We start from the raw sequence: 140,608 nt of genomic DNA, 5'->3' as shown, positions 1-140,608 counted from the left end.
AAAAAAAAAAAGAAGAAGAAGGTAGCAGGAGGGGAAGAATGAAGCGGGGGAAATCGGAGGGGTAGACGAACCATGAGAGACGATGGACTCTGAAAAACAAACTGAGGGTTCTAGAGGGGAGGGGGGTGGGAGGATGGGTTAGCCTGGTGGTGGGTATTGAGGAGGGCACATTCTGCATGGAGCACTGGGTGTTATGCACAAACAACGAATCATGGAACACTACATCTAAAACTAATGATGTAGGGCGCCTGGGTGGCTCAGTTGGTTAAGCGACTGCCTTCGGCTCAGGTCATGATCCTGGAGTCCCTGGATTGAGTCCCGCATTGGGCTCCCTGCTCGGCAGGGAGTCTGCTTCTCCCTCTGACCCTCCTCCCTCTCATGCTCTGTCTCTCATTCTCTGTCTCAAATAAATAAATAAAATCTTAAAAAAAAAAATAAAACTAATGATGTAATGTATGGGGATTAACAGAATTAAAAAAAAAAAAAGGCGGCAATATAAAACTCTTTCCAAATGACTCCCAAAGCATTCGAAGGACAAGGGAAGCTGTGGCGAGGGGAGACATTTTGACTCCTGCATCCCGGGTGTCACAGGCACATGGCGGCTTTGGCTGAGCGCTCGGGCAGTCGCAAGGCCTCCGGCAAGAGCAGTTCCATAGACGTCCTGCCACACCATGGGCTGTGCAGCCTTCAGACCTCAGCGGAGCCACAATTGCCTGCTTTCCTCACCCAGCACTTCCCACACGTTCCCCACCAGACATGTTTCATTCTGGCAATGACCCGCAGCTTGCAAACCCTAACTTCCTCTTCTCCACAGTTCAGAGTTTCCAGACGGACACCGACACCTCTGACCTCAATTCAAGTAATAGACCTTTAGGTCTTAATTTACTTGCCTGGTGTGTATCCAGACCAGCGTGCAGATCAAGGGGAAAACAGAAATCCTTTTTCTTCTCCTACATTATTCTGGGACTTGGCCAAAAGGTTGGGAAGTGTAAATTAAGAGAAACTAATGAATTAGGGCATCGCCTGGTATTCTCTAATGTCATCTAGCAGAAGATGTTGCGAGAGCAGTAGTTTTGAATGGGTCTCAGTTCAGAAAACTCAGAGAACTTTCCCCAATGGACAGTGCCTACAGTGCTTGACTCAGTTGGGTTTGGTTTTCACCCTCGAGTAGGTTCTCAAACTTGGCACCATGACAAAGTCACCTGGCAGGGGAGGAGTGGTTAAAAAATCCAGAAGGCCAGGCTCCACCTCAGACCAATTACATCAAAACCTCTAAGGATGGGCCCTGGGCGCCGGTGTTGTTTGGGCTCCCTCGTGAATTCAGTGCGCAGCCGTCAGTGAGAAGCACGGCTCTAGAGTGGCCCTGTCCGCCACAGAAGCTGGGAGTCACGTGGGGCTACTGAGCACCGGAAATGTGGCTTGTCCACATGGAGAGGTGTTGCAAGTGTAAGAAGCATACCGGATTCCCAAGACTTAGGATGTAAACTGTCTTGTGAATATGTTTTTATATTGATTACATGAAATGACAATTCTCTGGATATGTTGGGTTAGACAATCATGGGATTTTACCTGTTTCCTTTTTCTTTTTCTAACACGGCTGTTTAAAAATGTAAAATAGGTGACTTGCATTTTTGACTCACATTACATTTCTTCTGGACAACAGTGACTTTATAGGTCACTAGCTGTGTGACTATGAAATACTTAACCTCTCCAAGCCTCAGCTTTCACAACTATAAAATGGAAAAATACCACCTTCTTGGTTGTCAATATTTTTACGAGGCGCTAAGGGTCAAACCATCTGAATTCTAATCTTAGCTCCACTGCCCATTAGCTATGTGATCTTGGGCTGGCTAACAGTACTGCTCGGTGCCTTTGTTTCCTCATTGGCAAAGCACAGATCCATCTTCCATCTTATAGACGTGGTGGGAGTTCAGTTTAGAGAATTCAACTAAGGGCATTATTAAAGAAAGTCATCTCTACACAGTGCCTGGCTTGCTAGGCCCTTCTCCGTGTGTATTCCTAGGATTTTTTTTTTTTTTTTAATCATTAAAAGCTCACTTCACAGTAATGAGTAGAAATCCTGCCCATTAGTAATATATTGGGGGAGAAGTGGGGATTTTGCCACATCTTAAAGTTGCTCAACCTATCCACACTGTCAAGCTGCAGTTGAAATATTCTCAGAGTTGAGAGGGAGAGCACACCTGAAGCCGTCTCATCAGGGATATTGGAAATGCAAGGGTGAAATTTTCAACTCTGTTTGGCCACGTATTTTTGTGTGCAAGCAACTTTTCCATTTTTCTGGTGCCTAAGTTTTGCCACTGACCAATTAGGAGTACAGTAAAGGTAAGTGACTAACCCATTTCTCTAAAGACGCAGGTTTCAAGGTCCAGGAGATCTCAGTCATCTGCTTCTGCTGTGAAAGCTAGATGACCCTTGGAAGTTCTTGCAAAAATCCCACATTCTCAGCTCCATTATCATTCCAGCCTGTGGCAACCAAGAGCACCATCACGTGGGGATGTGGAGGAGCTTCCGGAATCATTACCACTGCTCACGTGGGTACTCCTCGGAACTGTTACCACCAACACCAGCCAGGATTTTTCTTCCCTTTCCAGTCATGGTCTTTCAGGAAGTGGCTGTTCAAAAATATGCAACCCTTCTGAACAACTGCCAAGTAAAATACACTTACACACACCAACTGTGCAAAACGGGGCCTGGGTGTAGGCAAGCTGAGAAGTATTCCTGTAGGTGTGTATGTGTCTTTCTCGGGATGCCCATATCCTGTGTCATCAGTCAGGCCAAAGAAGTTATATTTAGTCAAAAGAACCTAAATTTAGTCGGCCATCTTCTAAAGTAAAAGTGTTTCTTTCTTCCCACAACATGCAAGCTAACTAGTAGGAAACTTTTCATAATGTGTTACAATATTTACACTACAAAAATGCCCCCTCGTCTGCATCCCCACTCCTTTTTTTCAGCCGTTATTCCTAGGCACGGCATGCCCAAGCTGTAGCTCCACTTCTCAGAAACCTTAGCATTCTCTGCCGCAAGTCAAAAATTTCACAAATGGATTTTTACATCCTTCACTGGCCCATCTTACTCCTGTCACCTCCCACCAAGACATGTTCGTGCCTTCCTCCCAACAATGCCAAGTTACATGGATTCGGGCTTTTCCTTGGAACTTCATTCACAGCCCCTCCAGATCTATAGTCCCCCTCTACCTCTAACATTCCAAGTTCTACCCAGAGTCCCTGTCTTCAAGGATCAGATGACAAGCAAGCTCTTTCATACAACACATATCATGTACTTGTGAAAGAAGACTCTACTTGGTGTTACGATCTTCAGTCATTTGTATTGCTTCTAAGCATTTTTACCTACACCATAGTAAAAGCTGTATCATCTCTAGTTGGGTACCGAATTTCTGCTTTCATAAGAGGCTTGTGACAACACTCAGTCAACTATTTCATCTATATTTATTCTGTGGTATAGGTAATCACATCAAGCCTGCACTGTAATCAGCCAGGTTGGCATTGGCACAAATCTCCAAACACAAATCTCTGGTTTCATCTAATATCCTTATAAACATACATGAACTGTTGGTAATGTGCTCATCACCCAGGCATTCGAGACTGTGGACTATTCAAAGATCTGGGCATTGAGTGGACCCATGGGGTCATACAATAGCCAACTCTGCTTGAAACACCTAGATTAGGATGCATCAAAAGGCTGGAGTTCAATGAAACTATACCTTCTTGAGGCCTGCCCCAGCAAGCTTTACCCAGGCAGGGGTTCTTAATCTTTTTTGTGCCATACATTCCTTGGGCAGGCTCTTAAAACCTAAGGACCACTCTCAAAATAATGTTTACGAGTACATAAGAAACACAGGTTTACAGCAGAAACCAGTTATTCTGAAATACAGTTAACAAAACAGTTGTTTTACTATTTGTCACCATAATATATGTGCTACTTCATTAAGTCATTAAATAGTAAGATCTAGCATTGGGTCTAACCATTGCTATGATTTTGAAGTGGTGATGTATGTAGATAATATTTCAAGATACTTGCAACATTTGTATCAAGACAGAAAAATAATGCTTTCCATTGGTAACAGTGCCACAGCCCATAATACCAGAGCTTTGCCTACTTTCATAACTAAAGAAAATGCTAAAGTTCCATCAGAGGTTAGCATCTTTTCCCCTTCAAGTCCCCGGAATTCTATAGACAGCCCTTTTGAGTTAAGAATCCCTGAGGGAGAAGGGAAAGAAAAGAGGGAAGAAAGGCAAACTGGTGTGAACAACAAAAAGTGGCATCTAAAGAAGATCTAGAACAGCCTAAGATGACACTTCTCGTTTTCACCAATTCCCCTTTCCTCTTCTCTTTTTTCCTGCGGGAGGGATTTAAAATGCATTTCCCCCAACCCATGTGTTGTCTAATCAAACAGATTATCAAAATCTTCCAGGTCTGAGGTCATGACCAAGGTCTGCCAATAAAAGCTGGGAATACACACGAGTGTCCTAACCTACTGTTTCCTCCTCCAGGCTTGTCCCTTTCGGGATCAGCTGCCTTATTTATGGGCATGGTGAGACTTCCAGAAAAAAACTACATCATACCATTTTACTTTAATGATGCTGGTAAAGTTTTCTTATCAATATTTAATTTTTATTTGGCTAGGAATCTAACATTTCTCAAGCATCTACTACGTGCCAAGTGCTTTCAAAATGTTAATTTAATCCTCGTGAAATTAACAATAACAGATGTTATTTATTGAATTCTGTGTAGAAGACGTTTGATGCACCTCATTGAATTAATCCAACAGTATCACCAGATAAGAAACTCAGCCTCAGTCACAGAGCCAGTAAGTGGCAGAATCCCAACTGCTTTTCAGACCCAAATGTGAATGCCGTCCTGGGAGTTTTCCTTTTCCTTACTGTAACTTACACAAGACCACACCACCAGGGAGTCTTGGAGCCCCAGGAAGGGCTATAGCCTGTCTCACTGTCCATTCCCCTGCCCTGAAGAACAACTGACAATTACCCTCTTCCCCTCCCATCAGGGGCAAGCTCTGGCTGCATCTCAGGATTCTTCTGGAACAGTATGTCAGGCCCTAGGCACGGAGGCAGGGGGAGAAAGAAGAGAAGAGAAAGCCACCCCTCTCCATTGAGTCAGCCAGCCACCCCCACCACTGCACCGAGCCGCTCACCCAGGGCACAGTCTTTTTCTTCTCTAACAAGCATTAGTAAGCACCAACTATGTGCCAGGCACGATGCTGGGTGCTGAGTCACACTGAAGCCCAAAATGGCACACAGAGTTAAGAAAAACGGTGAGCAAATATACAAACAAGTTAATTCAAATGGTTATAAGTGCCACAAAGAACACTAGTAGGGTAATAGGACAGAAAGGGACTGGAGATGGGAGTAGAGAACTATTTTTAATAAAGGTACCCTCTGCCCCTTCTCTGTTGCTGAACTCTATCACTAACATAAACTTGAATTTATTCCCAGAGAGCTCACCTTTCCAAAGGCCTATTCAGGGCTCTAGCGCAGCACTGATAGGAACATTATCTGAGCCATATAGGTCATTGTTCATTTCCTTGTACATTTAAAAATAAGAAAAATGAAACAGGTGAGGTTAATATATTTTAACCAAATAAATCTTAAAATATTATCATTTCAATATGTAATTGAGGAAATAAATCATCAATTTCTTGGTGAGATACTTTACATGTTTTTTAAAATGAAGTCTTTGAAATTTGGTGGGTATTTTTTATTTATACCACATTTCAATTCCAGCTAGCCATACTAGCTTCAAGTACTCAAAAGCCCCAAGTGGGGGGCACCTGGATGGCAGAGTCGGCTAAAGCATTCAACTCTTGGTTTTGGCTCCGGTCTGATCTCAGGGTTGTGAGATCGAGTCCCACATTAGGCTCCATGCTCAGCACAGGGTCTGCTTGAGTTTTTCTCTCCCTCTTCCTCTGCCCCTCCCCACCGCTTGCATGTTCTTTCTCTCTCAACTATATAGATCTTAAAAAAAAAAAAAAAAAGGCCACAAGTGGCTAGTGGCTACCGTATTGAACAGTGCACCTCTAGACTCCTGATTACAGTACTTACTGAAACATTTTGTGATGGGCAGATTTTTAAGTTCCACGTGGGTAGTCTTGAGGGCCTTATTAATCTCAGCACTTCTGTATCCTCCTGTGTCTAACACAATGCCTCTTGCTAGATGTGAATGAGGAAGTATAAATTCTGGTTGCTATTGGCAAGAATCTTATGACCAAATAGACTTAGCAAAAATCATGAGACAGTGAATGTCAAAGCACAGAGAAATAAAGAAATGCGATCTTTAATGACATGGTTCAGCTGCTGCATCAATCCTTACCTGAAGTCCACATTACTACTAGACATTTTGGTTACATGAACCAGAAAATCTTCTCTATTTTTAAGTCAGGTGGAGTTGGGATTTCTGTTACTTGTGGCTGAAAGCAACTGGTGCCAAGAAAAAAGTAAATGTCGAGTCAATAGTCTTGAGTTCACAGATTAATTAACACAGGCAAAATGCTGTACATTTCAATCTATTTGAAGTGAAAATATTTTCCCCAAATTAAAGCGCACACAACCCAGAATGAATCTAATGAAGAGATCTGGTTCTTGTCAAGTATACCCAACTTATTTGTAATTTAACCCCTATAACAGAAGAGCTACGTAAAAGCCACAGGGAGAAAGATCAGATCTTAAAATCAAATGCTTGGGGCAGAAAAGTTAAAAAGACAAGGACATGCATGGGGGGTAGAAAGGGACACACAAGAAGAAAGCCTAAAATCCTAACTATCAGAACTACTGGAACACAGCTTTTACACATGATGGCCGTTCTCACGGCCTCTTCACTTCCTTCAGCTATTTAGAAAAACATATTCTAGAGCTACATATATATTTTTCAAAGAGGCTTCAGAAAGAAATTCATGTGCATATTTGAAGGGGGTGTTTCCTAACAGGAAATTGCTAAACTTTTTCAATCTGACAACTTCTTTCCCTTTCTTCACACTCTATACACCCCCTCCCCTCCCCACGCTCAAATGGTGTTCTGGGATTAGGAAAAATGCAAACAACAACAAAAGACTTTTCAGGTAAAATCATTTCATTTCACATTCTAAATGTCTTCTAGGGGTGCCTGGGTGGCTCAGTCAGTTAAGTGTCTGCCTTGAGCTCAGGTCATCATCCCAGCATCCTGGGATCGAGCCCCATGTCAGGCTCCCTGCTCAGCGGAGAGCCTGCTTCTCCCTCTCCCTCTCCCTCTGCTGCTCCCCCTGCTTGTGCTCTCTGTGTCAAATAAATGAATAAAAATCTTTAAAAAAAAAAAAAAATGTCTTCTATACCAGCCCAAATCTTCACGCAGCACCTCTCTGTGCGTGCGGGACCTATGATGACACATGTGTAATTTGGCAACTTGCTGCTTCATGTGTGGCCACATGAGAAAGAGCCAGCATGGTCACAAAAACAGGAATCTATAAATAGCATCCCTCCCCCCCATTTATACAGCAGACTCACTGAGATTTACTGGGGCTGAGTTTCACCAAGAAACTCACCCCACCCCAATGGCTGTCTACTCCCTAGCACTTCTCCACCGTATCCTCATATTTTTTCTAATCTGATGTCTGTTTCAAAGAATTTAATGATGTCAAAGCTCAGTTTGGTACATCATACTATGTTCATGGCATAAGGAAAATGACACAATTCACTGTCTTCAATCATCTCAACTTCTTAATTATCAAATGACTTTATAGGAGCTGAAGTTTTCAGCTTTCCACTATCTTCAAAAGATGATTTGGCTAGGATCATTATAGCAAAACAAGATTGGGGGGGGTTATTTAATTATGAGAACCATTTGAATCTTAGCCAGCAGATATTTACAAATAAATCACCCATCTATGAATCATAATCATCTTTCTTTGCTCATTAATGCATAGACCCTACTTCATCTTATTGTTCTGCTGGTGCTGTCTGTGCTTGAACACAATAATATACTGCATTTCTTTACAAAATATTGGCAAAGATTGCTATTCCATAATAGAAATGAGCTGGCCCTACCTTGAGTCATCTGTCTTCTGTTTGACACGTGTTCTATCTCACTTATTGCCTCATGTTTCATAAGTGCTCATTTGCAAAATTTTCATCTGCTCGTTCATAAGCAACACATGCTGTGTCATCTTCATGGTCACATGAAGACAAATTTGGGAGGTTTTGTAGGAAGGAAATTTTGAGACATTCAAACACATGACTATATTCAGCCTGCTTTAAAAAAAAAAAAAAAAAAACCTGCTTCTTGGAGAGAATAAGGAATAATTTTATCTTCCAACTAGGAATCGGAGTCTTATATGCCATTTAAAGAAAAAATTCATGAAGCCAGGTTGCTGACTTCAATAGAGGGCAATTTTTCATCAGCCAGGTCTGTCAAATCCATTTTATTTCACAAATTGGACAGCCGTATCTGTATGTTCTCTATCAGCAACAAGAAAATGGTATTCTTTTGATTGGTAGTATTGGGTTTTATTTTTGGATGTTCTCACTTTTTACCAAGGGTGAGGAAAAATATCTAGACAGTATTCAATATTTTTGAAAGCACATGATATTTACAAACAATAAGACCAGAATAAAACTTAAAGCATTTGGTAGACATTACTTCATGAACCTCAGAACTGGTGGTGAGACAAAATGGAGGCAGAGACAACAAATATTTACTGAGGGCCTATTGTATGCCAGGAACTGGACTGGGATAAAGCATCATTTATAAAGGTCATCTCCTCTAGTCCCCACAAGCCCTACGAAATGGGTTCTCTTATCCCCATTTGAAAGGTAAGAAAACTGAGGTAGGTGAAATGAGTGGCCAAAAGTGGCACAGAGGAGAAATGTAAGGAAACCAGGATTCAAATGCAGGTCTGCAGCTTCAACGCTCATGCTGAGTGCCTTACAATGAGGGAAAAAAATTTGGAAATAATCTAAATGGCAACATAGGAATTGATTGAATCAATGGTAGTATATCCATACAAAGCAGTCATGGCAAAGGATGGTAAAGATCTATTTTTGACATGAAAAGATGTTAACATGTCAAATAAAAGATTATAAACACAGAATATATGATCCTTTTTGACCTATAACTTGGTATATATATTCGCATTAAAAGGTTATCACTGGGTGGCAGGACTTGACATAGGTTCTTTTTGACTTGTTTTTACTTTTTTTGGTTTTATTATTGAAGTTCTTTTTGCAAGCTAGGAGTAACAGAACACAATAAAGAATACCCATTCAAAACAAAGAAAAATAAATATTTAGGGGTTGCAGGGGAAATACCGGAGGCATCACCAACCAAGCTAGGCATAAGAAAATTACACCCATTGTCATTGCTATTATTCAACACCATTCTGGAGGCTCTAAAAAATTCTAAAGAAGCCACCAAAAAGCTATTAATTAATAAGACCATTCTATGGGTGCCTGGGTGGCTCATTCAGTAAAGCGTCTGCCTTCGGCTCAGGTCATGATCCCGGGGTCCTGGGATCAAGTGCTGTGTCAGGCTCCTTGCTCAGTGGGGACTCTGCTTCCCCCTTTCCCTCTGCCGCTCCCCCTGCTTGTGCTCGCTCTCAAAAGCTTTTTAAAAAAGACAATTCTAACGAGATCCAATATAGATATATCAAAGCTTTACAACGGCTTCAGGAGTTGGCAAACTTTTTCCTTACAGGTCAGAGGGTCAGTATTGTAGGCTTGCGGGCCATGTGGTCTCTGTAGCAACTCCTCGACTCTGCCGCTCTAACACAAAAGCAGCCAGCCGTGAACAATGCCTAAGTGAACGGATGCACAGTCTCCCAATGAAACTTAGTTGTAAGAACAGGCAGTGAACTGGGTTTGGCCCACAGGCCATAGTTTGCTGATCCCTACTTTATACCACCAAAAACAAAGAAAGAAACAAAACAACAACAAACAACAACCAGTTGATGGAGAAGACTCAGCAAGAAAATATATAAAAACCTAGAAATAACTTTCTGAAGGGCGATTCAGCTGTATGTATACATCAAAAATTAAACTGTGACAACTCTTTCAATACAACTCCGTTTCTGGAATACACATGGCTCTTTATTACAGTGTTTTATATATATATTATCCATGTCTATGAGAAATACATCATTTTTAAAGCACATGACAGTGGTATGCCTAATTTTAGCTAGGTTTTTTAAATAGATGGGTGTGCACATGAGGTTTTGCATATGTACCCACAAATGGAAAAAAAAAAACCCTGGAAAGATGTATACCCAACTGCTCCATTAGCAGTTATTTCTATGGGTGAATTTATGAGCAACGTTCTTACTTTTTGCATTTAATTTTTGTTTCTTTGTACTTTCCCAGCTGAGCTTATAAGTAAAATTTTTCATTTTTAAAAGCAAGCAAACAAAAAACCCTGTGTGCCGCTCAACAATTTAGTCTTATTTCTACGAATGCTCAAGAATCTCATACACAGTGTCCTCTTCAAGAAAAGCACATTGGTACTGATTTTCATTTCACATTAAGACATCACTGGGAAGTGCTTTAAATTGTTCTAACTGCTTCATGCCCTGAAGATAGAAATCTTCTGGCTCAAATAATGTGTAAGGAGCATCTATCTGCAAATCTTATCTTTTTCTTATCCTTCAGTGACATTTCTACGGGCAAGACTATGTGTATGCACATACATGCACCTGTGCACACATCTATCTAGGAAGAAAAGCCAAAGAAGGGAAACCGGGAAATAGGCAAGAATGGTAGGTGAAGGACCAATGTGAGTTAATACGATACAGGGAAAGAATTATTAAATTCATTTCTCAAGGTCTTATCGTTCTATAGTATGGGAACCTCCCCTGTTGGGTTAGGGACAAACTGACATTATTGCACATTCTTATTCTAATTTATGAAACTTTTAAGTCCTCCTAGAAAATTTAAGTCCATATGATTTATATTGTGAAAAGTTATGGATAAGTTGTGAAGCTTAAGCACATTTTTCCTTACAACTGGCAATAGGTATCTAATCACTGTGCCAATAGTTACAGTTGTTAAAACATATAAATTGAGACAATTTTCACGTACTTAAAATCTTGGGAAAATGGAGATGGAGTAGAGAGAAAAATGATGGATTCTTCTAACTTCTCAGAAATTCTGGAGTTCAAAAGTCTCAAATATCCAAAACACAGGAAAAAAAAAAAATTCGATGATGGAACAGAGAAAACATACCTTTTTCACTTCACATTTGATCCGAAAGTTTCTTGGAAAGATTAGGTTTTCTAAAAGCTCTAGATCCTATTATTTTACACACTGGATGAAAAAGAAAAGCTTTAGATGGCTGAGTTCGGCAAATGCAATGCTCTAAACCTCGGGCTACAGCACAGTACTACCTCACGCTAACAGAGAGAGCAGGAAGCTTCTTGTGCTAGATGAGCGCGCTCTCCCTGCCCAAGGATGTCCTCATCCCCATGCCCAGATCTGTGCCTGTGCGTCCCTACATGGCAAAGGCACCTTGCAGGTGGGATTCAGTTAAGGATCTTGAGATATAGAGTGATCAGGTCATAGAGCGGGGCCCTACCTCCATAAGTAGCAGAGTCTTTCCATAAGAGAGAGGAGATGTGAGGAGGGAAGTCAGAGGTCAGCGTGGAGAGAGATCTAAAGATGTGGCAGGGGCCATAAGCCAAGGAATAAAGGCGCTTGCAGGAGCTGGAAAAGCCAAGGGCATGTATTCTCCCCTCGAGCCCCTGGAAGCCCTGCCAACTCATTTAGACTTCCAACCTCCAGAATTTTAGGATGATAAACTTGTGTTGTTTACAACCAAAGAGTTAAAAATAAATTAAAAAATTCTTTCTAGATGTTATGTGGCATAACTCAGTTATCAAAAAAAGAAAAAACCTTCCTTTTCTAAAAGATTTTTTTTATTTATTTGAGAGAGAGAGCGTGCACAAGCAGGGGGAGCAGCAGGGGGAGAGGGAGAAGCAGGCTCCCGAGGAGCAGGGAGCCTGATGTGGGGCTCAATGCAGGGCTTGAACCCAGGACCCTGGGATCATGACCTGAGCCGAAGGCAGATGCTTCACCAACTGAGCCACTCAGGCGCCCCGAAACACACACATTTTTGCCTTCCCAAAAGTTACCTTATCTGGCCTTACCATCTCCCTACTTCCATCCTGAAGTGCCTTCCTCCAATAGCTCAGTAAAAAATAGATCTAATGCGAACAGAAGTGCCTCTAGTAAAAGACTCTTCCAAGTTTTGAAGTGTGTATGCACACACACGTATGTGTCCATACGCATATGTGAGTATGTGTGTGTGAGCCTGTCATTACTACGGAGGCCATGGGAGGAAAAAAAAAGTCCCCCCCAGAGCCAAGTCAGAAGTTAACAGGAACAATATGACAAACACAAGGTCATCCAGAGTTCTCAAGAGACAATGCGGTGTTAAGTACATTTTGTAGCCATGAAAATCCAGGATGTAAATAAGCATGTGATGAGGTTTGCTCTGAACAGAATAAGTATATTTATATAAAATAACTTTCATTAACTATTCCTTTGTTACCAATCTCAAGGAAATGCTCGTTATCCTTCAGCAGAATTTACTATTAGCTAATGCAAACATAATGAAACCTCTGCTAGGCTTATATTCGAGATCTGGGAGACTGAAATCCCACTATTTTCCTTTCAATCTTCCATTTTCAAAAATCTTGGAAATGACTTTAATATAGTTAAAAAGTAATCAGGCATGCTTCAAATCCAAAACTGTGTTTTTTCGGTCAAGTACTGCTCTCCGTAAAGTGCGTCACCAACCCCCAGTAGAAACTTACCCTTCAACTTGAGGTCAACGTTATGTCTCAGCCAAGGGTAAACCCCATAGCTTGGCATATCTTCAGGAATCGGATTACTGTTTATCCAGCCATCACAAGCAAACCGGAAGAAATTATCACAAGGGTCCACAGAGAAATTTACCTTACTCAAGATGGCAGCAGCTATTTAAAAAGAAAATCATAGGATTAATGACAAGCACTGAACACTATGTACTGTTCTCTTCCAAATTAAACAACCATTTCCTATCCACCAGTTCCCAAGCCTTGGCTTTTACTTTTCCTCTCAAATGACTCCCTGAATCAACTTCACTATATTACATTACTGTATTCAGATTGAGTGGGATTCGTGTGAATGGTTTTTGCAGGACTGCCTCTGACATCTGCGCCGCATGGGATAGGAATACAAATGGAGTCTACAGTAAACTGTCTGCAAGGAGGAGTGCAACCTTTCCTTCTATCCCGCTCATCCTTCTGCAAGGTGATTTTGCAACTCAGCCCATCAAGCAATAGGATCTATTTTCCCTGCCTTGAATCTGGGTTGTCCTTGCGATTTGCTCTAACAGAATATAGCAGAGCGACTTTTCTTGAGTTTCAAAACTAGGCCTTAAAAGGCCCTTGTACCTTCCATAGTAACTCCCTTTGATTGGAGCCCTAAGACAGACCTTTGAAGAAGCCTTCTGGAGGAGGCGAGGCCACATGGAAAATAAGCCAGTCAGCACCAAGTGCCAGACATGTGACTGAAGCCATCATGGACCTTCCAGGTCAGATGACCCTCCGGCTGAATGCAGCTGTATAAATGAGCCTAGGCAAGAGCAGCAAAGGAACCCCCAATGAACCCACAGAATAAGAAATATTAAACCACTCATGTTTTAAGCCTCTAAGATTTGAGGGTAGTTTGTTCCACAGCATAAGCTGAGTGAAACAGAGGCCTGTAAGTCATATTGAAATATATAAAGGATATATTCAATATACCTCCATAAAGACCTGGAAAAGCCAGGTATGAATTCCTGAGCCCCTGGACGTTTAGTGTAGCTCTCAGAGGAATGAACCCCTGGAAGAGACCCCCATGGGCCCTGCAGAGAGGCTCAGGGCCATTTAGCAGGGAATTCGGGCTTATAAAAGGATATGGCTGCTAACCTGGCCCCTGGACTATGGGAGAGGCATGGCCAGAGGAGGGCAAAGTGGGCATGGGGCCTAGGGCAAGGGCCCCTCCTGCCCAGGTGTCAGGGCAGAACTGAGTATGTATATAAGTTAACAGAAAGACACAACAGACTGATTTACCTTTTCTTCCTCTTTCATGAGCCCACACACAATTACATATGCAACACAGTCAACAAGGAGGAAGTTTGTGCATACTTAATATATAACCATGAGCTTTAAAAAATCTTTCATTAAAAAATGAGGTTCTTGGGGCATCTGGGTGGCTCAGTCAGTTGAGTATCTGACTTCGGCTCAGGTCATGATCGCAGGGTCCTGGGATCGAGCCCCACACTGGGCTCCACACTCAGCAGGGAGTCTGCTTCTCCCTCTCCTTCTGCCTCTCCCCACTGCTTGTGCTCGCTGGTGCTCTAGCTCGTGCACACTCACTCTCTCTCAAATCATAAAATCTTTTAAAAAAATGAGAAGATTCCAAAATTCCTAATACTGAGCTCCAACTCTCTTCCAACTGTCATACAACTGCTGGCTACCACTCAAACACAAAGATATGCACCAATTAAAAAAAAAAGGCAGCCAATATTTTAATGACATTGGAAAGATGACATTGTGTAATTTTCATACATTAATTAATGCCAGAATATATTTATTTGAAGTAATGAAAACCCAATGAGTTTTCAGCTAAATATGAAGGAATTGCCAAAAAAAGTATCATCTGCATATATTTATATATGCTGGTTATCAGTTTGGTTACATGTGTCCTCCAGGTTCAAAACTAAGGCTAGATATTTTTCTAGCCTAGACTTGCTATGCAAATTTTCAACAGCTTTTCGTCCTTCATAAAGTGAATGATATAGAAATATCCTAAGTTTCTACAGGACTTCAAAATCCCCAGCACTTTCCCCCTTTCCAAAAAAATCAAAGCAAAAAACTAGTTTAGAGGGGCACCTGGGTGGCTCAGTGGGTTAAGCATCCAACTGTTGATTTTGGCTCAGGTCATGATCTCAGGGTTGGGAGACTGAGCCCCACATCAGGCTCCACAGTGAGTGTGGTCTGCTTCAGATTCTCGCTCTCCCTCTCCCCCACCCCCCAACTTGTGCTCTATTAAAAAAAAAAAAAGTAAAATAAACTGGTTTTAGAAGTTTGATCAATTTAAAACTGGCTTAATATTTTCATGTTCGAGAATTCAGTGGTCTCCAATTATATTTTACTTACTGCTACTATTTTATCATATTAGTATGCAAATAAGCTAGGACATACCAAATCTTTGTTTGTATTTATGATTCTGGCTGTGCAACCACAGAACGAATCTGCTATGGGACACCCCAGGGGCAATGATCATACAAGTGTCAGTGCCACACAATATTTACAGTCACCAGAAGAACCCTCACACACATTTTTATTCACGTAAGCACACGGTCTTCTGGCCGCCTTCCCAAACCTCCCCCTGCCCCCAACCTAAAATATGTCCTCTCCATCTCCTCAGTATTCTTGCAGGTACCAACAAAATCTGCAAGATCAGCTCTGACCTCAGCCTTGACAGAGTGGGGAAATACATCACTCACAGAGAATGTGGAAGTCAGCCCGCTAAGTGGGAAAACTCTAGTTTCAACCTCCTAATTCATCATTCATCATTCACAGCTGGGCACAGGGCTGCACTTTCTGCAGAACTGAGACTTCAAATTGCAAGGGACCGTAGTTGTCAAGACACCACAACTCCTTTCCCCCTGTTCAGTTCCATAGAGAAAACTCAAAGAGACTTGTTTTAATAAAGAAATACGATGATCAAAGAAACCTGTGAAAGGCCCAACTATGTGTCCTCTCAAGTTACTGCATAGAAGGTCAGTGGTTACGTGGTCTCCTATTAGTGTTTATTTAGAGCTAGAGGCACCACACCCCATGTACCAGCCTGAGCTTTTAAGTGTAATCAGGGCTCAAGGGAGAGGGTGGTGTTAATAGTAAAATCATTAATATTGAGCATTTCCTCTGTGCCAGGAACTATGCTAAGCCCTTTTCAGAAAGTACAGCATCATCTAGAGCCAGACCACCTGGATTTAAATGCCAGCAACACCATGCAAAAGCTATGTAACCTTGGGCAGGTTACTAAACCTCTCAGTTTCCTCATCTGTAACAAGGGATAATAATCGCAACCCACGGGAGCTTCATGAGAATTAAATGAGTAAATACACATGAAGTGTTTAGAAGAGTGTCAGGCACACTGACAAATAAATACGGTTGCCAGATAAAATACAGAATGCCGAATAAAACTTGAATTTCATATCAATGGCAGCTTTTATATTATGTACCAAATATTGCAGGGGACATATACAAAAAAAAAATAGCAGCCTTATTGTCTATCTGTAATTCAAATTTAACCGAGCATCCTGAACATGTATGTATGTAGCTAAAGCTGGCAACCTTACAAATTTTTGCTATTATTTTTGCTAGTCCACAAATAGTTATCTGAAACTCTTGAGTTATTTTTCAGAGCTCATAAATTTTCAGATTTTAGAAAACTAATACAGTGCATAGACCACAGCAATGTCTGGAGTGGCACTCCTGAAGTAAGCACATTAATAATTCCATAGGAAATATATGCATATTTTCCTAGGTGGGATAAACAAAGTCCACAACAGTCTCATGAAAGATCTAGTTTTGCCATCACAACAACTGAAATCGGGTCCAGTCTTGCCAACTGACATGTTACGATGTTCTCTGGGTCTGGGGTTAAGAATCACACACTGTGGACCTGGAATACTACTACAACCAGCACCATTATTTTCTTCTATTCTCACACCTAGAATGCTAAGTAAGAACAGTATTCCCATTTTACAGATGGTAAACAAGAGACTTAGGATGGTTATTCAATTAACCCACGATCATGTGGCTTTTAAGTAGCCAGATCATGCTTCAAACCCAAGTCAGCCTGTCAGCCCTTATCCCTATTTAGCATACCCTTTCCTTGCAATTTTTTCCACCTCTTATTTTGAAAGAGGGATTAGGAGAAGAGGAAATGGACAAGAGGAGGAAAAGAGAGCTATGTATGGAGAGGAGGCATCTCACAAAGGGGTGGCACCTGCTCAGAAATGGTCCAGACAGGATCAAACACTTCCACCTCCTGAGCTTCCGTCCTGCATGACCAGGCATGCGCACACCCCCTCGCCCCCGCGCCGCACGCACGCACGCACGCAGCCGCTGCGCCCCCCCCCCCCCCCCGGCGCCTTTGCGCTGCTTTTCATTTAAGACCTTCCCAGGGACACATTTATGCGGTGAGTACCTAACAGCTGTTCTGCAGGTCCCTAAGCACAGTGAGGCTCATGTTACACTGAAGAGGATGGATCCTTGGTGAGCCTTTTGTCACAGAAACGGAAAAATCGGTATTTTTTTTTTCAATATTAAAAAGCCATTCACCAACGTGAAAATTAAAAACAACAGCAAGGCAAAACAGACTAGCTGGCAGGAAACGACATTATCAAATGACATTCTGTAAGTCTTACTCTTGCATTATTATGATTTGTAATAAAGAGAAAACCCGTACAGTAAGTGGCTCTCCATACAAAAAGTTGCCTAAACGCAAATTGAAAATGTTTTAGTTCAAAAAAATCTTTTTCACACATCTGCAAGGACCCAACCACAGCAAAATCACAAGGTGACGTGAAGTCTAAACCGTGACCTGCTGACAGTTCCACCTGGTGTCCCACTCCACTTCAAGTCATCACTTTCCATTGAGAAACCCTAGGTCAGCCGCTGAAGCTGGAAACAGGAAAGGGTATGGGAATTCCCAAATTGTTCTCAACCTTCCCGGGAGGAGATGGAGAAGCTGAAACAGCTGTCTAGTCACCAGACACTAGTAGGTCCATTGTTATGAAAAAGGCAAGACAGCACCAAGGCCAAAGAGTAACCTGGCATGGCCTTATTGCACCAAAGCCCTGATGGAGAGCAAACAGACATGAACTTGAAGCCCAGCCCAGTAGCTAACTCAGGCTGTGACCCTGGGCAAATTATTTAGCTTCCAGAAGCCTCCATATCCTCATCTGTAGTTGGGCCTGGTGATAGCACTGACATCATGGGGTTCTTATGAAGATTTTATGAGAGCATATGTAAGTCACTTAACAATGCCTGGTTAAAAAACACATACTGATCACTTAAAAATGGGACAAAAGGGCGCCTGGGTGGCTCAGCCGTTAAGCATCTGCCTTCAGCTCAGGTCATGATCCCAGCGTCCTGGGATCGAGCCCCACATCGGGCTCCCTGCTCGGCGGGAAGCCTGCTTCTCTCTCTCCCACACTCCCCCTGCTTGTGTTCCCGCTCTCGCTGTGTCTCTGTCGAATAAAGTCTTTAAAAAATAATTCCAACAACAACAAAAATGGGACAAAAAATAACAATTGTCTAATCCCTTATCTTTGTATAAGGCCTCTGAATTTAAAAGCTCTTTCGCCTGAGTCTTTTCCATCTCAACAAATGCCACTGCCAAAAATCTAAGCATCACCTTGATTCTCTGCTTTTTCTCACAACTCACTTCAAATCCTTCGGCAAACGCCTGGCTCCAAAACCCTCTACACTCTGCCTTTCCATTTCCATCTCTGGAATTCAAAAAAGCATCGCGTCTCATCTGGCTTACTGAAATAACCTCCCGCCTGACGACCTTCTTCCATCTTGCTCCCGATGGTTTCTTCTCCACCCCAAAACGACTCTCCTGAGTCTAGGTCTCCACAGAGAGATCTTTTTAAATGTTAATAAGATCATGTCTCTGTCTTTATTGAAACCTTCTGGAGGCTTTTGAGCACACTTAGGAAAAACCCACACTCGCTGACACCTGCGTTCCCCACTAACCCTCATCACCTGCACTCTGCCCCTTATGCAGTAAGTTCTCCCGCTCTGGGACCTTTGCCCCAGTTCTCCCCCATACCTGGAAAGGCCTTTCCTCAATCTTCACACAACACGTCCCTTCTCATCATTCAGGGTCATTTCAACATCATTTCCTCAGACTTTCCACTCTAGCCATCCTGTCACTTGCTATCACATTATTCTACTTGAATATTTTAATCTTCTGCATAACATTACCATCAGCCGATATTTTTCTTCCACATTGATCACCTTGTGTTTGTCTTCCCCTACCAGGTGATTCAACTTTACTAACTTGGTGCCTGACTTGGAATAAGTATTTGGCAAATTAATTCATTAATCTCTTAAGACCAAGAGCAAAGTGAAACGGCTATGTGCTTAACTAATCCTTATGACTCGCCCCTTGGAAAATATACTAGTGTTCGTGCCCACTTAAAGAAGAGGGGGAGGGTGCTGGAATCTGGGTCCTGCAAATCTAGGCCCTAACCCTATTCCCTCTTCCCTGTAGAGGGAATATAAGGGTTCTGCCAACACTGAGGCAAGTTTAAACACTCATATTCCCTGTGGAGCACCCACTGATACATGATCCAGTCACCTCAAGTTTGACTTGTAAGGACCCAAAGTGATTTCAGGTGACAGTGGAAGCACAGATTGATGGAGGATCCCTGCTCAGAGGCAGACAGGTCGGATCCACTGACCAAATGATACAGAGAGACTGCTTAGGGTAAACAGGGACCTGTATCCAGCTGAGGCCATAGGAAGGCTGATGGTCTCTCTGTTCGGGTCTTAAGAAAAGCCATTAGGCCTTCCAAGCCCCTTCCGGATTTCCTTATAATGACTTGGAATACCCCACAGCTGTTTTTTTGCAAGGAAGAAAAAAACAGGAAACCAATGCTCCACAATTTCACACTGAGACTTGAAGGTAAACTGAAAGTTTCATCAAAATTGCATTTCATCCTTGGTAAACCTCAAGCAAACAGAATACTAAAAATACCACCTGTTTTCTCTTCCTCTCCCCAAGGTACCATTATGATAACTAGACACAGGATGGAAAACGGACTTACCAGCTTCGATGCATTCTGGCTTCAAGCAGTACTCCTGTTTAGCTTGGAGACTTAAGAAACCTTGACTCACTGAAAAAACAGACCAAAATAAAGAAATGACTGGCATGTAGCAGACCACCGTCAGATAACCCACAGTCAGGCACATAGGCTAGACATGTGGTATCAGTTCATCCTTCTCAGCATTGACACGGAGTTCAAAAATCCAGCTGGCTCAGTATCACCCAACCAGACTCTGGTCACAAGCTAAGTAACCTTGGTGAGACTCACTGCTCTGAAATTGGGTTCTCTAGAATATGAGTGGATACAATCAGACCAGTGCTTCTCAGAGTGGGGTGCCCAGGCCTCGGGAGCAGCATCCCCTGGCAGCTCTTTAGAAAGATAAATTACTGAGGGGTGCCTGGGTGGCTCAGTCATTAAGCGTCTGCCTTCGGCTCGGGTCATGATCCCGGGGTCCTGGGATTGAGCCCCGCATCGGACTCCTTGCTCAGCAGGGAGCCTGCTTCTCCCTCTCCCACTCCCCCTGCTTGTGTTCCCTCTTTCGCTGTCTCTCTCTCTGTCAAATAAATGGATAAAATCTTAAAAGAAAAAAAAAGAAAGATAAATTACTGAGCCCTACCGCTGACCTGAATCAGAAAGTCTGGGCAGGGGGCGCCTGGGTGGCTCCGTTGGTTGAGCGTCTGCCTTCGGCTCAGGTCATGATCTCGGGGTCCTGGGATCGAGCCCCACATCGGGCTCCCTGCTCGGGGGGAGGCCTGCTTCTTCCTCTCCCTCTGCCCTTCCCCTGCTCATGCTCTCTCACTCTGACTTGCTCTCTCTCAAATAAATAAAATCTTTGAGAAAAAAAAAAAGAAAGTCTGGCCGGGGGGCGGGCAGCCATCTGCATTTTTGCAAGCCCTCCAGGTGATTCTGATGCACACGGGGTTTGAGAGCCACGGGGCTAGATGATCTCTAAAGTCTCTTCCATCTCCAATTATCTATGATTGAAGTCTCATAATTTCACTCTTTCTGTTTACAACTATGTTCCTGTTTTAGAGATGGGGATAAAATGAAACTTACAACTATGTCATTTGGAGTAAATCCAGACTGGAAGGAGAAAAAGAGCATGTGTGGCATTTAAAGTTCTGAATCTTATCTAGACCGTCCGTAGATGGGGGGGGGGGGGGTTACACAGTCATCTAGCAAGAGAGTCATGATACACCCTGTACCCCACACACCCTCCTCCCACCAAGCTCAGCCTAGCTACCAGACAGATGTGGCTTGTGGACCAAGCTTCCAACTACTTCCACCAGAACAAAACAAAACAAAAACCCTGCAAGATGGAATTAGCTTTTCACCAAGGGCTTAATTTTCCCCATCTGTCTGGCAATATTATCTAAATGGATTTCTGCAGAAGTACAGAAGGGTGCCCTCTTTGTAAACTCCGGGCAGCACCTGGGCATTAGCAGATGTGAGTTTAGATTTCAAAAATATTTTTGGTAGCCAAGGAAGTTAACAGAAATTCATTATTGCTGTACTCTGTGAGCAGAAATCAGGAATCATTTGGAGATGTGGCCGTGGGGAGATGGATGGTGGGGGGTGAGGGGGAGCCAAGGCCTTTTGTGGCATCCTCAGCTGAGAAGCAGGGTAAGAAAGCACGGCGGTACCTATATTTCCGCTAGAGATGGAAGACCTGTATATCTCTTGCCAGTATTGCAATTTGTATTTTTTATTAACCCACATTCTAAGAGGAGCCTGCTTTTTCTTTGTTCCTTTCTTTGCTGCCATCCTCCAAACAGCCTTTTTACTTGTGTTACATTACAGATATAAGAAAATTGCCAATGGCACACCTCAGGTCTGTTTTTAAGAAAAGTATCTTAGGGGTGCCTGGGTTTCTCAGTCGGTTGGGTGTCCGACTCTTGATTTTGGCTCGGGTTGTGATCTTGGGGTCATGGGATCAAGCCCTGCATCAGGCTCCACGCTCAGTGGGGAGTCTGCTTCTCTATCTCCCTCCCACCCCCCACTGCCGCTTGCTCTCTCTCTCTCTCTAAAGTGAATAAATAAATCTTTATTTTAAGATTTTATTTATTTATTTGAGAGGCAGAGAGAGCGAGAGAGTGGCAGAGAGGAAGAGGGAGAAGCAGACTCCCCACTGAGCAGGGAGCCCGATGCGGGGCTCCATCCCAGGACCCTGGGATCATGACCTGAGCCGAAGGCAGTCGCTTAACCGACTGAGCCACCCAGGCGCCCCTGAATAAAAAAATCTTTTAAAAAAGGAAAAAAAGAAAAAGAAAAACCTTAGCATAAAGGTGTTTTGATTTCTTTAAAGAGCAAAGAAAAGTTAGATAAAAATATAAACGTGCAGCGTAAACATTAGTACTGAATATTTCATTATGCCTGTGTGATGGAACCATGGGGGACATATTCCCTTCAGTCTACCTCTGTGTTTACCAAATGTTCTTTAATGAACCTGTATTATTTTTTATAATGGAAAAATAAACTTTATTATAAGTAACACTGTTATGATTCTGGACAGTACCATCTTGATACTAGCCTTATTTTTTTAAAAAGCTAATGAAATGGTTAGTTTAAGGAGTTATTGCTTTCATGGAAAAGAATTCTTGACCCAGCCCTCTAAGGAAGCAGAACTAGATATCTTTATCTGAATATGAGTAAAAAGGAGGTTTAAATTAAATTGGGATGCAGACAGACCTAACCCCTTGAGGAAGAGCATTATATCCATGGGGGGTGGGGTTAAGATCCTGCAAATAAAGAAGAATCAACAGGCCCAAATAATGTGAAGGTGTGGGTGAATGAAATTGGGACAACAAGGGGAATATTTTTTATATAAAAATGGAAAATGTTACTTTTTACTGGTTAGGTGCTTTAAAAAAACTTAAGGAGCAGTTTGGTTTCTCATTTTAGATTTTTCTTTTTTTTTTCTAAAGAATTTATTTATTTATTTGACAGAGAGAGATAGCGAGAGCAGGAACACAAGCAGGGGGAGTGGCAGAGGGAGAAGCAGGCTCCCCGCGGAGCAGGGAGCCTGATGCAGGGCTCCATCCCAGGACCCTGGGATCATAACCTGAGCCGAAGGCAGACGCTTAACGACTGAGCCACCCAGGCGCCCCATTTTAGATTTTTCTATAACCAGTAGAAATGCCCTCAGAATGCAGTAGAGTCATCCGCAGATGGACAGCGTGAGAATGACCATAAAGTAGGGGTCAGCAAACTATGACCCATGGGCCAAGTCCAGTCTTCTGCCCGTTTCTGTACGGCCCGTGAGCTAAAAATGATTTTTACATTTTTAAATGGTTGGAAAAAAACCACAAGAAGAATCATGTTTCATAAAAATGATCTGAAATTCAAATTTCAGTATTCAGAAATCAAATCGTATCAAAAGACAGTCATGCCTATTTGTGTACAGAGCTGCCATCTTGCAGCAGCAGAGAGTGGATGGCCCAGAAAGCTGAAAATATTTACAATCTCGTCCTTTACAGAAAAAGTTTGCCAACTATGACATCTGAGAAATAGACTGTGGCGAGGAAGAATGGGGGGAAGGAGGAAGAGAGGAAAGGACACTTTAAAATAAACTACTTATAGGCATATGGTTATACCTGTCATCTAAAATTCTGGTTTTCTAGCTTCTCTGAGACCACCCCAAGGCCGGTGGCAGTCACTCTTACCGTAGGAGAACTAAGGTTTGGGAAAGAGATTAGCCCAGAGCCGGAAATACAAAGAGGTAAGGAGGGATGCTAGAAATTGCAGGCATGTGCCTAAATTTGGACAGACAGGAAAATATCAACCAGGAAGCGCCTTGACCAGAAGAGGACTTAACCAGAACATTGTCACAAAGAGCATTGCCTTGCAGGTCCCTGGAGATTTTCAGACAAGGACTTCACTAAGTGCGCGGTGAAGGTGGGTGGCAGAACCTGGGGGACAAGGCAGTGAAGAAGGGTCAGGGGGAAGGAAGTCTGAAATGGTGCAGAGATGTTGGACAAAAACCTACTAAAGAATGTGCATTTATCTGAAAGCAAATATCCCCGATTATATACATCCACGTGGACGCTGTCAGCTAGAGCAAGGCTTCTCAGACTTTAATTTGCAAATGAATCAGCTGGGGATCTTATGGAAAGGCAGATTCTGAATCAGTAGTTCTGAGTCCAGAAGCTCAGGCTCCAGAGTGGTGTGCACGCTGCCAGTCTGCCGAGCACAGCGGCTAGTGGAGGTGTAGAGAGGCCACACTTTTATTCTCTAACATCATTAGCGCTCCTCTTAGAAATCTGCAGTAAGAGCCAGGTAATTGGGCACACTGCAAATTATTTTTGTCTGCTTTAGGCGGGCCTCCTTACCATAGCATTGCCCAGCTTCAAGAATTTTACCGTGCTCTAAAAACTTTAGAGCTGATTCCAGAGAATCGTCTCCTCTCGAGGAACAAAGATTTGCTGCCATTGAGAATATTCCAACTAGGGGCACCTGGGTGGCTCAGTCGGTTAAGCGTCTGCCTCCGGCTCAGGTCATGATCCCAGGGTCCTGGGATCGAGACTCCTATCGGGCGCCCTGCTCAGCGGAGAGTCTGCCTCTCCCTCTTCCCCTGCTTGTGTTCTCTCTGTCTCTGTCCCTCTCTCAAATGAACGAATAAAATCTTAAAAAAAAAAAAAAGAAAGAGAGAGAGAGAATATTCCAACCAATATGTAACAGCCTCAGAATATAGTCGTTCTTAAACGGTGGAATTTCAAATGCTTCGAGCAGCAGTAACATCATTAAAAAGAGTGCATATTTTCACATAAACCATCATCATTTGGATTTTGAAGTTTGGGAGTGTTCACAACACACAAATAGTCTAACTTTGTACTCACTTCCCACAGAGTATGTAGTTCCCATATGGGCAAGCCATATCATTTTTCTCTCCGTTGAATTTCAGGATGGGACACATGTCTAAACCCCGAGTGCCGAGGAATCTCAGGAAAGTTTTTGAGCACCACAAATTCAGCTGCAGCAGTAGGAGGTTTAGCTGCAGCAGAAAGCAATAAACCTATCTAATTTCCTAAATCTACAGTCACAGAGAACATGGAAAGATGGTTTGCTGGTTTTAGCAGGATTTTCAACCACACAACCCTAACTCTTTTAAAGTCGAATCACTGGTTTTCCCTTGCCAAAATAAACATGGCCTCCTGCAACCTGTGCGAGCCAAAGAAGGTTTCCAGGCTTGCTGCATTTCAGACTGCACCTCAAATCTCCTAAGGATAGGGGCTTGTTCCGGGCGCCTGGGTGGCTCAGTTGGTTAAGCGACTGCCTTCGGCTCAGGTCATGATCCTGGAGTCCCGGGATCGAGTCCCACATCAGGATCCCTGCTCGGCGGGGAGTCTGCTTCTCCCTCTGACCCTCCCCACTCTCATGGTCTATCTCATTCTCTCTCTCAAATAAATAAATAAAAAATCTTTAAAAAAAAAAAAAGGATAGGGGCTTGTTCCTATATAGCTTTCAAGCTAATGAAATAGTATGGGCTGTATGAGGAAAATACAAAGGGTAATAATCAAGGGTCCAAAATGCCTGCAATTTTAGAACATCCATCTCCCCTTTCCAAGATATCTCATTCCTATTCATAGGAATATGCTTTTCATCATATATACTCTCTGGGTACATCATTCTCACCAAGAGTCATTAAAATAATTTAATCACAATACCTTTCAAATGTTGGAAAGAAAACCTGTTTTCCTTCATATTAATTTTTAAATCTAGAAAGGCAGAGTTAAAATTTCATCCCACCAAGAGTCACTGGATTAGAAAGGCATTGAGGAATATCATTAAGGTGCCTGTTTAAAGACTGCTTTGTATTTTTTTAAGTTAAATTTCATGATTCATTCAGGCAAACATTAGCAAAACTCAAATGGAAAAAAAACTCCAGTGTGGTTTTAATCACAATGTAAAGTCTTTCCTCACAAAATAAATGAAAGTATCTATGAATTCATAAACCCTCATTTTGCTAAATGTAAGATACAATGCATAAAAAAATTTTTGCCCAGTGCGACCGAATCCTCCAGCTGCTGGAAGCTACTTTATGCCCACTTGGCAGTCTGGACTATACATTTGGTGCTTGCCTGTATTTATTTATTCAGCTTCCTAAAGAAAAGGCTTCTTTCCCTTTTGCATATTTAATAGAAGCTAAGGATACACCACCTACTCACACATGCAAACAGCCCTCCACCTGCATCCTGACAAGGTTTGCCAGAAGAAAGCTCAAGGAAACTTAACTGCACTCGCCCTGTTCCCTGGCCTCCAGCGCCCCACTTACCTAGAAAGAGGATCATGCCCAGCACCAGGGTGCTACCAATGAACACAGCCAGGGCGATTCGAGTGCCTCTACTGGCCGTCTTTCCAGTCTCCGTGCTGCTCCCCATTTCTGCCTCCATCAGGAGGGATGTAGAGGCCACGCGAAGAGAAGGTCACTTTTTGTGGTTTGGTGGCTGGTCTCAAGAGTCTGTTAGGCGTTGACATCCAAGGTTCTCTTGCTCTTCCACTAATAGCCTAAAAAATCCTGTCAGGAAATCTTCCCTCACTACCCTTTCTCAAATATTTCTTCACAAATGAAATAAAAGAAACCCAAAATATTGGTTGCCTTGGCTTTCCCCCTGACCAGACAAAACAAACAGTGGTTGCTTTATCTTGGTGCTCTCCCCCCGCCCCCCAGCAAAGTCCCTCTCAACCGATGATTTGGCAGGCTTTTCTCTCAGGCGTTCTGAGTGTACATGTTTTACTATGTGACTGAACAGATGTTTTAGCTATTTAAATGTATAGTCACTTTGGGAGGAAAAAACAATTGTCTTTATCAAAACTGGATTCTCATCAAACTCCCCCAAACTGTGATAAGTTAGGTGGCAGGGATTCTCCAGACCCGCTTTAAGGTCTCAATGAATCACGTAATTCTTTTGCACTAATCATTCTGCTCGCCTGAACTGTCTCCATCAAAGCTATTGTTTCTGTGTGCAAGTCCCTTTTTAAAGCCCTCTAAGAGTTCCTGGGATGTCCTGGAGCATTTTATTTTAGGAACTTTGTGTATGACGGCATGTGCCAAAAATCAGAGTCATAGTCCAGTGCAGTGCAAAGTAGCAATTAAGACAACCTACAGAGGCTGATGGTTTGGACTGGAACTTTTTTTAAGGAGAAAGAAAAAAGCATTTCCTCTCTGTGGTGCTAAGAACTGGATAAAAGATGGGTAAGCATTCAAATTAAGCTTATTAGCAACCACAGAAGAAACGGTACAAGTTTTTTCCCTGCATCTTTTGATGGAAAGTGCCCCCCGTGTATTTGGCCCTCCAGGCCCACCAAGGCAGCCTTTGCTTAGTACAGTTTTGTGTTTACATAAAACGCCCATTTCAGCGGATTCTCCAGGATAAAATCAAAGGCAATTGGTTTCCCTGGAAAGACTGAGTTAATGACTGGGTCTTTGATTTGTTTAATTATGCTAACAATTTAAATTATGAAAATCTGCTTTCCTCATGGGGAAAGGCAACTGAGAGTCCAATGCTATGGGTTTTATTAGCCAATGATACAAATGTCATGGATTCACAACACAGTTACTCCTTACCTGTTTTTGTTTTGCTGAAGCTCATAGGACAGTGGGAATGGGGGTGGAGGATTCATCTGAAAACCAGTAGAGCACAGTTCTCATGCAAAACTTGTGCCCGTGGCCTTGTGGGTCACACCAGAGCTCAGCAGACGCTGTTGAGCCCAGCATAACACGGCCACGTGTTCATGGTCCTGTCTGGCTGGTCTGGGTCAGGTCTTAATATACTTAGCGTGGGATTCTTCCAAGGTTTACACTTATTCCAAAACACATCCTACATCACTTTCTGCTCATTTCATGTTGCCCCAAAGGCAGCAGAGCATAAGCCTTTGTCCAAATTATGACATCATAGTATGCTGTAGATATTATGTGCTCATTACCTCTTGATGTCATTTTGTTGTTATTCCATAACACATCTTAGCAGGCCTTTGGCTCCTAGGAAGAGATTCTCCCAAGAGTTTTTAGACTTGAATCCACAGTACTTCTTAGACTGTGAGCTCTATGAAGTCAGGAATCACGTCCATCAAGTTCAATGCTATAGCCCCAGCATCTACAGTTCATGGCCCATAACAGTGAAGGGAGAAATAAGAGCAATGAAAATCAGGCAAGTCAGCTCCAGGTACTCACTCTTAAAAAGCAGCTTCAGGGGTGGCTCAGTCGTTAAGCGTCTGCCTTCGGCTCAGGTCATGGTCCCAGGGTCCTGGAATCAAGCCCCGCATCGGGCTCCCTGCTCCACGGGAAGCCTGCTTCTCCCTCTCCCGCTCCCCCTGCTTGTGTTCCCTCTCTCGCTGTGTCTCTCTCTGTCAAATAAATAAATAAAATCTTAAGAAAAAAGGCAGCTTCAGGACACTCAGATGCTAGTATCTGGGGGTCTTTCAGCCTCCTAATTCCTTCACTAAATGCTCAAACAATAATAATATATCACAGAAGGATAGCACGTTCATTTCCCATTTTAACCTCATGGTAAATGTACGTGCTTGATAGCAAAGGCCTTTTTATCTCTGGTTTGCACATGAGAACACTGAGGCCCAAGGCCCAGCCTCAAGCAGCACAGCAAACTCAGGAAAGGGAAAGTCGGTGCGGGGATCGCTGCCGTGCACTGCGCGTCTGCAGCTTGTCCGAGCTCCCCGGGCACAAGGGAGAGGACACCCACACAAGCGTGACGCCACTTCTTCCCGCTTTCCTTTCTCCTCCGCATCTCCCCACACCTTCCGGAGCCAAACTGACAGGCAATGGTGATCTTTCCGGAACACTCAACTGCGAAGTGAAAAGCCAGTAAACCAAAAAAGACTTCCATTAGTCTTAATAGGAAAACTCCAATGCATTCCAACCCAAACGAAGATATGCAAATGCGGAGGGAACAATGTATTAATTGAACAATGAAAACAAGTCTATAGGGCGCCTGGGTGGCTCAGTTGGTTGAGCGACTGCCTTCAGCTCAGGTCATGATCCTGGAGTCCCTGGATCGAGTCCCGCATCGGGCTCCCTGCTCGGCGAGAAGCCTGCTTCTCCCTCTAACCCTCCCCCATCTCATGTACTCTCTCTCTCTCTCTCATTCTCGCTCTCTCAAATAAATAAATAAAATCTTAAAAAAAAAAAAAAGGTCTATAAAAGTAACAACTTTCTAGGTATTGAAAATAAATACAGTTTGTTCATGTAATGCAAGTAATGAAGTTTTATTTTACTCACCAAAGGAGTAAAGAAGACTTGAGAGCAGGTGGGGATTGGGAGGAGAAAGGGTGCCGGTGAATCATTCATTAGAAGGTTCATTCTTCATTCTGTGCCATTTTCTGCATTAAGTTTTCAACCTTTGGGGAGATGTTGATTATCTTGCACTCAAACTGCATTTAAAAATAAATTTGTAGCACAGAAGGGTCGCCTGGCTGACTCGGTCGGTGAAGCGTATGATTCTTGATCTCGGGGTTGTGGGTTCAAGCCCCACAATGGGTGCAGAGATTACTTAAAAATAAAATCTTAAAAAAAGAGAGAAGAAAAAAAAAAGGTTGTAGCACAGAAAAAAAAAATTAGAGCAAAATAAAGAAGTTCCAAGTATAGAAAAATAATGAGTGCTTACAAGAGACAAAAGCAAGGGTCTGTAAACTCGGGCACATGGGCCAAATCTGGGCCACCACCTATTTTTGTAAATAAATGTTATTGGAAGAAAGTCACCCCCATTCGTTTACATATTGTCTATGATTGCTTTCACGCTACAAGGTCAGAGCTGAGTAGGCCCACGACGCAGATATGGCCCCTGGAGCTTATTTACTCTCTGGCCCTTCACAGAAACCGCGGACTGAAGGGTAGTAGAAGCAGCTGCCTCTCATCCTCACCTACACGGCACGCTAACACAAAGCAGAATGTTCACCTGAACTTGACCGGCTTCTCAAAATCATTCTATTGGATGTTCTCTGAATGTCTGCTGTTGTGTCAATGTGTCTTCGTTTGAAACTGTAATATTAAAACTATGGTATATTATTTAGTGTGTTTTGGGGTGAGGTGTCATTCTGGGATAAAAAAAGGGGGATGTCAAAAATGTTACAATTTCTCAAGAGCCATGAAAATTAGTTGACTGCAAAGTCACTACACAGGTAAGTCCGCTTAATCATCTGATCGCCGCCCCCCCCCCCCCGGATTGTTTCCATTCAGAACCTCCAGGACTGTCTTGAGCTTTAACTGGAATCGGTCAATGGAATCCACAGAAATTTCCTGAGCATTTCTCAGGTGTCTGGTCCCGTGCAAGGCCCTGTGAGGGCAGATGAAGAAGCCATGCCTGGGGTTCCAGACCAGTAAACCGGGCCAGTCATCAAAATAGGCAAAGCTCTTGGCAACTTAGTTACAGAGCACTGAAGGCCAAGAAGTGTCCAGAGAAATAGAAATCCCTGAATGACAGATCTGCTGGGAAAACTTCCAGGGGGACCTGCTAGAACAGACAGCTTGAGGGGAAAAAAAGGAAGGCTTCCAGATAGGCCAAACCCCAGCAGACCTGGGACTCAAGCCTGGGCACTGACATCTCTCCCTGTAGGACTCGCAGGTAAGATTATTTATCCAGAGATAATGGAATCCTGTGACCTTGGCCCAACCTCAGTGGCTGGGATGACAGGCGAAACGGAGTCTTTGTGCTGCATGAGTGCATCTGGTCATTGCTCGGAGGTGCGGGACCTTCGGTTTCAGGCAGTAAAATCCCACGTGAGCTACAATTTCAGTGAGAAAGAAGGAAATGATTCAAAACCTGAAAAATGTATTCATCCTTTGAAAGGAGGAGGGAGGGAGGGAGGGAGGGAGGGAAGAGGGGAGGGAGGGAGGGAGGGAGGGAAGGAGGGAGGGAGGAAAGGGAAAGAAGAGCTAAATGGCGGGCTGCTGCCGGGCTCTGTTAAGTTGTTGGCAGGCCTTTCAGACTAGGGAGGGTTCAAGTCCCAGGCCTCCCACTAATGAGACTCATTACTTACATTTTATCTGATCTTTTTCAACATCTTTCTTAGCTGGGTGTTCTGTCTCCTTTTACAGATGAGGAAACTGAAGTTTGGAGCTATTAAGTGATTTGCCCAAGGTCACGCAGCAGGTCTTAAGGCCTGAGAGGTTTCAGATTCCAACCTCTTTTCTCTCTGCCCTTACTTGATAAATTTGCTTATCTACCTCAGGTAATTAGTGAAGGTAGGTAGGCGTGTCAAAATGACACTTGAGACCCAGAGAAAGCGATAAACTATGCCTCCTCTAATTCTCTTGTTGACAAGACTAATTATCAGGTTTCATTTTCTTCACAGGAATAGCCACCATCATTAAATATGGGGAAAAACTTTTTTGGGTTGGGCAACAAGAATGCCTCCTGATTTACTGCTGCTCGTAATTGAACATGAGGAAAGATACCTACGTTTCAAAGGCCTTCCAGGGGCGCCTGGGTGGCTCAGTCGGTTGAGCGACTGCCTTCGGCTCAGGTCATGATCCTGGAGTCCCGGGATCGAGTCCCGCATCGGGCTCCTTGCTCGGCGGGGAGTCTGCTTCTCCCTCTGAACTTCCCCCCCCCCTCATGTGCGCTCTCTCATTCTCTCTCTCTCAAATAAATAAATAAAATCTTAAAAAAAAAAAAAAAAAAAGGCCTTCCAACCATGTACTGTGCTGTTCACTTCTGAGCCTAAAGGGGGTTTTTATTTCTTGACTTTCTCACATCCTTGGCCATATAGCTACTGTTTCTCCAGTGTGCACTCACTTTGTGTGTATTATCATCAGTCCTGTGGTGGAGGAATCTTCTGTTTTACAGATGGAACTCAAATCTGTCGAGGTCTTGTTTTGAAATGTACCCCAGATTTATTTTAAACAGGGAGAGGAGGATGACAGACACAGAGAAGGGCTTTGAAAGAAGAGTTTATTACTCACAGTTTTCAAGAGGAAGGGGCATGCCATGTCACACAGGGCCACATGGGGAGGCACTGGGGTTGGTCAGGCAGCAAAACGAGCAAGGGGGACAAAAAAGGAGAGCAAGGGGAAAATACACACAAAAGCCTTTTATTACGGTTTTCAAGAAATGGGCAGGCAGGCTAAGCAGCGGAGACAGGCTTAGGAAGGGAGAGTTTGAATAATTTCAGCAGGTGCTGGTCTTTAGGAGTGGTCTTTAGTTGTCCAGCACCTGGTCCTGGGGGGATGTGGGTTCTGGGTAGATAGCATCCTGGACTGCAAGGAGCCTAAGAAAAGGAGGCTGGTGAGGGTATGGACTCAGGATGGGTTGGGTTGCATTTCAAAGGCATGCTACAAGGCAAGTCATTTACCATCTCTAGGAATTAGCTAAACCTGGGAGGGGCAGGCCCTCCCTGGGTCCACAAGGCCCAAAGATATCAAAGAGTCATAAGACATAGAAAATTAAAGGGGCGCCTGGGTGGCTCAGTCGTTAGGCGTCTGCCTTCAGCTCAGGTCATGATCCCAGGGTCCTGGGATCGAGCCCGGCATCGGGCTCCCTGCTCGGAGGGAAGCCTGCTTCTCCCTCTCCCACTCCCCCTGCTTGTGTTCCCTCTCTTGCTGTCTGTCTCTGTCAAATAAATAAATAAAATCTTAAAAAAAAAAAAAAAAGAAAATTAAAAACATGAGTAACACAGCTCCAAAACTCTTCAAAACTTTTCCAAAGCATTCTACTGCATAGCATTCTGTTAAAATGTAATGACTATTCATCCAACTAGTGCTTATGTGCTACAGCCTCAAACGGATCAAATCCACGCTGACCGCTTGGTTAGACAACTAACATACAGAAGTTTGTATGCCTGTGATTATTATAGCCAACTGTTCAAGGATGGCTTACTCAGATGTTTAATGAAGGCAAGAGGCTTAGAGAAGTGCTTTTCAAGTTGGTGCGGTCAGGCACCGGAATCTCCCGGAAGCCTCGTTTAAACACAGATTACTGGGCGCTATTCTTGGAGTGTGTGACTCAGTGCTCTTGGATGGTCTGAAATGTGTATTTCTCACACGCTCCCAAGTGATGCTAATGCCGCTGGCCTGAGGATCACATCTGGAGGACCGCTGGCTTAGAGAGAGCATCAAATCTTTTTTAGTAAGGCAAACCGAAGAACTAACAAACCTAAACGTTAAACTTATACAGAGAACCCAGGGATGACATTCAAAATATTGAACAATATTTAAATAATTAAAGCTCCAGGCTGCTATGACTTGGCTAAAATAACATTTGTGAAGTGGTTCCTACTTCCAGGTCCTGGAGGATGTGCACAGCGTGCCTCAATGGACGACATGGGGAGGTCAAGGCCGAGTTCACAGAGCAAGAGGCAGGACCTAGGCATGTGCCTTCGTTATGTCCCAGGGGTAGAGTGCTTTGGGGTTCCCAGGCCAAGTTGGTCACTTCAAACCCAAAACAGCAGAGTTGTGGTAAGCTCCATGGAGCTCTTATCTGAGGGGCAGCCTGGGAGGTGAGGGAGAGCGTTCCTTGCTCGTAAGGGCTGCTGGGGAAATCCTAGGAGGGACTTACACTTGCTTGTGACTCTGCACACTGTCACCCAGGGCATGCACTTGCATGAGGGCCGAGGGTCCGTTTCAGGTCTCCTCAGGTGGCCTGGCCAAACAATACGGACATCGAGGCTGCAGCACCATGGAGTGCTTGGCTAGATGCTCCCCACAGGCGCTACTTGTTAGCTGCTGGATCTGGAGGGTCCCAGGTGAGGGGCCGGGTTGGTGAGGCCACGAGGAGGGCTGGGGCAGTAGTCAGCCCCTGGAAGGAAGCAGGTATTTCAGTAGTTAACAACAGCTCCGGCCACACCGCCATGCGCCCACGGAATTGCCATCCTGAGTCAAATTTCAAATGGACTTACGGTGGTGCTGAAAATCCTTCAAGAGTTGCTTCAGCTTTGGGGGAAATGTCAAAATGCATCCCAAGGACGTCCTATGTGACTGAACCCCTGCAATCCTCCGGGCTCACTTTGGTTGGCCCTTCAATTTACACGCTACACACCAGTCATTCTGAACCCTCTTCAAGTTCCCAGACACACGGAACTTCACCCAGGCTTTTTGCCCTCAGAAGAAAACATTCTTTTGCCCGGAAAACCATTTCCTTGGAAATTCAGATTCATCTTTTGAGAGTCAGTTCAGACTCCTTTAGAAAGCATCCTAAAGCCCTCTTCTTATCAAGGTCATGGGGTGACCTGTCTTATCACTTAGATTTTGTCACAATGATCTGTATGGGAATCCAGCCCGTTAGACTACAGGCAAGTTGAGGGCAGGCATTTACCATATTGCATCAGTTTTAAGAGGGACTTTTTTTCAAGGTTTAACATCTCTAGAAGTAGGGGGTATCTCTTAATTTGATAGCATGTCTTTCTTAATGGTACATAGTATTGTGGTACATCTTACCATCAACTGTATCTTAGATTCAACAAAACAAGCTTTTTTCTTCCCTGTACCCACATCTCCTTGTGCAATACTGAGCACGGAGGATATGCTTTTTGAGTCTCAGCCTCACTCTGACCTTCTAGCATGTTCAGTGTCAAGCCCACAAACTACGTTTTCCAGGCTCCCTTGCCAGCCGAGTTCTGGATTCTGTCAGTGGGAGGCATGCATGGGCAGAAGGCACGTACAAGTCTGCTTTGGTTTTCTGTTTGCTGCTCCTGGTTCTACCCGTGGCTCCAGCAGGCGACGGTGGGCTCCTACAAGAGTGGGGGTGGAGGTGACAGCAGCAGACGCATACGGCTGCTGGTGCTCACAGACTCCAGAAGCTTCTGCGGGACCGTGGCTCCTGGAGTCCCAGTCAGCAGCAGCTGCAGGGGGGGAGTGTTTGGGCGGACTCAGGGTCAATACCTTTCATCCTTTGGTAGCAGTAGCAGCTTCTGGAAGTTACGGAACTCTGAGCACCATCGTCCCCCCTTTACTCCTTCTGCCGATTGGTTCCAGTACCTTTAGAACCAATTCTCCGCATTAAATACACTGTCTTTAGGATAGGTAGAGCGGTTTCTGCTTTCCCAGCTGAACACTGACAGCGACAGGCCCCTTCCCTGTCCTTCTGTAGCTGGAAGTGGCCATTCAGGTTGATGCACGGTCCACACTGCTGGCCGGCACAGCGCTTAAGGGCATGGTGCCCGTGACTGAACTTCCTGGGCTGGCTTCCTAGCAGTCACTGCCACTTACTTACTAAGTGACCAGGAGAAAACTGCCTCATCTCTCAGGGTCTCGGTTTTGTCATCCGACAAATGGGGATAACAATAATCTTCATCTTACGGAGTTATTATAAGACGAAGTGCTTAAAATGGTGTCTGAAGAAATGCTAGGCATCATTATTATTGTGCTTCTTAAGATTTCATGTTTTGTCATGCATAGATATACCTGTAGATGGCTCTTAGTGTTTGCTTATTATTATTTTTTTAATTCTTATTCAGAGCTGTGTCTATGCCTATGGGAAGTATTCAATGAAGATCTACCGGAGGAGGGAGGAAAGAGGGAGAAAGAATGGAACGGAAAAGAAAGGAACAGGAAGGGGAGCACAGGAGAGGATAGAGGAGAGGAAGGGAAGAAAGGGAAGGCAATGCGGGCTCAGGGCAGCACCTACTTTCCCAGAGGCAGAGAATTATTTCAGTATTTTAAGAATCAGCTTAGCCATATGGTTGCTTACCAGCCGAACATCAGCCTGGCTCCCTTCCTCATCCATGATCTTAAAGTCACACCAACTCCTACTCTTCCCCAACACAAGACACACAGATGAACTCTGCCAAAGGCATTGCGATGGTTTTCTCTTTGCCTCTAAGGTAGGTCGAAGGGGTGCCTGTCCTTCTTATCTGGAATATATACAGAATGTGTACAAAGCAATGAGAAAAGACAGATCGCCCGATAGAAAAAGTGGACCAATGATTTGAAGAGACACTTCAAAAAGAGGTTATCCGAGTGACCAATAAACATTGGAAAAGCAGCTCAACTTCATTAGTCACGAAGGAAATGCAACTTAAAACCACAGTGTGGGGCGCCTGGGTGGCTCAGTCGGTTAAGCAACTGCCTTCGGCTCAGGTCATGATCCCGGAGTGCTGGGATCGAGTCCCACATCGGGCTCCCTGCTCAGCGGGGAGCCTGCTTCTCCTTCTGACCCTCTCACCTCTCATGCTGTTTCTCTCTCGCTCGCTCTCTAATAAATAAATAAATAAATAAATAAATAAATAAATAAATAAATAAATAATCTTTAAAAAAAATAAAACCACAATGTGCCCTCTTCTCTGGTCCTTTCTCTTGCTCTTCACCACAGACCCTGGTCATCCTCCAATCCTAGCTGGTTGTATTCCTATTGGCAGTAAGAATAGCCAAGTATCAACATACTCCTGTCTTTGAGCCACTTGAGGGCTTCCTCATGATCTCGACATCTTTACAACCCTGGGACCTTACCGAGAAGGCACTTAACGTTGCAGGATGGTGCTCGCTTCGGCAGCATATATACATTGCAGGATGAATGCACCTGGAATCTCAAAGAGATGACAGAAGGCAGCCTGCAAAGGCTAGGTTCGGAATGTGATTTTGCAGTTGGGATGAAAAGAAAGAAATAGAGAGAGTGGCAGTAATGGACCTCTTCTCTGAAGTTACTAGACATCAAGGACAAGAGGGAAATCATTTCTTGTTCATGTCTCCTCCGCCATAACAACTCACCATTGGATTCTTTAATGTCAAGTGTTCTCTGGGTGCACTGAACCTGGTTTTTATCAAATGAACACCTGTTCTATTCTTGTTCCGTAGAACTTTCTGCCAATAGAATACTTGGTGGAAAAGAAAAAGAAAGGATGGATGCCCATTACCTACGGCATCTCCTACAAATGGGGAAAGGGAACGAAGATAAGATTTTCAAATTTCAACTGGTTATTTTCAGTTTCATAAAGTTTTGAAAGTTTTTGATTCCAAAGAGAGCTTGTTCGGGGCACCTGGGTAATTCAGTCGGTTAAGTGTCCGACTCTTGATTTTGGTTCAGGTCGTGATCTCAGGGTCGTGAGATCGAGCCTCACGTTGGGCTCCACACTCAATGGGGAGTCTGCTTGGGATTCTCTCTCCCTCTTGCTCTGCCCCTCTCCCCATTGATGCGTGCACTCACTCTCTCTCTCTGCCTAAAATAGAGAAATCTTTATAAAAAAATAATAAAAAGCTTGTTTGACACAATATAATATTTGCCATTATTCTTCCAAACATAGCTTAATGAGAACTCGCTGTCCATATTTTTAGACATTTTTTACACAGTTCCCCAGGCTCATACCTACACTGCAGGATCTGAGATCAGAGTACAAATGCAGGTCCATTCATATACCATTTAAAACTATAAATCAGGCTACAAACTGTTAAATACATTCTATTCTCCTAACTTGTAAATATCTCAGCCACCTGAAAGGCCAGGTTCCCATTCAGAATGCTCAGACTCTGTGAAGTTCCATGCAAAAACATGTTGGCACGCCAGAGCCCTCAGCCACCCCCTTCTCTTTACTCACACCCCCACCAGCAGCAGCACCTTGATCACCCACCAGAGCCCGGGCAGAGTCTTCCATCAGGACAATGGGGCAATAAACAGAGAAAGAGGCCCCTGTGGGCCCTGGAAGTGCTCTGAGCAGCTTGGGCTGGAAATTTCAAGTCTTAGGGATACAAACTGTGTTCCAGAAGGGGATGCGGGCACACATCCCCTCAGTGCTGCAGACCACCCACCCAGTGGCGAGGGGCACAACTGTTCGGAGAGGCTGAGCAAAAGGCCCTTTGAAACCAGGACCCAGGGCAGGGCTCCTCTTGCCCAGTTCTAAGGGCTAAGCTGTAGACCTTATCACGCAGCTTACCATTTACATCCTTTCACATCCAACCTACCCAAATAGATTTAAACTACAAGAATTTTTTTTTAAAAGAGAAATATAGGTGTTGGAGATGAGCTACCTACTGCAAGTGCGGGCCTTGACAGCTTAAGCAAAAAGGAAAAGACCTCAGTTAGGCATTCTTAAATGAAGTAATTTATGCAAGTTCGTTTGTTGAAGGAGACAATGTTTTTCAACATGTCCAATTCCAGGAACATTTCATTGTGTTCATATTATACAAAATTCATCAGGTGATATATGAATTTCAAAAAAATGTAATACATTACACAAACAGGAAAGATCATTTGTCTTCCTAAGGAGGTGATAAATACCACATTACACAACAGACTGCCTCACTGATATTATTAGCCACGAGTTCCATTTGCAGTTTACTGCTCATCTTAAAGGCTTAGCATTATTTACCTGTAGTAACCCCCAATCATAACCACTCAGACAATTGATTCTGTTTAATCACTGATGTTTCTGAAATGGGGAAAAGGCTGGATTATTTTTGTTTGAAGTTAGCACAGCAAGTCCCATAGTATGGTATAATTAAGAACAACCGTTTACTTTTTCTTAAATTCAACACCCCTCACCCCCACCTCAAAAGCTAGACATTAAAGTACTAAATATAATGATCTTGGAAAACCAAATTGCTATGTTCCTGGCAGCCCTTCCCTGGTTTCCCTTAAACATTTCTATCTGAAATGATGATGAATAAAAAAAAGGAAAAAAAAAAAGAAAGAAACCTGGAAAATACACAGCTATCCCTTCACTGTATGTTCCACCTAACCATCAGCGTTTCCGTTCGAGTACTGAAAAACAGTCCCTCCCTCCTTCCTCTGTCCATTTTTGGCTGTTTTAGATTGTTACCTGCACTGTTTCAAATGTCCTCGGGGCACACCATGCAGGATCATGAGACACCAGCCTGCTATTTTACGTCTGTGAGTTAGTCTCCCCATATAGATTGGGGGATGTTTCTGAGGGCCTTGGTCATCTTGGTATGTTCGGTATCCCCACCAGGGCCCGACTCACACAAGTACCCACAGTGTTATCTTTTTGCCCTCACGAACTATGCAGTACTGACAGGTAGTCCTGGCATAAAGAATGTCTGCCTCAGTTCCCTGTGGAAGCGGATTAAGCCAGTGTGCCTACTAGCACAAGGTTTCGAATCTAAGACTTAGAAAGTCTAGATGTAAGATCCTGGGTGATTCCATTCAAATCCCACTGGATAGAGGCTGACAGAGAACTCCCAGAACTTGGTGGCAAAGACAAGACTGACAAGGCACGCCCTTGCGAAATCTTTTCTAAGACACACTTCATTTTAATTACATTTTATAATCATCAGGGGACCAGGTTTGACTATGCTTTGAGTAATTATACAACATTGCACTTAATACAAGGTTGTTTTTTAGAGGTGACATTAAAAAGCCATCAGATCCTGGAAAAGCTTAGAAGGGAATCATTCTGCAAGGGGTTGGAATAGGTGAGCAATACAGTATGGCAGCTGACAGCTTTCTTCTGCCCCCAGCTACCTACTCTTTTAAATGTGTTTTCACCCTGTGAGCTGCCTGTGACCACTCCTGGGAAGAGATGAGCTATAAAGTCTGAAGACAGACAGATAACTACGTGGATTTCATTGCTTACCTAAGCACAATTTTGTGGTCACCAAAAAACTAAGTAAGTAATGTTTCTTTTTTAAGGTGGTGCACGGAGCCTGGCTGAACATATTTACTAGCCTTTGAATTGCTCCCAAGATACAGTTTTGTGGGGGTTTTTTGGTCGATTTCATATGCTGAACTGTTCTGTCCACAAACGTAATAGACTTAGATATAACTACCACATTTGATAAAATATTTTATGCACAGCATCTTCAGTAATGTGTTGTAATGTAGTTGTTTAGCCTACAATAAGTAATCCCACACAACTTAGCTGTTAATTTAAATGTTTAAATTTAAAGCCTACAAATAAATTATGGGGACCCCTGGGTGGCTCAGTCAGTTAAGCGTTTGACTCTTAAGTTTAGGCTCAGGTCATGATCTCATGGGTCATGAGATTGAGTCCCATGGGCTCTGCGATCGGAGACAGTCTGCTTGGGATTCTCTCCCTCTGCCCTTCCCCTGACTTGCGCATGCACGTGCGCGCATGCGCGCGCTGCCTTTCTCACTAAAATAAATAAATCTTTAAAAAATTATATAGTGGGCCATCAGAAAAAATAACTTCATCTAGAGTGTGATCAACATCTTTCCCTTTTTTTAATATTCTAGAATAAAATACAATTCATTGGCATTCTGTGGCCATCTGTATATCTTTTTTAAAGTACATTTTTGGCACAGTCCCGTCGAATATCACTTTCTCAAAGTCCAAAAAAGCTGCTGTACTCAGAAACAGGCCCATGAATAAATGAATAACTTAATGTAGGACAACAAAGGCATTTCAAATCACCGGCAAATGAATGGACAATTTAATCAAGGGTATTGGGACAAGTGGTGATCACAATGGAACAAAACAACCTCACACAACTCCTAGCATACCAAAACCAAAACAAAAATCCCCAAAAGACCCTTCCTCATATCCTACCAAAAAAAAAAAAGAAAAAAGGATGCTAGATAAATGAAAGAATTAAGTATGAAAAGCAAAAGTTTAAAACACTGGGGGAGGGGAAAAATATATATATATATATAAGATCAGGCTAGGGAAAAGTTTCTAAAACAAGACCAATAAACACAAACCATAAAGGAAACAGACTGACAAATATGACTACAATAAAAAACTCATGTGCATCAAAAAATGCCATGAATAAATGAAAAGATAAAGCATGGCCAAAGCTGGTCTCCTGGTGATTACAAAATGTAATTAAAAAACAAAGTGCAGCTTAAAAAGATTTCACAAGGGCAGACTGGGAGTAGATACTCGTAACCATACAAGCAACACAGGATTATTATCCTGAAGATATAAACACAACAGATCAACAAGAAAATAAAAGCCCAATAGCCAAATGGACAGAAGACATGCATTTTTCCAAAGAGGAACACTGGCTAGCCAATTAACTTATAAAAATGTGCCCGATCTCATTAGTAAGTAATCAGGTAAATAAAAACTTAAACCATTACCATTCACACCTCCGGACCGGCAAAAATTTTTAATTCTAACAATACCAGGTGTTGGCAATGGAGGAACCTCAACTCTGATGTCCTGATCGTAAGTGTATAAATTGGTACTTTGTGTAAATTTCCACTGTGGAAAGCAATTTAACAACATCTAATAAAGTTGAAGCCTGAAGAAGCAAACCTGTGAGAAGGTCCTGGAAGAGTGGTTTGTTTTTAAATGAGTCTACCACGAGGTGCTATTTCTAAAAGAATTGTAAATTTAAAGGCCGGGAGCCAAGCAGTAGGGGGTAGCAGATAATTAAAGAAGAGGTGTAGGTCACCTGACAAATGTTGCCAAGTACCTTTCTAACTTCTGATGATTTTATTAGCCCTTCACATGCAGTGTTGTTTTAAAAGGGTGATGTTTTTAAAGGAGCTCTTTGGCGCATAACAGAAACCCACAATAATGTTATTTTCCAACTTCCCCATTGCTTTTTCCTAGTAACGTTAATGTAGCATTCTGATTCTTCCATGAGGATGTTGCCGTTAGTCTTCCAAATTTTGATGGCCTGTGGATTTCAGCCAGGTTAAGTGCATTTGGTCCATGAAAGAGAAAGCTGGTCATCTCAGGTTTTTGGTTGTTAATTTCTTTATGTCAGTGCCAAGTTGAAACATAAACTAGTCACTATTCTTACTGTTCAGTTGAATCACTTGCTAAGGCTTTTGTAGGTTACTGGGTCTTTCATACCCAAACTATCAGATACACTAACTTTTTGATGATTTACATTCCATAGAATCTCCTTTGATCATTTATATTTTCATTCTCTTTATTGGGTACTGTGTGCCTGCTCAACTCTGGGGATGTCAAGCTCCTTAGCACATGGTTCTTACTCTCCAGGAGCTTATATAATATATATCTAAACTTAACCGATTTTAACAAAGAGATCACCCAAACCTGCCTTAAATGAGTCTCTCTAGGACACATCAAAAATACACAACCTCCTGGGGCGCCTGGGTGGCTCAGTTGGTTAAGTGACTGCCTTCAGCTCAGGTCATGATCCTGGAGTCCCGGGATCGAGTCCCGCATCGGGCTCTCTGCTGTCAGCAGGGAGTCTGCTTCTCCCTCTGACCTTCCCCCCTCATGCTCTCTATCTCATTCTCTCTCTCAAATAAATAAATAAAATCTTAAAAAAAAAAAAAATACACAACCTCCGTACTGCCCTCACTTAATTATCATTTAATATAGCCAGTTACCTTGAAGATGTGTGGAGAAATTGGGAGAGAAAAAAATTGAGCATTTGGGAGAATTACTGGTTTTTAAAAATTAAGTAAAACCAAATCTGAATAATTGTTCTTGGTGAGTATAAAGTCTGAAGAGGGCATGGCAGTTAGAATTCCTTAAGATTCTATCACACGATTTCTTGTAAAGGCAGCAGTGGCCCAAAAAACTTGAGTTTGGCCGCAGTGGTATAAATTATGACCTTGCATAACTCATTTTTTGAAACTTGATTCTTGCTGGTAAATAATAAAAAGCTAACATTTGAGCCCTTACTCTGTGCCATGCACCAATCTAAGCCTCACAACGACCCAGAAGAAAGTTGCTATGGATTGAATGTTTGTGTCCCTCTACATTCCTATGTTGAAATCCTAACCCCCAAAGTGATAGTATTAGGAGAGGGTGCCCTGGGGAGGTGACTAGGTCATAAAGGTGCAGCCCTCATGAACAGGATTGGTACCCTTATAAAAGAGACCACAGAGAGCTCCTTGACCCTCCCACTCCATGGACACAGAGAGAAGAGAGCCATCTATGAACCAGGAAGCTGGCTTTCACCAGACACTGAATCTGCCAGCACCTTGATCTTGGACTTCCCAGCCTTCAGAACTTTGAGAAATAAACTTGTTTATAAGCCACCCAGTCTATGGTATTCTCTTCTGCATCTCGAATGGACGGAGACGGAGTTGCCATGATTATTCCTATTTTACAGATGCCCAAAAGACGGCCAACATCCCAGAGCCAGGAAGTGGCAGGGCCAGGATTTTAAGCCAGTAGTCTGGGCCCAGAGCCTCTGCTCAAAATCACCTTCACATTCTGCACCCCATGAGTAAATCGTATTTGCAGGAGTCAGCACTGCTTGTCGTGAATGTGAGGAGTAAACTGTAACATCACTAAGTATGTCTGAAGCACTATTGACTTCTAGTTCTGGAAATTTATAATGGTTTCTCAAGCCAGGTCTTGATCCTGCTACTAAAAGCAAGGAGTGAAGTAACAATGCTGACTTGACTTCCATGTGCAACAATTCAGTCTTGTGTTTCAGGCTCCCTAATTACCAATATGTTTGCCAAATGGCACCTTTCCTAAGTTTCCTGAATGATGTTCCTTCCAGGGAGCCACTGACTTTGGCATCTCATAGCCAAGTAGTATATCTTTACAATTCACAGTACTATTTTACCTTATGAGGCACCTGTCAGCACTTTGCTTTTTTCCTTCAAGATTTTACCATCTCTTCGCTACTAAGAGGTCATCTGTTGACTGCTTCACTCAAAATGCAATACAGGGTTTTAAGATTCAGTCTTCACATATTTGTCAGTTAAGATGGACAGTCTGTGCTACTATCCCTGAAAAAGACATACTTCCTCGCCTCTCAGCCTTGGGCTTGGCAATGCAATGTGCTTTGACCAACTGGACAGAGACAGACCTGAAACAGAGGCTAGAGATGTGCCCCGTCATTGTGCTTGCCCTCCTGTCTTCCGCCATGAGACCATGTCTCAGGTAACCACTGGTCCAAGGAGGATGAGAGGCGTGTGGAGCAGACCTAGACCCAAAATACAGCTTGGAGAAAAGCTCAGCAGAGCCCAGCCTGGATCAGCTGAACCCCAGCTAACGCACAGGTGGGGGAGAGAGAAATCAACACTTGCTACTATAAACTGTTGAAATTGGAAGTCGGCTTCCTAGGCAGTACCACTGCAGTTAACAGCTGACTGATACAGAATAAAGCCTCCTCTGTTTGCCATCTAATTATCTTGAAGACCACCTGTATTCATTTCCAGGGATGAATGTAACAAAGTACCACAAGCTGGGTGGCTTAAACAACAAATTTATTGTGTCACAGGTCTGGAGGCTAAACCTCTGAAATCGAGGTGTCAACAGGGTTGGTTCCTTCTGAGGGCTGTGAGAAAGAATCAGTTTCATGCCTTTCTCCTGAGGCGTTCCTTGGCTTGTAGAATAATGTTCTCCTGTCCCCACAATGTACGTTTCTGGGTCCAAATCTCCCTTTATAAGGATATTAGTCATATCAGGTGAGGACCCACCCTAATGACCTCATCTTAACTTGACCACCTGCAAGGACCCGATTTCCAGACAAGATCATGTTCACAGGTACTGGGGGGTTGGGACTTCAACAGCTTTTGTGGAGGACACGATTCGACCACAGCAGCAGCCCAGATGTCCTTCTGGTGGGGGAGAAATAAGACTGGAAGGGCTGATGGCCTTTGGTTAAGGCAAATCTAAGAGTTGATTTTTTTTTTTTTTAAGATTTTGTTTGAGAGAATCTCAAGCAGACTGTGCTGAGCGCGGCGCCCGACATGAGGTTCGATCTCATGATCTTGAGATCACGACCTGAGCCGAATCCAAGAGTCAGACGCTTAAAAAGGCTCATCCAGGCGCCCAAGAGTTATTCACCTTTTTGTAGAGCTGTAGTTGGGATAAATAATTGGGTTTTGCTGTCTTCTTCTAAACGATTGGGGTTTTAAAAACCACTTGTATAAATCACCTCCATCCCTACCCATCCCCTAGTGAAAACCTGTGCTTTCTTTATTGTTCTTTGCTCCTTAAGAGGCTGCCCACAGGTTTTCTTCCTCTACACAATGCCCTGAAGAGCCCCCAAACATTGTCTTCCGAGACCCCCTACACAGAGGCTGCGGTGGCCAAAGCGGCCAATAAGTGCTACTGAAAGCTCTGGTATGTAACCTCTAATCCTTCCCCTTATTATTCTTCGCATTTTGAATAAACCTGCAAAAGACCCAACCTCGAATTGAAATTTGTTCTGGGTTTTACTCTCCACAGAAATAAACTTAACCTAAACCCATGAAATCAAAGCACAATCCAGGCTTCAGTAAATTACATGTTTAGTTGAATAAGAAGTATAATCCCTTATCCTTGTGTTGAGAGAACCTTCTAGCTGTCGGGGCAATGTCCGCACCCTGAACGGGGGTTCTCCATATCCTTTCAGAATTGTGAGGACAACTCGAAAATTTCGACACTGTTCCTTGCCTCAAGGTCTCCACTAATTGGCCTCCATCCGCTGCCAATTTTTCAAATGCTGGGGGTGTAAATGCCTTTTGGTTTGGGGAGTACTGGGAGCTTAAAATCAAGCCCCAAATTAATGGTTTATCCAATTGCCTTTTTTTTTTAAGATTTTATTTATTTATTTGACAGAGAGAGACATAGAGAAGGAACACAAACAGGGGGAGCGGGAGAGGGAGAAGCAGGCTTCCCGCTGAGCAGGGAGCCCAATGCGGGGCTCGATCCCAGGACCCTGGGATCATGACCTGAGCCGAAGGCAGACGCTTAACCCACTGAGCCACCCAGGTGCCCCGATCCAATTGCCGTTTTAACAAAATCCACGAGAACATTTCTAACCCTTGGAAATCAAACAAACTCACTTGAGCAATTACGGCAGCAACAACTATTACTTTTGAGGCTACCTGACACAGTAAGTTGATATTCAAAACATTTGGATTCAGCAGTGGGCCACGCAAGAGCTTTCTGCATTTTCCTACAGGGCCCCCCATCTTTCTTTCCACTTACAGCACTCTCGCTGAGAACTACTCCGAGCGTGGTCCGCACCCAGGCAACACTGACGTCCGCCGACTGGACTGTGAGACATGCAGACTCCGGGGCCCGGCCCCAGACCTACTGATCAGACTGTTTTTTAAGAAAATACAATCAGGTAATCCTTCTGCGCACTCAAGTTTGAGAAGCACTGCCCTTTTTTCTATTCCTGTTTCTGAATAGCAGGACAACTACTGTTCCACCTGAACCTTTTAAAGTCCTCAGCCAGTTTTCCTGTAGAACTAATTAAATAGTTTTTTACTGTGGTCCTATTTGTAAACCTAAAATAGTATAATGTGGGGCTCTTTGCCTTCAGTAAAGAGGAGGCTTCAGGCTCGCTCTCCCTCTCTCCATTCCTCTCCTCTGCCACAGACCTAGGGAAAGAAAACCAGCCTCTTCATGCCCTGCAGCATCTTAGCAGAAGTTCAGGAACAAGCATCTCACAGCAAAGAAACAGTGGTGTCTTTGAAGTGAGATCTCTGCCCGAGACCTTTACCCTCTAAGCCAGCAGGACCCACAAGAATCCGCAAGTGGATGGAGAGCCAACTGCCACACGATCCTCTTCCTCTTGCTGGCTCAGCCTTCATGGTCTCTGGCGGGGACCCTGGCAGATACTGTGTAGGGAGTCAGAAAGCCTCAAAACCAGTGTAGCCGTTAGAACTTCTGCCTCAAGAACATCGCATCCTGTACTATATCTTAAAAGCGGCACATACTTATTTCGTCCCTTGAGCCTTATTCCTCTTAGGTTTTTGGTTCTGTGTCCAAAAACCTTGCTATCGTGTCCATCAGGCAGACAGGAGACCAATTGTGCCAGGAGCACCCCTTTCTTAATTTTTTTTAAGATTTTATTTAAGGGGCGCCTGGATGGCTCAGTCAGTTGAGTCTGACTCTTGATCTCAGCTCACGTCTTGATCTCAGGATCGTGAGTTCAAGCCCTGCATTGGACACACGCTGAGTGTGGAGCCTACTTAAAAAAAAAAAATCATTTTACTTTAAGCAATCTCTACACCCAACATGAGGCTCGAATTTAGAACCCCGAGATCAAGAGTTGCACTGTCCACCAACAGAGCCAACCAGGCATCCCTATTTTTTTTCTTAATGTTTAATGTTTTACTTGGAAAGAATTTTAAACTTAGAGAAAGGTTGCAATAAGGACTTGAGTAAATTTAATACCAATACAATACTTGTATCGAAACTACCGTTCATATTCCAGTTTGTCAACTGATGCAATAATCCCCTTTAAGCATCTTTCCTCCAATATGGGACCCAGGGTAGGGCCAGGTGTCACATTTTGTTGCCACATCTCTTTAGCCTCCTTTAATCTGGAAACCTTTTCAGCCTTTTGTGTCTTTTGACATTAATACTTTTAAAGAACACAGGCCTTTTTAAAACAGAATATTCTCCTTTTGGGTCTAATGCTTCCCCGTGATCAGATTCAGATATGCATTCTTAGCCAGCCACAGGACTGCACAGGTGGTGATGGGCCCTTCACAGAGTACTGGACGCTCGTATGTCCACCTGCCCCTTGTTGGTGATTTTGATCACCTGGGCAAGGTGTTGTTCAATTTTGCCATTATCAAGTTGTTTTCTCTAGCAGTAAGTGGGAGGCTGAAGAAGGGCCCCCTCTGGATGTCTACATCCAAATCCCAGAACCTTGTCCGTTACTTTATGTGAATGTTTCCTTATATCGCAAAAGGAACTTTGTGGCTGTGGGAAGATCTTGAATTGGGGAGACGGTGGATTACTGGGGATTATTATGTAATCCCAAAGGGGCCTTACCACAGGGACACAGACAAGTCAGAAAGAGAAGACAACGTGAAGACAGTAGCAGAGGATACTACAGAGCTGGCTCTGAAACTGGAGGGAGAGACCAGAAGCCAAAGCATGCAGATGGCCTCTAGAAGCTAGATAAGGCAGGAAAATGGATTCTCCCTTCAACTTTCCAGATGCAACCAGCCCTGCCCACACCTTGATTTGAGCCCTGTTATGACTAGTTTGAGACAGGCACCTGGGTGGCTCAGTCGTTAAGCATCTGCCTTCGGCTCAGGTCCTGATCCCAGAGTCCTGGGATCGAGCCTCACATCGGGCTCCCTGCTCAGTGGGGAGCCTGCTTCTCCCTCTCCCACTCCCCCTGCTTGTGTTTCTTCTCTCGCCGTGTCTCTCTCTGTCGAAATAAATAAATAAAATCTTAAAAAAAAAAAAGACTAGTTTCAGACTTCTGATCTCCAGAACTGTAAGATGATAAATTTTGTGTCCTTTTAAAGGAAGGAAGTTTGCTGTTAACTTGCTCGAGCTATAATAGGAACCTGATACACAACTCATAAGCAATCTGTAGGAGATGCTTTACAGCCACATAAACAGGCTCCTTGTCAAATTTTCCCCAAGATTTTACATCAGAGGGTGACTTCTGCCTGATTCGGTCTTCACTGTGATGATTACAAAATGCTAATTTTTCAACTCCAGCACTCACAAAACGTTGTTGGCACTCAGCATTCTATGGTAAGCATGTTATGTTTACGTGTCCTCATTTATTTGTACATGTTTTTCATATACCCTCTTAAATTTTTTTTTCAATGGCTTGTAATTCATTACTATTCTTAACTATTTTAGTGCACAAACCCTTCTGGACTTATCCACTGGAAGCCAAGGGCCAGGCTGTCTTGTGGCCTTGCTGCCTGGTCTCCATGGACCAGCACTGGGACCCAAGCCATGGCCCAAAGCAGACGCCTGGTACAAGAATTCCACCTAATGGGTGGGGAGTCACCAAGGACGGAGACATTCAAGAGTGTAAGTTGACAGTGGACCACAAAGAGGAAAAAAAAAAAAGAAAACTCACAGATATGGCTGACACCAAAATGGCCGCAGATCCTCACGTTGTTCAGTTTTACGGTCTGAATGCTGTACACCTTCCTGAGTTTCTGTGCTTCTTCAGCCCTTTAGGGCACCAAGAAGGAGCCCAAAAGACACAAGCCCTAGTGAAAGGCCCCTTTCGCCAACACAGCACTTTCACCCATACTGGGACGGTACCCTCACTTGGGTAGGGTGGACATTCTTGCTCCTTCTATGTGTGAAGGTGCAAGGACTTCTCCCTGTATCTGTTTTTCTTCTTGAACATACCCAACCCTGTGTAATGTCTTCACACCAGCCTATTTCCTCCATGTCCCACTTGGAAAATGCAATTCCAAGAACTCCCTCTTACGGCGCACTTGAACCTCCTAGGTACCTACTACATGTGCAAAGCGTTAAACAAACGTGACCAAGAGGGACCGGGTCATGGCCGTTGGAGCGTACATTCTCGCCATCTGTCAACCAGACTTGCCCTCAAGAACTTGCCTCCTCTGCCCCCAGACTTCAGTTAAAAACCTCCAGCTCTTACAGGGCAGTCAAAACCCATACTGAGGTGTATTCTTTCTCACCAGGGCACACTGTCTCTTCAGCCGTTAAACGTTTAAACATATGTGGATGATACATAATGAAGAATATTTAATATGCCTTGAGGAAAAAGTAGAAACACTGAGTGTGAAGGGCCCGCACATGGCGTGTTGGTAGAAGCTCCCCCTCAGCACTGGGAGAGAGGATGGGGAATTTCGTGTTATCAAATTTAACTCACACAACCGAACGCAGGCAAAGGCAGAGTTGTCTAGAAAGTAGAAGACATGGAATGTAGCCCAAGGAGCATTTCTGTCCCTCTGCAATGAATTTAGAGCTGTCCGAATCCCTTAGTGGAGAACCTAAATTACCAACATAATCATCAACCTATCAGGGGCAATCTCTCCTAAGTTAACACCTGAGTCAAAGCCCTTGTCTATGGAGACCTGCCCGTTGCCTGTATTTATAATCCTGGGTTTTCATCTCTAGCCAGTGGGGTGGGACAACCCTCCAGGCTTCCCTCTTTGGATATTGGAGGGCTTCTGTCAAAACAGACCTGGCTTGTTTAGCTTGCTTTTAATTTCTTCTGCTACATTCCTGAGCAAATTGGCACAGAGAGGGGCCTGTTCCCTGATACTTCATCATAAAGCCGCTGCTCACTGAAATGGCCACATCACTGGCTGCTGCCCAGGGACCGCGTCTGCATTAATGAGCTGGCCAGGGTGTCTGCGAGACCCCCAGATACAGGAGATAAGCATACCTGTCCAGTCACATTTATCATCTGATTTCCCAGGGAAATCACATCCGAGAGTATTCAAAAAGCTTTCCAAAAGCACTGGGCTGTTTCTTGCCCATGTTCTATTTCTCATTTTTGAAATAATGAGTAAAGCACAAATCGGTGGAATGACGGCAGTAGGTAATTGAGATTTTAAATGGTTCTGGCCGAGAGGAACTGATCTGCCAGCACTCATTTGAGGTTCTGACAGCAGGGTGAAGGGACCCAGCTACCCCTCCCCACCACCTAAACACAATCAAACAATGGAAGCAAACACCGTAGGCTAGAGGTTCTTAAACTGGGACCTATGGACAGAACTGTGTGTCCCTAAACTTGAATGGCAAAACATTTCTATCTTTACTTGCACTAACCTCTACCTGAGATGTAGCACTTCCTTTAAGCATGAACGTAGGTAACAAACCATATTAGTACTGGCAGTAACTAGGACTCTGTCAACAAGAGAAATCAGATGCATTCTTAACCACATTGCACTTGCTGCAGGTCTTATAAATATTTATGTCCATTACTACTCCCAAAATATGGTATCTGATCCACCACAAGATCCAGCTATGTAAGAAGTTATGACAGCTCAAATACTGACATTAATTTTTAAAAAGCAATATAACTCGTTTCCTCGTCATCAATCATATCTACTGTATGTATTAAAAAACAGGTTTCAGCAAGCTGCCAAAGGAGTCCAAGGTACAAAAAGAAAGGTTAAGAACCCCTGTGGTAGGCTTACAGATAGCCAATTTGGAATGCTGGAACACAGAGTCAAATCGTGACTAGCTGTGGGACCCCTGAGGCACATTTCACATCTTGACTACTGGCCCACTCGGTGATAGGAACACTGAATTCACAAAGCTATTTTCAAACTGTGCAAGATAATGTAAATAAAAGGGGTTTGTTAGCCCAACGCACAGCAATATAAAAGATTATTTAGTACAAAGACACGCAGCAACAGGGTGATAGAAAGAGGCTGAGTGTTTCTTCAGGGCCACATAGCGGCTCCTATCGTCAAGCAATGCCGCCCAACCGGCGTCTATAACAGTGTCACAGCAAGTGTTATTCCAGACTGGGTGAGGAGCACAACCGTAGTGTCAACCAGCAGACAGCTTCCTTCTCGAAGAAGGTCTTGCTAGGAACAAGAAATTCAGCTGAAGTAAAACAAAGTGCTTAGAAACCAAGAACTGGCCGAAGGACCACATTTTGAGGAGAGCTGCTCTCGAGGCTCAAATACAGGTCAGGGACATGTGACCTCACACACACACTTCCTGTGCCCAATCCCAGGAGTCATGGGAACGGAACAAAATTCATCCATCTGAGACAGACGCAAACTCCTATTCAGTAATAGTTAACGCAAGCAAGGGGGTGATGATTCAACTGCACCGGAAGTAGTAGGCACCGTTTTATTTTGACATCAGCACTGCTCTAGCCCAGTAAAAAGTTAACCCAGCCTTCCTCCAGCCCACCATTACTGGGGTTTTTAAGATATTCAGTCACCCTCTCCCTCTGCCCTTCCCCAAGCTCGCTCAAATAAAAAAACTTCATTTAAAAACTGGGGGGGGGGGGGGGGTTGGCCGGGGGTGGCTCAGTCGTTGAGCTTCTGCCTTCAGCTCAGGTCATGATCTCAGGGTCCTGGGTTCGAGCCCCACATCGGGCTCCCTGCTCAGCAGGAAGCCTGCTTCTCCCTCTCTCACTCTCCCAGCTTGTGTTCCCTCTCTCGCTGTGTCTGTCACATAAATAAATAAAATCTTTAAAAATAATAATAATAAAATAAAAACCGGGGAGGGGGTGCCCGCCGGGGTGGCTCAGTCGGTTGAGCATCCGACTTTTGAGCTGGGCTCAGGTCATGATCTCAGGGTCATGGGACCAAGCCCCACATTGGGCTCTGCACTCAGCAGGGAATCTGCCTGTGATTCTCTCTGCTCTCTCAACTTAAAAAAAAAAAAATTGCATAAAATATTCAATCACATTTGTAGGAGAAAGCAGCATTTTTAAAAATAAACCAATTCTTGATATCTGCTCATGTGTTGAATGGAATTTCTATTATAGCCAGTATTTGTCTTTAATTAAAAAAATGGCTGTATGATAAGATGGTCTATTGTTTGATTATATATAGATCATATAAAGCATAACAGCCATTAAAGTAAAATAATGGTTTAGATCGTATTACATTTCCTTAAAATGCAGCAAAAGTAGAGGCTGTTTTTAGCTATCACAGTTCAGTTTGCCTTAACAGTTACAAAGATGTTCAAAAACAAGCAGGCATCATCCTTTCTCCAATACAAAAAATGAGCAGGGTCGGAATCTACCACATCACCCCCAACAAGTATCTCGTTTCCTTCTTGCTCCCACACCGCACCCCTCACTCTCTCCCAAATGCATCCTCTATGGTCTGGCCCAGCCTGCTCCACCTCAGTTCTAACTCTCAGCTCTGGGCGGGACGAGTGTGTCATTAGACTCAGCACTGGCTTGAGCCCTGGCACCAAGCTCACCTTCAAGTATAAAGTTATGCCCCACATATTAGTAACACCATATCCAGACAGCAAATAGACTTAGTTTCTTTTCTAAAATGGAAAAAAAAAATCCAATTTCGTTAAGCTAAAATGGTGTCCTAACAGTCATAATACCACCATTTTGAATCTCATACGGTAGGCAAAAACAAAGCCTTTGCAAAGCATTACAGAAGAGTCTGAGGGGGTAGGTAGGATTCTTAATGTCCACCAATGCTGCTTTTAAGCTCTATGCACAAGAAAAATATTTGCTGAAAGCCGATCTAGTTCCAACATGACTGCCTCTCCCTTTATTGTTACTGTTTCTTCTCCCATGCCAATCCAGTAAAAAAGTAAAGTCGGCATGCACTCACTTTTTAAAGAATATCCATTAGGGAGGCGCCTGGATGCCTCAGTAGGTAGAGCATGCAATTCTTTATCTTGGGGTCATGAGTTCAAGCCCCACGTTGGTGGAAATTACTTAAAAATAAAATCTTAGGGGCGCCTGGGTGGCTCAGTCGTTAGGCGTCTGCCTTCAGCTCAGGTCATGATCCCAGGGTCCTGGGATCGAGCCCCGAATCGGGCTCCCTGCTCAGCCGAGACCCTGCTTCTCCCTCTCCCACTCCCCCTGCTTGTGTTCCCTCTCTGTCAAATAAATAAAATCTTAAAAAAAAAAATCTTTAAATGAACAAACAAACAAAAGATACCCCACCGGGGCGCCTGGGTGCCTCAGTTGTTACGCTTCTGCCTTTGGCTCAGGTCATGATCCCAGGGTCCTGGGATCGAGCCCCGCATCGGGCTCCTTGCTCAGTGGGGAGCCTGCTTCTCTCTCTCCCACTCCCCCTGCTTGTGTTCCCTCTCTCGCTGTGTCTCTGTCAAATAAAAAATAAAATCTTCAAAAAATAAATAAAATAAAATCTTAAAAAAAATGAAAACAATGATTAAAAAAAAAAGAACATCTGTCAGACAAACCTATCTTGGGAAGAAGGATGTTCTGGGTTGACTCTAATTCTATCTCAAAACACACACTATTTCCATTTTTAATGCTTTGCTTACTGCAAATTCACCATAAATGAACTCAATCCCTTGATACAGCATAAACCTTTTACGAAAACAATATAAGCAGTGATGTCTACTAATCGGAGTCAGTTACATCTCCACCCACGAATACACTACACCAAGCCCTTCCTTAGGGGAGTTTACACTCTCTTGTTGCGTGTCTCTCCACAAGCTAGCATCCTATCTCTGTGCATCTAAAAATCTTAAAAAGTTTCACTGCAGCAATCCAAAATGATCTTTATTTCCACATCTAATACACCACTAAGAGTGGGAATAGAAATAAGCTTCTGACTTTCAACTTTACAGTAAGGCCAAATCTTTTCCTAACTTCGGGTCAATTTTATAATGAAGAACTGGTGAATGTAATAGGTTGTGTATCATTTACCACGGTGGTAAAAGAAGTCATTACTACTGTTCAAAAAAGGCCGAAAGGCCATCCCGTTATAAAGAGATAAATGGCACTGAGTGATAGAATAGAACTAAAAAAAGACCAGTAGACACCTTTGTTCTGTGAGATCAGCAGTGAGAAAGTAGGGACCTGGCTGAAATAAAACAACAAACACATGAAATTTCTCATTTATAATTTTAATCGAAGCATTGCTATTCATTTTTTTTCTTAACTCTTTCTTATAAGCACCAAATTTTAATAGCTAAGTCAATTTTGGGGGAAAGAAACACCATCCAAGAACTTCCCTCCGGAACAAAACAATGATGTTCATTCCTCCAAACAACCAAATTCAAAGTCTACCGAAACAAAAACAAAAAGCCCACACACACACACACAAAAGTAACAAAAATCACATTCTAGGGGTTCAGTGCATTTAGCAGCCTTCGCTGTGCTGTCTAATCATCCTTCAGCTGACTTTCGAAAAAATTAACACCCTAGCGCATCAAAATATACATTTTCCATTTGCTTTGTTTAAATTAAAAATAATAATCAAAAAAAGAAAACTTGAAGGAAATCACAATCAATTGCCTGACTCATTTCGATGTCATGTACAGCATGTGAAGGTCAAATCATGTGCAGCACATGTGATTAGGAGAGACTGGTCTTCAAGGTCCAGCTTTCTTCCAAACAGTGTAAAATACCCACCTGGACAGGGAGTCAAGGAATAAGAGCAGCTAATTCAAAGAAGAACAGGCAGCACGTAAAATCTGTTTGCTGGCCTACAAACTGGAGGACGGAGGAGTTTCATGGTTCGAAGCATTGCGGCAATGAGCATTAAGGCCTCTTGACAAGGCCACTTCACGGCCTGAACGCCTCTCACCTGCGACCAGGACGCCAGTGGGGTGAAGGGAGCAAAGTGGAGAAAAGGCTAAAGGCATACAAATATTCCCTCCGGTAATGCTACTGCTTCCTGGGTTTTAGGATGTTTTAGGGAATCAGGAGGAAGGGTGGGAGGGAGGTGGGAGATTGGGAGGGTGGGGGACGGCAAGAGGGGTGGGAAAATGAGAGGGAGGGTGAGAGAGGAGGAGAAAAAGACGGAAGGATGGAGGGGACCCAGAGGGCAGAGGCCTTTTCTCCAACTCTTATCAAATGATTTCTACAGTCTCTCAATATATAAACAGATCTGACTGTAAAAAATGCTGCAAAAGGAGGCCATGATGAAGGTGGATGGCTGGAGAGTGAGGGGGAGGTCAAGGATCTCCTCAGGCCATGGAAGAAAATGGCTGCCCCACAGACAGACCGCTCCCCTCCTTCCAGGGGGATCTAGGGGGCTTCCTAGGGCCTGTGTCTCTGTCAGAGGCTGCCGGGGGCTTGCAGGCAAGGACTTCCCCGAGGGCCTAGTAGTCACAGGATCCTAGACAGCAACGCAGACTGCCGTGACAGGAAACTGGACTTGGCCACCTCAGATAAGGAAGTTTTTATATCTGTTGACCAGAGTCCGCCTTTTAGGAGAAAGAAAAGCATTTTAAATTTCCACTGACAATCCTCATTCTGGTTTTTCTCTGGGTTCCTTTATTTCTCTGGACTAACTTCACTAAGGGGAACTAATGAAGAACACCAACATTAACTCTGCAATCGCCAGCATTATTTTTAGCTCGTGGTTTCTAGTGCAAATCAGGATCAAGTGAAGTGTAGAAACTAATATTAAAGTGGGGTTAATTTTAATATAAAAGCAGAATGAGCATATTCATTCTTTTTGCCTGCTGCAGCTCAGGGGTGCTTTCGACTAGGGCTTCGAAAGCTTTAGATGCACATCAGTCTCCAGGCAGGCCAGTTAAGATGGCTGCCCAAGCCTTGGCTCCAGCCTCTGATGGGTGGGGCTTGAGAACCAGCGGGGTTTACTCAGTAGAACTACCTGGGGAGCCATGGTAGGCCATGCCCCAGAAGCTGAGGGTGGGACCCAGGAATCAGTATGGTTTTAAAGTTTCAGGAAATTCCAATGTGCAGCCACATTGGAATACCATGGCCTTATGGAGTAAAGAGCGAATCCCATTTATTATTGGATTCAAATGCTGAAGTGGCATGGGATTTACTTGGGTGTTGTGAGCTGACAACACAGTGTTTTGGTCTAAGGATACAATTCCAAGTATGAAGGAACACAGACGATCTCCTTTGAGAAGTCCACAGGACAATACAGGCGCCCGAGCTGTTCTTCATAGAGCGACAAGGCTTCTGTCAAATTGACACAGTTACCCTAAATCAAAGAAAGAAAAGCAAACAATGCGATTCTCGAGTCTCACTGAGGGCCCCCCGCTCATTTGAAGGTCTCTAATAAACGAAAACAATTTTAGCTTTAGATGAAAGTTCATCTTTGAAAATGAGATAAGGCTTCTGTACTTTGACAAATTGCATCCAGTTCTACTTATAGATCCATTAGCTCATTATTCTTCTACCTCATTTACCAAGCCATTTCAAATTATTCAGAGTATGAAGTGACAGAAAGCAGGGAGACCACTTTCTCACTAGTAACGCAGTCATTTTATCAACACCACACAATTAGCAAAGGTTCATACACATCGCCATTCAAAATGTTTGCCCAGTCGTCACCACGGTGTTGAGAATGAAGTATCAGAACGATAATGTTCTCGATTTCCAGAAGGGCTTAAAACTACAACCCTAATCTAAGACAATGACACAGAACTATATTCCCATCTCCATGCTTTCCCCCAGGTATGTGATTTGCAGGCTTATGAGAACAAGTTTATTCAGAATATATGGACTAAGGCTAGCCCGCAATTCCACTCCTTATCAAACATCTTCTCCTGACTTCATTGTTCTAATTTTTCTCCCTTTCTTGCCACCACTTTTTCAGCTCCCCCCAGCAGCCAGGAGCGGTCAGGGAGAGACAGCGAAGTCGGGGGGGGGGGGGGGGTGACCGGGAAGGTTTCCGCTTCTGGACAACCAAGGATAAACAGAGTGACCCGCCTCTTCGCTTACTTCCTGCCTAGAACCTAGAGGGGACATTGGAAGCTGCAGCAGCCGCTCTGTGACCACGAAGGAAAAATGGGTGAATGAAATGCAGGCCAAGAACCGAGCAGAGCTATGGGTGCAGCATCTGCGTAGCTCCAGGGCAGTGGTGCTGCGGCTTTTTTATTTTTGTAAAGTCATCTCGCCGCCCAACGTGGGGCTCAAACTCAGGTGCCCAAGATCAAGAGTCCCACGTTCCACTGACTGAGCCAGCCGGGCGCCCCTAAAGCAAAGCTTCTTAATCTGTAATGTGCATGTGAATCACAAGTGATTTTCATTCCGTAGGTGTGGGGTAGGGCTTATCATTTTAGCACAATTTCCCCCAAGGGCTTTTCATAATGGGTACTTAATACCACCTATTTCCCTTTTAACCTCTGAAGTTCTTAACATTATGAAGACTACTGAATATGTGCTGATTCTATTTCTTCTTAACAACTTCACTATCAATGAGCCTCAGAACAGCCAAGTACAATGTAAAATGAAAATCATTTACAAATGAAGGCATCCTGTGATGTAAGCATCCCCACGGAGGGCATTTCAAAACCAACCAACCAGCCACAGGCAAGTGGGCAAAAAGAACTATTCTGAGAGCTACCATCAGTGGTTTTAACTTAGCACATTCGCTCAGCATGACATCGTCCTTCAGTGCCAGCCTGTTTAGTAACCCATCATCTAGGGTCCTGCAGTGGGATTTGGCCAAAGTGCCCTTGGCCAGTATATAATTTCGTTTCAAGATCAAGTTCACCATGAGAGTATATAAACACCACACGTGTAATTTAAGGTTCACAAATAGAAAACACTGCCTGGATGTTTTTAGAACACATCACCACTGGGGAAGCTATAGAATGGAAAATGCCACCTAGGTGCACAGTTCAATGGTTTCTCTTGCCATCTTAAAATTGACACCACACTCTCTTTATTGAGGTCATATGGGAGGACGTCATTACTGAGAATGTGGTAAGGATATAGGAAAGTTTCAATTTGTTCTTCCTCAACATTGTCAAAAAGCAGTTTAAGAAAAGAAAGGAAAACTCACCACAAATGGAGACCTACCCAAAAAAAGTAATGATACATTTTACTTTCCTGTGTTTTTAAATGGAAATACATTTCTTTCTTTTCTTAAGAAAGAGACATTGGATCTTTGCTGCCGTAACGGTGCGCATGAATGTCCTGGCAGATGTTCTCAAGAGCACTAACAATGCCGAGAAGAGAGGCAAACGCCAGGTACTTAATAAGCCAGGCTCCAAAGTCAATGTCTGGTTTCTCACTGTGATGTGCATGTGAATCACAAGTGATTTTCATTCCGTAGGTGTGGGGTAGGGCTTATCATTTTAGCACGGTTACATTGGTGAATCTGAAATCACTGATGATCACAGAGCTGGGAACACTGTTGTGAACCTCACAGGCAGGTGAAACAAGTGTGGAGTCATCAGCCCCAGATCTGATGTACAACTCAAAGATCTAGAAAAATGGCAGAAGAATCTGTACTGACACCCTTAGCTGGTGAAAACACACAGGAGGGAAAATCCTGGGATTCTTTTTCTAGGGATGGAATACATACATGCAAATAAAATGTCTCAATGGACCAAAAAAAAAAAAAAAAGACACTGGAGATGCAGAACAAAAACCCAATAGCAGAGAATTAAATACCTCTTAAGGATGGGAAGGGAATCACTGGAGGGGAAGGCATTCTAAGAGGTGAATACCAATTCAGTAGTTTGGTCAAAGTTTTCCTTGCCCCATGTTACGTGTGGGTAGGTGACACTTGCTTTTTTACTTTATAGATTTCTGTACTGTTTTTATCTTTTATTATTATTTTTTTTAGAGAGAGCATGGGGGTGGATGGCGCAGAGGGAGAGGGAGGGAGAGAATCCCAAGTAGGTTCTACACCCATTGCGCAGCCCGACGTGGAGCTCAACCTGAGTCAAAATCAAGAGTAAGACACATGGGGTGCTTGGGTGGCACAGTCGGTTAAGCATCCGACTCTTGACTTAGGCCCAGGTCATGTTCTCAGGGTCGTAAAATCGAGCCCTGCGCCAGGCTCTGTGCGCAGCAGGGAGCCTGCTTGAGATTCTCTCCCTCTCCTTCTGCCCCTCCCACTCGTGCTCTTTCTCTCTCAAAAAATAAATCTTAAAAAAAAAAAAAAAGAGTCGACACTTAACCGACTGAGCCACCCAGGCACCTGTTTTTATCTTTTAAATTTTACAGTTAGCAGCATAAGATTTCTGTAATGTAAAAAAAAAAAAATAACAGGTCCAGAAGAATACATTCTTAACAAGTTCAAAAGCAAGGTAAACAATATGATGATTTAGGAAATTACACATATGTGAAACATCTATAAACAAAAGTACAGGGGCGCCTGGATGGCTCAGTCGTTAAGTGTCTGCCTTCGGCTCAGGTCATGATCCCAGGGTCCTGGGATCGAGCCCCGCTCATCGGGCTCCCTGCTCCGCAGGAAGCTTGCTTCTCCCTCTTCCACTCCCCCCTGCTGTGTTCCTTCTCTCTCTGTGTCTCTCTCTGTCAAATAAATAAATAAAATCTTTAAAAAAAAAAAAAAAAGAAAAGTACAAGGGGGCTCCTGGCTGGCTCACTCAGGAGAGTGTGTGAATCTTGATCTTGCAGTCATGAGTTTGAGCCCCACATTGGGCACAGAGTTTACTTAAAAAAAAAAAGAAAGAAAAAGAAGAATACGGGAATAAAAAAGAAATGGGTTACCTTCTGGAAGGTGAACAGGAATTAGGGAGGAATGTGGATATGCCAAGCGAGGGTACTAGTAACGTCCACTTCTCAAGTGAGGGGGGTTGGTATTTAGCATAATCATTTACAAGAATGCCACATACATAATTTTGTATCAAAGAACCTCTAGGGTTTTTTTAGTGGGAAGTGGGGAAGAGAAGGGAGGGAGGTCAAGTCCCAGGACTTGAATCTCTTGAAAGCCCATCTTCCTTGGATTCAAACCCACCGGGCCCACCAGAGCCAGCTCAATTCCCACCCACTCCACAGCGCAGCTCTTCGAAGCCTTCCCCATATAGACTTCCTATAAAGCATGGGTCTGCAAACTTCTGTCAAGGACCAGACTGAAATTGTTTAGGCTATGCAGATCACACAGTCCCCACCACAACTACTCAATGCTGCCCCTATAGATTAAGAGCAGCCAAAGGTAAAATGTCATGAATGGGTGTGGCTGTCTGCCAAGAAAATCTTATCAAAACAAGCAGTAGGGGAGATTTGGCCCACAGTTTGCAGACCCCTGCTTTCTAGAATGTGTTAAAAAAAAAAATCATTTCTAAACATCAGGCCAAAAAAATCCATTCATAAACAGTTGTTGGTTTCCCTCGAAGCTTCCCAATATTTTCACCAAGTGCAAGGTCTAGGATTAATCACCATGGGGGGGGGGGGTGTCTTCGTGCAGGGAGAAAAGAAGGAAAACAGGATGGACTGAAGACCAAATCAAGGTGTCTCTTAGAGTTGCCAAGTTGTTTTCAGCATTATTAATCTCAGATCCCATCAACTCCCCCGGGCCTGCATTAAAATGCCTCCTTGGAAGAATAAAGTTAAGACCTCTCTACTAGTTTTTGACATTAAATATACTAATGCTTTTTAAAGGGGTGGGGGAGGTCTACCGAAAGCACTTTAAGAATTACAGGGACCGGGCTGCCTGGGTGGCTCAGTCGTTAGGCGTCTGCCTTGGCTCAGGGTCATGATCCCAGGGTCCTGCGACTGAGCCCAGCATCGGGCTCCCTGCTCCACGGGAAGCCTGCTTCTCCCTCTCTCCCTCTGCCTGCCACTCTGCCTACTTGTGCTCTCTATCTCTCTGTCAAATAAATAAATGAAATCTTTAAAAAAAAAAAAAACAAAACAAGAAGAATTACAGGGACCATAGTGCAATACCACCCAAGTAAGTGTTTATCTTCTGCTTATGAATCAAGGGATTGTTGTACCAAGTAAAGAGACTCAGATCATCTTCAGAATTTTCTTCAGGGCTTTAGTAGGTTATATATATGTAATATATATTTTACATAACAAGATATACAAACTTTAAGCTTTCTTTTAAATTTTAAGAATCCCATAGAGAATGAGAAAGAAACAATTTGCTTCCATCTGGTGGTAGGAGCTCATACTACAGGCAAAGCAGTTTATGAAACTTATGTTGATAAACTGGCTTTCCAATGAAGAATCTCCTAGAGGGTTAGAAGAGCGAGAAGTCCAAAAAAACCCCAATCCCAATCTGTGTCTCCATCTGGTGGCAGCAGCGCATACTACAGCCAGAGCCCAAGGTTGCTCAACTGGACAGTGGGCACGGGGGACTCGCACGGACTCATGAATTCCCAAGAGATGACAGGTCAGCTATTTATAAACTACTGCTTGAAAGAACATAATTCAGTTACGACGTTCTATCCTTAACAGATATAAATTTCAATAAAATACATGCAAATTTCAAAATATGCAATTTTCATTGAGAGTTTTGGGGAAAAACAATTAAGTAGTCTACCTGTGTAAAGTATTTCCCATCCTGTTTCAGTACTTTCATTGAGAGGTCAAGAATCAGTCTGAGAAACTCCCATGTGGAATCTGGATGTTAAAAAAAAATTTTAAGTTATATAAAATATAGGTTTGCATTCATCAGAAACAACATCTAAAAAGTCAAATATCCACAACAATACCCAAAAAAGAAAGAAATAGCCAAGAGCTTAAGACCCAATATTCAAGAGCTTACTCATGAAAATTTACTGTCGTTTTTGGGTGTCCTGCACACACGTGCACATAAGCAAGGTCAAAAGCAAATATTCATGTGCTTAGCACTGCTTTAACGATACCAATAAAGATTTGACCAAAAAGGCAGTGGTTGAAATCTGAAAGACAAAAGCTTAAGGGGGAAGCAGCAACATCCCAAGAGAGAAACACCAAGAGTCATCACGTGGGGACTCGGTCTGCCAGCTCAGCAGGAAGGCAAGATTATAGAAAAAAACACTAACACCGAAATGCCACACCAGCAGTTGATTTGGAGCATGTGGTTTGAGAATGGGGAATTATCTCTGGTGTTGCAGAGAAAGCTCACCAGTTTGTCCCAGTACAGGTTAAAAATCACATAAAAGAAAAAAATTCTCAAACAAGCTAATTTCTCAATGATGTAATTGTGAGTCATTTTATTTAATGTTTCTCTCCAACAACTGAGTAAATTTGCTCATTCAGTGACTGAAATCCAGCCATCTTTTCCACTGTGGGCCTCAGCTGACCGACCTTGAAAAAATTAAGGAACCAATTAAGGAGACAAGCTCTAAGATCCTTCCATTCTCACAATGCGCCAAGTAAAACATTTTCATGAACATTATCTTGGTTATATAAGAAAAAACAGAACCTACCTTCTTCTGGAGATGTGGAGATTGGAACGGCTGTCAAATCATTAATCACATAATCAAACTCTCTCCCTTCTTTGGCGTACCTCTTCAGTACTGGAATACAGTCTTCTATTAGAACCTTCCCAAGAGAAGAGGAATAGATGCACGTGAGCTGACGCATGTGGGTGGAAATATTTAAAGCCTCATAGAGGAGGGAGGAAAATGCAAACTGCTGCTGGGATCCAAACAAAAATGACTTCCATCCATGCCTCTTAACAGCTACAATTCAGTGCCTGCTAGAGGCTTTGTCTGCCTTCTCATTTAATCTAAGCAACAAATCTACAGGTACTATCAGTATCCACAGTGTACAAATGGAAAAACCAAGCTGAGAGGTTACGTAGGGGCGCCTGGGTGGCTCAGTCGGTTGAGGGTCTGACTCTTGATTTCGGCTCAGGTAATGATCTCAGGGTTGTGGGATCAAGCCTCACCTCGGCCTCCGTGCTGAGAGGCATGAAACCTGCTTAAGAGTCTCTCTCTTCCCTCTACCCCTCCACCCCTCCCCCTCTCTTAAAAAAAAAAAAAGAGAGAGATTATGTAGTGTTTTCTTTGGCTGCACACCTGCTAAAACTGGAATGATACAGGGAAGATGAGCATGGCCTCTGCACAAGGATGAAACACAAATTCCTGAAGCATTCCATACTTTTGAGAGACAGAGTGAGGGAGGGAGAAAGGGAGGGAAAGGGGGGAGGGGTTATGTAGCTTGCCCAAAGGCACCCAATAAGAAACAAAGCCAAGAAGTACGCCTAGATCTATATGAAGGCCAAGTTCACACTTTTAACTCTAATCTGTATTGCCTCTCCTACTACTGTCTCTATTTTCCTCTACTTTTAGTTTTTCTTTTATGCTAGGCACTGAATGACTTCATTGTCTATTGATTTTTTGCATCTCACCTCGAACTATTAACCTACAGTTTTTCATTTTTTTAACCACTTTGAGTACTGTTGGTAATACAACCGTGTAAGAAATACCAACTCCCACAATCACAATTACTAACGAGTACAGCAGTTAAGAGTTGGAATTCTCGAACAGATCCTGTGCAGTAAACACATTTATCCTTGAACAACATGGGTTTGAACTGTCTGGGTCCACTTATTCGCAGTTGTTTTTTTTTTTCTTCTCCTAATACAGTACAACATTGTAAAAGTATTTTCTCTTCCTTATGATTTTCTTAATCACGTTTTCTTTTCTCTAGCTTACTTTATTGTACGAATACAGTACATAACACATATAAAATACAAAATGTGTTAATTTGACTATGTTCTTGGTAACACCTCCAGTCAACACTATGTTACTAGTTAAGTTTTGGGGGAGTCAAAAGTTATATGCAGGTTTTTGACTATGTGGGGGGTCAGCACCCCAAACCCCCATGTTGTTCAAGGGTCAACTGTATAGGAACTCAGTTTGGGGCTTGCCTTAATCTTTGAAGTACTGAAGCTACATGCTGGGGACCCATCTGGCTGTAGGCAACGAACTAGCAGGAGTTACTCTCCTTGTCTTTTACTTTTCTAGTTACAAAATACACTCATGAAAAACAAATTCATAGAAGTCAGAAGTTTGTCAAAATTCCCTAAAATAACCTATTCTAGAATTTTTCCTCTGAATGTTCTTACACAGATCCTCACTCACAATTTTAAGAACCTGATCTTACAGCCCTACTGTTTTAGAACCTGCTTCACTTAATGCATCATCTAAGTACAACCACAAAACGATCTAGAAGACACTAATCAATCCTGTGGGATATGCTCAGTGTTCTCCTATGCTCATATACTCTTACCAACACACATTCTCACATAAACACATATGCTATTCTTTTTTAGAACTAGGATCACACACATTCTGAACTGAAAAATTTTCATCTAACATCGTTCTAGGTAAGGATAGATTTTTTTTGAAGGGTAATGGTATTTTTTTTAATTATATCATTCCATAAAAAATGTACTACTCTTTAGCCTCCTCGTAGGCCAGACATTCAAACACTGGGTTGCTGAGACCAAAGGCATGTCCATTTTAGTTTTTATAGTTTAGATGGCAATTCACACTCCCAACTAGCAATGCATGCAAGCACCTGTTGCCTGGATATTGTCCCTCTTTCTATTTTGTCAGGTCCCTTGCTAATGTTTTCACACGAACTTGCTGGGCCACTAACAGGGGTGAGCATCTTGTTATAAGTTTATAGGATATTTGATTTTTGTCTTCTGAGAAATACCAGTTCATGTCCTTTATTATTTTTCTATATAGTTATCTTATTTTTTAAATCTTAAATTGTAGGGGCTCTCTGTATTATTAAAGGGATTAAATCCCTGTCGTGTTTGTTACCAGTTTTTCAGCTTCGTTTATGGGATTAGGTTGTTGTTGTAGTTTCTGGGTTTCTTGTCTTTAAAAGATTTTCCAACTCCAAGGTTAAATATGTTAAATTTACCTAAATGTATTAGTTTTTGTATCCAGAGCTTAAGCCATCTGAGATTAATTTTTCTATGGCTTCTAGGGTCATGTTAACTTTGTTCTCATGGAGATGGACAGCCCATTGTGTTGGCATCACCTATGAAATCAACTCAATCTCCTTTTCCCAAGCAAACTGAAATATACCTTAGGCCATCTATTACTTGTACGAATACACACTCAGACATGTTCAAAATCTCTGTGCCATTCCTCTTATATGTGCATTCCTGTGTCAACATCACACTCCCTATTTGATTACTATGCTTTAACAGTAAATTACTAAACAATAGGGCAAATTTCCCTGCACTATGATTTTTTAAAAAAATTTTTTCTTGGAGGGGCACCTGGGTGGCTCAGTCGATTAAGTGTCTGCCTTTGGCTCAGGTCATGATCCCAGAGTTCCAGGATTGGAGTCCCAGGATCCAGCCCCACATCAGGCTGCCCATTCAGCAGGGAGTCTGCTTCTCCCTCTGACCCTCCCGTCTCGTGCTCTCTCTCTCACCCTCTCAAATCAATAAAATCTTTTTTTTTAAGATTTTATTTGTCAGAAAGAGAGAGAGCACAAGCAGGGGGAGTGGCAGGCAGAGGGAGAAGCAGGCTCCCCCACTGAGCAGGGGGCCCGATGCAGGGCTCAATCCCAGGACCCCGGGATCATGACCTGAGATTAAGGCAGGTGTTTAACCGACTGAGCCACCCAGGTGTCCCAATAAATAAAATATTTAAAAAATTTTTTTTCTTGGCTATTCTTAAGTATTTATTGTTACAAATGAAACTGAAAATCATTTGATCTAATTCTAAAAACCTCCTTGGGATTCTGACTGGAATTACTTGTAATTAGGAAGTTATAGACATTGTTCTGGTATTCTCATCCTAGAAATGTAACATGTCTCTCCATATATTCCAACTATAGTTGTGGTCTTTCAGTAAGATCTCGACATAATTCTTGTAAGATCTTGACATAATTCTTATCAGTCCCACAATACCATTCTTATTTAAATATATTCCTAGGTATTTAACAATCGGTCATTTTATTCCTAAATGTGAAGCCTGAAAGTACAAAAATCCTAGAAGAGAACACAGGCAGTAACATCTCTGACATCAGTCATAGCAACATTTTTCTGGATATGTCTCCCGAGGCAAGGGAAATAAAAGCAAAAATAAACTACTGGGACTACATCAAAATAAAAAGCTTCTGTACAGCAAAGGAAACAATCAACAAAACTAAAAGACAACCTACGGAATGGGAAAAGATATATTTGCAAATGACATATCTGATAAAGGGTTAGTATCCAAAATATATAAACGTCTTACACAATACCCAAAATACAAATAATCCAACTTAAAAATGGGCAGAAGACATGAACAGACATTTTTCCAAAGACGACATCCAGACGGCCAACAGAGATAGCCAAGAGACACATGGAAAGATGCTCAACATCACTCATCATCAGGGAAATGCAAATCAAAGCTACAATGAGGTATCACCTCACACCTGTAAGAATGGCTAAAATCAACAGAAGAAACAACAGATGTTGGCAAGGATGCAGAGAAAGGGGAACCCTCTTACGCTATTGGTGGGAATGCAAACAGTGGCAGCCACTATGGAAAACAGCATGGAAGTTCCTCAAAAAGTTAAAAATAGAACTACCCTATGACCCAGCAATTGCGCTACCGGGTATTTACCCAAAGAATACAAGAACATTACTAATTCAAAGGGATACGTGCACCCCAATGTTTATGGCAGCATTACTTACAATAGCCAAGATATGGAAGCAGCCCAAGTGTCCATCAACTGATGAATGGATAAAGAAGTGGCGTTTATGTGTGCGTGCGTGCACACACACACACCGGAATATTATTTAGCCATTAAAAAAGAATGAAATCTTGCCATTTGTAACGACGTGGATGGAGCTAGAGAGTATTATGCTAAGTGAAATAAGTCAGTGAGAGAAAGACAAATACCGTAAGATTTCACTCATACTTGAACAATCAGATGGTTGTCAGAGGGGAGGTGGGGTGAGGGGATGGGTGAAATAGGTGATGGGGATTAAGAGTGCACTTATTGTGATGAGCACTGAGTAATGTAGAGAATCGCTGAATCACTGTATTGGACATCTGAAACTAATATAATACTCTGGTTAACTACACTGGAATTAAAATTAATAACTTAAAAAAACAACTGGTCATTATTCTTGGTCATTCTTCTGAATAGGATCTCTAGCCCACTCTCTACCTCCAATTTCCATTCAAACTGTTTTGCATTTAGCATAGCTTAAAAAACATTTTTTTAGACTTTCTCTATCCAATCACTTCACCAAATTCTCATGAACTCGACTAATTTTCTAGGCGAGTTTCCTAGATTTTCTAAGCATTCATATCATCTGCAAATAATGATTCTTTCTATGTTTATACTGTTTTCATTTTCCTACCTTACTGTATTAGCTAATGCCTCAAAAACAATATTGAATAAAGTTAACAAGCATCTTCGACCTTATTTCCAGTTTTACTGGAAATGCCTTAATGTATTTTGCCTTTTTATATAACATTAAGTTTCTGACAGTTTGTTACGTTTGGGTAGTTTCCCTTCTATTGCAATTTTATCTTACTTAAAAGACTTTTTATTAAGAATGACTGCTAAATATCCCCCAAATGCTTTGTCATCTGTTAGTACATTATTTTCTCTTTTAAATAATTCATATAATAAATCATGTTGACAGACTTCTTTAAGATTCCCATCTTTATGTTTCTGAACTAAATCTTTCTTGGGTCTAATAGAGTTCTTTAAATAAACTGCTAGATTTAATTTACTCTTTACTTGAAAATCTTGTATACTCATCAAAACCAATCTTTAGTTTTCTTTTTGTACTACCTTAAGGATTTTAGTATTAAAGTTACTCAATCATTATAAAAGGAATGGGGAGCACTTTGGAACATTTTCTACTTTTCTAAACATGGTTAACAGAGTAACTATGTGTTTTTGAAATAAACATTTGCAAAGACCTGGTGTTTTTTTAATGGTAATATTTTAATGGCTAAGGGGCTTGCCTGTGAATACCCCCAGATGAGGAACCCCCCACCCCTTGAGAGCACTCAGAAAACCCTCAACCTCAGAAGAATTTTCCAGGCTCCCCCAATGGTTGTTCTAATCCAGCAAGAAGACGGAAGGGGTGGGCGGATGTATTCAGACACCCAACTTCCTCAAAAGCAGAGCCATTTCAAATAAAATACTACTTTTCCATTCCCTAGACTGTCCCACTGTCAATGTCACCACCTGCCTTTGGTGCTCTGCTTTCAGACAGACGTGCAAGAGTTTTTTCCAAAGCCATTAGTAAATCGTCCCACGTACATCCAGCCTCTAATTACAACAATCTACAACTCCACCGTACTGCAGGTTTGGGTTTGCGGTTCTGCTTATGCTTCAATTGTTTTTCTGAATCCATATAAGGAAGTTACAGAAGGAGCCGGGGAGCCGGGTATCGGAGTGAAATCACTCTTCTGAAGTTACCCTATAACCTTGAATAAATGTCCTTCGAACTCTCTAAGCTGAATCTTCTTCAACCATAAAAGAGAAATAATAGCTGCTTGGTGCAGGGTTGAGGATTACAGGTTAAAACACCTTAGGCAGAGAGTCTGGCTAACAATGCAAACATTATTTGACAACAATGGTAACTTTTAGCTCCATGAAACAAATGAGTGAAACAAACCTGTCATGCTCTGATGAACCTAACTCCCCTTCCCCGCGTCCCTTATTAAAACTCTCCAACAGTACATGTGAAATACATATATCCTTCTTTCTCTTTTGCCCACAAAACAATCACACCTACATGTCAATATAGACAGAATTCTCTTTCAGCTTAAAAAATTAACATGCATGCACCATGAAATCAAATTTGGATGCAAACACATTAGGGAAGATGGGGTAGGGATAAGCAATTTATAGATCAACAAATGAAAGCACTCGTCTAAATTGTTTATAAATCTAGAGTAATACTTTTTTTTTTGAAGACACACATTTAAGATTCTGTTCAAATAAAATGTATTTGCTTGGTTATCTTGTTCTAACAAGTATTGTAGATGTAAGCACTGAACACGTGCATGTTTAAAATACAACACAAAACATCCAACAAACTGTAATGATTGGTCAACTTGGAAGTACAGTACAATTTAGGACAGAAACGAATTTGCTTAGCAAGAAGCAACTGTTGAGATGTACACGTAACTCACACAGAGTCTGAAGAGTAGCAGAAGATGCCACCTCAAAGTATGCCACTTTGGTGTATTATTTTGAGCTGTATAGGCACTTGAAAAACAGCAAATGCAGAAGGCAGCTTTCTCCGAACTCCCCTTCAACCTACCTAAGATAGATCCTCTGAAAGAAACTCAATTGTCCGAGATCCCCTCCCTAGTGGGTTCAACCAGGGACAGATGACCTCTATCACAAGACAGGAAATGGATACCACATCCAGACAAACTTAGTCACAAGTATCATACCTACCCCATCTATTCTTCCAAGGGCCCATTATCTTTCCTTAAAAGTCACTCACTCTCCCCAAGACACCTATGATGCCTTTCCCTATTAAGTTGGTATTTAAGCCTAAATTTTAAAGCTACCTCTGAGTTACTCACTGATCTCTGGGTCTCTCCCAAGTACACATGAGGTATATATGTTACTCGACTTCTGTATTTCTCTTGTTAATCTGTCTTTTATTACAGGAGTCTTAGCCAAGAACTAGAAGGGCAGAGGGTAAGGGTGCTGATAATACTGAGTCCATCTTTGGCCCTCTTATCTTGTTCATGTTTGCTCAATGACCTCTCTTGGGACTACGTGTTCTGGCACCTTAGAGATTAATATACGTACGTCAAAAATGCCTGCCAAGAAAGGCTGGCATTTTGGTTTCCCATGAATCTGTTAGAGATAACGGTCTTTCCCCATCCTCATACACAGGTCGTGCCATAAAAGCTAATGAAAGGTTAGCTTGATTAAAGGTCAATTAGTGCACGCATACCCTCTGAGGTACATGGGAATGGTATGATCTCACTCCAGTGCCCTTCCTGCATGTCCTCTCCCTCTATAAAATCCGTGGACTACAGTCTGGACTTTGCAGAGAGTAACTACGCAGCTGCCACGGACCATCCTCTGCCCAATCCCGCCTGTCAGTTAGGTGTCCCTGAGTAAAACTCGGTGTAAACTCTATGGAGTGGCCCTTTGCTTTCTGGTCACCAAGTGCCTTCTCAGTTTGGGGGGATACTTTACTGTCCCTCCTCCACCTTCTAACAGTAGAGGGAAAAATTATCCTTCCCTCCAAGATGATCTATTTATCTTCTTAACCAACTACCCTTAGAGCTGTTTTAGGAAAGTACAATTCAAGTCAATAACATATTATTAGTTGACTTCAAAATGTTATCTAGAAAACATAATTACCTGATAGCAGTCTCCTTTAAGATTGTCTAAGACGTTGCCACATGTTTTTCGCATGTATTTCTTACATCCATCAATCACCATTTGGTCAATGTTCAAACAGGTCAAGGAGAAATTGATCCTGAATTTGATCTATCAAAGAATTCTGAAATAGTAATACTTTAAAGAAAAGGTAGGGGCACCTGGGTGGTTCAGTCGGTGAAGCGTCTGACTCTTGATTTCAGTTCAGGTCATGATCTCAGGGTTGTGAGATGGGATCCCAGCATCCAGCTCTGTGTGGAGTCTGTCTGAAATTCCCTATCCCTCTGTCCCTCCCCGTGCTCTCTTTCTCAAATAAATAAATAAATAAAATCTTAATAAAGTAAAATAAAATCTTAAAAAAAAATAAAGGTAAGACAAACATGAATTTTATAACACAAACTTGGGTATCAGATTTACCAAAAAAAAAAAAAAAAAAAAGATGAATGAGACAATGATTTCATTGTTGTACCAAGGTCACTCAAAAAAAGAACTGAATTTTCCCTTTTCATGAAGAAGCCCTTTCACAAAGTGCTAAGCAGTAGACACAGTACCAAGGTTGCTTTCTCGTTTTCTCAACTAGAGGATCTCTGCTGCTTTGTTTGTAGCCACATGAAAAGGCTATTGGTCCTAAATGGAAATGTTTGTTCAAGGCAGTATTTAAAAGGCATTTGCCTCATAACATTAGCTGGAGTCTTAAGACAAAAAAAGAGGAACAAAACAGAAGCCAATTGAACTTGATCTCCAAACAAAGGATATCTCTACCATAGTGACCATCTTTGGTTTCAGTTTGACTATTTCACATAATATGCCCCCATCTCCACCCCCAAGAATCAGCACGTCTTTGCCACTGTAGTCTTCTTTTCCACTGCCCATGATGGCCTGGGTATACGCCAAATCACTCTCTGCCAGATCTAGGGAGGAAAAACACAGGTACAAAATGGTGATTCTACCCAAACCCACACAGAGACCTGACTTGCCATGCTAGAAAGTGCTGGAATCTAGTCTAAAATTCAAATTTTTTTCATTTTTGATCTTTAAAAACTATCAACAACGTGCAGAGGTACTTTTTTTTCATCAACCCTACTCATCTGACACCTAATATATTACATACACATATACCATGGTCAGTGGAAAAAAAAAATTCAGTCTTAAGAATGTTCTAATATGCTAATTAAAAGCAATCATATCTTTTATTACATGAAATACGGCATCTGAGAGTTGTTCCAAGTAATAGGAGAGAGACAAAGTAAACCAGGATTTAGGGGAAACAAGATTGGCCAGGAGTTTCTAATTGTTAGCACTCAATGGTGAGTATACATGGGTTCATCATACTATTTTGTCTACTCAGTTTTGAAATTTTCCGAAACAAAAAAATTTCTTAAAAAATAAGGAATCATATTTTCTTTATATGAGTATAATCCAAATACTCAACACTAAGAATACTAAGAAAAAGGAACATCAAGACAATGTTTTCATGGCTCTGCTATAAAACATGAAAGCCTAAGGGCGCCTGGGTAGCTCAGTTGGTTAAGTGTCTGGCTCTTGGTTTCAGCTCAGGTCATGATCCCAGGGTCATGGGTTGGATGGAACCCCGGGTCCTGGTCGGGCTCTGTCCTGAATGGTGTCTGCTTCCGCTCTCCCTCTGCCCCTCCCCCCGCTCACACATTCTCTCTAAAATAAATAAAATAAAATCTTTAAAATAAAAAATAAAAATAAAACAGGAAAGCCCAGACAATCCACAGGTTAATATGACATAAATATTCCTTTCAAAAAAATAGCACTGCCAAGGACAAACTACGACAAATCCACAATGGTGCTATTTGTCAGAAAAGCACCATTATCTAAAACACTGTCACTCTGCTTTGCAACTGGGGTAGGGATGGAATACTTACTAACATCCCCACTAAGGATGAGAATATTTCCAAATTGCTTTGAGTGTAGAATTTTAATGTTCTGATAAGGTGAATCTTCATCATACACCACTTCATCTATGTCATACTCAACCAGGCGACCATCAGCAGTGGGCCAGTATCTGTCGATAGCTCCTCCTCGAATTATGGGTGGTAATCTGGAAAAAGGGAAAACAAGAATGAGCCTTTACAGGAACACTGCTTATGGTGCCGCTGCCTTAAAAGTGAACCTGCAGGGGCGCCTGGGTGGCTCAGTCGTTAAGCGTCTGCCTTCGGCTCAGGTCATGATCCCAGGTTCCTGGGATCAAGCCCCACATCGGGCTCCCTCCTCGGTGGGAAGCCTGCTTCTCCGTCTCCCACTCCCCCTGCTTGCGTTCCCTCTCTTGCTGTGTGTCTCTCTCTCGAATAAATAAATAAAATCTTAAAAAAAAAAAAAAAGTGAACCTGGAGGGACGCCTGGTTGACTTAGTCAGCAGACGATGCCACTACTGATCTTGGGGTCATGAGTTCGAGCCCCACATTGGGTGTACTGATTACTTAAAAAAAAAAAAGTGAACCCGGAAGTGTGAGTGTACAAAAGCAAGCGACGTGCCCCTCAGCCAATTCCAGAATAGTATACAAATCTAAAGCTTGGTCTTTCAGCTTTATATACGAATATGGCCACTACCAAATCTCAGCAACTGTTGTACATTTAGAGGTTACTTTTTTAATAAACCTTTCTGGCATGCCTTCAATTTTTCCTAAAAAAACGTTGGAGAAGGGGCGCCTGAGTGGCTCAGTGGGTTAAGCGTCTGCCTTTGGCTCAGGTCATGATCCCAGGGTCCTGGGATGGAGCCCTGCATCGGGCTCCCTGCTCGGCGGGAAGTCTGCTTCTCGCTCTCCCATTCCTGCTCCCCCTGCTTGTGTTCCCTCTCTCGCTATGTCTCTGTCAAAAAAATAAAATCGTTTAAAAAAAAAAAAAAGTTGGAGAAAATGGCCACCTCAGACATCACACTCACCCCAAATACTTCAACAGGAATCTCTTAAGACCGCCTACCCCACCACACTTCCACACCACGTTCATGCAAGTGCACGGGGGTGTAATACCATCATCTGGTACACAATCCACATTCAAATGCCCCCAAGACCGTCCCAATCATGTCATGTACAGCTGTTCTGCTTTTGAATGAAGGATCATATGCTGTATTTTCTTTTCCTTTTTTACCCTCATTTCGTCTATTTTAGTTTTTTTTTTTTTTTTTAAAGATTTTATTTATTTATTTGACAGAGAGAGAGAGGGAACACAAGCAGGGAGAACAGCAGAGGGAGAGGGAGAAGCAGGCCTCCCGCAGAGCAAGGAGCCCGATGCGGGGCTCGATCTCAGGACCCTGGGATCATGACCTGAGCCAAAGGCAGACGCTTAACTGACTGAGCCACCCAGGCGCCCCTTTAGTTAAGTTTTTCTACCCAATGTGTTTCATAACATCTCAGGGAAATGCAGACCAGGTGTTCTGCAGAAAATCCCTAAGGTGCCTAAAGACCTCTTTCTTCATTAAAGTCAGGGTGGTAGATATTTACAGAAGCATCACATCAGGGGCAAAAGATGTGTGCTTGTCCTATTATTAGAGATGCTAAGTGTGACCAGTTGGTTCAAGTGAATGGCACCAGATCCCTCCATTTACAAAGGTACCCTTTTTCCCTTTGAAATTACTAAGCAGGCTGTGGGGTAGCCCTCTCAAACTGGGTGAAGCCTCTGAGCTCTCAACAAACCTCCAGTAGTGGTTTTGGCATCTAGAAGATTCTTGCCTGTATCAATTATTATTACTAGAAGGACTGCAAACTGAGGATTTTCCCATTCCATTCTTTTGCAAATGCTCAGTATTTCAGAAAACGTGAATGTACTAGAAACTACCAGCAGAGGACACTAAACGACAATGAAAACCAGAGCCAGAAAAGGGGCTTGGCAAATCTAACAGCAACACAAAGTGAGAACTCGCTGCATACCAACACAACTGTGTGCAAGTCATGTGTTCTCAAACACAGTGGTATTCAACAGTAAAACAGCTGGATGATGGGGTATGCTACCTCTTGACTTGCTCTGGTGAGTCTCTGCCCTCCCACTCACCTGTTACCAGGAATACAGTCTGAACCTCTTTTAATGAAGCTTCCTCTGAGCAAACACTAACAACCATAAAGAACACTAAGATTGGGGCGCCTGGATGGCTTAGTCGGTTAAGCGTCCGACTTTTGATTTCAGCTCAGGACATGATCTCAGGGTCGTGGGATCTAGCCCTGCATCGGGCTCCGTGCTGGGTGTGCAGTCTGCTGGACATTCTCTCTCTCCTCTGCCTTTGCCCCTCCCCCTGCTTGCACGCGCTCTCTGTCCCTCAATAAATAAATAAAATCTATATATAGAAAAAAGAACACTGAGATTTACAAAGCAAATTCCCATGAACTCTCATTTAATCCTAGCAACTCCTGATTTAACCACTTCTTGCACCGTTCAAGTGAACAAATGCAGCTGCTGGAATGTCTGCAGACCAGGTTTGTCTTGTAAAATGTGCAGCCCCAAACAAGACAATACCAGCCCCCCCCACCCCCCACCCCCCCGTCCCCTGCCCGGCCCGCCTGGCCCAGAGCAGGCAAACAGGACTTGGGGGAAGCCTCTTCCACCCTTGGCTGATGGTTGGTGGGTAGACGGAGGTGGGAGAGTAAACCACCGTGACATTAGATGAAGGTGACAAATATCAAGTCATGGGTTTTCAGGAGAGGAAACCCACCCCCCGGTTGACAGCCAGCCAGCTATACGAAATTACTGAACTGCACAAACCCGATGAAAATAAATGTCTATTCTCAAGTGTGTCACTAAGTGCCTTGGCTAAAGTAAAGAGCTCTTTCTTCAATTGCAACACAATGGTTCTCATTTTTTTTTTATTTTTTTTAAAGATTTAAGTAATCTCTACACCCAAAATGGGGCTCAAACTCACGACCCGGAGATCAAGAGTCGCACGCTCCACTGACTTGAGGCAGCCAGGCACCCCGAAACACAATGGTTTTTAAAGACTGGCAAAGAAACAACAAGGATCTCTAACAGGATGAGGAAGCCATTTATCTTGATGAAATACTCATCCTAGCATGAAGTGCATCTCCTTGTAATGGGCTACAGGAGATATTCTGGAGCCCAGCACAACTCTTCTTTCAACTTTCACTGCTGAAAATTGAAAATGGATCGTAGAGAGAAAGTCAGACAGAGTATGTCCTGGGTCTCCGGTACACTGGGTCTACTGCAATATCTCCCTCACCCCTAACCCCCAACAAAACTTAACGGATGTAAGCTTGTTTTCCTGTTCCTTTTCTTTGGAAAGGTAGAATATAAAAATAAATTATCTAATACATCCCATGGCTTCTTAGTTAAAAATTCAGATTTAACTCACTGGCCACAGGGGAATGATTTCAGATAATGTTATGAGTTACTTGTTAATGACTAAATTTCTAACCATGTCATCACCAAACAGAAAAATGGCACCATCCTTCTCCTTTTGAGGCCAATTAAAAAAGCCTGCCACCAAGTACTCCCAATAACTTCTGGACCCCTCTACCCTGATTTTACGAAAAGTTCTAAGAGCAGTAACGAGCAAAAGCAAGGTCTGTATTTTGAACTGAAAATACAAAGCTTAACTCCACTCTCACTTAGCTCCTATATCCAAAACAAAGACTTCTCATGAGTGCCGAAACCCATAAATGTATTCCATCTATTCCCTTAGTCCTACAAGTAACCCTAGTAAAAGTGAGATCAATAAAACTCAGAGGCATTTCGATGTTGGCCAATTCATTATCACGGAGTTAACACATTTTAGAACAGAGTGGGAACCCGCTGAATTCAGGTTGGTGCAGATAGGTCTGCAGCAGTCGAAGGAATGCTGAAAACCTCTGCAAGCAGGGAAAGGTGGAAAGTCCAGAAAAGTGTGTGGGTGTGGACATGCTTTTAAGGACTGGGAAGAGGGAAATATGGCTGAGGAGATGTACACTGAACTTAGGTGGGGTAAACAAATCTAGGTGCTCTGACAGATTTCAACCACGTGGGCAAGTTGTACACAGTTATGTTCATTTACCAGCAGTTCCCTGCTTTCTACCCTACCAGAGATTAACCAACCTTCTAGTTAACCTTACACCAGCCCTGGAGCTTTCCTATGGGCTGATGAAATTTAGCATGCTGAGCTAGTAAGTCCCTCACATCCTAGGTCTTGCCAAAATGAATGCACGCTTCTACAAAGTGCTGTCAACTAGAGACATCTGTATTCTGGTCGCTTCCATCAGTGATGGCGTGACCTTGATAAAGTCCCTCTAGGTCTCTCTGTGTTTGCTGTTGTAAGGGACAGGCCTCCTACTTTTGGGGGCCTGATAAGGATCCACCCAGACAGGACAGGAGCAAACTGGTGAGAATTACCTGTTGGGCATCCATGATTAACTCCTATTCTTAATTCCCAGGACCCACACAAGACTCTATCCATTCCAACAAATGTCAAAGCTGTTACATCTATCAAGGCTCTTTTAACATCTGTTACCATGGACAAACACTGCTGCACTGTTCAAAAGAAATGTTCCATATCTGCATGGTACACTGTGATAGTCACTAGCCATTAGCTACTGACAGGAGGCTAGTGAAACTGAGGAATGGAACTATATTTACTGAAGTTTAAATAGCCACAGTCAGGACAGGGGAAGCTTAACTGTCTTTAGTATCATTTGAAAAGAACCAACCGGTGGCTGCTCAAGGTAGGTGGCCTCTCAATTCTTAGTAGCTTGCAAAGTCACCTTACTTGAAAGCTTTGAGGCAAATTTTCTATCACCCCATCTTGTCATAAATCTTAGAAGTGAATTCCACTTTGGAGCCCAGAGCTCTGAGCAGAGACAGCAACCTTTTCACTTTACTGGACCAGGTTGGGGAGTTCTCTCACTCTCTTTTGACTGAGACGGAAGCCCCCCCCCAGCTCTCTGCTTTATACAGTTCCAGCTCCTGAGATTCACTCCATTATCTCCTTTCTACCTTTGTTTCATTTTACACAGCATGCACGCGTGTGTGTGTGTGTGTGTTCATACATTTTGTCTTGTTTGGATGTGAGGCATCCATTAGCTCAGTCTACCCATGTTGCCAGAAGCAGACACTGCTCGGACAACACCACCATTCCAATTTTACCAGTTAAACAAATATAAAAGGACATTCGGGAGTGGACTTACCGCTTCACCCGCACAGCACTGTCCTGACTCAATTCTTTCATTCTTTCTTCTACTTTGTTCAAGAGCTACAATTAAAAGAAAAGCTACAATTAAAAGAAGTCAATGGGCTTATAGAATAAGGTGAGTGCAACAGCTAAGTTTCCAGGAGGCTGAGGCCGTGGTGACAGAGCTGTGTGATATTCCTGACCTCCCCCATCCCTTCAGCAGCCTCCAGGCCTGGCCCAGTTCCACACACCCACACCAACCAGCCCTCATGGTGCTACCCTCAGTGCAAGTCACCAGCAAGATAATGGGAAAGGGGAGAACACATGGATAATGCAGATATAACATCCTGCTCAAAGGTTTACATTTCATCATGGAAAGTAAAACTCTCAGTTTTTAAGCAGTCAAGGGAATGAGGACAAGCCAGGTTCCTAACAACAATTGAGAAACCACTATTTTTCTTCTAAAATCACTTATCTGGAGGGAGGAAATTTAAAGTTAACTGGGAGATCAGCAATTACATAAAATAATTTTATCATTAAAAATATGAGATTTTCATATGGTTTCACTTATTTGTGGAACATAAGGAATAACATGGAGGACATTAGGAGAAGGAAGGGGAAAAATGGGCGGGGGGCACTGGAGGGAGAGATGAACCATGAGAGACTATGGACCTGAGAAACAAACACGGTTTTAGAGGGGAGGGGGGAGGGGGGATTGGTTAGCCCGGTGATGGGTATTAAGGAGGGCACGTACTGCATGGAGCACTGGGTGTTATACGAAAACAATGGATCGTGGATCACCACATCAAAAACTAATGATGTATTGTATGGTGACTAACATAACATAATAACATTTTAAAAATAAATAAATAAGTAAAAATAAAAATATGAGATTTGATGATCCTCAAATACTTGTAATTACAATAAGCAAAACAATAATTAAATAAAAGTAAATAAAAGCGAAAAACCAACACTGTCAACTTCTTGGCCTTGCGAATCACCGTCATAACTCTGAAGATCCAACAACACCAATCCATGTGGGTAAATTCTCAAACTGGCAAAGCTACAAAGGAAAGCATAATTTTAAGGTTAGGAATTGTATCATGGCATTCAAAAGAAGAAAAGACACCAACCCACCCAACTAAAAGCAAAGACCATTGCTCCTTTTTTCTTAAGTTACATGGTTAACCCTTTTGCTTTCTTATGAGAACCTCTTCTTGGGGGTGGGAAGCCCACCAATCATTTAGGGAAGATTTAGACAGTCACCAGATGCTAACGTTTTCAGATAACGGGTTCTTGGGCCCAGAAAGTGATTCAGTAGCAGTTCTGTGAACCGGATTTTTTTTTTTTTTTTTTTTTTAAGTAAACTCCACCCAACTCACGACCCCGAAATCAAGAGTCGCATACTCTACCAACTGAGCCAGCCAGGTGCCCCTGTGAACCTGATTTTTTAAGAAGGTTCCCTGGCACATGATTCGGCCAAGTTTAGTGACCATGGCCCTCAAATGAAGGGAGGGTAGGAAGGACAAACTGGGTCCTCCCAATTAACCTTCAGAGTTCAAAACAGAGCCGCGGTTTTCTGACTGCAAGCGGGTGGTGGTTAAACTGATTTAGTTCGGGGTTGGCACACTCCAGCCTACACACTGCAAACCACCAGATCCACCCTTTAAGACTTTTTTTTGTAGAGCCTGCAGACTAAGAATGGTTTTTACATTTTTAAGGAGTTGTTTAAAAAAAAAGGAGAGAATGTGACAGAGACTCTATGTGGCTCCTTACAGAACAAGCTTTCTGACCCCTAATTTAGGGGATCTGCTCATTTTTCTTAAAATATCAGAGTGTATCACATGCAATAAAAGTCAATTATGTAGGGCGCCTGGGTGGCTCAGTTGGTTAAGCGACTGCCTTCGGCTCAGGTCATGATCCTGGAGTCCCGGGATCAAGTCCCGCATCGGGCTCCCTGCTCAGCAGGGAGTCTGCTTCTCCCTCTGACCCTCCTCCCTTCTCATGCTCTCTGTCTCTCATTCTCTCTGTCTCAAATAAATAAATAAAATCTTAAAAAAAAAAAAAAAAAGGCAATTATGTGGAGAAATTTCTGTTTTGATCATACGTGTATCTGTACTGTATAGACACAGATGACTATGTATGGGGTTATGACATAGAACTACTTCTTGGGGCGCCTGGGTGGCTCAGTTGTTAAGTGTCTGCCTTCGGCTCAGGTCATAATCCCAGGGTCCTGGGATCGAGCCCCGCATCGGGCTCCCTGCTCGGCGGGAAGCCTGCTTCTCCCTCTCCCACTCCCCCTGCTTGTGTTCCTGCCCTTGCTATCTCTCTGTCAAATAAATAAATAAAATCTTTAAAAAAATAAATAAAATAAAAAATAAAACTACTATTTACTAAAAGTCGTGGTTAAAGAAACATTGGATTAAAAACTAAACACTACTAGTTAATTTCACCTTCAGCCTTTAAATGGCCCCCAAATCAAGTTCAGGTCCAGGAAACCACAAATCATTTACACCTGAATGCGCCTATCATTTTTTCCCCCTCCACCACCCACAGCACAAAGGAGAGGGGCTGGAGAAGGGAAAGGGTAGAAAAACATCACCCCTAACCAGCTGGGTGGTTCTAGTGCAGTCCTCTGCCAATGGAACTGCAGGAACACAGGAGCACAGACAATGCTGGAAGTTAGTACAAAAAGCTCAAGGGATTAAAACCAGGCTGAGGACCAGGACTTCAGCATCACTAAGTGGCTATTAACCAGAAGTCAGGCCAGAAGCTGGGTATGGTCCCCCTGAGCTGGTGCCTGGTCGCCCAGGCATGGGTGGGAGTAGTGAGGTTTCAGGACAGGCACCATGGGGATGGGTCCCAGTAGAGCACGTGAGAGAAGAGGGAGACCAATGTTGAAAATACGTTTTTAAACTAAGCATGTCAATTTTCATTTTTTCTGCTTTCAGAAGCAATTTCTAAACAGCTCTTGCTATTCAAAATTCCCTTCTGGGAAGAATTCTAGGCCCCCCAGACAACTGGAAATGGTGTGTATGGTAGAAGATTCAAGAAGTGAGGCAGAGAAGTGCCTGGATGCAAAGGCAGTGAGGAGATTCTAAGAGAATCAAGGCTTCAAAGAACTTACGGGGTGGCAAGGCGACATGGTTCCATTTGCTGTGGTCCCCAAAGGATGGACCACATCCAGGATAGCAAGAGACCATGGCAGGGAAGGTGGAGAAAAGAGGCTAGGACAGAGAGAGGCTGAACCCAAGCCTGCAGGAGCTGAAAGGATCAAGGACAGCTGCAAATCTCTACTTGCAGGAAACGGGCTATTAACTGGGCCAGGGCACGGAGGAGGGAAGGTAGGAGAGTTTGGTAGTGGTGTTGATTTGGGATCAGCCTTGAGAAGAAATGATTTTAGATACATCTGAGGTATCTGCTAAACACTTATGTGGAGATTTGCTACATAGTTAGAAATACAAATCTGGGCTTAGGGAGAGAGGAGCTGGGAAGTCCTTGAGAGGCATCAAGAGAGGGAAGACCAGTAACCCCCATGGGGTGGAGCATGTTGACTTAGAAAGAGAGTAACGGAAGGGGGCACTCAGAAGTCAAAGTTTCCTGATCTCCCAGCATTGCCTTCTGGGCCTCTGAGGTCGTGGGGGTGGTTATTTTTCCTTTTAAGAGAGAAACAAGGGACAGAATGTGGGACATTAATGAAACCATGTGGAATTCTAGTACTTTGTACCCATTGGGTGAAATGGAATTAAAGCCATTGAAAACACCCAGGAGTTCACATTTTAAAATTAATAGTGCAAATTACGAAGACTCTTACTAGTTTTGCATACTAAACCAGTCTAGATAGGATACAAACCTAGACTTAGGAAAGCACAAAGAGCTCAACATGCCGGGGTCTTCTGTTCTCCGTCAGTTCTTAATTTAGGTTTCCTTCCCTATTCCCAGCACATATTGGCTCTCATCTACATATTGATTAGGTAAAGTCTGGATAGTCTATAAAGGTCTTAAGGAAAAGAAAAAAAACCCCAACTTGAAATCTTGGGTCCCCTCAGCTTCCTGTCAACCTCCCCGTAGACATTCTCATTCCTCATTTGATGACAGTCTGCATTAACTGCTAGTAACTTCTAACAGTGCTACTCACAGTGGGGTCAGCCGACCAACAGCATCGGTGTCCCCTGGGAGCTTGCTGAAAATGGGATTTCCGGTGCTACCCCAGAGCGGCTACATCAGAAACTCTTGGAGCGGGGCCCGGGAATCTGCTTTAACCACGTCTGAATCGTGGCCTGCAGTTCACACTGCTTCTGCTTCCAAGGGGTTCTGGGTCCTGGCCACACAGCAGAATCACCCGGCCGGGGGGGGGACTTCGGAAAAATACTGATGCCCACTGGCCTCAATCTCTGGGAAAGTGACTGGGGTCATGGCGTCTTGTGAAAGCACTCCCGGGCGATTCTACTGGGCAGCTAGGGCTGTGAGCACTGAATTCTAGCCCCCCTAACAAGATGTCACAGGAGGAAATAAAAAATACCTGGACGCTACCCCTCCCCACTTTGTCATCCGCCCCCAACCTCCACCAGCTGAAGTGCTCAGATCTGAAGGCCAGCTCACCTGCCGTTTTTGTTGATGTAGGTCGCTAGGTAACCGCGGTCTTGCCAGTTGTGCACCGACTCTGTCATCCCTTGCTCCTGGAAAATGGACCGCAGGCCTTTTAGAATGGTCTCGCCATCAGCTGGAGAACAAGGGAGAGAAGGCAAGGTGGTCAGGATGAAACACATTCCAAAGGAAAGCCGGCGAGGCGCAGTTTGACGACTGAACTTCGTAAGAAAACCTGAACGAAGATTTGCCAGCGTCACGCCCGTTGTCAGGAGCTACGAAGGTTCTCAACCCCATGAGGAGAGGCTACACGGATCACCAGGTAACACAAGACAGACACAAAAACACCAACCACAAAGTCATTGCACCAAGGATGCAGACAGGTCTTCAGCCAACCAGAGAGGACACAACACAATGTTGAGCCTAACCAGAAATCAAAGAGATGCAAATAAATGAGCTTCCATTTTAGGGTATATAAATTAATGAGCCTATACAGTGCTAGAAAGGGGATATCCACCCGCTCCTAATGGGTATCATAAAGACCTTCAAAACTTTTGCCTTGGGCGCCTGGGTGGCTCAGATGGTTAAGCGTCTGCCTTCGGGTCAGGTCATGATCCTAGGGTCCTGGGATCGAGTCCCGCATCGGGCTCCCTGCTCCTTGGGAGCCTGCTTCTCTCTCTCTCTGTCTCTGTCTCTCATGAATAAATAAATAAAATCTTTAAAAAAAAAAACTTTTGCCTTTATGTTCCAGGTGTCTCACAATAAGCATGGGTTGCTATTATAATAGGGAAAAAGAAATTAAATGGGGCCACTCAGTAACATATTTCTATACAGTAGCGACTGAACAATTCCTTATGGAACAACCTGCTGCTATGTACTGTGACCCTATCCTTGGCCAGGGGCCCATCTTCCCCTCTCCCTCCCCACCCACTTCCCAAGTGGTAGCCCCGGGTAGGACTTCGGTCAAGGTTATAGAAATTGCATTAATCTCTGCAGGTTCACTTGATGCCACAATCTTCAGGAACATCCAACATTATGATGCCTAAGAGAAAAGGCAAAATACAATTATTCTCCTCTAGTTCGATCTGCTAAGCACTCATTGCCTGAGACGGGTAAGGTAAAGCACCGAGATGAGACAAAAGGAATTACTCTGTACTGTCCCACGAGCCCTCCATGGGCTGGTGCTTTTTCCACATGACAGAAAAAACAGTGTAGGCTGCAAAGCGTCAAAACAGAGTATGTACGAAGAGTATGTCTGCGACCTGAACCAAGGCAAAAGAAGAAAACAAAAAGATTCACAGCTGAAAAGTTTTCACCAGAAAAATCACACTAGAATTCCTTCCATAAACTAAGTAGTGCCAACGTTTGGACTAGACGTTAAGGATTTTTTTCACCCTACTTAGAATCCATCTCCAGCCATGTCTGGAACTATGTTCCCAAGACCTTCCAGAGCACAGTTAAGAATGAAGACCACAAATTGGGTTCAGAGGCCAAATTGGGCAGCAAATGTGTCTTATTCTAGCAGGCACAGACTTTTCAAGAAATTTAAAGTCAGTTGCCACTTAAAAACCAGATTTCAGGGCACCTGGGTGGCTCAGTCGGTTAAGCGTCTGCCTTCGGCTCAGGTCATGGTCCCAGAGTCCCAGGATCAGACTGAGCCCTGCATCAGGTTCCCTGCTCAGCGGGGAATCGGCTTCTCCCTTTCCCTCTGTCCCTCTCCGTGCTCGTTCTCTCTCTCTCAAATAAATAAAATCTTAAAAAAAAAAAAAAGATTTCACCTACCCACACTGTAGTGGGTGGAATGGTGGCCCCCAAAAAGATATGTCCACATCCTAACCCCCAGAACCTGGAAGGGTGACCTGATTTGGAAAAAGGTCTTTGCAGGGGCGCCTGGGTGGCTCAGTCGTTAAGCATCTGCCTTCAGCTCAGGTCATGGTCCCAGGGTCCTGGGATCGAGCCCCGCATCAGGCTCCCTGCTCCGCGGGGGGCCTGCTTCTCCCTCTCCCACTCCCCCTGCTTGTGTTCCTGCTCTCGCTCTCTCTCTGTCAAATAAATAAATAAAATCTTTAAAAAAAAAAAAAAGAAGAAGAAAAAGGTCTTTGCAGATGTAATTATGGGTCTAGAGATGAGATCATCCTGGATTATGCAGGTGGGACCTAAATCCAAGGACAAGTGCCCTCATGACAGACGGAAGAGGAGAGACGGGGATAAAGAGGAGCAGGTGATACTGCCAAGAACACCAGGAGCCGCCCGCAGCTGGAAGAGGCAAGCAAGGGCTGTCCCCTAGAGCCTTTAGAAGGTCCACGGCCCTGCCAACACAGTTTTGAACTTCTAGCCTCCAGAACTGGGAAAGAATGTGTCTGTTGTTTTAAACTGCCCGATCTGTAGCACTTTGTTAGGGTAGCTCTGGCAGACGGATACACCACCAAAACAGGTACTTTCAACTTCACTTAACAAACGAAAGCAAATAGCATAGCAAAAATGGCCGTGAGGGCATCCACTTTCTAATCTTTTGAGTTCCCGAACACAGACAGAGCTATTAGGATAGCACAACCAAAACTCACGGACAGCATTTAAAAACACAACTACATGAGTGTGCAGCCCCAAGCCCCCAAACAGGAGCAGGTGGGCACAAGTGTGTCCACCAGCAACTGTGTGAGAGGCAATCAGAAAGCAAAGGGACTTCACACTTCTCATAAAAATACCAGCTGGGGTTCACCCACAAGGAAGGCGTCTCCTCCTCTGAGACGGCAGCACCCAGGAGGGAGCAGGGACCTGGGTAGAGCCAGAGAATGTCAGCGTGGCCAAGCCCGATGAGAGCAAGCAGAACAGAGGCTGCATCCAGGAAAAAGCCCCTCATCAGGGAAAGACTGGAGCAGAAAGCACACCACACACCCATCGCAACACAAGCATCAAGCAACACGGGTGGTGACCTCATGTCTCATTAGTCTCGCTCATTCCCAGCAAAAACTGTGCCTTTGGGAAACTCGTTTGGAAGAAAATAGCTGGCTTCACTATTCTGAAATTGGAAATTAAAAGGGGGAAGCCTGAATTATATCCTCTGAATGATATTTGGTTTTAAGACTGAAATCCACCCCCTAAAAAAATTCCGATTTCAAACTTCATCAAAAGAAGGGCCATCGTTCAGTCTGTTTGTCACTGAAGCCTGGTGGGGTCAAGCTACCGCGGAAGTGACTGAGCTACAGGGCGGGAAGGACAGTGTGCCCAGCACGGCCCCGAGGCCCGCATAGCCCAGCACTACTTGCCCTCAACGGGAGAGCCACTATGTCATTATTCAATCCCTCCTTGGCTAGAATACACGTTTTCTGTTTTGAAAGTGCATAAAACAAATCATCACTCCTGGTAAATGGCCTCAAGACTGGGTTCTGTGGGCACATTACAAAACAGAACACAAATCCCCTATATGCTGGTGAAGGGGACGATCCAGACAGGGCCATCCTGCGCGTCACTGGCCAGGCTGCGCAGGATATGAGGACCTCGGCCCCAGGGCTGAGCCGGGACAAACTCTCTCTTGGGCTAGGGAAAGGGGTGTCTTTGTCTAAAATTCCTAAAACCCTTGACTGCCGGCCAAATGCAACACGGCAACTTCCCCCCTTTTTCTAGCTGGCACCATCAGTGGAAAGGTACTGAGGGGGCTAATGGAGGCCCTCCAACCAGGTTTCAAACTGAAGGAAAACATATTACGAAAGAAACCCAATGGTGAGTGTTACTTATGTCTATACTATGGGCTTGCCCCTCAGTTTAGAAGAAATCTGCCAGGTCTGAATGTTATTTTTGGCTGTCACCACCGCCTGGTCTCTTGTGGGCACTGAATGTGCCGGCCCTGCGGGGGATCCACAGACTGTGCGCCTTTCTGCACTTTCCTCCTGTCTTCTCGTCCTCCACATTGCTCCCAGCCCTTGGAGACGATTCCAGAAAGGGGCTCCAGAGCTGAAACAACTGCCCAGCAACTCTTTTCCAGAACCAAGGTTTGAAAATGAAAACAAAGCCAAAGACGTGAGCTCCACTAGGTTCAACGATGAGGCTCGCTTGGTCATCTTGATCTCAGGGGCTCAATAAATGTTTTGTGGGTAAATAATTTATTTCAGTTGTCTAAATTAACCATCTATATTGCTGTATCTTTGCAGAGTTTCTAGAATATCTAAACCAGTGGTTTTCAATCCCAGCAGTGCATTATAATTACCTGGGGAGTTGTTTTTTTTTTTTAAAGATTTTATTTATTTGCAAGAGAGAATGAGAGACAGAGAGCACGAGAGGGAGGAGGGTCAGAGGGAGAAGCAGACTCCCTGCCAAGCAGGGAGCCCGATGCGGGACTCGATCCCGGGACTCCAGGATCATGACCTGAGCCGAAGGCAGTCGCTTAACCGACTGAGCCACCCAGGCGCCCTCCTGGGGAGTTTTTAAAAGTGGTACGGCACATTCTAGACCAATTAAATAAAAATCTACGGGTGAGAACCAGGCATCGGTATTTTTCAGGGCTCCCTGGGAAATTCCAATACACAGCCATGGTTGAGAACCACCGAGCTAAACCACTAGATAAAAGAAAGAACAAGAAAACCCCACTATTTCCAAACTAACTAGTCGAGTCACCAAAAGGTTATAGAAAATGTTGAAAAAGGTCTGAAAAAAGCCTGAACTCCTTACTAACAGGCAGCCTAGGACATGCCCCAGAAAATGCTTTGCAGTTACCCAATTTCAACCTTCATGCCTGTCTAGTAAGATACATGTAATATGACCAAGCAAAATGTACTTGGCCGTATCGGGGTTCCTCAACTGGGGTTGACAACATATGGTGTGAAGGACAGTCTTGTCCCTCACAGGACTTTGGCAATCCCAGTCATACACATTACGCGTGGGTAGTCCCCCACTTTGTCTGAAGAGAAAAAAAAAAAAAAAGACCCCACACTCCCACTGCCCAGGGATAGAAGTGGGGCAGGCAATACAGTCCCTTGAGAACTACTAGATGCTCCATAGGAGTGAAAATAAGCCTGGGGTCAGAGCATGCCCAAATGTGGGAACACAAGACTGCAAAGTCCTAAGTGGCTACAAAATCAGAAAATTTGAAAGCGAATTCAAATGCTAAAAGAGATATAATCACACGGCTTTCAAGTACGCATGGTAATACAAACTAGGCTAACAAAATGTTTGGCAGAAGTTCTTAGGAAACTCTGGCCGGGCAAGAATGATGTGCAACTCGTAGACGACTCAGCACTCCAAAGTGCACAGCAACACAGTGACCTGTCCCAGGGCAAAATGTGTCCTTTGTCCGCTAGACAACTCAATGTCCCCGTTTCCAGACCACTGCCCACTTTGTGTTTATTCAACAATAACTTAGAAAGAATCAACTTGGAGGTCTGGTCCAAATTAAATGCATCACTACCAAAAGAAAGGAAGAGAGGATGAAAAGTGGGGTGCGGGGGCAGGGGCAAGGCATGAAGGCCCAAGTTTCATCTCCCTGCCTCATTTTCCCCCAGAGATCCATTTTTAGAGGCCGCTCTTGGAGCACTCGGACTCTGACCGTCAGCTCCATCCAGATGGCTGAACCCCAAATCCTTATACGCAAATGGAAACTGCTTCCTGCCTAACCGCTCAACACACTGTCCCAGTCAAGTCTGAAGTAAGGCTTGGACTTCTCTATTCCCTCCCCCAGATGTTCATACCCTTGTCACTTAAAATCCCGCAGGATGCTGCCCTTGAAGCTTCTTACACAAATCACCCACCGCAGCCTCTCTGTCCCCCCAAACTCACTGGCCACGCACCGCCCCCAACAGGCATCACACCCTCAACCCTCAAGATGGGGACACCACTTTGCAGTGTTCCTTCCCTCCATCCGTCGTGGTCTGGGGCTGCCCTGTAATCGGCGCTCCATAAGGTGGGCCGCCCCAAGTGGACGTTCAGTTGAGCAACTGCACTCACCCAGGCTGACCAGCCCAAGAAGTTGAGGGATTTATGCTGAATAAACACCTAAGACACCCGGCACCCTAGCAAAAAGGGGGCAAAACATCCTTCAGTTAGACCCATTCCCACTTTCTTCCATTTTAAGTATCGGCTAAGATCCGGTAACCTCCTCAACAAGGTGAATTCCAGTAGCGGCTGCCCTGAGGGAATAAGCAGTCCTCTTACTTCCAGAAAACACCTGCAGACCTCAACTTGCATCTTCAAGTCCTTTCAACTTCGAACACTTGAGCAAAGAAAACTCGGGACAGAGTGTGTGGCAGCCGCCCCTCGTGCAGGACCTTCAGCCTGCCCGGCCTCGGGCCAGAGCCGCCCTGGCCTCCTCCGCAAAGTCAGGGGGCTGGACCTGGCAAGTCGCTCCCATGCTAGCAGCATCCGGCTCGTGAAATTAGGAGACGAACTGCTATCCTTGCCAAGCGTATCTTTAATTACGAGCCCTGGGAATTCCACACCTCCCCATCAAGCCCCTGTCCCGTTACTTTGCTTCCTAGTTCTCCCCCGCGATGGCCCAAGCTAGTCTGTCGCCAGGGGCTGATGATCGCCGTCATGGCACCGTGCCCAAGTGGTGGGGCCTAACGCCCGGCCTCCTCCCACCTCGCCCCTCCTCCACAGAGCCTGGCATCTCCGGAGCCCGGTGCCCTTAACTCTCCTCCATTCTCTGATCCCGCCAGCTGCCTCCCCCTCCCACTTCCACTTTCCATCCAGGTCAGGGGCCACCCCCACACCCCCCTCCCTCCTGAGAGCTGGACCCCCCTAAAGGGGGGGGAGTGGCAGCACCTACACCAGCAGCTCACAGCAAGGGGAAGCATCAAGGCGGGCATCCTTTCCCCCAAACCTGAGATACCCTGGTGTCAAGAGAAGCGAAGAGCCAGGTTTGGGTTGTGCGGTTTCCCTTCACACACAGACCAGCTTTCGGGTTACCCTGATAGGCTCTTAGGCTTCCTCTAAACCTAAAGAAGAAAAGAAAACTGGACTCCAACACAGTTTGAAGCCATTCAAGTACCTGCTTTAAGCATCCACTCAGATGTCCTCATCGTGACAGTGGTGGTGCTTACATGACTGTATGCATTGGTCGAAACTCAGAACTGTACACAAAATTTCCTCGAGGTAAATTATATCAAGTTTTTAAAAATCTATTCCAGGGGCGCCTGGGTGGCTCAGTCGCTAGGCGTCTGCCTTCGGCTCAGGTCACGATCCCAGGGTCCTGGGATGGAGCCCCGCATCGGGCTCCCTGCTCGGCGGGAAGCCTGCTTCTCCCTCTCCCACTCCCCCTGCTTGTGTTCCCTCTCTCAATTCTCTGTCAAATAAATAAATAAAATCTTTAAAAAAAAAAAAAAATCAATGTTGATAGGCAGCAAGTCCAGATTACCGAAATCAAGTGATATACAGAGAAAGCCTTCATATTTCACAATTAAAAAGAGCTTAGCACTTACAATTATTTAAAAATTTGTTTTATTTTTAAATGTTAACAAAGAGGGTCTGTGTATCAGGAGACATCTCAGACATACAGAAGCCTAATAAATTCCCAGAGATTAAAGTGAAGGTCAAACAGGTGGTTGCCTGGGCTATCTTACTTCGACAGCTTTGTCTTCAATTCCCATGTCCAGTTCTTTTTACAACAGCTGCAAGATGATTAATCTCATCACACAACACCCAAGACAACGGCAACGTTCAGAGCAGCAGGTTTCACATTAATCAAAAAGTGGAAACCCAAATTGTCCGTGAAACTCTAACTGGATAAGCAAGCTGTGGTCTATCCATACCATGGACTATTTATTCAGCCATAAAAGGAATGCAGTACTGATATATGCTGGGACATGGATGGCATAATGCTAAATGAAAGAAGCCAGTCACAAAGGGTCACATGTTGTAGGATTCCATTTGTATGACAGAGCCAGAAAAGGCAAATCCCTAGACATAAAAAGCAAATTAGTGTATGCCAGGGACTGGGAGCAACTGGAGGCTAGGAGGAATGGGGATGATGGCTAAGGGGTAGAGGTTTCTTTCCGGGGTGATGAAAATGTTCTAAAATTGTGGTGATGGTCACCCAACTCTGAATGTACTGAAAATTATTTAAGTGTATACTTTAAATGGGGGAACGGTGTGGCATAGAAGTCATCTCAATAAATCTGTCCCCCCAAATCCAAACATACAAGCTCCACTTCTAGATTCTCAGCTACTGTGAGGTAATCAAGGCAACAGAAAGTTCCAGAAGTGGGTTGCTCCCTTTCAACCAACCATAAGCCAGGCCCGAGGCAGCAGATTAAAAGGGCTGGGAGGGGCGGTCTCCTCTGCGCCCCCCCCCCCCCCCCCCCCCCACGCGGCCCCGAAAAAAGCACAACTGAGGAGCAGCCCGGAGGGGGGCGCGTAAAAGGGCTGGGGGGGGGGGGCCCCCCCGCCCCCCCCCCCCCCCCCCGCCACAGACGTGTCACAGAAAAAGGAGTATCTGAGCAGCTGCTGTGTGCAGGCACTGTCCTGGGCATTGGACGGATGCACCCCTGCAGCCAGGCTCAGCCTCAGTTCATTCACGGTTAGGAACTGCAGCATATATTTGCAAGTTGCCGGGAGATTGAATCTTAAAAGTTCTCGTCACAAGGAAAAAAATTATTTAACTATGTGTGGCGACGGATCTTAACTAGCCTTCCTGTGGTGATCATTTCACAAGATATACAAATATCAAATCATTATGTTGTACACCTAAATCTAATGCTTTATGTCCATTATATATTTCAACAAAAAAATTCTTTTAAATTTTTTGAATTTAAAAATCATAGCACTGAGATGGGGCCACAAAACAGGGAGGGACAAATGACAATTTGGTGGGCTTGTTTTCAGAGCACAACTCCTCTTCTTTCTCTTTTGAGAGCGCGCGGGCACGCGAACGCAGGTGTGCGTGACAGCGAGAAGAGGGGCAGAGGGAGAGAGAGAATCCCAGGCAGACCCCCGCCGGGCACCGAGCCAGATACAGGGCTCGATCTCACGACCCTGAGAAATTAGACCCACGCTGAAATCGAGAGTCAGACGCTTAACCAACCGAGCCACGCAGGCACCCCCCAGAGCAGTTTCTGATGTTCATACAGAAGAACAACCAAACCAGGAAAAATTAGAAAGAAAGAAAAAGACCTGCTGAATTGGATTGACAGCCATACAACACAACACAGAAATAACACCCAAGCTCTTTTCATGCAAGTGTGCATTAAAGAAAACCACATGGGGCTGTTTACAGTACCAACCACAGGGACTATTTCTTAAAACTCACATTACAGTACCCTAGGCATACTGTAAATGTGTTGCTAATTATTTCATTGCCCTGCCTTCCCTTTCCCACTGCAAGAGAACAGTTAGAAAGGCATTTCCCATCACCCCCAACAGCTACTGAAAAGGGGGAAGAGCCTCACTCTACTCTAATATAACCACCTAGGTCTCTCCATGAGCCAATCTCCTTATGACATTAAAGAAGGGCTCACAAGGGGCGCCTGGGTGGCTCAGTCGTTAAGCGTCTGCCTTCAGCTCAGGTCATGATCCCAGGTTCCTGGGATCGAGCCCCGCATCGGGCTCCCTGCTCCGCAAGAAGCCTGCTTCTCCCTCTCCCACTCCCCCTCCTTGTGTTCCCTCTCTCACTGTCTCTCTGTCAAATAAATAAAAAATAAAATAAAATCTTTAAAAGAAGGGCTCACAAAAAGAGAATTTATGAGACAGAATCCTAACCCCTCTTTAGTCTGGAACCCAAACAGTAATGCAATATTGTACCCTCTTCTTCCTGGTAAACCCGTCACCCCCACAAGGCTATGGGAGTCTTCAAAGCAGCCACAACCCACAAGCCTCAGTCAGCACAGAGAGGGAGGCACCTCCACGGAGTGCTCATGTAGCTCAAACTATCCAGTCCTCACATTCTGACCTAGTCCACATGGGAGGCTAACCAAGAATTATAAAGAAAGGCACAGAAAGGGGAGATCATGCAAGAAGCCTGGCTTTCGCTTGGGGAGAAGATAACAAATTGTGGCCCTGAGAAGCTGGCCATCTGGCCATCTGAACTCTCCCAGAAGGCATCTTCTGAGCAACATAAGGTGTGCCTACATAAGGGTTCAAGATCCATGTTTCCAGAAGAGGAAGTAGTAAACTCGGGCTAGAGCTGTGGAAGAGAGCAGAAGACCACCAACGCAGAGGACACTGTAGAGGCCAGGACCACAAAAAGCCCTCTCCGGGTGCTGTACTCAACCCAATAGGAAGAAGCCCAAGAAATGAGGTGAAACCAGACCCAGCAGCTGCAAAAAAGGGATGAGCAAAGTGGTAAGAGGGAACTGATAGGGTCTGAGGTGAGGGGAAAGGAGAAGACCTAAGGCACCTGGACCAGGAAAACTAACCAGCCCTTACACCTTTAGTTCACAACTGCCCTCCACTGTCCACTGAGGAGTGAAAAGCATCCCAGCTGCCGACTGCCACCTCCCCTTCATCTCACAAAGCAGTGGGATGAAACCAGGTTACAGGCTGGCCCAAGGTCAGACGGCAATGGCTTCCTTCAGCTCCATGCAGAAGAAAACCAGGTTTCTTTCCCAAAGTAGAAACTGTGGGATCGCCACTTTTACTGTCCAGGAGCGCTTAACCAGTATCATGAACATCCAGCTCTCTTCCCACTGCCTTTAGGTGGGCAGAATACCCTACGGGTTCAGATCTATTAACCATTTGTGTTTCTGCAAACAATTCTAGGGTTTGTGCCCAAGCTTCTCTGCCAGGCTGCAAATCAACAATGAAATAATATTTCCAGAGATAAAACAGTTTGGACTTTGTGTCGTCAAAAGTCACATTTTTATCAGGCCATCCCTGAGGTGACCCCCTGTACCTTCTCTTCTTCCAGCTTTGGCGAAGGCAGACTCAGCGAAGTCAACATTCAGGACTGCGCCCTTCAGAATGAACCTCCAAGGAGATTACTCAGCACCCAGGAAGTATTGGAAAAGTTAAGTGCCACAGAGATGAAAGTCAAAGGACACAAGTCAAAACTCCCCGTACAGAGGGAGGAATGTATACTATGATGGATTCCAGATGAGAAAAAGGCCATGTGGGGGCCTGGGAATCTGTACTTGAATGTCTTTCCAGATGGCTCTAAAGCAAGCCACTGGACTTAAGACAGTCTGAAGGCATGGGTGGACAAACTTGTTCCTTAAAGGGCCACACAGTAAAGATTTCAGGATCTGGCAGGCCAAATCAGGGCCCTGTCAGCTACCAGAAGGCCATACAAAGGAGGCCAGAAGAACAGGATGTGGCCCAAGGGCCCAAGTTTGTTGACCCCCGGGGTCTAAGGTCTTTTCCAGCTCTAAATTCCTAACCAAGAGGCACAGGGACGCTCAGCTGTAATTCTACAACCTGAATTTCCAGAAGTGACATTCTTAGCATTTGGGACTAGAATAATCTGAGGAATACTTCCTCCATTCAAGTTAGCAATTTATTAAAGGCGGGGGGACAAAATAACAGCTAATAACCCATATAACCAGGACCCCAGTAGACACCAAAAGGATAATAAAGGAATTCTACAAACAACTCTACACATAAATTTAGCGACTTAAAAGGAAATGGGCCAATTCCTCAAAAAACACAAACTACCACAACTCACCAATAAGAAGTAATCTGAAGAGCCCTATAACTACCAAAGAAATTGAATCCATAATTTAAAAACTCCCCAAACAGAAATCTTGAGGGCCAGATGGGTTTCACTGGAGAGTTCTATCAAACATTTAAAGAAGAATAACACACTTCTATACAAAATCTCTTGCAGAAAACAGAAAAGGAATGCCTAATTCATTTTATGAAACCATTGTCCTAATACCAAAACCAGAAAAAGTCCACAAAGAGAAACCTACAGACCAGTATCCCTCGTGAATATATAAACACAAAAGTCCTTTGCAAATCCTTAACAAATAAGAATTCAGCAATAGGGGCGCCTGGGTGGCTCAGTCCGTTAAGCCTCTGCCTTGGGTTAAGCCTCTTGCCTTCGGCTCAGGTCAGGATCCCAGTGTCCTGGGATGGAGCCCCGCCTCAGACTCCCTGCTCTGCTCCCTGCTCAGCGGGGAGTCTGCTTCTCCCTCTCCCTCTGCTGTTTCCCTGCTTGTGCTCTCTCTCCGTCAAATAAAGTCTTAAAAAAAAAAAAAAAAATTCTGCTTTCACTTAAAGAGCTCCTTTAAATAAAGGAAGACCAACCTTCAAATCACATGCCATTGCATTATTTTCTGCCTCTTCTTTTGCCAGCAGAACTTTCCTTATCTTTCAGTAAGTTAAATTCACCCCTCTTTATAATTGAGCGTCTTTATCCACTGGCACAATCTCAAAGTACTCAGCCCTAAGTACTGCAATTAGTGCTAAGTGTTTTATGTATCATTTGACACTCTTCCAAACATTTTATTGGACATCCCACCCAACAACACAGTGTGTGGGATCTGGGGATCATTAGCACCTTCATGCAGAGGGAGAAAGTAAGGCGCATGTGAAACTACCCGGAGGGTCATCTAGAAGATGCTACCGATTCTTAGCAGCTCCTTTTGGGTTTGCTGCTTAGCACATAAACACATCTGATCCCAAGTATGGCCACTAGCTCAGTGGCTCCTTCCGGAACACAGATGACAGTATCAGTTTAATGAAATCCAGGCCCACCACAACTTAGGGCCCCAGAGTTGTTTTTCCTGGGGTCTGGATAAGTGCCTAGTCGTAAGGGTTTCAAAGAGCATTCGTGCAATGGTTTACATACTTGCTTTAAAGATTCAATTGAGGAGGCTTCCTGACTCTTCACAAGAACTGGGCCTGGAAGCAAAGTCCCATGAAATGGTGGCCAGCACGGCCCGGGGTTACAACCACTGGAGGCAAACGCCTGCCGTGTGCGGGACTCCAGAAACTCAACTCACTCACAGCTTTCCTGAACACGCTTTTCAACAGATGCCCAACCACAGCCCAGGCACTTCCGAACCGATCCTTACCTGCCGAGGACCGTGCTGGTCTCAATTCACATTACAAAGCCCGTCATTCCAAACTGTACCGGGTACCACGCCTGACGCCAGCAGCTCTAACTTTCCCAAGCTCGGAGCCCCTGCACCTCGGTCGTCTCCCAACAAGGTAACAAAGGCCTGGGCGGCCATTCAGATACAGCCCATTTCATGACACAATTAAGATGCAAAGAAGAGGGGCGCCTGGGTGGCTCGGTCGTTAAGCGTCTGCCTTCGGCTCGGGTCATGATCCCAGGGTCCTGGGATCGAGTCCCACATCGGGCTCCCTGCTCGGCGGGAAGCCTGCTTCTCCCTCTCCCACTCCCCCTGCTCGTGTTCCCTCTCTCGCTGTGTCTCTCTCTGTCAAATAAATAAAATCTTTTAAAAAAAAAGATGCAAAGAAGATTTCGAAAGTGGTTTAACTCCTCCACTGCAAAACCTTCCATTATGTGTAGACGATTTCCTCACGCTCTAAATATCACTTAGTATCTTAAGTACTTTTTCAGTTTCCAATCTGAGAAGCTAAGACCATTCTATTTTTATTTGCTTCTCTCCTTGTTAGGTTGAAGACCTTTATGTATACCTCTATTGCCACAGCTGGTATGTTTTTCTCTCCTACATTACCTAATCATAAGCTTTTGTTTTTAAGGGTATACCGGTTTCTATTCATAAGACCTTCTGGCTTGCTGTTAAAAATACTAAATTGTTGCCACACATGATACATACATTTTCTATCTTGTCTTTTTAATTTTAGCCAACTTAAAAGCACCTTCCCCCCCCCCCGCAAAACACACACACATACACACACACGGCAAAGTGTCTACTAGCTGGTTATGCAGTTGGAAAATGCTATCTTGAAGAAATGTCACATGCAGGGCTTCAGATTACTTGAAAATGCACCTCTCTCATTAGCTGGGGTAGAGATTGTTCTTAATGCCTGGATGATGGAGTCAATTTCTTAAACAGCTGTTATCCCTTCCACAGCACTTAAAATAACGACAGAGAACGACCAAATAACTAGATGAGGCTTCTTGAGATAAAGCACAAACTCATTTTACCATACGCTACCTCCACAGGTTTAAAGAAATGGGTGTAACTTTGGAACTACACTCTTAAAAAGATTATGGTTTATACAATTTTTTAATGGCAAGCTCAGAAAACTAATTCCCAGCAATGTGCAATTACTCAGCCTGCAGTCAAATACAGCCTGATTTGTGCAATTAAGAATCTTTTGCAGAGTTGGGGGAAAGAGTTAAAAAAAAAAAAAAAAAGCAAGAGTGTGCCAAATGAAGGGAGATTCCATTGAGACCTCCCCCAAACAGCCCATAAAACATTTGCAAACAGCATTCAAGTACGAGAGAATACCTAAAGGACGAAAAATGCCTGCCCCAGAGCTGTTAAATTCTGAGTCTGGGTGCCTCCCAGCTACTTGGAAGCACAGGGAGTGTGAAACTCAAATGTGCGCAAGGGTAGGGACAGCTGGGCAGAAATGGCCCCAGGAGGGGCTGACAAGGTGATGAGGACACACAGGAGGCTTTTTAAATGAGAAAAGGGACAGGAGGAATCTATTGAGTTTGTGGTGATCAAGCCCTTCCCCAAAATGGAGACACTGGGAGACTGTGGCCAAGAAGTGTAGCCAGGAAAAAGGTGAGCAAGGAATCTGAGAGCGTAGCAGGCACAATGTGCAGGACTTAAGGACTGGCTGCCTGGTACTTGGGGTAGGGGGACGCCCCACGTTCCTGATACAAGGGCTTTTTGTTTTTAATGAGGATCCTACAATACTGATTCTCGTACTTAATTAGCATCAGAATTACTGGGAGGAAGCTGGTTAAAAATGCAAATTCCAGAAACTCCTCCAGCCCAGACCGTGATTCAGTCCATCTAGAAAAGGACCCAAGCATGCATTTCCCCCTTCCCAGGCGTCCGCCCCCTTAAGGCTACATTGTTAAAGCGGGTATGTGGGGGCAGGGGGTGTTGTTATCACAATGGTAAAGTGTTATGACAAGGGATGATAATGCTGAGACAAAGGGGAAAGCTTTTTCTCCTCTTGAACAACAAAACACTAGATGCGATCAAAACTGGATTTTTTTAGGTTTTGTGCTTATAGCTATGAATCGCACAAAGACGATATGCTTCTACCAGAAAGCAGCTCAACAAATAACACGGAAACAGTGGGAGCTCTGAGGATGGGAGGAAGGCTCAGGAAATCAGGGAGGGAAGGTCACCAGAAGCCAGTGCTGGCCAAGCCCTCTGATCCTAACCGACCCCAGGGCAAACGTAGGAGGAAGGTAAGGCCCACCCTCCCTCTATGACTATTGATTTATGCATAATGGAGACTTCCAAAAAGAACCAGGGAAATTTCGCTGATGATCTGTCATCTGCTTTAGAGCATCGGCTTAGCTAGAACTTACCCCGGGGATTCTCTGCCCCAGCACTGTGGGGGGCCTGTCCTGTGCAATGGAGGGTGTTGAGCAAGCACCCCTGACCTACGAAATGCTAGTAGCACCTCCCCACTTATGATAACCAAAAATGTCCCCAGATACTGCCAAATGTCCCCAGGAAGGGGGAGGAAGGGAGACAAGAGTCGTTGAGAATCACTGCCTTAAACTAAGAGGCTTCGCAGTTGTGGAATTAACAAAGGCCTTGGAATCAAATAGACAAAGCTTTGAATCCCAGCTACCCCATTTATTAGGTGAAAAGCTTCAATGGGCCTATTTATTCATCTTTAAAATGGGGATAACAGGACCTACCACGGGGTTGTTGTGAGGATTACGTAAAATAACGTGTAATGCGCTTAGGGCAATGCCTAGCCCAGGAGGCAACTAATAAATACCGGCTTTCATGTTTTCAAAGAGATGTCTGTCTTGAAGAGGAACCAGAGACATTTGCTTACAGCTCTGGCCTTGAGTGGAAACCTACTGGGCCTAAAAGAAACAATATACAGAAATGGCACTCTCCCTTCCCTGTCCAGGTAGGGGGTCTGAACCAGGGGTCCATGGACTTCCCAGGGGCCAGTGATTCCCAGGGGCCAGTGGATACAATTCAGGGGGGTCTGTGAACTCAGATGGGAAAAAAAAAAAAATACACATCCTTATTTTCACTAATTGAAATTTAGCATTTTCTTCAGTTATGCTTATAAAACCACACATCAACTATGGTGGCTATCGTCACCAATAAAATCTCACAGCTTTTTCTCACAACACAGCTGAAATACGATTTTCTCAGCTCTACTTCGAAATTATGGAAGTTATTAGGCCTGATGCTAGATCATGTTATTTAATGTGCTACTGAAGAAGCACATATTACTATGCTACATATTTGGGACTTTGTTTATTTTGAAAATTGTATTTTAAAGTAATTGGGTTACTTTATGCATTTAAAATTCTTACTCTAGGGGCGCCTGGGTGGCTCAGTTGGTTAAGCGACTGCCTTCAGCTCAGGTCATGATCCCGGAGTCCCGGGATCGAGTCCCGCGTCGGGCTCCCTGCTCAGTGGGGGGTCTGCTTCTCCCTGACCCTCCCCCCTCTCATGTGCTCTCTCTCTCTCTCTCTCTCTTTCTCGCTCTCTCAAATAAATAAATAAATCTTTAAAAAAATAAAAAATAAAAAATAAAATAAATAAAATTCTTACTCTGAGGGGCACCTGCGTGGCTCAGTTGGTTAAGCGTCCGACTCGATTTCGGCTCAAGTCATGACCTCAGGGTTGTGAGATGAGCCTGCTTCGGGCTCACGTGCTGGGCTTGAAGCCTGCTTAAAATTCTCTCCCCCTCTTCCCCTCCCCGACTCCACTCCAAAAAAAAAAGTAAAATTCTTACTTTGAGGCTCCACAATCTTCCTTGATAAGGGTCAAAGGCACAAAATTAGAACCCCTATCCTAAACCTTTTTGGTTAAGCCCAATTCCTAAGCAGCCTTCTATTAATTTATTAAACAAGATCTTTGTTAGAAAACTACTTTCTGGGGGTGCCTCAGTCGTTTGGCGTCTGCCTTCGGCTGAGGTCACGATCTCAGGGTCCTGGGACCGAGCCCCGCATCGAGCCCCGGGCTCCGCATCGGGCTCCCTGCTCAGTGGGAAGCCTGCTTCTCCCTCTCCCGCTCCCCCTGCTTGTGTTCCCTCTCTGGCTGTCTCGCTAATAAATAAAAATCTTAAAAAAAAAAAAAAGAAAGAAAGAAAAGAAAAAAGAAAACTACTTTCTGAATTGGAGTAACGTAAGTCATTTTGTTTCCCTACATCAACTATAGATCAGCGGTCCAGAACCCGAACGTAAGAGCATCAGGCAGGTTTCCTCACTCAGGACCCGTAAATGTGTGTCTCATTTTCCCCCTAGGGTACTTGAGCTAGTTTTCCATCTTGACCATAACATCAATCAGGTGCATTTTAACCAGCACTTATCAAACATCTATGAGGTACCAGAATTGTGTCCAGGATACAGACACTGGAGGCCGGCCTTCGCAGATACTCCCAGTCCGGGGGAAGAAATGAGACAGGGAGAGGAGGACTGCTCGAGCTTTGGAGAGCTGATTAGCCAGAGGCTTGTTTGCTCTAACAGGGCAGGCAGAGGCTGTGCGTACCACACCACACTCCCCTCTGGATACCCAGCCCGCTTGCCGCCTAGTGTATATGACTAGGAACAAATCGTGTGTCCTCCACCAGCCCAGAGATGCTCAAACCATACAAACAAGGGACATGTTTATTCTTGTTAGCCTCAGCTGAGAAATCACAAAATGTTTTCTGGGTTCGGGAGTCCTCAGAATCCAATACTTCACTTGCACAATGACCAAAGATGAGGTTTTGTTTTTTAGCAAAAATTAAAATTTCCCAAGTTATGTCATCAGCCACAACACTAAACAGGCACCACCAGGCCCAACCTATAATTGCCCTTAGTGGCCCAGTGGCTGCTGGGTACTAGCTCACTTACACTGGTAACTAAGTTATATGGAATCACAACATAATAACATAACTAAGTGGTTCAAGTTTAATTCCATTAAAATCACATCATGGAACTGGAGCATTAGTAAGGATTACTGACAAATGGGAAAAAGAACATGAATCCAGGCTCCACAGGCATTTGACTCACCCCTGAGTCACATCCAGTACTCACCATGCCAAGACTAATGCCTTTTGACTCATTATTATCAATTAAAATAAATGTTTTTGGAGACCTCACACACAGGTGGTAGATTTCTCACCAAGTGCCCCTAACTGAAACTTCGAAGAACTTACAAGATCCCAGTCTAGCCAGATTCCCTTATTTTCCAAGTGTAGACACCTACTGACAGCAAGGATAACATGTCTCCCCAAATTAAGTAATGGGGGAACACAGTAAGAATCAGAGTTCTCGGGGTGCCTGGGTGGCTCAGTCGATTTAAGCGTCTGCCTTCGGCTCAGGTCGTGATCCCAGGGTCCTGGGATCGAGCCCCACCTGGGGTTCCCTGCTCAGCGGGGAGCCTCCCTCTCCCTCTACCCCTGCTCCTGCTCTCTCTCTAATAAATAAAATCTTTTTTTAAAAAAATAAATACTAAAATAAATACTAAAAAAAAAATCTTACTCCCAAAACACTTTTGTAGGGTCTCAAGAACTAACAAAGATGAATATATACACATCCCCCTCCTTAGTATTATTTCTTCCTAGAATGTTCCTCAGCTCACCATCAAAATTTTCTCATCTTTAAGGTTAACAGGCTGAATGAAAGGGGCGCCTGGGTGGCTCAGTCAGTGAAGCATCTGCCTTCAGCTCAGATCGTGATCCCGGGGTCCTGAGATCCAGTCCCGCATCGGGCTCCCCACTCAGCGAAGGAGTCTGCTTCTCCCTCTACCGCTCCTCTCTGCTCATAATCTCTCTCAAATAAATAAAATCATAAAAAGTTTTAAAAAAAGATTAACAGGCTGAGAATTAAGGATAATTGGCTGGGAATGTTTGTTTTTTTATTTTCTCCTTGCCCAACTGAATTATTTAGATACCACTTCCACACCTTGCCAGCTTAGAATCTGCCAGTTTCTCCTGCTCTCCTCTAAACTGTGTGTCTATGGTTCTCTCCCTCTCTGGCCAATGTCAGCCCCAAGTGTTAAAGTTCTCTTGCTTGGGGCACCTGGCTGGCTCAGTCTGAAGAGCATGTGACTCTTGATCTCCCCGACGTGAGTTCAAGCCCTGCGCTGAGCACAGAGATTACTTAATTAAAGAAAAAAAAAATTAGGGGCGCCTGGGTCGCTCAGTCGCTTAAGCGTCGGCCTTCGGCTCAGATCATGATCCTGGGGTTCTGGAACAGAGCCCCGCGCCAGGCTCCTTGCTCAGCAGGGAGCCCCCTTCTCTCCCTCTGCGCTTGTGTGCGCTCTCTCAAATAAAGATTTTTTTTTAAAGATTTTATTTATTTATTTGCCAGAGAGAGAAAGAGAGAGAGAGGGAGAGTATAAGCAGGGGGAGCGGCAGGCAGAGGGAGAAGCAGGCTCCTCGCTGAGCAAGGAGCCCGATGTGGGACTAAGGATCCCAGGACCCTGAGATCATGACCTGAGCCGAAGGCAGACGCCCAACCATCTGAGCCACCCAGGTGCCCCATCAAATTAATAAATCTTTTTTAAAAATTTAAAAAATAAAGTTCTCTCTCCTTTTCTTCATAAAGTGAAGGTTGCCCCGCACTTTTACAACAGAACACAGAAGCCTATTGTGAGCCATCATTTCAACATACCACACCTGAATTAACCTGAAAGCTGTTTAAGGCTTCAGGCACCAACACAGACTGAGAGAAGTGCCAGAATCTTCCAAGCCTCATCCTGATACTACCCTCCTTAGAGCCTAGAAAACCCATGTTCAATAAATACAGGTCAATGTTCACACATGCTTCCACCAAGGACACTTCCTAGACTCACCTCTTAGCAGCTAGGTGACCCTGAACCACTAGTTCTTCCTCAAACCTCATCCTCCTCACCTCTAAATTCAGTATGCAAGAACCTTCACTAAGCACTAATCCCTAAAGTTGGCAGGATAATTATTCAACAAAACCTTAGCCATCTCACACCCAACACTAGCTGCACGCCCCAATCACCATTTTATTTCCTGACTCTCCCAGTCATCTCCCTTCTCTCTATCCTCAACTAAGAAATGTGGGAACTAAAAAATGCTTTATTTTCTCAGTCACTTCCCAACCACCGAATACACCGACATTACTTAAGAACCTTTTGGTGTTTTAGGGCAACTCCCTTAAAATTAAGCCCTATGAAGTGTGCACCGTCCTTTTTTTTTTTAACCACCGGGAGGATAATACTCAGAAAGGTTGAGACGTTAAGGCCAAAGTCCCATGCAGAGCCAATCAAGAAAGACAAGATGCAAACCTAGGTCTTGCTTCAAATCCTCAAGGTTTTGTTTTGTTTTTAATTAAATCTTTGCCTTCGGAGAGCCTTTAAGCTTGGGGGAGAAAAATGCAAAATGAGATTTCAGAACTTCAAGAAAGGAGAAGAGAAAAGCAGAAAGTGAAAAAGTCATGGTTTTAAGTGGGAACAGAAAAGGTTGCTCCATCCAATTCAAGGAAAACGGTGAAAAGGCAAGATATGGATGAGATGCTCCAAGTGGGATGTACAGGAAGCGCAGATTCAAGTCTGCAGCACTTAAAGGTTTAAAAGCCACCAGAAAAAAAGGCTGGCAGCCCTACCCCTCCCCCCCCCCACGTTAGAAACACCCAAAGAAAAACATGCAAAATACCCTTCCCCTTCGTAATTCCTGCACACAGTTCCGACTTTCCAGCCCTCTGTTGTGGCCGGCTGTGTTCCGAGCCTCCAAGACTCGGGGAGTTTTAGTTCCCGCGCCCAGACCTCACCTCCCCCCCCCTCCATAATCATCGTTTCCTTTCCCGCCCCGCGTCCCTTTCCGCGGGACCCGTCTCCTACGCAGTCGGCTAAGAATTCTGCAAGCGCGGCGCGCTCCTGCCCCAGCCCCGGCTCCCACGAGGGGAGCCCCCGCCCCAGGGTGGAGGGAATTTACCCGCCTCCGAGAACAGGAAAAGGTCACGCGGGCGGCCCCGCGCGGCGCACGCCCCCCGCCCCTGCACTCCCGCCCTACGGGGGGGCCCGCGGACGTGGGGGGGGTGTTCCTCCCGAGCCGCGCGGCGCGAAGGGGACCCTCGCAGGGGCGGCCACGCCCGCACAGGGCGCGGGTGGGCGACCCGGGCCTCGAAGGGCGGCGCCGCCGGAGGAGGGCTGTGGGGGAAAGCGGCCCCTCCAGGCCCCGCGCTGCGGCGGGGACCGACTGGAGCGCGGCCTCCGCCCCGGCCGCCGGTGCACGCGGCCCCGCAGCGCGCTCGGCGCGGCAGCCGGAGAGACGCCGGGGCCGCGCGGGCCGTCCGCATTGTTAGGCCCGCGGCGCGCGCCCCGCCCGGTCCCCGCTGGCCCCAGCCCGGCGGGCGGCGCGGGCGGCCGGGCAGGTGGCGGCCGCGCGCCCTCACCTTTGGCGCCGAGCTTGAAGTCGAGCGTGCTGTGCCGTACTGCTGCCATAGTGAGGCGAGGCCCTGTGCCATGCCTGGGGGAGGCGGCCGCGGGAGACTGGGGGGCCGCACGGCGTGTCGGGCTGCGGCCGGCGGGGAGTGAGACGCGCCGGGGAGGCCGAGGGTAGGAGGTGGGAGGGACCGCCGGGAGCGATCCGGGGCGCGGGGGCGGGGTCGGGCCCGCCTCCGGGAGGGAGGAAGCGAGGACGCCCGCAGCCCCGAACTTAGAGCGCAGGGTGTGGGGCCTCGCTAATGTAATGGTGGAAACGTGGGCGCCGTGCTCCCCGCCGTGCGTCACCAATGGCCGTTCCCGCGCCGAGGATCGGGCGGGCGCTCCCGCCATCCGTTAGGTCACCTTAGGTTTGAACAGCGCAGCACGACTTCCGGGGGGCCCACCCCCTACACATCCACACGTCCCCAGACCATCCCCCAAGCCAGGGCCCCTCTTATTTCCTGGCTAAGTCAAGAAAATCAAATGCTAGGATCCACCCTGTAGTCCAAAAGTACTGCCGCCTTTTCCTTAACTCTTCAAATGCTACAGTTAAACCCATCAGAATTATTGCCATTATTATTAGCAAGGGTCGGCTTGCATTTCGGGACCAAATAAAAACCTCTTGCGTATTTAAGTTACCTACGTTTGCATGAAAAATGGGAATGGTGGAGAAGCAAGTCAGAGGGTAAGGTTAATGTTGATTTGGGAAATTACAGATTCCAGAGTTGCTCCTCCATTACAGATGCCCCTGTTCGAGGCGGTGAACCTTTCCGCTGTGGGCTTCTCTTTGACTTTGGGCTTATGGCTGCTATTCAACACGATGTGGCAAAGGAGAGAACATCAGTGCGCCCTAAAGCCCTCCTTTATTCCACTGACAGTCTCACTAGGCAAATGCTTCCATCATCCCGTCAGTCTTCTGTGCGTCTCTCAGGGTCCGGAAGCTCCGCAGGAATCGCTATAATGGCCGGACAAAGTTTAAATCTGACCTTCTGTACCCTCATAAAAGCATGAAGAAAGTACGTATTAAACTCGCCTCTCCCAAGAGCAGTCCCCACTGGCTGTTTTCCTGAGTCCTTCACCATTCTACAAGAACTGGGCAGTATCTTCACAAGTGTTCTTTAACAGGCCATCCTGTTAAGAACGGGATCTCCTTTTTAGCACTTGCTCTGCGTGTTTTCCTTTCTTCCGGGATCCCAGAGTCTCAATTTCACGAGCTATTCTGTTATCTCAGCCTTCGGTCCAGCTACCTTAGATTGCAGTGCCTGCTCTCGTCCTTGGACATTCTCCAGTTCTTGCCACTCCTCCGGAGTCCGGTCAGGGGGACACAGTTGTCCCTTGTTGCACTACATGGACAGCAGGACTCCAGAGGTCTCAAGTGTCACAGGGTGGGCCTCTAGGGCATGTGACCTGCGCAATGGCACAGGGCCCCCGGGCTCAGAATGGCCCTGAACTTGGTTTCTCGGCTCTTTCTTGAAATTCTTAACCATTTTGAACAAGGGACCCCAGGTTTTCATTTTGCACTGAGCCTGAAAATTATGTAGCCAGTCCTGCTCAGCAGCTCGTGTCCTGCAGTGCAGGCAGCAGTGGCCTGTGAAAGTGCCTCCCCTTACTTCTGCAAGGTGGAAAATAGAGGTGGAATTCCTTAAGAGGCTTTGTCATTAGCTAATCAGATAGCAGTAACAAAAGTGGAGTATAACAAAAAGGCTTCATGACATCAGCACAACATCAGAGATCAATGGGCCTCGAAATGGAGCCCACACGTTGAGGTAATTTTAGGAGTTACTGTAAAGGTGTTCGCAGTATTGTGCATTACCTACCAAGGACGGAATCCTGGCAAAATTGTTAAAGGTAAGTCATGGACAGGAACCAAGGTCCTGAGGCCTCTTTAAACACCTCCCGCTGGGCTGTGAGTACCTGTTTGGATTCTGGAATGTGTTCTCATTGTCTGGGTTTTATAATCCAGGCCCCTGGCTTCAAGGCCTGTTACAGGATGAATAATCATTTTGTTTGTGGGAATTGCTTGTGTTACAGTTGACCAGTGTATCCTGTGCAGCTTTTGTCACACCAGATAATTCAGCGACGTATCCTGCAACAGAGAAGCAGGAGAAATTTACCCAACTACAGCCTGCACTCTTGAAACAACCTCCTAATCAACAGAATCTTGGCAATGGTGAAAATGTGGATATTCATGGATTCACATCCTGACCTTGTCTGCTCTTGGCCAAAAGTGAGGCCTGAGACAGAAAAGCAGCCCCTGCCATCTGGGAACTGGCCGGGCAGGCTTCCACTGAACATAAATAATTCCCCAGGACACCAACATCAGACAAGGCCACTCTGTGGCCAGCATGGGACAAGACAAAAACAAGACCACTCTGTAATCCTGGCTGAACACGGAGAACAAGTGAACCTTGTCCAAATCACAAACGGCCCCACACATCCCCACATCCCGGCTAACAGGAGGCACTGCGGCTTCATTACCAATCACAGCCTCTGTCTGGTCTTCCCTGCTTCTAGGTAAGATTGATGAGGACCCCCAGTCATGGAATTACGTCGCTTCCGGCCAGCATCCAATCCAGAGCAACACCCAGCTTCCTTAAACGCTCCCCTAAAGCCCCTGCCACAGGCGCTGTCCTCCGCGGGTCCGTCGCTGTCACGAGAGGAGAACCGCCTGTTCCACGCCCCGTGTGGGCCTGGGGGCGGGGAGGGGCCGTGGCGGGAGGGTGGTAACAATAGTGACAATAACATGAAGTCAGTGCTTAGAGTGAAAAACCGTAGGTGATCCTCTATAGCAAAATGTTACTGATGTTACCTATTACTCTTATCGGAAACTCACCTTCACATGGGCCCACCTGTTTCTTCGCAGTCCGGCCAACTTGGACGTCTGCAACAGAGTTTTTATAAATCCAGAGGAATAGGGGCACCTGGGTGGCTCAGTTGGCTGAGCGTCTGACTCTCGATTTCGGCTCAGGTCATGATCTCAGGGACGTGAGATTGAGCCCCATGCTGGGCTCTGCGCTCGGCTAGGAGTCTGCTTATCCCTCTCCTCTCCCTCCCACCCCCCCACCCCCACCCCGCTAGCTCTCCCTCTCTCTCTCAAATAGATAAATAAAATCTTTATAAACTCAGAGGAATAGCCACAATGTCTGTCCAGCTCAGCAAAAGTAACTACCTAGTGGGAAGAAGGAAGTGGAAAATGGAAAAAGGCTGTCTGTCAGAGAGGGGAAGGTGGTGGCAGGGAGGCAAGGTGCTACTTGGAAACCTCCCCAGGGTGTAAGAACCCAGAGGCCACCAACAGTGCTGCTTTTCCAAACCTTCCTTGTGAAGGGAGGTGGTGGGCGGGGTGGGGACCAGCAGCCCTTAGCAGCTGCACCTGCCATCAAAGCCAGTGGCCTTTTGTTTTACTGTTTTGTTTTTTCTGTTTTCAGCAGTTCACTTGGACCCGTGGAGACACTCCGCCTCCCTGTCCCCTGTGTGCAGCTGTGGTGAAATCACTTCCTCTCTTAAAAAAAAAAAAAAAAAAAAAAACTGGCCTTAGCTATTAGGGTTGGGATGGCTGACAGAAATCTGTATCACTCCCCTGCCATTTTTCAGATAAATGTGGGCCTGGCCCAGTAAGTTACACATGATTTGAATTTCTGAGTAAAAAGACCATGTAACTGAGAGCATCCCGGAATCTTTGACACAGTGATTCTCAACTTTGCCCGCGTAGTGGAATCACCTCGGGAGCTTTAAATCCTGCTGCCAGGGGTGCAGCCCTAACATTGGGATTGCTACCAAAAATAAAAACCCAGGAGATTCCAACATAAAACCAAGTGTGCCACTGCAAAGCCAAAAAGCAGTGTGAACTATGAGAGATACAACTCCACACCCCCAAGGCTAGCTCTGATGTAAGTAAATAGATTTTGAAAGCCGGAAAATAACAAGGGTCAGCAAGGATGTGGAGAAATTGCTGGTGGAAATGTAAAATGGTGCCGCCACTGTGGAAAACAGTTTGGCGATTCCTCAAAAACTTAGACAGTTACCATATGACCCAGCAATTCCACTCTTGGGTATGTGCCTCAAAGAATGGAAAACAGGTGTCCAAACAAAAACTTGTACACAATTGTATTTATAATCGCCAAAAAGTAGAAACAACCCAATTTCCATTGATCAATGAATGGATAAACAAAAGATTATTCAGCCATAAAAAGGAATGAAGTACTGACTCATGCTCCAACATAAATGAATCTCAAAAACTTTATGCTGAGTGCAAGAGGCCAGACAAAAGGACAAATATTGTATGATTCCACTTGAAATGTCTAGAATAGGCAACTCCATAGAGGTAGAAATCAGGTTAATGTTTGAGTGGGAAGTGTGACTGATTAATAGGTATGGGGTTTCCTTTTGGGGTGATGCAGTATCTTGGAATTAGATGCAAGTGGTGGTTGCCCAACACAGCAAATGTACTAAGTGCCAGTAAGTTTTTCACTGTAAGATAGCTAATTCTATGTTATGTAAATTTTACCTCAACTGAAAAAAAAAGAAAAAGACTTGTAGCTGAACCAAGTTTATAAGGTAAAACTATACAGAAAAAATTTTTTTAAAGATTTTTTAATTTATTTTTTGACAGAGAGAGACAGAGAGAGAGGGAACACAAGCAGGGGGAGTGGGAGAGGAAGAAGCAGGCTTCTGCTGAGCAGGGAGCTGGACGTGGGGCTTGATCCCAGGACCCTGGGATCATGACCTGAGCCGAAGGCAGATGCTTAATGACTGAGCCACCCAGGCGCCCCTATACAGAAAAATTTTTAAAAGACTTTATTTTTATTTATTTGAGAGACAGAGATAGCAAGAGAGAGCACAAGTGGGGAGGAGAGGGAGAAGCAGGCTCCCCGCTGAGCAGGGAGCCCGACACGGGGCTCGATCCCAGGACCCCGGGATCATGATCCGAGCCAAAGGCAGATGCCCAACCAACTGCGCCACCCAGGTGCCCCATACAGAAATTTTTAAATTTTTTTTTAAGTAGGCTCCATGCCCAATGTGGGGCTTGAACTCAAGACCCTAAGATCAAGAGTCGCCAACTCTCTGGACTGAGCCAGCCAGGCACCCCTGCTGTAAAGGAATTTTTAAGTGAACGTCATTACCTGAGGCAAATTTCTAGTACACGCCCAATCAGATGGAGTTGAAGTGAGGTGTTTACAAAAAAAGAGCAAAATTGAAGGCTGCTAGGAAACCATCCTCATGGTTGTGGTTTTCCCACAGAAAAACATTCTTCAGCCTCAGATGCTAACTTACTTAATCCTTACAACAGCCCTAAGAAGTAGGTGTAATTATTGCTATTTTACAAACAAGTTAACGGAGGCATGAAGAGGTTCAAGGGCTAGAAAATGGTAAAGCCAAGACTAGAAGCCAGGCAGGTGGCTCCAGAGTCTGGCTGTTCACCCCTCCATGGTACTGCCTGTGACTGCGCTGCCTGCGGGCTCGAGGTGTCTGTGCTTCCTTACAGCTCCCCAAAGCCAAGGTGTTTGAGTCTGCCTGCCTCCCCAGCAGGGTGTGTATGTAACTGAGAGGGTGTTCTGCCTCTCTGCAGCTACTGCCTATCTCCACCAAACAATGTCTGGGGTGAATTCCTAGCCCACCTCTTACTAGCTATGTGACCGTCAACAGGTTCATCAAGTTCTCTGTGCCTCCTTCCCCACCTCTGTAAAATGAGCTAATAATAGTACCCACCTCATAGAGCTGTTGTGAAAATTAAATGAGTAAATATATGACAAGCACAGAGGGCAATATCGGACACATAACGAGCATTCAATAAATGGTAGGTAGCAGTGATGAGGAGGATGTTGATATCATTTTTTTTAAAGATTTTATTTATTTATTGGAGAGAGAGTGCACAAGCAGGGGGAGCGGAAGAGGGAGAAGCAGGCTCCCCACTAAGCAGGGAGCCCGATGCTGAGATGCGGGGCTCGATCCCAGGACCCTGGGATCATGACCTGAGCCGTAGACAGTCACTTAACCAACTGAGCCACCCAGGCACCCCTGTTGATATCATTATTAAGGCACAGTCTTAATAAGGCACCATGCTCCTTCGGGATGCCTGAGTTTTCACCTCTACACTCCCAGTGCTTGGCACAGTGCCTGCATACAGTAGGCCTTCAACATCTGTGTCTTTGAAATGAACTGAGGACTAGAACGTCATGATTGCCACCCCAAAGGACTCCCAGCAGGGACCAGGTTCCCCGAGTTCAGATGCTGGAGAAGGGAGATGAGGATGATAGGCAACCCGTGCGATTTCCCCACTCTGTTCCCCATCATTTGACTCATATTCCCAACCCCCAGGGTGCCAGGTAGTCCACTGCCCATTCAGAAGCCTCTAAAAGTTTGTTGGTAGAACTCTCTGGATAATTATTTAAGAAAGGTAAATGACAAAATAGGTTTTCCTCAAGACATTTCAAGCCAGCACTCTGGGTATCAGCCATAATCCTTATTTGTGTCCTTGCTGACCCTTTTATTTTTTATTTATTCATTTATTTTTAATTTATTAATTTATTATTTATTATTTTTTAAGATTTTATCTATTTGACAGAGAGCAAGCACAAGCAGGGGGATCAGCAGGCAGAGAGAGAGAGAGAGACAAGCAGGCTCCCCGCTGAGCAGGGAGCCCGATGCAGGACTCGATCATAGGACCCCAGGATCATGACCTGAGCTGAAGGCAGATGCTTAACTGACTGAGCCACCCAGGCGCCCCTTTTTATTTATTTCTTAAACACATCTCTTTTTTCTAAGATTTTATTTATTTGAGAGAGAGAGAGAGAGAGAGAGAGCAGAAGCAGGGGTAGCGGCGGAGGGAGAGGGATAAGCAGGCTCCTCCTGATGCAGGGCTCAATCCCAGGACCCTGGGATCACGACCTGAACCGAAGGCAGACGCTTAAGCAACTGAGCCACCCAGGCGCCCCTCTGCTGACCCTTTTAGAACTAGCATGTAGAACACAAAGACATGAAGAGTCACTTCTTACTATTACCCTGCAACCACTTTCTTGACTCCTGCGACTCACAGTGCCCTGAGATGTGTCCGAACACCCAGTTCCTCCAGTTTGAGAAAGCCTGACTTAGATGGAAAACTGCCAACCTGAGCCTCCGTCATACAGCCCCAAGAAGACACACTGGGCCAGCCTTTTTAAGAGAACCTCCACATGAGGGATGCCTGGCTGGCTCAGTTGGAAGAGCTTGTGACTCTTGATCTTGGGGTTGTGAGTTTGAGCCCCATGTTGGATGTAGAGATTACTTAAATAAGTAAAAGAGAGAGAGAGGGAGAGAGAGAGAGAGAGAGAGGGAGAACCTCCACTTGACACAAAGCCCCCACGTGAAACGCTGTCCAACCCATTCCACTTCCTCCTTTCCTCTCACTTCCAGCAAAGAACAGCATTAGGGGGAGGGGAGACTTAATTATTGCAATGTGTTGCTTAAGTGCCTATGCCCAAATAATGACATAATCAAAAGTGTTAATAAAGAAAATAATAGAGTGTTTTTGGGTCCAAAAAGTAATGCCTGGCTTCTTGGCTGAATACAGCACCTCCTACAGCTGTACTTGAAGATGTGACTAAATTTTCAACTATTAATGCTACTTAAATATATATTTTTTCTGTAAGAATGACTCCTTACTGCCTAAAGTCTCTAGAGAAACAGTTCAGAGAATAGTTAGGGTCAGGGCCTTTGTCAGCCAGCCTGGATCCTAACCTTGATTCTTCCATTAGCTTGCAGGTGATCTTTGACAAATGCTCTCATCTTTCTGTGAAGGGCGTACCATAACAGCACCTCTTTTACACAATTATGCCTGAGAATTAAGTGAATTCATAGAAGTACAGCACTTAGAACAGTGCCTAGTGTGTAAAAAGCCCCCCATAAGGATTAGTTACTAATTACTAATGAGTTACGATTGATGTTTAACTGGTAGTTTCCTTTGGCCCGGTCCAAATGGTGAGTGCCTGGGCATGTACAGAGCACTCCCATTTCAGCTGCCATTTCCCTGCAGCAGAGCTAAAAGATTTCCAAAGCCCGCAGAGGGGCCACTTGTCTTAAAATGTATTTGATATAATTCAACAGCCAGAGGTAGTCCCAGAAGCCAGTTGCAGTGGGATTGGAGTGAAGCTGCCATTTTGTAGCATGGTAGCCCCTTCCCGCCCTGCCCCCACCTTTTTTGAAGTAGGCTCCACGCTCAGCATGAGCCCAGGGCGGCACTTGAACTCACGACCCTGCAATCAAGACCTGAGCTGAGATCTAGAGTTGGATGCTTCACCGACTGAACCACCCAGGTGCCCCTGGGCCTTGCCCTTTCACCTACTGGATCTTTGGGTCTTTGTCCTCACCTGAAACACCTCCTTTGTCCAGTGGAGAAGCCCACCCATGAGCATTCGTGGCCCAGATCGAGTGCCAACCACAGCCTGCTCATTTGCTAAGCTGGGTTCCCACAGCACAGCAGTCAGCTCTCCAATGAAGAACTTTCCACCTTGCATTAGTGGCAGCAGGCTAGTGCCCCTCGTACTTGACCTGTGTCTCTCCAACCAACACTCCTTCCTTATTGGGACTAAAATCCAGAAAGTCTGAGTGACCAGCCCAAGGTCAGGTGCTTGTTAGTGAAATGAAGGCTCAAGGACCAGGATCCTGGTGCCCTAGTTTGCAGGCCAGGGCTCTTTTCTTTAAACTATAACGCACTTGGGACGCCTGGGTGGCTCAGTCAGTTAAGCGTCTGCCTTCGGCTCAGGTCATGATCCCAGGGTCCTGGGATCAAGCCCCGCATCGGGCTCCCTGCTCGGCTTGGAGCCTGTTTCTCCCTCTCCCTCTGTCTGCCGCTCCCCCTGCTTGGGCTGTTTCTCTCTGTGTCAAATAAATAAATAAATCTTTAAGAAAAAATAAAATTAAATTAAAAATGGTCTTTTAAAAAAATAAACAAAAACTATATTGCTCTTATGTCCAACTTCTATTATTGAATGTTGTTCACTATGGGTCACAGTATTCGTAAAGTATGTCATTTCTAATCCTTCCAATCCAGCAAAATTTATTCCCTGTTTAAAGACATAGTGGGGCACCTGGCTGGCTCAGTCGGTAGAGCATGCAACTCTTGATCTCGGGGGTTGTAAGTTCTGAGCCCCACATTGGGTATAGAGATTACTTAAAAATAAAATCTTTAAAGACATAGACACTGAGGCCAAGGGAACTGCTCAAGGCCACATGTCAATCTGTGGCAGAGCGAGGTTTGGAATGTGGGTCAGTTTGAGTCCAAAGTCAGGAGAATTTCTCATCTATCATGTTGCCCTCAGTACTAAAAATGAGAGCACATAAAAGCACTGAATGGTTCATTTAAAATATACTCATTTTACATGCAGACAATTGTTGTTTTAAGGAAAGGGTAGAAGAAAAAGAGAGATTACATTTTGGCATGCAATGGCGAAACAATAAATATTCTTTTTCCTGTTCCTGGATCCCACTGCAGCTTCTTCAAAGCAAGTGAATTTATGCATGTTGACACAGCTCTTATTTTTAAAATCTTCTTTGGCTCCGCATTCAGCTTCTTCCCTTTGGCACAAGCAGTCCCATGACTCCCCTCTGTCAGGCTCTGAGAATCTACCTAAATCCTTATGCAGCAATTACTGTTAAGATCCACACTGCAAATGATACTTCACTCCTCACCACTAAGCCATAAGTTTCTTTTGGTTTCATACTATATTGCCTGGCACATCAACATGTTACTCACAGAAGTCTTGCACTTTAAGGATATACTAACATTACTATTTAAAAAATAAGTTCATTGTGTCAGGAAGTTTTTTTTTTTTAAAGATGTTATTTATTTATTTGACAGAGAGAGACACAGTGAGAGAGGGAACACAAGTAGGGGGAGTAGGAGGGGGAGAAGCAGACTCCTCGCCAAGCAGGGAGCCCGATGTGGGGCTTGATCCCAGGACCCAGGGATCATGACCCGAGCCGAAGGCAGACGCCTAACAACTGAGCCACCCAGGCGCCCCAGGAAGTTTTTTTTTCTTAATCTTAACTGGCACATTTTCAAAATTATTTACAAATACGTAGTTTTCTCATTTTTGTCCGAAATAGATTTTGTTTCAATCTGTGTATACCAGTTGACATTAAAACTCCACAAGTAAAAATTAACATGTTATTTTAAACATGCTTCCTTAAAAAACGCCAGTTTATTGCATTTTGGTTATTTGCAATTAATTAAAAATAGTTCAGAAACTTCGCATTATCATGCTTGTGCAAAAAAGAAAATTGTATTGCATGCAAGATGTCTGCCAAATGGGAAAAATACAGCTAAAAGAACATTCCATTGCTGTTACAAAGCAAAAGTAAGATCGGCAATTGGGCCAAACTGACCTCATGTGCCTCCCACTGTGAGACACTGAGAAGGACCCGACGTCCCTTCTGTGGTCTTCTTGCCACAACTGCACAACCTGAATCTAATCATGAAGAACCATCAGACCAACTCAAACTAAGGGGCCTTCCACAAAATGAATGGCCCATGTTCTTCAAAAAATGCCAAGGTCAAAAAATACAATGAAAAGTGGAGGAACTGTTCCAGATGAAAAGAAACTAAGAAGATATGACAATTAAATCACAACGTGTGATTCTGGATTGGATCCTGGACCAGGAAAGGAAAATAGCCATAGGAAATATTATTGGGACAAATGACAAAGTGGGACAGGGACTGCGGATTGAACAATCGCTCTGTAGCAATGTTAAATTTCCTGACTTTGATCAGTGTACTGTGGTTGCATAACCGAATGCCCTTGTTCTTAGGAATTACACCTTGAGGCATTTTGGGTAAAGGGGCATGATGTCTCCAATTAACTCATGGTTTGGAAAAAATTATAGATGCATGTGTAAATACGTATATGCATATTTGCATGTAGGGAGAGAGGAGAAGGAGAAGCAAAGGAGTGGCTGCCCCTCCCCCATACTTGTGCACATGCGAGCTCTCTCTCTCTCTCTCAAATAAAAGTCTTTAAAATAAAATAAAATAATCATCAAAATAAGGTTTCCAAACGGGTGCCTGGATGTCTCAGTCAGTTAAGCCCTGGCTCTTGGTTTCAGCTCAGGTCATGATCTCAGGGTCTTGGGATCGAGCCGGAGTTGGGCTGCCTGTTCAGTGGGGAGTCAGCTTGAAGGTTCTCTTCCTCTTCCTCTGCCCCCCCCAACCCTCTCTCTAAAGTAAATAAAGTAAATAAATAAATCTTAAAAAAATAGAGTTACCCCAAACAGTGACTGTATAGAAAACATAAGAATGTTACAAAGAAGGAAAAGAACCCCTAAGGCTCCTGAAGTGTAGATGACATAGCAGTGTCTAAGACATGCTTGAATCTCTTGGTAACAGGCAAGCTTGACTTAAGGGAAACAGCCTGCCTTTTAAAGAGCAGGGTTGAGGGGCGCCTGGGTGGCTCAGGGGCTTCTGGGTGGAAGATTTCGGCCAAGGCCCTGTTGTCAGTTCCTTGATCACCTGAGCTCCAGTAATTCTGGGTCCCTGGGGCGGGGTGAAGGAGGAGGCAGGCAGCTCCAGGAACAGGCCAAGGGCCACTCAGATATGTGTGCTGTCCCCGATCTTTGATCACACCAGGACCTTCAGTCCCTGGACCCCACACTATTCCTGCTCCCTCTCTCACTCACCTCGTCTCCATTCCCTCCCTATGGTTGGTCCTCACATCCCCAACCCCTCAAGCCCTAGTTCTTTGTCCCTGTGCACTCCCAGCCCTGGATCAATCCAGCTTCGGGCCTCCTCCTGTCCTTTCCACTTGTTGCTCAGGATAACGAGGCAAACCTCACAATGGTGCTGACTGGTACACACACACACACATGTGTAGGTGTGCGTGTGTGTGCATGTGTGCGTGTGTGTGTGTTCCTTTACCCCCGACGCTGGGCTCTCACCACATTTGGCAATCTTGGCTTTTTTTTGGTTCTTTTGTCATTTGGTCTTTTCTTTGCTATTTTGTGTCTTTGAAACCTCTTTTTCCTGTGGCTGCTATGACATCACTGTCTTCGGACTCCTGCTACTTCTCTGACTTGACAGCTCTTTCACTAACTTCTTCATAGGTTCCTCTGTCTTCTCTCTCAGTGCTGAGCTTCTGCAGGATTCCATCCTTGCCTTGTCTGCTCTTCTTATCATGTACCAATGGTTCTCAAACCTGGCTGCATATTAGAATCACCTGGGAAGCTTTAAAAAAAGGGTCATTCCTGAGTCCTCGTCCCTGATTTGATTGGTCAGTGGTATGGCCTGGGCATTGGGGTTTTTCAATCCCTCCAAGGGACTGTACGGTGCAGCAAAGGTGGAGAACTTCTTTGTCCAGGTGATCTCATCTATTCCTACAATTCTAGCCACCTATATGCAGAAGATTCCCATATCTCTGTCCCTGGCTCCCCCCTCTTCCCCTGAGCTTTGCACCTGTCTCTGGTTATATTTACTCCTACAGAGTCAAAGTCAAATGACCAAACTGAACACTTTACCTTCCTCCCCAACATGATCATTCTCATGTAATCCCAAACCTAGGATATTTACATGTTAGTAAATGGAGAATAAAAACAGACTGTACCACCATCACTGAGCTGACCACATCAGAAACTTTGGACTCATTCTTGAGTCTTTCCCTTCCCTTCCCACTCTACCAAACATCAAATCTTTTTTTTTTTTTAAGATTTATTTATTTATTTTAGAGAGAGAGAGAGAAAGAGAGAGAGTGCAAAGGGGGAGGGGCAGAGGAAGAGGGAGAAAATCCTCAAGCAGACTCCGTGCTGAGTGTCGAGGCCAAAGCAGAACTTGATCCCAGGGCCCTAAGATCATGACCTGAGCAGACACCAAGAGCTGGACGCTTAACCAACTGAGCCACCCAGGCGCTCCCCCCAATCAAATCTTTCTTAAATCTGTCTCATCATTTCCCCCATCCCCTATCTCCCATTACCTAAATTTAGGACTTTATTCCTACTATCTTGCACAGTAATAAGTGGATCCCTGCAATTCATGCCCCACTGGCTTCAACTGTTATCTTTCCAGAATACAAATCTAATGATACAATAACCCTCTTGCTAAAACCCTTTGATGGCTGCTAAATGCCTACAGAATAAAGATAAAGTGCCACCTATAATTTAAAGATACACCACAATCTGGTCTTAGCCTTTGTGTCAGCTACTGCATGGTCTTTCAGGAGCCAGTAATGTAAAGAAACATTATCCAAAATTTGATAATAAGATTACTTATCAAATAATAAAAAGATTAGTCCATGCTCTTTCAATGCCATACTAGACCTGTGTTACCTGATGCAGAGCAGTACTGTCCAGTGGAGCCACATAGGCAATTTTAAATGTTCCAGTAGCCACATTAAAAAAGGAAATAAAAAGAAACTGGAGAAATTGATGCTACTAGTGCATATTATTTTACCCAATATATTCAAAATATTATCCTTTCAGTGTGTAACAAAATTATTGTTTTTAATTAAAAAAAATTTTTTTTAAGTAATCTCTGCACCCAATGTGGGGCTTGAACTTACAACCTCAAGACTAAGAGTCGCGTGCTCTACTGACTGGGCCAGCCAGGCTCCCCAACAAAATTGTTAATGAGATATTTTATTTTATTTTATTTTTTAAAAGATTTTATTTATTTATTTGACAGAGAGAGAGACAGCGAAAGAGGGAACACAAGCAGGGGGAGTGGGAGAGGGAGAAGCAGGCTCCCCACGGAGCTGGGAGCCCGATACGGGGCTCGATCCCAGGACCCTGGGATCATGACCTGAGCTGAAGGTAGACGCCTAACAACTGAGCCACCCAGGTGCTCCTTAATGAGATATTTTAGATTCTCTTTTTTACCTTAAGTTTCTGAAATTCAGTATGTATTTTACTCTTACAGCACATCTTTGCATGCTATGTTTGCAAGAGAAGTATTTAATTTACACTTAGATTTCATAAAATTTACAGCTGAAAAAAGTTCATAAAAGAACTTGTTTTAAGATATCTAAAAATTTTCCAGTAACTAAATTGAGTACCAAAAATCATTTTCCTTTAATATTTACATCCACATTTACAAAACTAGTTGATTTTTTGGAAGAAGTGATTTGACTTTGAAGTAAAAGGGATGTCAGTTTCAAAACTATGTCTGTCTGGGGCGCCTGGGTGGCTCAGTTGGTTAAGCAACTGCATTCAGCTCAGGTCATGATCCTGGAGTCCCAGGATCGAGTCCCAGGATCGAGTCCCAGGATCGAGTCCCGCATCGGCTTCCCTGCTCGGCAGGGAGTCTGCTTCTCCCTCTAACCCTCCCCCTTCTCATGCTCTCTCTCATTCTCTCTCTCAAATAAATGAAAATCTATTAAAAAAAAAAAACTACGTCTGTCCAAGCAATGTAAATTCATTAATTTGTGTCAACTCAGTATTAGTTTCAAAGGGGTATTTGAAAAGCAATGCTAGGGCGCCTGGATGGCTCAGTTGGTTAAGCGACTGCCTTCGGCTGAGGTCATGATCCCGGAGTCCCGGGATCGAGTCCCGCATCGGGCTCCCTGCTCAGCAGGGAGCCTGCTTCTCCCTCTGACCCTTCCCCTATCTCATGTGCTCTCTGTCTCTCTCATTCTCTCTGTCTCAAATAAATAAATAAAATCTTTAAAAAAAAAAAAAAAGAAAAGCAATGCTAAATTTATCAATATAAACAAAGGATTCTTCAATTTTTTTCTTAGTTTTTACAACCAATGTACATAACATTGTCTATTACAATTAAAATCTTCCCCATGTTGATTCATGTTAGAAAAAGGTATAATATTATTATTATTGATTTGAATCATGAAAAGTGTCAATTTTAACATAAATTCTTATACCTCTCTAGTTAAATCACAAATAAGCTTTCTCTTCCTTGGAGCTTCAAACTTATCCATGAGAAAACATGTAAATCACAATGCCATTTTTAAAATTAATTAATATTTAGCAAGCATTCTTTTTGTTTCAAGAAAATCTTGAATTGCAGTCAACAGCACAGTAAAACTTGGTAAAACTTTTTGTGGCTCAACCAAAGAGCACTGGCAACAAACACAAGATCATTAAAATCATTGTCTACTTCTTTCAATGGTTCCATAACCACTGGTGATGAGTCACAGCATTTGCACGTATCTGCTGAACAGTTTTAACAACTGTATCCATGACGGTTTCATAGTTTGTTTCAGGGAACTGAGCAATCTGAAACTGGTTTTCTTTTGTGTGCAGAAATCCAAGCCATTATCAAGCAGCCAAAGTTGCAAGTTCAGAACCTGTTATCATTTTTGAAACAATTTTTGTTGCACATTCAATTTTGAATGCAGGCAACTAATTTTATCGATTTTTTTTCTTGACTATTCTCATCAAATTCACTCTGTATCTGCCAAAAATGTCCCTTATTAATTGTCCACTTTATTATCTTTACTCAATTTTTACACAACAAACAGCTTTTCTGTTTTGGTTGGCTGCAGCAAATTATATGACACAACATACTTCTAATCTCTGTTTTTTCCTTCTTCTGGCACAATACTAGTATCTGTATCTCCACTCAATTCTGCCTCATTTTAAACTTAAAAATTAGTCCATACTTATTTCTTATTTTAAAAATAGTTGAATTCTATTATAATTTAAAGCATAAGAAGTATTTCAGTTTAGAGACACCTGGGGGGCTCAGTCGGTTAAGTGTCCAACTCTTGATTTCAGCTCAGGTCATGATCTTGGGGTTGTGAGATTGAGCTCCTTGTCAGCGTGGAGCCTGTTTAAGATTCTCCCTCTCCCTCTTCCTCTGCCCCTCCCCTCCCCTCTCTCTCTCCCTCTCTTAAAAAAAAAAAAATTCAGTTTAGTTATAAAATATGATTCATATAGGTATGCCTGTAAATGGTACAATCTGTACAAAAGGTTCAAGTAAACACATTTCAGTGTTAAATTAGTGCATAGAAATTTACTGAATTATTGAATTGAATCAATCTTTGATACTAACTAGAGTGGTAATGTGTTTATGTGTAATACTGGAGATGACTCATGTACTCAGTGCAGGCCTACAGTGCAGCAATATCTGTGAGTTGCAACAGTTAAAGTGAAATATAGTCCTACTTAAACAATACAGTTAAGTTTAATGGAAAAATGTTTTACACCGTTTCAGTTTTAAGATAAAATTTAAAAAACTTCCTGAACACACTGTAAGAAAAGCTAAGAAGGGACACCTGGGTGGCTCAGTTGGTTAAGCATCTGCTTTTGGCTCAGGTCATGATCCCAGGGTCCTGGGATTGAGCCCCGCATCAGGCTCCCTGCTCAGTGGGGAGTTTGCTTTTCCCTCTCCCTCTGCCTGCCTCTCCCCCTGCTTGTGCTCTCTCTTTCTCTGTCAAATGCGTAAATAAAATCTTGAAAAAAAAAAGAATGAAATCTTGCCATGTGTAACACCATGGATCTAGAGGGTATAATTCTAAGTGAAGTAAGTCAGTCAGAGAAAGACAACATGTAATTTCACTCATATGTGGAATTTAAGAAACAAAACAAATGAACAAAGAAAAAAAGAGAGAAACCAAAACCAAAACCAAACCAACCAACAAACAAAACCCCAGACTGTTAACTACAGAGAACAAACTGGTGGTTGCCAGAGGAAAGGTGGTGGTTGCCAGAGGAGAGGTATGGATGAAATAGATAAAGGGGATTAAGAGTACACTTACCATGATGAGCACTGAGAAATGTATAGAATTGTCGAATCATATTGTACACCTATAACTAATAAAACACTGTATGTTAATTATATTTGAATAAAAATAAATAAATCATTTATGGTGAGAGGCACATGCATGATATAAAAAAAACCCCAAAAAACAAAAACCAAAAAACTTCAGATTCTCAGTCACACTAGCCTTTCAAGTGCTCAGTAGCCACATATGGCCAGTGGCTACCATACTGGATAGTGTACATCTAGAGAAATGTAACTTTAACTTAATGATTACTATTGATTGAGGCCCAGACTCCCTGAAGTTACATATATACATGTTAACTTGTAGAAAAGATTGATAAGATAGGGCGCCTGGGTGGCTCAGTCGGTTAAGCGTCTGCCTTCGGCTCAGGTCATAATCCCAGGGTCCTGGGATCGAGCCCTGAGTTGGGCTTCCTGCTCAGCGGGGACCCTGCTTCTCCCTCTCCCTCTGCTGCTCCCCCTGCTTGTGCTGTCTCTGTTTCTCTCTCTCTCTCAAATAAATAAATAAAATCTTTAAAAAAAAAAAAAAGAAAAAAGAAAAGATTGATAAGATTGTGCATGATTTCTTCTGTCTGGTAGAACTGCAAATGATTTCTGCCTGGTAAAAATGACAACACTAACAGTTGCATTTGCATCTAACTCTGTAGCTTAGTCAGCAATTATATTCCAACATTCTCTCTTTCCAAATAGTACTGCCCTTAACTTTGAGATCACAGGAGAATATTTGTGGATGTGGAAAAATATTCACAGAGTATTGTTAAGTGAGAAAGAGCAGGTCACAAAAGAGAATATACAGATTAGTTCTATTTTTGTTTATTTTAAAGTATATATGTTCTAGAAAAATAAAGAAATAAAGGTGTTTATTATTACCTATGGGTCACTTATGCATAATTTTTAAATATTTTCCCTTTTCTGACTTTTCATTTTTAATATTTTTAAAAGTTAAAAAAATTTTTTTTTTAAGATTTTATTTATTCATGAGAGAGAGAGAAGGAGACAGAGGGAGAAGCAGGCTCCCCTGGAGCAGGGAGTCCAATGCAAGACTCAATCCCAGGACCCTGGGATAATGGCCTGAGTTGAAGGCAGATGCTAAACGACTGAGCCACCCAGGTACCCTTTAATTTTTTTTTTAAGTAAACTCTGGGCCCAATGTGGGTCCTGAACTCATGACCCCGAGATCAAGAGTTGCGTGCTCTACGGACTGAGTCAGCCAGGCACCCTGATTGTCTTCATTTTTCTCCCCAACTATCTTCATTTTTATTTATTTTTAAATTTATTTTTAAAGATTTTATTTATCCATTTGACAGAGAGAGACACAGCCAGAGAGGGGACACAAGCAGGGGAGTGGGAGAGGGAGAAGCAGGCCTCCTGCAGAGCAGGGAGCCGGATGCGGGGCTCGATCCCAGGACCCTGGGACCATGACCTGAGCGGAAGGCAGATGCTCAACGACTGAGCCACCCAGGCGCCCCCTATCTTCATTTTTAAAAGTATAATTTATACTAAGAAAAATCTCATGAAAGTATTTTATAATTTTACCTCAGGTTAAGTGCAGGAGGGCTTTTCTTACCGCCCTCTTCTCTGTTGCTATAAAACTCAGGGCAATATTCTGAAACAGTTGAGCAACTCTGGTTATCCCAGGTACTTGTCAGCTAATTCAACTGATACTTTTAAAAAATGATGATGATGGTGATGACTTTGATAAATATGTATACAAGACTGTGTGGTCTTCCACCCATTTCTATAACTGCGATAGGTTCTTTGCACTGCTTACTGAGACGCTGTGGGTTTTTTGCACTTCCCTGTGAACAATACTTCAATGTGTCTAAATTATGAATAAATTGACTGACAATGCCTTATAAATACAACAACAAACTCAGTGCATATTTCTTTCAGTGCCTGCCCCCTCCCAAATTTTATAATTCACTGTTGATGTTCCTCTCTTGTCCTCTAGTCTGTGAGCCCTTGAAGCAGGGGCTCTGTTTTATTAACTTCTGTGGTTCAATGCCTAGGATAATTTCTGGCATATAACAGGAGAGTGGGCAGGCTATAATCTGTGAGGAATGAGTGGACGAATGAGAATCCCCATGTATTCATTTATGCATGCATGCACACAGCCCCTACTATGTGCCAACCTAGGCACGAGGGATAAAGCCATGGACATTTGTTAAGTTTGGAATATAAAAGTACCATGATCAGACAATATACTTAAAAGCAGAAATCAAAAGACATAACCAAGAAGGCAACATAGACCAGACTAGCTTTATAAAGTGGGACCTTCATCCTATCTAGGAAACAACTGCATCACTCTGAAAGTGAGAAGTAGTGTCCTTAATAGACTTCTTTCTCAGTGGGCATCCGATCCGAACTCCTTATGAAAAGCCTAAAATAAAAGGACAGCTCTTTGCTGCTTTTCTTTCTCCAGATCTTGTGATTTGGGATCAGAATCACAAGTTGGCAAACCTACACAGAGTTTGTAGCATTCTGTTTCAAGCACAGACTCTGTTGAACTACAAATAGAATCAAGTGTTTTCATCACAGCTGGACTTCCACCTTCTCTGCAAGCTGTGGAGTCCACCTGCTGGGTAATCAGCCAATAGGTGCTCGCTTTCTCTCTGTATTCCTGTGGCATCAAGGCAGCTATTTCCACAGAGAAAAATGTAACTCTGAAGTAGGGTCCCTTGATCGTAGTTATGGTGGTCTTATGTTCATGGAGCAGGATGAGACACCCCACAGATAACTTATTAATTATAATGGAGTGATCTGGGAGATGAGACCTTAACCAAATGGTCCAACTTTTCAACACTGATAACAGGACAAACTGACATCACGTGCCTCATGGTGTGACGCCATGGTGTCTGGTTATCCATTGTTGTGACATAAACCACTTCAGAATTTAGTGGCTTAAGATAACAATTTAGGGGATCTTCAAGTTGAATACAAACGAACAGAAGCATTTTTCAAATGCATAACACAGTCACATCAGGGAAGGGGGCATTAGTCCAAGTAATTTTGATATCCAGAATTTGGACTACATGCTCTCAAGATAAATTAAGAAAGCTTTTTTAGCATAGGCATGAGATCACAATTCTGAAACTACTTTCTATGCATTCTAGGATTAATCGAGTAAATCAATATATTGTGAATGGTGGGATCCAGATTTTCATTGCTGGAGAAGGTAGTTACAATTATGGAAAGGGGGAGGAATAGATTGAACACTGCTGTGTTGGATTGGAACCAAGGTATAGGTTTTAATATGTAGAGACAGCTAGATACAGAAATGGTACAGATATGTGTGAGTGTTATGTATGTATTCAATACACATGTGTGTGCGTGTATATATACACACATATGTATATATACATCTATACGTCTATTTCCCAGCTCTGTCTGCTGAGAGGGTCTAGAAGTAATGAAACCACAGTAATGATAAGTATACCCAGGACTCAGATCTTGGTTTCTAAATAACATTCTCCACTAAAAGGAACCAGGGATCCTTAGAGAAATGGCTGACTTTAGGACAGGATAAGCCTGGATCATCTTGCGCTAAAAAGGAAGGGAGTGCTCAAGAAATGGTGGGGACATGGTAAAAGGTCACAGAAGCCAGGTTGAAAACCCTGGAACAATTTGAGCATAAACATAAATAACATTAAGGGTTATATTTTATTGAATAATGTAAGAATATATGAATCCACATTAAAATGACTGAACAGAAAAACCACAAGTAAATAAATATGTGTGTGATAAGTTCCAAGGCAAAAATATATTTCTTACTGGAGCGCCTGGGTGGCTCAGTCGTTAAGCGTCTGCCTTCGGCTCCCGTCACGATCAGGGTCCTGGGATCCAGCCCCGCATCTGGCTCCCTGCTCCGCGGGAGGCCTGCTTTCCCTCTCCCACTCCCCTCTGCTTGTGTTCCCTCTCTCGCTGTGTCTCTCTCTGTCAAATAAATAAATAAAATCTTCAAAAAAATAAAAATATATTTCTTACTGTTGGTGGTACTCAAAAAGGTTTGAAAGATACAGCTGCTCAGGATCTCTGGATGACAACAGTTCAGTTTAAGGTTAGGCATTCTGTTCTCTAACAGGGCATTTTTGAACACTTCTTTTTAAATATTATTATTATTTTATTGTTATTATTATTGTTCAAATGTCCAAAATTTCAGAGATGTAATTAGATGGGTCTATGTATAGCACAAGAGTGGAGTGGCACAAGAATAAAAGAATTATGTACTCAAGAAGTAGATACTAGTACATTTAATAATCTAATACATGATAAAGGAGATATCATAAATCAATGGTAGAGACGTGAATTCAATAAGTTGTTCTGCCACATTTAGTCAATTATTTGGTTTAAAAATGTTTTACAGCCTTACTCCATACCTTACAAAGTGTATTTTTATTTTATTTATTTTTAAATATTTTATTTATTTGAGAGAGAGAGAGCGCGCTCATACGTGCGTGCACGCGCGCACGCCTGAGAGAAAGAGAGAGAGACAGAGAGAGAGAGAACAAGTGGGGGAGGAGCAGAAGAAGCAGACTCCCCGCTGAGCAGGGAGGCCGAAGCATGGTTCTATCCCAGGACCCCAAGATCATGACCAGAGCCAAAGGCAGACACTTAACCAACTGAGCCACCCAGGTGCCCTGAAAATGTATTTTTAAAAAGTCAAATTAAAAATAACCAGAATAGGAGCACAAAAATAACCCAGAATGGAATCTAATTAAAACAAAATACAGTTCAGGGGAATTTACATCCCAAACCTATAGTCACATTATTTCTTTTTTTATATTGAGACATAATTGACATATGACATAATATTAGTTGTAGGTGTACAACATAATGATTTGATATTTGTGTATATCACTTATCCAATTGTTGGCATTTATTAAAAAATTAAATAATTAATTGTGTCATCTTTCTTATTGATCTTAGTATGGTGGCAGCATAATTCATTGAGATACTAAGTTGAGTTTAGTTCTTTTATCTCCCCTCCCCAGGGTCCTTTGTGCCAAGCAGGCCTTAGGGACCAGAAACAGGGCACAGGAAGCAGAAATGGTTTTTGTGGCAACATGGATGGACCTCAAGGTTATTATGCTAAATGAAGTAAGTCAGACAGAGAAAGACAAATACCGTATGATTTAGCTTACATGTGGAATCTAAAAACAAAACCAGTGAACAAAGAAAGAAAGAAACATGGGGCACCTGGGTGGCTCAGTTGGTTAAGCGTCTGCCTTCGGCTCAGGTCATGATCCCAGGGTCCTGGGATTGAGCCCTGCATTGGGCTCCTTGCCCAGCTGAGCCTGCTTCTCCCTCTCCTTCTGCCTCTCTCCCTGCTTGTGCTATCTCTCTCTCTCAAATAAATACATAAAATCTTTAAAAAAAGAAAGAACGAAATGAACAAACAAAAAATAGATGCTTAAATACAGAGAACAAACTGGTGGTTGCCAGAGGGGAGAGGGGGAGAGGGAATGGTGAAATAGATAAAGGGGATTAAGAGGTACAAACTTCCAGTTATAAAATAAATAAGTCATGGAAATTTAAAGTACAGCATGGGGAATATAGTCAATAGTATTGTAATAATGTTATTTGGTGACAGATGGTGACCACACTTACTGTAGCGAGCACTGAGCCATGTATAGAATTGTTGAGTCATTATGCTGTACACATGAAAGTAATGCAACATTATATGTTAATATACTTCAATTTTTAAAAAAGCTGAAATGGTTTAAGGGCAACTTCCCTTTTCCAAGTGTTTGTTTTAACCCAAGTTCCTTAAAGGAGGTATGCTGAGTTGAGAGAGGCCAACTGCATAGACTCTACCAATGGCTTTCTTTTTTTTTAAATTTTTTTAAAAAGATTTATTTATTTATTTGACAGAGAGAGAGAGAGAGAGCACAAGCAGGGGGAGCGGCAGGCAGAGGGAGAGGGAAAAGCAGGGTGTCCACTGAGCAGGGAGCCCTATACAGGACTCAATCCCAGGACCCGGGGAGCATGACCCGAGCCAAAGACAGACGCTTAACCGACTGAGCCACCCAGGTGCCCCAATTAATTTTTTTTTTTTTAGATTTTATTTATTTATTTGAGAAAGAGAGAACACAAGCAAAGGGAGAGGGAGAAGCAGACTCCCTGCTGAGCAGGGAGCCCGACACAACGTGAGGCTCCATCCCAGGACCCTGAGATCATGACCCATGGTTTCCTTTGAATTAATTTTATTTGAACTCATTGTACATATTTCAGATAAAAGATTCCTCACCTTTAAAATGAAGAGATGGGACTAACCCAGGGGTTCTCAACCTGAGGTTTAGCAGATCAGTGACTGTGAGAGAAAAACATCTGCTCTTCATTTTCAGTGATCCCTAACAAAAGTGTTTCCTTCAACTGCAAATATAAGTATCCAACCACAATCCTGTTAGCAGGACCTGTGACTTGACACTAATAGAAATCACAAATACTTTCACATCACATTACTGTTGTTGCAGATATCTTAAAATATCTTTCATGCTCATTGCTACATCAAAATCATGGCAGTTATTAGACTGCTGTTAGATCTTGTATTTAGTAGATTAAATTAAGAACTACCTATATCACACATTTATACATTTTTATACTTTGGTAACCATATTTTCAGTGTAATTGGTTTCCTTTGTTTTCCTATGTATGATGTTTTATGCATTCAGAAACATTGTTCTGGGGCACCTGGTTGGCTCAGTCAGTGGAACATGCAACTCTTGATCTCAGGGTTGTAATTTCGAGCTCCACATTGGGTGCAGAGATTACTTAAAAATAAAATCTTTAAAAAAATAAAAACAAAAAACAGACATTATTCTGAGAAGCCAGACTGAAAGGGCCCCTGGGTCAAAAAAAATATTTAGAGCCCTTGAACTGGACACTGGTTTTTTATGTCCACATTGGTATGTACACAGGATCTCTATCTGTTTCTCTGGGAAAACGGCCCATAATTTAGATAATTATCTCTGTGACAAGGTTACACTGACATTTTGATCATTCCATATCTGACTTCAAATACAACCTAGTCCACAAGCCAAAATGTCCAAACCTTTGAACTCAATCTTCCACACAAACCCTTCTATTCAATTATTCTCTAACACTTTCACAGCAAAATGTGGGAAAATAGCACCAGAAATGGAACCAGAAAACCCATGTCTTACTTTTAGTTCTGCTCTCTGATCCTGGGAAAGTCATATAATTTTTCTGAACCTTATCTATAAACACATTTAGATAATCTTTAAAATCTATAAGTTCCTGAGGCAACTGGGTGGCTTAGTTGGTTAAGCATCTCCCTTTGGCTCAGGTCATGATCTCAGGGTCACGGGATCAAGCCCTAGCACATAGGGCTCCCTGCTCCACGGGCAGTTTGCTTCTCCCTCTCCCGCTGCCCCTCCTCCTCTGGCTCGTGCTCTCTCTCACTCTCTGTCTCTCTCAAATAAATAAATAAAATCTTAAAAAAAAAAATCTGTAAGTTCCCTTTCCAGTTGTAAAATTCTATACTTCTAAAATTGTCTGCTTTTCTGCTAGGTGTGTTCTTTGGGATTCAGTTCTTAGTATTCTATCCTTAATTAATTCATTCACTTATCAGTTATTGAGGTGGGAATAACTAAGCAACTAAGCCAGAGGGTCCTGGAAAAATTTTCCAATGAGCCATATTTAAGCTGAGTTTTGAAGGCTGAGTATGAGTCCATTAAGTAAGGACAGGACAAGAACTTTCCAGGCAGAGAACACTGCCAAGGCCCAGTGTGCTCAGGGCCTACAGTGCACTGAGGGGCTTGATAGGGGTTCAAAAGGGACCAGATCTGTACTCATCTGTACAGTACATTTCCTATAAGCCTGGGCTCCTTGGCTTATAGGAAATGGGAGAAAGTGTACAAACAGGTGAAGTGACACGGTTAAGTTTGTGTTTTGGGTAAACAGCCTTGAGAGCAATGTGAAGCATGGGGGAAACTGAAACCAGAAAGATCAGTTAGAAAGGAGGATACTGCAACATTTGAGGTAAGAGATAATGGAGACCCAAATCAAGGCATTGGCAATGAGAATAGTCAAATGAGTAAAAAGAACGGAAGTAAACTTTCTCTATGAGAAATTGGGTGTGATGATGGAGGAATCTAGGGTTACCCTAGCTTCTAGTGAGGACAACTAAGTGAAGAGTGGTATTGAAGGGAGCAATGATTAACCAGAACAGGGAATATAAGAAGAAAAGGCTCTCTGGGGAAGAATGCTAGGCTTTGAAATGTTGAGTTTGAGGAGCCTATTAGACCTCCAGAGAGAAATTCTGGCCAGCCCTTGGAAATAAGAGCATGGAATTCTGGAGAAAGATATGCCTGGAGATACAGAATTATTTTTTTCCTGGAGATAAAGAATTATAAAAATCACATGAGGTAGCTAAAGCCATTTAATTAGCTTCCCTCCCCACCCCCCCACCAATAGCACCACCCGCCCGGTCCCTCTGCAGTGTTTCACCTCCCCAAACCCCTCAAATTCTGACTCCTGAGCTTGCTATTAAGGATCCCAACAACTGCTTCCTCCTCTTTCTCACCTTTCCCACCGACCTTTGTTACTCTGAAACACGTCTCTGTGTTAGTTAGGATACAAGCAAAACCGCTGTAGCGAAGGAACCCCAAAGCACAATAGCTGATACATGTCATGAACTTCTTTCTTTCTTATGTAACAGTTCAGGGCCTGCAGGGCAGCTCTGTTGCATTAAGACATAGGAACCTAGGCTGATAGCCATTCTCAGTTCTGCCATTCTCAGCATCCCTCTTAGGACTCGAGGAATTGTTCCAATCATTGTCATTTCCCAACTGGGGCAGCACGGGGTGGTGGTGGTGCGAATCCAGGCAAGAAGCTTCATCTTTTTTGAAGTTTTTTTTTTAATTTTTAAATTTTTTAAGTAATCTCTACACCTAATGTGAGGCTCGAACTCACAACCCCGAGAATGCTCTACCAAAGGAACGAGCCAGGCACTCCAAGAAAGCTTCATCTTTATTAAAGATAAATACACATCACTTCTGCTCATATCCCATTGGTCCAAACTCAGTCATATGACCACACATACCTTCAAGGGAGACTGGAAAATGTAGTATCTTGCTGGGCAACCATGTGATGAGCTCACACTCAGAGGGGCTCTGTTACTAAAATGTAGAAAGGGAAAATGGACACAGGGAACAATTAGCAAACTGACATTTCCAAAGCCCTGGCCATCTAAATATTCATGCATACCCTTATTTACACACATAGAATGCATTCCTATCTCCCCTCAAGAGACAGCCCAAAGTATAATCCATTCACTGAATATAAAATAAAGTCTAGCATCTCTGGGTAGTGTGTACTCCTCTCCATCAGGTCTAGCTCCAGCAGTATATATAGTAACAGAATGTAATTCCTCCACCATTACTCAGCTTTCAGTATATAATGTGGAGTGGGAACAGGTTACCTACAGTGAGAATTCCCATTTTGGAAGGGGAAGAATGGAAAGCATTTAGCAGTCACAGGTGCATAGAAATGATATACTGTGTTGAACAAGAAATGCAGATTCCCTGTCTTGGGGTAAAGGAATCCTTGTGTCAGACCTTGGTTATGCATTCTGGGAGGAATGCCCTAGACCTGGTCCTCTCTGGACTTTAGCTTTGTCCTTGTTCATTATTCTCCATGGTCATACCTGAAGTAGGTTGTGGAGAGTATCCTGGTCTTTTTGTCTGTTGGTTTACTTGTTAATAAGAAAGTTGTATTAAAATCTCCCACTATAACTGAGAACTGCCTTCTCCTTTTTGTATTATCAATTTTTATTTAATGTATTTTAAAGCCATGTTATTATCTACATAGAAATTTAAAATTGTTCTATCTTTCTGGTAAATTGAATCTTTTCTTAAGAAAAAAAAAGAAATGACTTGCTTTGGGGTGCCTGGGTGGCTCAGTCGGTTAAGCGTCTGCCTTTGGCTTGGGTCATGATCCCAGGGTCCTGGGATTGAGCCCTGCATCGGGCTCCCTGCTCAGCGGGGAGCTTGCTTCTCCCTCTCCTCTTTGCTCTTGCTCTCTCTCACTATGTCTGTCTCTCTCTCAAATAAATAAAATCTTAAATAAATAAATATGTTAAAAAAAAGAAATGACTTGCTTTATTTCTAATAATGCCTTTTGCTTTGAAGTCTATTTTGTGTGATATTAATATAGCTATATCTTTTCATTAGTAATTGTGGGGAAAATGTTTGTCATTACTTTCTACCTTTCTTTATTCTTATGTTTTAAATGTAGCTCTTTAAACAACACATAGTTGGATTTTGTTTGTTTTCCATCTCACAATCTTTGTTTTTTCACTGGAAAATTCCTTCCATTTATATTCAATGTAATTGCTGGTATAATTGTATTCAAATCTACCATCTTCTTATGCACGACTCTTCTTCTGTCCTGTGTTCTGTTTTCTTTCCTTCCTTGCCTCCTTTTGGATTGATAATTTTTATCATTGAATTTCATAGGTTTTCTCCTAGACAGAATAGTCATTTGCTTTTTCCAGGATCACTTTAGTTCAAGTTCAAGATTTGAGATTTTTTTCAAGCAAGCCTTTTCCAGTTCACCCTTACTCCTGGGGGGAGTGTGTGCATGTGGAATGGGGAATGGTTTACCAGGTCTCCACCCTTGTCAGGTCCTGATCTGACTTTTGTCCCCCTAATCCCACAAGGTTGCTAAAAAGACAGCTAACCCTCTCAACTGTCTCTTCAGGATCAGCTAATGACTGTAAGGTAAACATGTCCAAAAATGACCAGGCTCACTCCTCTGGATTTCCATTCTCTTCTGGGTCTCACCCTTGGAATTTGTCAATATTTTGTTAGCGTTTTGATGCTTCTAAATTTTTAGTAAATTATGTTCAGCAGGAGGGGTGATCTGAATTAGCTAGTGTGCCGTTACTGACTTCCTTAGAGTTCCTAAAACAATGTTTCTCAAGATGGGGTCCATGGACCATGTGCATCAAAATCACATTATACGTGTTAAAAACTGGGATTCCAGGGCTGCCATCTCAGACTTCATTCGGTCCTGAAACACAGAAGTCTGCCCTTTTGATAAGTTCTGAGGCTCTATTTATTAAGACTTTAAGTTTGAGAAATTTTGCCCCAGAGCTTAGCACAATACTCTTAGTAATAGACATTCAAGGAATTTGACTTGATTTTTGTTTAAAGGTCATGTAGGTCAGAAGAAAGCTGAATAAATGCCCCAGTCAGAATCTGGTCAATGTTTAAATCTCCTATCTCCTCACCATTTGAAAAAAATCCTCCTTAAGACAAGATGATCTCTAAGAAGAACTCTCAAGAACCAAGACCTTATCTAGAGCCAAAGTCTAATCCTGTCACACTCCCCCTTCTCAGGAGTAGCATTCATTTTGATCAGCCATGGATGGCAGGTACTTCAATGTGCTTGTTAGTCACTAATGAAAGGTTTTAGAAAGAAGCTAAGTTACCCTAAAGATATCTTGACCCCATATCTACTGGTGAATCCAATTATGAACTGCCATCAAAACAAAACAAAACACCCAAACCCAACCCCAAAATGGGTTTTTTGAGACCAGTTCATAACTGGATGTCAATTACAAATATTAAGATTTCCCCCCCAATATTATTATTTGCCAAAATAAGTTAACACCGTGTTGGTCTGCAACATTATTTTGAAATTTTACTGGTTCAAGAAATCTGTAGATCTTGAAATCACTGTCTTATAGCTCCTCAAGCCACTCCAGATTCCAAGAAAGCTCTTGGCCTGCCTGCTAAAGTTTCTGCAAATAGCAGGCAAATCTGCATTCCACACTGTCAGGAACATGATTAATTATCTGTTTGGATTAGCTAACAAAATCTATGTTCCTGTGTTTCTGTGACACGCTTACTTAAATTTCTTAGCTTTGGTCATGCCTTTAAGTTACAGTGCTTTCCAAAATGTTTGTCTTTGCTTTCTTGCAGGACAAAAAGAAAAACAAAACAAAACAAAACAAACAAAACCCACTGCCAAACAGTTGGTGACCAACATTTAAAGATTTCTCATTGCTACACCAACGTGCCGTCTTAGATATCTCCAACTTTTAAAGGGAAAGCTTTGTGCGAGTTCTTGTGTTTTCCACAGCTGAATAACCTTAATATGGAAACGTGCTCATGTTACACACATCGCAGACATCAAGAGAAAGTTTTAGAAGATTTGAGCTTTTTAATCAGATGATCTTGGGCTCTACTCAGAAAATGAAATTCCATGGGGAAACTGCTACTCAGAGTAGGCTTTGTTCTTTTATAATATTCATTTCCTTTCATTGCTCTCTAACCAAGAGGATACTTCAATAACCATCTGAATAGGGAGGATGGTATTACAAATGAGCTGTTATGAAATTTTTAAAAATCAGATCTGTTTTGGAAACTACTATCAGTTGGAGAGTGGTTTATATGTGAACTATGCGAAATTCCTTAAAGTTAAGCCAACTCTGAATATGCCTGATTGATGAAATAATGTTTGTCACTTCAGTAAACGAATAGGCTAGCATACATTACATGGGCTGTAGTAACCTATGTAACCTATGATTGAAAAATAATCACATGCCCTTATGGTTTCATTTACCAGATTAATCTGCTTTGGTAATGGGATCATTTATGCTTAATTAAATATATTTAGATTATGATTCTCAGGAAAGGGTAATTTGTGAGTAAAAAGGTATCTCTAAAATCTGCAGGTTTGGAGCAACATCACAATTTTAGGTTTTTAAAGATACCTATTCACTTGTATCTCTAAGGTAGAAAACTGGCCTTGCTTTAAACCACATCTTTTATTTCTATAGGCTCTTTATAAATCCATTCACGGCCCTTTATTTCATCAACTCCCACCATACTGGGTTTGTAACCCTTAAGGTTACAAAGGTTACCTTAAGGTGGGTGGGATGTATGCAACATTTGATTATGTTAAGAAAAGTTACTTAACACTTGGAACCAAAGCAAAAGGATGACTGCTTGTCCTTTGAACCTTGGACTAAAGCTTTATTTCAAGGTCTTTATCTAACAGGCCCACCAAAGGAATATTTAGTTCTTCAGAGGAATGCACAGTTGCTTGGTTAAAGCTCAGACATGTTAACTTGTAGGTTTTTGTCCAGGAGAGATGCCAAAGATTTCTGTGCAGAGGTTCTGGATTTATTGTCCTATTTTGCTTCTAATTTAGCAAACTTATTTCAGCATCCTTTTCCTTTATGAACCTATAAATCTGTCTTTCAAATTCTCCTTTGTACCGTATTTACCATTCTCCTGCTTCCCTCATTAATGCATAAAACCTGTGACATGTATTCATTCTATATTTTCATTAGGGTCATGTTTTTGAAAGTTATACTTTGTCTCTATGAAGAAAAAGAGATGGAGCTCACAAGCACCCAAGAAAATGAATCTCTTTTCTTTAGTTCATCCAATTTCACTTCTCTGGGGAACATATTTTATAGGAATAAAATCAACGCATTTTGATTCCCCCCCCCCTTTAAATCCCATGTCCTATTAGCCTTCTGACAGAGTCATCAAGTTTACTGTCCCAAGAAAGGAAGGACAGACAGGTGCTGCTCATAAGAGAGAGGCCGATTTCAAAGCTGATTTTCTTCACCTAACTTTTTAGTAAGACAATGTACATAAAACCCAGGCTTTTTGGAGAAAGGGATTTCTAAATGACAAAGCTTCCTTTTTAATACATAGGGCCTGTGTGCAGAATAGAAGGGAGACTCCTCCAGGCTGTAAAGAATGAGGGGAAAAGCAATTCTGGATCAGTTACAGGGAAATGGGGGAGTGGTGTTTGGGAGGAAGATCACAAGACACAGTTGTCCTGATCTCTTCCTTCCAGGCTGAAGTACTGGGGAAGGAAGTAGGTTAGCTAGGCTGCTGGGAAAGCAGAAGACAGAAGTGGGGCGGTCTGGATTCTGCTTTTCTTTGGGAGGATTAACATATGCCCTTTGCCACTTTGAGGTCATAAAAGCCACATCCCTCCCTCACACACCTGGATGTCTTCTTGGAGAGGAGTAGAGGGAGGGTGGAAATCTGACTGGCTGAGTTCTTCACAGAGTCATCCAAGTAGAGACTGTTTACCTACAAAGACATTTTATAAGCTTGAATTCAGGTTAACAAATTAGACTTGATCTTGTCCCTCCTCCCAGCTTCCACCGAGAATATGGGAGCTTGTAAGGTAGATCAGGGCAGACTTAGAGAAATAAGAAAGCTACATTTTTAGCCCAGCTGAGTATATCATGAGTAAATTGGAAAGGCTGTGTCAGGGAGGAAAAATTTCTTCTGCTCTTCCAGGTCCTTCTAACTGGACCAAGAATCAAACTGACATGAGAAAGATTGACAGGAATAAATCAAATTTAATTTCATAAGTATGGAATCAACAGACATGCAAATCCCAAAGATAGTCAAACAACATGAGGTTTATATGAGCTCAGGAGCAGGATAGGGGTCTGAGGATACAAAGGGGAGAAAGATCATTAGCAGGAAGGTGAGAGGAGGTGTTTGAAAAACAAAGTTGCCCTATTACGTGGGTAAGTTTCTTGGGTAGAGAGGAATCTCTGTAAATAGCTCTCTTCCTGGAACCAACAAGCAGTTGAGGGGGAGGTAAAGAGCTTTTCTTGAATATGCTGGGTTTTGATTGCTTTTGACTCAAAATAATGTTCATGCCAAAGTGGCCCATCTTGGGGCATACTGCCCTTGGCCCCTACAGTTTCCTCCTCTGAAACTTCCCTTAAGTTTCACATATAAAAGTTAATCAGGTAGATCATTCTGTCTTGTTGAACCAGCCCCTGCAATAAGTTAGTTCAGTTAAATTCATTTCAGGAGGCAGTGATGCAATTGTGTTCTCAAAGTTAGGCCTATGGTTCAAGCAATCAGGTTTTAAATAAGAGACATTCCTATGGAAACAAAAGAAAAAGAATGGTTAATGATTGGATCACATTATAAACCACAAACATTTGAACTACAAGCCCAATGTGGGGCTTGAACTCATAACCCTGACATCAAGAGTCGCATGCTCTACTGACAGCCAGCCAGATGCCCCGTGGTGATCTTTTTGAATGGCCCAAAGAGCAACAAACATATAGATTGCCAATATGTGAGCTACTGTGGCTCAGTCGGTTAAGTGTCTGCCTTCTAAGTCTCTAAGTCTGCCCTGATCCACCTTACAAGCCCCCCTGCTCAGGTCATGATCCCAGGGTCCTGGGATGGAGCCCGAAGTCGGGTTCTCTGCTCATCAGGGAGTCTGCTTCTCCCTCTCCCTCTGCTCTTCCCCCCCCACCCCCAGTTCATGTGCTCTCTCTCTCCCTTTCTCTCTCCCTTTCAAATAAATAGATAAAATATCTTTAAAAAACGGGAAATATAGAGAAGAGATAGCTATTTAGAATGCTCATAGAACTTTGGTAACATCACAGGTTTTTAGATTGAGGAACATTCTCCCAAAATATGAATCGGCACACAGGTTTGGTTGCTTACCAAAAAGCTATTCCTCTCTCTCTTTTACCTTCTGGCAGGGTCTGCCTCTTATAATAGAGGCTAAAAATACCAGATACTCTCTCTCTCACCCTCCTTGCTGGTAGCGCTGGCCATGTGGCCCAGGTTTGGTCAGCGAACCCTTCAGCAGCACTCTTCTTTAGATGCGTCTAGAAAGATTTTCCATCCGGATGAAAGCAGGATATTCAAGGAGAGCTTTCTTTCCCACTTCTTCCTTCCTGTCATTTCATAGGCTATGGGAGCTGTGGAGACCATATTGCAGCCATTAAGCACTAGACAAAAGCGAACATGCTGAGAATGACAACATATAGGGATGGAAAGAGCCTGGGTCACTGACAACACTGTTTAGCTGGGATGACCATCTACCTCTAAACTTCTTGTTAGGTAAGACAATGAAACTTCCTGTTATATCTGCCACTTTTAGTTGGATATTCTTATTCACAGGTAAAAGCATCTTAACTGATTCAAGAAGATTTTAAATACAGGGGCGCCTGGGTGGCTCAGTCATTAAGCCTTCGGCCCAGGTCATGATCCCAGGGTCCTGGGATCCAGCCCTGCATCGGGCTCCCTGCTTGGATGGATTCCCTGTATGTTTGCTATTAAATTTGATTTTCTTTTTTTTCTTTTTTTTTTTTTAAAGATTTTATTTATTTATTTGACAGAGAGAGAGAGAGAGAGCACAAGTAGGCAGAGTGGAAGGCAAATGGAGAGGGAGAAACAGGCTCTCCGCTGAGCAGGGAGCCAGATGTGGGGCTCGATCCCAAGACCCCAGGATCATGACCTGAGCCGAAGGTAGCTGCTTAATGGACTGAGCCACCCAGGCGCCCCAAATTTGATTTTCTTCTATTAATCTGTCTCATGTCACTTTGACTCTTAGTCCAGCTAGAGGGTCTTTTTTTTTTTTTTTTAAAGATTTATTTATTGGGTGCCTGGGTGGCTCAGTCAGTTAAGCGACTGCCTTTGGCTCAGGTCATGATCCCGGAGTCCCGGGATCGAGTCCCGCATCGGGCTCCCTGCTCGGCGGGGAGTCTGCTTCCCCCTCTGACCCTCCCCCCTCTCATGTGCTCTCTCTCTCTCATTCTTTCTGTCTCAAATAAATAAATAAAATCTTTAAAAAAAAAATAAAAATAAAAAAATACTTTAAAGATTTATTTATTCATTTGAGAGAGAGACCATGAGCAGGAGGGTGGAGGAGAGGGGTAGAGGGAGAGAGACTCTCAAGTAGACTCCACGCTGAGTGTGGAGCCAGACGCCGGGCTTGATCTCACAACCATGAGATCACGACCTGAACCAAAACCAAGAGCAGGATGCTTAATCAACTGCACCACCCACGCACCTCCAAGCTAGAGGGTCTTAAAGGGCAAAGGAAATTCTTTCTCCCCAACATGATATAATCCACAAGATACTTGAATTCGCTGGACACCTCTTACCCTGACACTGCTGCAGCTGAGAGATCCTTGGGACTTCTGACATTCAGCCAGTAGCAGGTAAGATTTCTTACCATGTCAGCCTCCTGGAATCTCTATCTGTGGAGGCAAATGGAACCATAGTGGTGAGAGACCTTTTTCTCTCTTTCTGAATTTAGCAGGAGAAAATACTTGTGGAACTAGTTCCTTTGGCTAGGTTACACTTTGGCTACATTTGGTAGAGTGCTCTTTGGTTACTGATCCATTTCCTCCCAGAGATGGTCTCTGTTTTCCTTTGTCTGTCTTTGGTGTCCTTTAATCCCCACATGAGGTAAGGCTGTTGCTAAGGAACATGTTGGAAGCCAAAGCTGCAAAATTGGTGGGCACAGGTCGAACACTTAAAAGCTGTTAGAGTGCTCACCACCTCAAGAAGGCTCCCATGTTACGGTAAGTTGGTCACAGAACAGGTTAGATTGACACTAGGTCACCCCTGAACCTCAAGAAAACTTCCGTGCAATGAGATACACTGTAAAATAACACACAATCCCTAACCCTGCTGCACTTCCCTCCTAAGTATTAGTGTGGCTGTGGCCCCAAGAGACCCAAGGCCTAGCCAAGGCTTGTAATGTGCATATAAAAGATGTGCCCTTTCCTCTTGTTCTGTGTGGGTTTTTTTTAAGATTTGAGAGAGAAAGCATGAGTGGGAGAGGGGGAGAGGGAGAGAATCCCAAGCAGACTCCCCGCTGAGTGTGGAGCCCAACTTGGGCCTTAACACGGGGCTTGATCCCATGACCCCGAGATCATGACCTGAGCTGAAATCAAGAGTCGGATGCTTAACCAACTGAGCCACCCAGGCACCCAGTCATGTTCTATGTCTTAAGAGTACAGCTGGGGCACAGGAGTGCAAGAGCACCTGGCTCCGGGGGTCCCAAACAGAACAGGTTTGGCCACTCACCACTGACAAAATCCAAAGGCAGAGAAGGTAGTGGTGGTGAAACAAGAAAGGAATTTATTTCAGTGAGGCCAACACCCAGAAGACAGTGGACTAGCGTCTCAGAGACTGTCTCCAAAGTGCTAAAAATACTTCCAGGTTTATATCAGGAAAATGTGGGGCAAAGGCGGGTGGGTACCTGCAGGTGGGCCGTGAAGGTCAAGTCGATCATTGTCCTGAAGTCAAGCACAGGCAGGGTCTTGCTGCTTTGCCCTCAGGGTCTTTTGCCTGAGTGAAGAGATAAGCCAGAAAGAAAAACTTAATCAATTAGAAAGTTTGAGGTCAAAATGGAGGTAGTTGAAGTCCTCTTTCAAGAGCTTGGCTTTGTGACCAGTGAGAATATTCTCTTTGGTCTCTACCATTCAGAGGGTGCACTTTCTCGAGTGCACTGGGTGACCAGTCAAATAGACTGAGATCCGAGGCTCGCTCTCTCTGTCTGGCTGTGGGAAGTTTGTCATGAGAGGTTCTGGCCCAGAGGAACTCTTGTCATCTCAACCTCCGTTGCTTGTGAGTGCTGGAAAGTCCTATTCCAGGAGCACTCGCCCAGTGTCACAGATGAGCAGGTCTGTAATTGGAGGCATCTCACGATTTTGTGAGGACCAGAGACACAGTTTTCCCTACACCATCCTTACCTTATGTGCAAGGAAGACCTTTGCTTTCTCAGATGAATTTTGGGAGTAAACTTTTGAATCATGGATGCTGTGTCATCTAACCCCTCTTTGGATGCCTTGCATCTCTGGTTAAACCATTAAGGCTTATTGGTTTATTAATACATCCTACTCAATGGCTGAAGGATGGAGACTTTAAATTGACTATATTAAAAACTTTTTTTTAAGAGACAGCTCTCAACTGTCTTATTAGTAGATTAGCTAGCCTTAGGGACCACCTTGACAAGATGAAATAATGGAAATTAGACTTACGACTTAAAAATAAATGTCCACATCCAACGTAAATTTCCCTTCTTAAAACCCAGCTTCATCTGCCTGTTGTAACTTCCCTTTCCCTACAAGATTTACAGGAAGCACTGCAGCCTAATCTCTAGGTTCAAAGTATACAGGTTGCTCATGTAAATGTTACAGGATTTTTGTCCCCTTAGTGCCTGAGGTTCTTGGTCACGCTGCTTCGAAGAATGAAGAGGTAGACCAGAAGAAGAGTGGTGGGCAGCAAAGCAAAGTTGTTGAGCAAGAGTATAAAGCTCCTGGAGAGGGAGGAGGGCCCGAGAGGGTTGCCCTCGGAGTTTCTAAGTTTAGGGGTTTTTATGAGCTCTTTTGCAGAACTTTCTTAAGCAATCAGGGCTTTGGTCACATATCTGTCTATCTATTAGGTTAATGTCTCTGTGCTGATGGTCTTTTTTTTGCTCACATCTGGAGGCTTATGTCTTAATTGCCCCTTGCCCGTGATAGTGACAAATGCTTTGTGGTTAATTGCCTTATTTTAGGACGTTTTGCAGAAGTCATTTCTGCAAAGGCTGCAAAGCAAAATACTAATGTGGTCCTGTGTAAGCTGTAAAACAGGATGTTAGTGTTTTATTTTAGCTGTCCTAACTCCATATTTTCTTGTTGGGGACCCTGGCCCTGACTACCTAACTGTTCAACTAACTCCTAACAGTATTGCTAAAATTAACTTGTAAAAGAGATCTATGTAGTCAGTTTGAAGGCAAGTGCTTGTAAGATTGGGCATATAAAATTCAGAAAGACAAAAACTAACCCAAATGTTTTTCAAGTTCACATGATCTGGGAAAGTATTCAATATGAAAGCTAATTTAAAGTTGTCGGTTAAATTAAAATACACATTTTTAGAGTTAACTTGTAGTCTGCCTGTGTTCACTGCAAGTCAAATAAGTCCGTTATCTCTGTTGCAAAATTTGTCTAGAAAACCAGAGTAATGGTTGACTTTGTCTGATGCCTCATAAAGTTTTGTGGGTAATCTAAATGTAATTGTTAAGAACAAGTAGTTTAAATAGATGTAAATAAGGTAAAAGGTTTATAAGTAAACTTCTAAGTAGTTTCAAAATCTTTGGTAACCTGAAACTTTAAAAATTTTGCTAAGTTAAATAATGAGTTAAGTTAAATTTATTGAATACCTAAATCATCTCCAAATAAGACAAAATAATAAACCATCAAGTACTAAACATAAGTTTATCTGTTTTTATCTTATCACAGAGAAACTAAAGATAAATATGGGTCTATTAGTAAACCTGGTTTATGTTTTATTGCAAAATTATACTATGAAAAAGCACATTTCTAGAAATTATGAAATGTATTCCATAAATTTGCTAATGTAAAGAATAATGGTGTAACAGATGGCTCACAACTGCTTACTAGTTTTCACTAGAAATTAAGTTTTTAAAAAGTTATGAATTCTAATAAATGTAAATGAGAATACTGGAAATAAGGGGAACAACTCTGTATGCAAGGAAAATAAGACGTGTTTTTGGTAAGAAGTAGTATAAGGAATAGAAATACATTTTTATTGAGTTGAGGAAAATAAAATGATTTTGTCCTAAAATGAGCCTGGTTATTTAAAGAGGGAAAACTGAGGGCAAAATGTGAATGTAAAAAAAGTTGTAGAGGGTTTATACAAAAGGAACCTTTTGGGGGTGCCTGGGTGGCTCAGTTGGTTAAGCGACTGCCTTCAGCTCAGGTCATGATCCCAGGGTCCTGGGATCGAGTCCCGCATCGGGCTCCCTGCTCTGCAGGGAGCCTGCTTCTCCCTCTCCCACTCTCTCTGTCAAATAAATAAATAAAAAAATCTTTAAAAAAAAAAAAAAAAAAAAGGAACCTTTTGAAAGGAATTTATGTGTGGTCAATACTGGCTAAGATTAAGATAATTTTCAGTAAGTAAATGAATTTTAATGCCAAAAATGAAAATAGTGTTTTCTCTTTATTAAAAGGA

At 43.6% G+C, this 140,608-nt stretch overlaps 2 protein-coding genes, 1 long non-coding RNA gene and 1 other non-coding gene across 5 annotated transcripts in view; 1 reads left to right on the top strand and 3 right to left on the bottom strand.

Annotated features, from left to right (window-relative positions):
• PHEX (phosphate regulating endopeptidase homolog X-linked) overlaps nucleotides 1–28,139 on the bottom strand; it is a 217,000-nt gene extending 188,861 nt beyond the window's left edge. The window contains exons 1-4 of the mRNA XM_035000704.1: nucleotides 28,064–28,139; nucleotides 26,165–26,407; nucleotides 19,894–19,962; nucleotides 12,830–12,991 (exon numbers count right to left, since the gene is read on the bottom strand). Coding sequence (XP_034856595.1) covers nucleotides 12,830–12,991; nucleotides 19,894–19,962; nucleotides 26,165–26,282 — 349 coding nt within the window. The 5' untranslated portion in view covers nucleotides 26,283–26,407; nucleotides 28,064–28,139. The remainder of the gene's footprint in view (nucleotides 1–12,829; nucleotides 12,992–19,893; nucleotides 19,963–26,164; nucleotides 26,408–28,063) is intronic.
• A 25,764-nt stretch (nucleotides 28,140–53,903) lies between these two features.
• SMS (spermine synthase) lies at nucleotides 53,904–103,495 on the bottom strand. Its single transcript, XM_035000693.1, has 11 exons — nucleotides 103,099–103,495; nucleotides 81,741–81,861; nucleotides 78,111–78,201; nucleotides 77,155–77,219; nucleotides 71,920–72,095; nucleotides 70,784–70,938; nucleotides 70,010–70,099; nucleotides 62,113–62,227; nucleotides 61,242–61,321; nucleotides 55,861–55,976; nucleotides 53,904–54,427 (listed from the first exon to the last, which is right to left on the bottom strand). The coding sequence occupies exons 1-11, from the start codon at nucleotides 103,478–103,480 to the stop codon at nucleotides 54,388–54,390; spliced, it is 1,431 nt and encodes a 476-aa protein (XP_034856584.1). The 5' UTR covers nucleotides 103,481–103,495; the 3' UTR covers nucleotides 53,904–54,387.
• Nucleotides 62,686–62,792, top strand: LOC118008036. Its single transcript, XR_004678544.1, has one exon. It is a non-coding gene; the product is annotated as a U6 spliceosomal RNA (small nuclear RNA).
• Nucleotides 103,496–128,827: 25,332 nt separating the features above from the next.
• Nucleotides 128,828–137,937, bottom strand: LOC118005187. 2 transcript variants are annotated; one of them, XR_004677785.1, is made up of 5 exons: nucleotides 137,853–137,937; nucleotides 136,747–136,842; nucleotides 135,388–135,558; nucleotides 133,818–133,906; nucleotides 128,828–128,956 (listed from the first exon to the last, which is right to left on the bottom strand). It is a non-coding gene; the product is annotated as an uncharacterized LOC118005187 (long non-coding RNA). The 2 variants fall into 2 exon arrangements; XR_004677783.1 differs by lacking the exon at nucleotides 128,828–128,956 and having other exon boundaries at nucleotides 133,749–133,906.
• Between the last annotated feature and the right edge of the window lie 2,671 nt (nucleotides 137,938–140,608).

Source organism: Mirounga leonina, unplaced genomic scaffold (assembly GCF_011800145.1).
Source record: "Mirounga leonina isolate KUSES-001 unplaced genomic scaffold, KU_Mleo_1.0 Mir_101595, whole genome shotgun sequence".
In the NCBI taxonomy this organism is placed as follows: Eukaryota; Metazoa; Chordata; class Mammalia; order Carnivora; family Phocidae; genus Mirounga; species Mirounga leonina.
Note: the sequence above shows the minus strand (reverse complement) of the source record. Positions and strands in the feature narration are given on the sequence as shown.

Excerpts from the sequence above, each read along its gene's own strand:
- SMS (XM_035000693.1), bottom strand. The coding sequence starts at position 103,480 with ATGGCGGGAGCGCCCGCCCGATCCTCGGCGCGGGAACGGCCATTGGTG. Across the intron at positions 62,228-70,009 it reads TTAAAGGAGACTGCTATCAG|GTTCTAATAGAAGACTGTAT; the intron begins GTAATTATGTTT and ends TCTCTTGGGAAG. Across the intron at positions 61,322-62,112 it reads CTCCACATCTCCAGAAGAAG|ATTCCACATGGGAGTTTCTC; the intron begins GTAGGTTCTGTT and ends TTTAACATCCAG.